The 144,179-nt window shown below is 28.2% G+C and overlaps 4 protein-coding genes and 1 long non-coding RNA gene across 11 annotated transcripts; 2 read left to right on the forward strand and 3 right to left on the reverse strand.

The window, feature by feature from the left end:
* Nucleotides 1-12,343: 12,343 nt before the first annotated feature.
* LOC100208019 (AT-rich interactive domain-containing protein 3C) lies at nucleotides 12,344-40,765 on the reverse strand. 5 transcript variants are annotated; one of them, XM_065814882.1, is made up of 8 exons: nucleotides 40,596-40,765; nucleotides 40,022-40,106; nucleotides 14,550-14,830; nucleotides 14,199-14,271; nucleotides 14,025-14,119; nucleotides 13,849-13,937; nucleotides 13,061-13,589; nucleotides 12,344-12,926 (listed from the first exon to the last, which is right to left on the reverse strand). In XM_065814882.1, exons 2-8 carry the CDS (start codon nucleotides 40,044-40,046, stop codon nucleotides 12,486-12,488), a joined length of 1,533 nt encoding a protein of 510 aa, XP_065670954.1. In that variant the 5' UTR covers nucleotides 40,047-40,106; nucleotides 40,596-40,765; the 3' UTR covers nucleotides 12,344-12,485. The 5 variants fall into 5 exon arrangements, with proteins under 5 accessions (XP_065670954.1, XP_065670955.1, XP_065670953.1 ...); XM_065814883.1 differs by lacking the exons at nucleotides 40,022-40,106; nucleotides 40,596-40,765 and adding an exon at nucleotides 24,647-24,774; XM_065814881.1 differs by lacking the exons at nucleotides 40,022-40,106; nucleotides 40,596-40,765 and adding an exon at nucleotides 22,940-23,055.
* Nucleotides 40,766-49,220: 8,455 nt separating this feature from the next.
* LOC136089186 (uncharacterized) lies at nucleotides 49,221-55,298 on the reverse strand. 2 transcript variants are annotated; one of them, XM_065814888.1, is made up of 7 exons: nucleotides 52,246-55,298; nucleotides 51,890-52,136; nucleotides 51,460-51,752; nucleotides 51,102-51,293; nucleotides 50,838-50,971; nucleotides 49,747-49,880; nucleotides 49,221-49,606 (listed from the first exon to the last, which is right to left on the reverse strand). In XM_065814888.1, the coding sequence occupies exon 1, from the start codon at nucleotides 53,548-53,550 to the stop codon at nucleotides 52,831-52,833; it is 720 nt and encodes a 239-aa protein (XP_065670960.1). In that variant the 5' UTR covers nucleotides 53,551-55,298; the 3' UTR covers nucleotides 49,221-49,606; nucleotides 49,747-49,880; nucleotides 50,838-50,971; nucleotides 51,102-51,293; nucleotides 51,460-51,752; nucleotides 51,890-52,136; nucleotides 52,246-52,830. Both variants share the same exon structure in this region, with proteins under 2 accessions (XP_065670960.1, XP_065670961.1).
* A 13,878-nt stretch (nucleotides 55,299-69,176) lies between these two features.
* On the forward strand, nucleotides 69,177-77,688 carry LOC100203240 (heterogeneous nuclear ribonucleoprotein K). 2 transcript variants are annotated; one of them, XM_065814893.1, is made up of 14 exons: nucleotides 69,177-69,278; nucleotides 69,607-69,657; nucleotides 69,760-69,854; nucleotides 70,855-70,878; nucleotides 72,238-72,270; nucleotides 72,480-72,523; nucleotides 73,474-73,546; nucleotides 73,687-73,818; nucleotides 73,932-74,309; nucleotides 74,766-74,871; nucleotides 76,429-76,502; nucleotides 76,845-76,894; nucleotides 77,191-77,310; nucleotides 77,393-77,688. In XM_065814893.1, exons 2-14 carry the CDS (start codon nucleotides 69,645-69,647, stop codon nucleotides 77,433-77,435), a joined length of 1,185 nt encoding a protein of 394 aa, XP_065670965.1. In that variant the 5' UTR covers nucleotides 69,177-69,278; nucleotides 69,607-69,644; the 3' UTR covers nucleotides 77,436-77,688. The 2 variants fall into 2 exon arrangements, with proteins under 2 accessions (XP_065670965.1, XP_065670966.1); XM_065814894.1 differs by having other exon boundaries at nucleotides 73,932-74,270.
* Nucleotides 77,689-132,648: 54,960 nt separating this feature from the next.
* On the reverse strand, nucleotides 132,649-135,671 carry LOC100213038 (E3 ubiquitin-protein ligase TRIM71). Its single transcript, XM_065814898.1, has 3 exons — nucleotides 135,116-135,671; nucleotides 134,076-135,007; nucleotides 132,649-133,776 (listed from the first exon to the last, which is right to left on the reverse strand). The coding sequence occupies exons 1-3, from the start codon at nucleotides 135,460-135,462 to the stop codon at nucleotides 132,794-132,796; spliced, it is 2,262 nt and encodes a 753-aa protein (XP_065670970.1). The 5' UTR covers nucleotides 135,463-135,671; the 3' UTR covers nucleotides 132,649-132,793.
* A 554-nt stretch (nucleotides 135,672-136,225) lies between these two features.
* Nucleotides 136,226-136,774, forward strand: LOC136090277 (uncharacterized). Its single transcript, XR_010643308.1, has 2 exons — nucleotides 136,226-136,326; nucleotides 136,515-136,774. It is a non-coding gene; the product is annotated as an uncharacterized LOC136090277 (long non-coding RNA).
* Nucleotides 136,775-144,179: the final 7,405 nt, after the last annotated feature.

Raw genomic sequence — 144,179 nt, forward strand, 5'->3', positions numbered from 1 at the left:
AAAAGTTAGATACTAATAATTCACCAATTAGTCAACTTAAATAAAAAGTTGGATACTAATAATTCACCAATTAGTCAACTTAAATAAAAAGTTGGATACTAATAATTCACCAATTAGTCAACTTAAATAAAAAGTTAGATACTAATAATTCACCAATTAGTCAACTTAAATAAAAAGTTGGATACTAATAATTCACCAATTAGTCAACTTAAATAAAAAGTTAGATACTAATAATTCACCAATTAGTCAACTTAAATAAAAAGTTGGATACTAATAATTCACCAATTAGTCAACTTAAATAAAAAGTTGGATACTAATAATTCACCAATTAGTCAACTTAAATAAAAAGTTGGATACTAATAATTCACCAATTAGTCAACTTAAATAAAAAGTTAGATACTAATAATTCACCAATTAGTCAACTTAAATAAAAAGTTGGATACTAATAATTCACCAATTAGTCAACTTAAATAAAAAGTTGGATACTAATAATTCAACAATTAGTCAACTTAAATAAAAAGTTGGATACTAATAATTCACCAATTAGTCAACTTAAATAAAAAGTTAGATACTAATAATTCACCAATTAGTCAACTTAAATAAAAAGTTGGATACTAATAATTCACCAATTAGTCAACTTAAATAAAAAGTTGGATACTAATAATTCACCAATTAGTCAACTTAAATAAAAAGTTAGATACTAATAATTCACCAATTAGTCAACTTAAATAAAAAGTTGGATACTAATAATTCACCAATTAGTCAACTTAAATAAAAAGTTGGATACTAATAATTCACCAATTAGTCAACTTAAATAAAAAGTTGGATACTAATAATTCACCAATTAGTCAACTTAAATAAAAAGTTGGATACTAATAATTCACCAATTAGTCAACTTAAATAAAAAGTTGGATACTAATAATTCACCAATTAGTCAACTTAAATAAAAAGTTAGATACTAATAATTCACCAATTAGTCAACTTAAATAAAAAGTTGGATACTAATAATTCACCAATTAGTCAACTTAAATAAAAAGTTGGATACTAATAATTCACCAATTAGTCAACTTAAATAAAAAGTTGGATACTAATAATTCACCAATTAGTCAACTTAAATAAAAAGTTAGATACTAATAATTCACCAATTAGTCAACTTAAATAAAAAGTTGGATACTAATAATTCACCAATTAGTCAACTTAAATAAAAAGTTAGATACTAATAATTCACCAATTAGTCAACTTAAATAAAAAGTTGGATACTAATAATTCACCAATTAGTCAACTTAAATAAAAAGTTGGATACTAATAATTCACCAATTAGTCAACTTAAATAAAAAGTTGGATACTAATAATTCACCAATTAGTCAACTTAAATAAAAAGTTAGATACTAATAATTCACCAATTAGTCAACTTAAATAAAAAGTTGGATACTAATAATTCACCAATTAGTCAACTTAAATAAAAAGTTGGATACTAATAATTCACCAATTAGTCAACTTAAATAAAAAGTTAGATACTAATAATTCACCAATTAGTCAACTTAAATAAAAAGTTGGATACTAATAATTCACCAATTAGTCAACTTAAATAAAAAGTTGGATACTAATAATTCACCAATTAGTCAACTTAAATAAAAAGTTAGATACTAATAATTCACCAATTAGTCAACTTATTGGAATGTTGAACAAAAACAGTGAATTGATTTTATTTGATGAATCTTTAAGAATTCCAGTAAATGGCAAGAATAGTTTAATTAAATCAAATGAAGAAATTAAATGAAAATATTGATTCAGATAAGAAAGTTATGTTTGTACTGGTAAGTGCAAACAATATATATATATATATATATATATATATATATATATATATTTATATATATATATATATATATATATATATATATATATATATATATATATATATATATATATATATATGTATACATATTGTTTGTATATATATAATATGTATATATATATATATATATATATATATATATATGTATACATATTATTTGTATATATATAATATGTATATATATATATATATATATATATATATATATATATATATATATATATATATATATATATATATATATATATATATATATACATATTGGGTCAATAAAAATTTTGTTTTTTCCTGTATATGGTCTATACAGTCAAAAGAGTAAAAATTTTATTTGATATTTTCATATTTTAGTATTTAAAATTTTAAATAAAAATTGTTATAATATTGATTTCAAAAGTATGACAAGTAATGCCCCATCAAATGTCAACTACCGCAATCATGGCTGCCTTAGAGGAGGATGGTAAGTCTGGTGATGTCGCTGGACAGAACAAAGCAGAAACTGTTTTTGGTCCTCGTCTTTGGTGAGGGTTTCATTATATTTCTGGATAAGAGCAACGCCATGCTCAGTGCTATCATTGACAACCTTTATCTTGTTGACTCGATCCTTCAAATTTTGGTAGCAAGCATCCGATTCCCATGCTTCTGGATCATTCAACAGGAAACTCTTAGCCTCCTCCTTTCCAGTGATACTGAGTACTTTAAAGAGACAAAATGTTCTTTAGGTCACAAACTTTTCAAGATGATTGAAGTCTACACCACACATCCTTATTCTCTTCAGAGCTGACTGAGTCTTTGGAAACTGGAGGTTGTCTATCATAGTTCTTTTAACATCTAGAGGGACTCGGTTGTCAATAAAAGCTAAGCCCACAAGGGGTTCTGAGAAAAACCACAGATGTCAAGTAAATGCAGTGTAGGCCGCATCAGCAATGATACGGTTTGGATATTTCTTTAGAAGCCCGATCATCATTGCATCATTCAGGGGAGCGTATGAAGTCAGTGAGGCCTTGTGCCAGAAATATCCATAATGGAGAGAAACGAAGAGTCCAGCTCCTTCATACCTCGCTTTTCTTTAGCAATCAATTCCAACTGGCTTTCAAATAGCACCATTTTTAGAGAATAGATGGCCTTCAACATCAATCGAGCAAGATGCATTGCTCCTGGAGCTCGGAACTGGAACTCCATCTTAAAACTGCTTCCACCGAGGATGACAAGACATAGCCAAAGGAGCTAGAGGTAACCCTCCCGAGGCTGCTCATGTCCTATGGCTTTGGTGTAGTAGACAACCATCTCCGTCCAAAGAGTTTTGGTGTCCTCATTGAAGGTTTTGTCTCTAGCTGGCGAATACTCTGTTTGCCTGATGTACGGCCATTTCTTCTGAAACCTCTTAAAAAGACCAACTTCTGGTCCACCCGTCCCACCAAAAACAGCTGTGAAGACTCTGCTCATAACGATTTCCAGGACATGATGACGGCATCCAATATTTACAAGTTCATGGCTAATGGCTTCCTCAATAAGAACGCATGCCTCTCGATGGATGCCTGCGTTGGAGGAACTTGTATCAAATACCTTTTTTTTGTAGATTCCAGTCATCTAGTACTTTTAAGTATGCAGCAGGCTGTTCTTCCCTAGTTCCTCCTACAATTTTTGGGACTGCCAACAACTTCTGGATACCATACCCAGTGACGATCACACCAATTAGATCAACGGTTTCTTCTGCACCAGCTATGTCCGGAAACAGTTTCCCATCCCAATGGAGAAGAAGAGGAAATTCAGTTGAAAAAGAACTCTTCAGCTACTTTTTTTTGGGTAGCCATCCGTGACCTTTTGATGGTGGTCCTAGACAGTGTCAGGTTGTCAAGAGGATGGCCTAAAACCTTTGTTACTGATGCAACAACATACATAGCTCCACGATCAGGAAGATTTACTCTATCTAAAGCCCTTGTGACTTCTGAGGTTGCTATCACGCTTTTCAGTCGTTTAGGCTTTAAGGAAGAAGTTTGAGCAGATGATGATGATGGAACTCTGAAGTCTTCATTGTCGATGTCCTCCTCATCTTCAGACTAAGAAGAAAAACTGATATTCAAAGCAGGACTAGATGTTTTTATTTGCTGCAACTTTTCTGTCTCTTTCAGTCTTCGATTTTCATTAGCTTCTATACGAGCTCTCTTCTTCGTCTCTTTCTCTACAAGATTGCAATCCACTCCAGCCATGCTTGAACTGGTGACATCTTCTCTCTGCATTATTAGGAATTGTCTGTCTTTATTGTTCGTCATAATGTTCAAAGTATTCTTTGTGGCCAAGTCAAAAAGTTCCATCAGGTCGTCTTTGAACATTTGCTCTTTAAATCTGCAGCTTCCATATGCTTTCGTCCTATTCACCTTCAACAGTTAATATTCACCATACAACTTCTTCAGTTTTCTTTCACCAGAATCAATCCTCTGAGTTGGAATTCTTGCATTGCTCTAAATCATATTGATATCTTTAATTGTGCAATTAATACTGTCCTTCACAGTGAGATATTTTTCGAGATGGTAAAAAAGGAGGCAGCGGATGGCATCACCGTTCGTAGCCAATCTTGCTGACGAGAATTGGTTGATGACCTTGCCGACAAGCCAAACTTCAGCAGAACTTCTTGTTGCAGTTGCCATTATGTAATTAAGTACCTGCCTGTGGATATAAAAAAATACTAAATAGTAAATATTGTCATACTGTTCATGAATGTCATGTTCAAATGTTCAATGTTCATTTTATTTTTAAAACAACAACAATTGTTTCAAGGCCTCAATATGTGACTGATAAATTGATAATATTACACTAATTAATTTAATAAACAATAGGTTATTAATTAACTATTCATGGTAACTAATTAATTGTAATTATGTAATATGTGCATAAAGCAGCTATACAAATTACTAACCTTTTAAGCTTTTCTTTTATAGTCAGAATAAAAATTCAAAAATACTATATATTTGAAAAATTTCAATTTTTAAAAATTATTTGCTGATGGCAAGATGTCTGCTGTTTACAAATTGCACAAAGAACTAGAACAATTACTTTGTATGGTGTCCCAGAAAGGCTGTTCACAAAAACGAAACTAAAAATTATGTATAAACACTCAACAATGTGATTTCTGCTACGAACATGCCGTAAAATTAAGGGCTTGCCCTAAATGTTGAAATCCTATTGACCCCTAAAATTGCTCAAATTGGTCCAGTTTTTTCCATGGTTATCCCTTATATATAGTAGCACAAAGTTAGCCTTGTGGAGAGTGGTTAGGAACAGTTTTAATTTTTACTATGTAATTCTGGACCACCCTTAAATTTATATATAAATTTTATAATTTTTATATAAACTTAATAAATTTTTATTTGTAAAAATTTTAGAGCAGGAAATTAGCATTCAATATCGAAAATTAGGAAGATTGTTTGAAATATAATTCCAATGGTGATTGGCACCAATATAGAGAAGACAATTAATTCAGTCAGGAGTAAACAATAAGCTATTATTGGGTAAGAAGAAATTTCACTCTATATATAACATTTGTATATATGTATATTAGGGTGATTAAAAAAGCAGCTTTTTAAATAGTCTGCTCATCAAACCTAATTGTGTTATATATATAATAAAATAACACAAGATAAAAATTTTGATATAGATATCTATATATAGATATAGTATTTGAAAGATATTAAATAAATTTTTCAAAAATAGTAATCATTTTATATAAAAATTATTATTTCAATAAAAACTATGGTTTTTTGTCTAAAACTAAAAGTCAATATTTAGTTTCTTAATATTAATTATTTTTAAATGCTTTTTATATAAAACTATTATTATTTTTAAAATTTTTATTTAGTTTTTGCATCTTTTTAGTACCAGGTTGACATAATTTTATAAAAATATTTTTTCAATAATATTATGAACTTGTCTTATGTTTAAAGGTCTTATGAAAGATATTCTTTTAAATTTTATATCTAGTTTTATTTTATTATATAGTATAGGGTTGAGGTGCGGAGTATTAAAAAAAATTGTTTTTTTAATTATCCTAACGTTTATGTATGTGTGTGTGTAAAGTACATTTTAGTCTCACATTTTAGTTTAATTATTTACCATTGTATATATAAATATATCCTATATGTACAATGTTGTCACACACTATAGTTTAACTTTGTGTTATTTAGAAGTTGTGAAATTAAAAGCTTTAACCTCAGGAGCATCAGGAGAAGAGTTTGAACATTAACTGAAAAAATATTTTTAGCTTTCCGGGGATCGAAATGGCGGACGAAAAGCTCGAGAGGAAGTTCTTTGTATAAAAAGTTCTTTGCGTAATTAACAGTTTGAACTATTAATAATATTTTTTTATTTATAATTTCTTTATTTTTTGACACACTTTTGGTTTGCAATAAATTTCGAAAATACTTATTTTTGTCGATATAAGTTGAAATAAATTTCGAAAAGTACTTATTTGCTTTAACTATGTGATATAACACATTTGTATAGAAACGGCTAATAATAACGTGCTAGTGTATGATCCAGTAAAAGGTAACGCTTTAGTGCTGACGCGTGACCACGAACAAATGTTGGAAAATGATCACGGATCAGTACTGGTAACAGATAATGGGTCAGTACTGGTAACAGATAATGGGCCAGTACTGGTAACAGATAATTGGCCAGTACTGGTAACAGATAATGGGCCAGTGCTGGCAAGCGATCGCGGTGTCTCTTAATTATTTTTTTTAGGACATAAGATATAGGATATTAGTTTAATAAGGATATAAGATATAGATAGGTATTATAGGATATAAGATATTATATATAGATATAGAATATAGATAGATTTTAAAGGATATAAGATTTTTAGGACATAAGGAATAAGCATTTGAATTTTACTCATAGTTGCTAAAGTTGAATTTTGGTTCGATACTTTGTAAGATGGCTTTTGTGCACCTAAGGCGTATTTTAAACCAAAAAAGTCAATTTTGCCAAAAATGGAATTGAGATTTTTCTTTGTAACGACGACATTAAGACGCTTTTTAGCATAGTTAACAAAGAATTATACAAAATAAACGAATGATTCATGTGTAGCAAACTCTATTTGAATGTCAAAAAAACCAAATTTATCCTATTTCATAAGTTAAATAAAAATGAAAATAATCTTCTTAAAATACCTGGTCTAAAAATAAATAATACTAATATAAAAAAAGAAACTTTCATAAATTTTCTGGGTGTGGTCTTGGATGAAAATTAATCACGGAAGCTCCACATAAACACTTTAGAGAGAAAGCTCTCAAAGAATATTTTAATATACAGCAAAACCTTTCCTAAATATCACGTCCTTAAAAAGTTTATTTTTTCATTAATACAAAGTCACTTAAGTTATGGTAACATGGCCTGGGCAAGCACAAATTTTAATAAGCTTAAAAAACTCTACAGTAAACAAAAACATGCCTGTAGAATTGTCTTTGGAGTAGGTAAAAAAGTGTCTTGTGAACCTCTCTGATGCAAACTCGGAATGTATACAAAATTAACATACATCTTGTTTTACAGTTTATGTACAATATAAAATATGGACTTTTTTACAGTTTATATACAAAATAAAATATGGAATCTCCACTGATATTTCAACCCTATTTTAGCGGAATAAGTCATAAATACCCTACTAGATTCTCATATAACAACTTAAACAGTTTAAATCTGAATCGAAGCGCTTTTTTACTATCTACGGACTTAAATTTTCTTTTCCTTTTTAGTAAAAAAATATGAACAAAGTTTATTTCTTTTATTTTCTTTTACTTTTATTTATTCTAAATTTATTTTTCAAAAAGAATTTATATATCAAGAAATTTATTTTTGATAAAAAATTTATATATCTTAGTTTTAATATAGCGCATTTTATAAATATTTTATCACAAGCATTTATCACGATTTCATATACTTTATTGTAAAAAAAAACGACCTGTAATGAAGTCTTAATGGGGCTCGGTTATAAGACAAACTGATGTCTTCTTCTTGCTCCAGCTAAATGTTTTAATATTTATTTTACTTTATAAATTGTAACTTTCTACGGCAAAATTAAAAAATTAAATTAAATTTAAAAAAATAAACAAATATAAAAAACAAGTAACATTTTTTTTCTTTGGTTTTCTTTTTTTTTCCCCATCAAACAAAGAAAAGAGATAAAATATTCAAATTTTAAAGTTTTTGATAATATAAATAAAGTAAATTTAATTGTTTTGCACGCCACCAAGTTGCTATGCACGTCAACAAGTAAATTTATTTTTTTCTACCTAATCAGAAAAATTATATTTTACTTTTTTTTTAAATTAAAATCTCATCCTGTTATATAAGGTTGAAAAACAAATTTTATTTTACTCTGAGTTGGCAATGTACCATACGTACCAAAACGACTTCATAAGATTTATTTTTTTAAATATATATTTCGCCGTTTGACAATCACTACAATAACAAAAACAAAAAAACAAAAATTTACATGACAGGAGCAAAAAGAAGACTATAGTTGTCTTATCACTAAGCCCCGTAATATATACCATACATAGCATAGCTTTTAAAAACCGTGTAAGATACAAAATTAAAATCGTTAGATTGAGAATAATTAATTAAAAAAAATTAAAAAAAAAAAATCAAACAAACAAAAAAGAACAAAAAAATATATAGAAAACAAAAATAAAAAGATAAAAAGTGAATGCACACACTCACATATAAATACATGCCAAACAATTAGGGGTATTTTTTACATTAGATTTCAAGAATATATAGTATAAACTTTTTTACATCCTCAGTAATAAATGACAAAAATTAAATCGTGTAAAACAATTGATTTTTTTTTTATGATTTTTTTTATATGTATATATATAAAATTAATAAATATATTCATAATTATATAAATCAAATCTTAGAAGTACTCTTATTTAACGCCTTAGAAGAAATTTAATTCATTGTCGTTTAGTAGAAGAATTTGCTTAAGTTTTGTTTTAAATTGGTTCAGCGAAGAGAGTGTTTTAAGATCATCATTTAAAAGTATATTCCATAATTTAGGTCCTCGATTTGTGATTGGATATTTAGTGGCTGAATAATAGGTTTTGGATTGATTAAAGTTATTTTTTGAGAATCATAATAATAGGTTTTGGATTGACTAAAGTTAGTTTTTGAGAATCTTGTGCTGTATATATGATTTATTTTTTTAAATATTGAGTAAAATAAAGGCGGTGCCGTTTATTTATCAAGTTTAATCATAAATATAAGAACTTAATAAAGATTTATTTTGAAAACATTTAATATATTGAGTTTACTAAAAAGTATTTTTGTATGAGAGAGTTGACCTTCATTTGTAATAATCCTAATAGGATGTTTTTGTTTACAGAGAAGTTTATTTATTTTTGTAACGTTGGTGCTGCACCAAGCAATATTTCTTAGGTAGCTTAGGTAACAATGTGTAATTGAAAAGTATATGTATTTCAAACAAGATTGGTCCAAAAACTGTTTAGCTTTATACAGTATACCAATATTTTTTGAAATTTTATTCTCAATTACATTTATATGCTCTCTCCAATGAATATTTTCTAGAATTACGCCCAAGAATTTTAACGATATTTCCTTTTTTATTAAATTATTATAAATAAAAGGATTTGGTAGTTTCAATGGAATATTTTATTTTTAGAAGCATGATGGAATAATGTGTATTTAGTTTTAATAATGTTAAGGGATAATTTATTCGACTTAAACTATTGGCTTAGTTTATCAAGTTCTTTGTTTACTGTTAAAAATAAAATATTAATACATTCAAATAATATTGAGTGTAAGATATTAGAAAACTTATTTAAATCGTTAATATAAACTAAAAACAAGAGGGGTTTTAGTATTGAACCCTAGGGAACACCGTATGTGATAGTCATGTTATCCGTTTTTCCACTTTCGTATGAAAAATATTGCTTCCTGTTAAACAAGTAACTTATAAACCAAGCCAAGTTTGAATTTCTTATACCGTAGATTTCAAGTTTAGATAAAAGAATTATATGACTATCCAATATTTATACCGGTGGTATTTGAGGCTTACTATGAAACTGGATCACTGGTTGGCACGCCTTTAGACAATTACGAGTATTAATTGGAGAATAATTATCTGAGTGGAAAAGGGTGACAAAGGACGTCCCTTAAGGATCAGTTCTTGCATCACAGCTATTTGTGTTCTTCGTCTGACTTATCAAACTGCATTTATAACCATACTAAATTATACGCGGATGATGCCATGATCATAGGGGTTATTAATATAAATCGTTTTTTTCTCTAATTATGAAAAACTACAAGCGGGTATCAATCGCGCTTAAATAGGTCACACAATTGGTTTGTGAATTTCAACGTCGAGAAGTGCAAAGTCATGGAAGTTGGTGGGTGCATAAACTAATTATCATTAACATGGCTAAAATTGACGTATCGGACGCAATACAGTTCTAACATGCATTGGGCGTGATCTTGGACTACTAATATCCTACAGCTTTTGGTTGGCAATTGAATTGGTTTGTCTCAAAAAGTCACTTCGTTGTCAGAACTTCCCAGCGACAAAAATGTACCAGTTGTGCATTAAACCGCATTAAGAGTTTTGTGTTCAAGCCTGATCATTGCATCTTAAATCAAAATTTGGTCTAGTTAAACGCGAACTCAGTTTGAAAAAACTGTTTAAAACCCCAACTAAACAAAGGCAAAATCCACAATGCCAGCACTTATTTACAAAATGTTGAAATATTTTAGGGCAGGATGTTATTAATGCACCTACAGTAAACTTTTTTTAAAAGTATGTTTATAAACCTACCTTTTCTGCAGCAATGTCAATCATCAGCATAGTAAAGCTTGGGTATGACCATGCAAGTTTTCCGAACCTCCCCCATCCAGAATTTTAAAAGCTCGCTATAAATTTAAATTTAGTTTAAGTAAGTAAAGTTGAAAATTGTACTACATCAGTGCCCTCACGTTTTTGGCTGGGAGAGGGGCAAGCGTTTTAGAACTTTCTTTTTTTTTTTCCAGGACTCCGCCATCCCAAACTTTTGCAAGGCCTCCTCTTTTGGTATAGGTATGAATATACTTAATATATATATATATATATATATATATATATATATATATATATATATATATATATATATATATATATATATATATATATATATATATATATATATATATATATATAATTTTGCAGATTTGGAATTCCCATAAGTTTTTAAGTAATCAACCCCCTCCACTCCGCTTATGAAATTTAAAAATATAATCCACACTCAGTATATAAATATTTATATTTCATACATTAATTTATAATAAAAGAACAACGACTAAAAAGCGGCTTTCCTCGATACGCAAACACTTATTATCCAGGAAGCAAAGTAAAAGCTGATTTAAAATGACTTTTATTTAAGTATACTAAGTCTTTGTTGTCGGCTTTATTCGCTAAAACCAATTGACTTACTAAAAATATCAATATATTAATAAAAAAATAATAATAACTTAACTTAATGATAATGTAAAAAGTACTCAACACATAATAAATCTATTAAGAAAATAAAGTTTGAGCAGCCATTTTTTTCTAACGCATATCTAGCCGTAAGTCCGAGTAATAGATGTGCAATAAGAATTAGTGAAATTTTATTAAACTTAATTGATTTTAAAATTTTTTATAACTCTTATTGAATAACTATTATATTATCAATTTAAAATTCAATTAATTGCAGCAAAACGAAACTTTCTGACTTTTTGTCTTAAATGGCTTAGTTTTCTTGTGTTCTTGTTTTTTATAAAATTTCCCTTAATTTTTGCTTTTTCTTTAAAAAAAAATAAGCTTGAAAAAATTTTGTCTTTTAGAATATTTTCTTAATATTGTTATTATTATTATTATTTTTACTTAATTCTATTGAACTTAAGTTATATCCTTAAATATTACTTAAGTTATATAATATTACTTAAGTTATATCCTCAATAAAAATCCTTAATTTTTACTTTAACATTAAACCATGATGCTGACTTAAACGCGCGCCCTAGAAGTTCAGAAATCTTTTTAACTTATTCTTCTTGCTATTACATAAAACCACGGATAACTTCATATCTTGGTTTTTTTATAATAACACTAATAATTATCTAAAATTTTCAATTCTTTTTTTTTTTAAATCATGCTGCGTTTCCGTCGATACAGGAACAAATTTTAAATTCATACCAGCGTGTTAATGATTTCTCTTTGTTAGCTGTAAAATTATTCAGAAAAATTTAAGCAGATTTACAGAACATGTGTTTAATTTGCGTAAAAATATAAAAAATTTATTTGCGAAAATACGTTACTCCTGTGTTAACCATTGCGTTCTAGTGTATTGTTGTTTACTTCTAGGCACGGTTTTTGCACCAAAAAAAAATTTAAAAAAGTTATATATATATATATATATATATATATATATATATATATTTATATATATTAAAAACAAAACAAAATTGTATACAAATAACTTAGCTAAAATCTCTTCTGTATTAAAAAACAACTAAAAAACAAATCTATGCGTAAATATATAAGCAGTTTATATGTACAATTGATGCTATTGTCTTTATTTATACCGCATCAACGAAGCAGAAGGCTTCAAGAGTTTTCATTTGGTTCGTTTCTGTTATCCGACGGACTTGTTTTGTTGTTTACGGTTTTTGCGCTCATAAGTCCTTCATAAAGAACACCCTCAACCTCAAGAGAAATTTGTATTGAACCGCCTTTGCGTAAATTTGGGAGCTTAATTTTCAAAGTTGTCATAGTCTCGTTATCGTTGGTTTTATCATCTTTTTTTACAGAAGTTGGTAAAGAAGAAAAATTTCTTTCTCCACGCGGAGAAGTATGCAAATGGCTTCTTGTAGCATCATGGTTTGCACTTGCTCCATCCATGTGATGACGTGATAAGTCTCTTAGATTTGTTGAATAATTATTTCCCGATGTATAATCTTTGCAGTATGCGCATGTGCACGTATTTAGCATATTTTCGTTATGACCTCTTGGCCTATGAAAATCTTGTCTTGGGTATTGGCAATCAAACTAAAATTAAATTTATATTTTAATAATTATCATTAAAAAAAAATTATTATTGCATTTGCCTCCGAAAATGTTTATTCCCTTCCGCAGTTTTAATAATTTCACAAATCAATAAAGCATCTAAATAAAATTTTTACCCCGTTGCAATTTTTGTCTTTACATATAAGTCTTCTTCTTGTTTCTTCTTCTAATACATGTCTAGCAAGTGTACGCATTTCATTTTCGTGACTAGGTGAACGAGAACGATGATGAAATGATGGCGGAGGACTTAATTTGTTAGCACGAGGATCACGCGGATCACGAGTATCATTCATAGAAGGATTTCCGTCTTGCAAAACAATTACCTTGGGACTATCCATGTATTTATCAAACGGCTTTGAAGTTAATGCATCGCTGTGCCGTTTTAATCCATATCGCATGTCAATTTGTGATCCCAAAACTGGATGCGGAGGAACATGATGACGCTGTTGAGTAACTGGATATTCACAACCGTTAACTGGATATCCAGTAAAACGTTCATCTCGAGAGTTTGGCGTCATTGTAGGCTCCGAGTGATATAAGGTAGAAAACCTGTCTCTTCGATTACTATCTATAGCAGCTTGTAGTTCTTTAGGAGTTGATAAATTATGCATAGTGCATTCATATGCATACAAATATTTCAAGTACCTTAAATAAATGTTCACAATAAGTATCATTTAATTTGGTATTACTTATATACTTATAACTATATAAATATTTATATAACTAATTGTTATAATATAAATATTTATACAATTATTTATTACTGTAAAAATATTTATTCTAATATATATGTTTATTATACTTTTTTGAAAACATTTATTTTATAATTACGGATATCTTTTTTAATAAATGTATCAATTATGCTAATATTTATGAAAGTATTTTAAATTATTCAAATACTCACTGCGTGCGTAGTGTAAACGCAGCGCTGGTAATTGAAGTTGGAAGGTTTAGTCCTTTTGTTATTTTGCTCCACTGTTTATTTCGAATAACCTATAATAAAAAAATAGATATAAGTAATTTTAATTTACTTCAAAGCTTCTCCAAATTCGTAGGCAGAAATAAAAATGTCAATTTTACCTGTACGAGACCCCCGTGTTTAACAACGAGGTTGTATAATTGATACAAGTCCAAAATCTGCTTTGCCATTATCGGAATTCTACTAACGGGGGTTGCTGAAAAATAATATTAAAAATAAGAGTTTTGATTTTTATACATTTTGATAAAAATTTAAAACAATGAAAAAATCCTTACTTCGGCTTTTCATGAACTCAAAATATTCATCAAGAAATGTTTTTCGTTCAGGTTCGTTGTCAATTTCATATAACTGTAAAATGAAATTATCTTTCATTATTTTTACTATGTTTTTTTATTTTACTATATTTATTTTTTATTGCGTAACATTTAATTGTTTTTTATATTATTTTAATTAATAAGCAGAATAAATATATATATCTACAGGCTGCAGATTTGATATGTTAAATTTGCAGACTGCATGTTTGTATGAAACATGTGATCAAAGTTTGTAATGAAACTAATAAAACAAGTTAAGATTTTTTTATTGCTTGTTTGTATTTGTTTAAAGTATATTTTAAGTATTTTTACCTGCTTAAACTGTTCTTCATACGACCATTCATACGAATTAGAGTTTTCGGATTCTGGAGGTGAAGGACCTCGTTCGAGAACAGCATCTACGCGAAAGTTTTCCTCTCCGCTGTCGTCGTCTTCATCTTCCTTCACTGTAGTATTTTCAGTCGACTTGTTATTTTCGCTAGCGTTTTGTCTTTCTTTAAGCCACATATGATAGGAATGCACCGAACTATCGTTCATATCTTCTTTTTTTAAATCGTCTAATGAAGTATTGCCATCATTAGAAATTCTTGAAGCTAACAAAAAATTATTATTTTTAATTATTTAAACTTTAAATCTCTTGAAAAATCAATTAATAAAATTTAATTAAATTTTATTGACAATAAAGAGTTTTTATAACATGCGCTGCATTTTGTTCTGAATTTGTTTTGTGTTTAGTTTGTTTTCTGTTTGGTTCGGTCCTTGTTTAAATAAGTTTTATTTGGAAAACAGCAAACGCATGCGCACAACAAGTTTGCAGAAACAACATATACCGGGTCAGCAATATATGTTTTACCTATTTTATTTATGGTATATGGTATATAATGATGATTGTTGAATTTAATGGCAAAGTAAAACATGTTAAACTATATATGTTTTTTCTTAATTGTTCAAACATTTTTTTAGTCTAGATAGTTTGAACATGGAACAGATGGAAAAAGCGCCAGTAGCACAGACCAAACAACAACACCCATAACAAAACTTATTCCAAAATCTTGTCTTATGCCAAATGAATATATTGAGTAACAAAAAAAAAAAAAAAAAAAAAAAAAAGTCTGCTTGCGTCTTAAAAGAAAATATTTTGATAATGTCGTATAAATAAATTTAAAAAGTAATTAACTGAATCCTACAACATTGACTCCATTTAATGTTATTGATTTATTGCAGAGGCATTTTATAAAGTCTTTAGACTTTTCAAAGTTTATGTACTTCTGAAAAATTACCTTGTAAAACAAATGTGGGTCTCTCAAACATCGCTGCTTTAGAATCAATCGTTTCTTGAGAATACATCTTTCATTAAAACGCAAGAAAATTGAAATATATATAATACCGAAGGAGCGTTTGATCTTTCCAATTTTTATGCACAAAACACCTAATTGAAACTTTTAAATTTAGCGCATTCTTCAGGCAAACACAGTACTTGCCAAGAACCTGCCATTGAATTATTAAATATACCCATAACGCTCTTTTTGTATAGACTTTATGAAATTGGATTGTTTAAGTTTCTGTAAATTCATGTCATCTAACACGATCTATATGGCCAAAATTCAGTTACAGACGGGAACGAAGAGGGAATGGCGTGATTTTACTGTTGCTGATTCATAATTTAAAATTTGTAAATTTTAATTACATAGTTACAAGTTTGTACACATGGTTCTAAATTTTTGCACGATGTTGTTTTGAAGCGTGGTCACCAGTTAAATCGTGTAAGAAAAAAGATGCGTTTAATTTATTACCACCTGGCTTGTTCGAAACTGTACATTAAATATATTCCCATGAGTGATAGTTAAAAAGAACCAATCACACTTAATGATTTAAATAAAAACACCAATGGAAATAGAATAAATTTGTGATGGTTAAAAGCTGTTTTATGTGTTTGCAGTATATTTATGCTCATGAAAAACTTGATAATAATGTAAAAACTAATTCTCGGTATATTAGTTTTTTTTCAATTCATACATACTTACGCACACACACACACACACACACACACACACACACACACACACACACACACACACACACACACACACACACACACACACACACGCACACACACACACACGCACACACACACATACACACACCCACCCACACACACACACACACAATAAAAAACTAATTTTATTATTAAAATTTTCAATAAAAATATAAGAAAGTAACAATAATAGAAATTTTTTTATAAAATTTTTTTCAATTAAAATATTAAAAACATGAATTTTAATATATCTTAAAATATAGTTCATAAGTCTATTCCAAACAATAGCAAAATATTTTTAAGGATGTTATTCTTTAATGCAATTTTTTAAGTGATCGTATATTTCTATTTAATTGCTTTTGTGTCTGGTAATATTGAAATGTAACTTGACAAATATGTCATAAGGTAAATGTTTTTGTCAATAAAATTTTCTTTAATCAGATAATAAACAAAATATAATTTGGCAATTGAAAAACTAAATGTGGAATAAATTTTTTTTCTTTTTATATTTGACTGTAAGCAGTTAAGCCTTTATCATTTCCGTAAAATATATCATTATCTACCAACAAGAAAATCAGAACGATTTCTCTTTGAACTATAGAAAAAAATTTATTTTTAAATTAATCCAATTTTAACTACAAACAATGGACGCATGCGCAAATTAACACTTGGCTTGGCGAAGTGTGTTAAACTTTGCTGAAAAGCTTGTAATGACTATAAAATACATTTAAATAACAATATACTGAAATAAATTTATATCATAAACAAAACTAACAAGTTCCCAATTATTTTTTTTTAATTTCAAGATTTTTATTAAGTCAAACTGTTTAAAAAAAATAAGTATGAAATAAAATGAGAACTAAAATACCAACAACAACAAAAAAACACAGAAGAACACTGTAGATTAGTTTTTTTTTTTTTTTTGTAGTTTGTCGCTTTTTACGTTTTAAATTAAAACTTATACTAAAATATAAAAATGCTGAATGAGCAAATTTTGTTAAAGTAATAAAAATTCCATCCACTTTAATTAATAGTTTTGTGAATAATCTCCATTATGTAGATGCATATCATAAATAATCTCCATTACCTATCGCCTATTTTTGGAAATTCAAAAAAATTATTGCTTTATGGTTTAATTTATATTTACATAAGTATATATATATATATATATATATATATATATATATATATATATATATATATATATATATATATAAATATATATGTTTTTATATAAATATATATATTTATATAAACATATATATATATATATATATATATATATATATATATATATATATATATATATATATATATATATATATATATATATATATATATATATATATATATATATGTATATATATATATATATATATATATATATATATATATATATATATATATATATATATATATATATATATATATACATATACATTTATATATGTAAATTTATATTTATATACATATTTATATTACCGTAAACATAGTTGCCTCTGTTATGAGATTCCTCAAAAGTTCTTCTTATAAGTCCTAACATATCAGCGTAAACACCTCGCGTTGAATAAAAAACAGTGAGCTTTTCAGTTTCACTTGATACTTAATTAGTGCGGTTACCGAAAGGCACAGGACTTAATGAAACTTGTTTGCGCTTTAAATGAACTCGGATTTATATACAGGAAATTCGTATGGCTTAATTATTTAAGTCCACTAAAACGGCGTGTGGATGGATAAAATAAAAAGCCAAAAACCCTGTAAAATTTAATGTAAAGAAACGTAAAGAAGTTATTAATCAAGTAAAGAAGATTTCATTTTTTAACAAAATCTAGTTTTGAATAAAGCTCTCAAATAAAACAAGAAGTTACTTTTGACACTATTTTATAAGTTGACGTGCCATCAATTAAAATCGGAACGGATGTGGTGTAAGCCTAATAAAAGTTGTCACTGCATATTATAATTGATATTCGTCCATCAAAGAATAAAATATATAAAGATTATAGAATTCCGATTCATTTGTCTAATGATTAACTGGCGACGGACGGTGCTTCTACAATATCTACTTATTGGCAAGCGTATAGTTTAAATTCTTTATAAAATGGTCATTTTTAAGAATAAATTGTGCATTACAACTTTGTAATACAACAGTCAAAATAAATTAAGTAATTATGTATTGTATTAGTTTTATATTACAATTATAATTAATTTTGAATGTAGAACTTAATTTCTATTCATTGTGCTTTTTTCTTCTTGTGTTAAACCTCGTTAAAGTTGGTAAAGAGCATTTGGGCGAGAAAATACAGTTGCCCGTGGTTTCCGTTTAATATATCAAAAAGTTTTTGATTTTTTTCTATCAAAATATATTCTATTATAATCTAATATAAATTATAAAAAAAAAATCAATATAATCTATTATAAATTATAAAAAAATAATAAGATTTTAATATATTAAACTTATCATTAATTTTATTCATTTAGTAAATCTAATATGTTATATAGTTATATAATTGGCGCGAACTATAAGTTTGGTTTGAAAAAAGTTCTTTCGAAGAAAATCCTTTTATTCAGTATTGCAGCTAGCAAACCTATAAATTTTTTGAAAATTTAAAATCATATAAATTTGTGCTGATTACTTTTATAGAGGGTTAAGGAAAAATTTATACTAAGTGTAAAAGATTTATCTATACGAGGTATATCTATACCAGAGAATAAACAAACCTAGGCCAATAATCTATTTTAGAAGTGATGATTGCTTAATGCCAGGTTCTAGGATTAGTTTATTGCAACTTCTATTATCTATAATAGTAAAAATTAGTCTTTACTATTATAGATAATAGAAGTCTTTAAGAATTCGTTAATACAAGTTAGAAGGAGCGTTTTATTCTCGGTGCAAAAGCCGTTGTTACTGGAATAGCGCAAAGATAGTAGAAAAATAATTTTTATTGGTTAATCTTGCATATGCTGCAAAAACAATGCTTTACATAAATAATATAAATGTATAACATTAATTAAAATAAAAAGTTTATGTAACCAAAAATATTTTTTTAATCTAACTTTCATTTAGTAATAATATTTATTACTATGCTCGCATTAGCTTAGGAAAGAAAAAGTTGAGTTTGAAAAATTAGTTTTTTTGAGTAGTTTCTCATATAACAAAATACTAGTATTTTACAGAATGTGCGATTATTGAAGAGTATCACACATGATAAAACTATTTCTAAGATAAACTTTGTTTTATGTTGTTAAAATTAAATTTATATCATTAAAAAAAAGTTAACATTACTTTTTTAGATATTTATTAAAAATAATATTTAATTAAAAAAATTACCAGAGCTATATATTATATGGCGGTATTTATATATGTATATATAAAAACGCTTTGTGATACATTTATGTTAATTAATATGTAATAATATTACTAAAAATAAATTCCAAAACAATTTTTTTTTACATACTTAAACATTTTTTTGTTATAATTGACCGACGCTATGTAACACTCAATCAATCAAATCAAAATATAATTGACGGATTCTTTTTATCATCCAATCATTTTATTTCATTGATCTACAACTTGGATTAAGTGATAAAAAATTAATTATCTAATGCAAATAAGCATAAATTGATTTAGTAATAATTATAAATAAAACCATTTTAGTGGTCTTCTTCACTATGATAACTGAATTATTTAAACTACTTATTATAATGGGGCATGACCACATATTATAAAAGGTATGACTACATACTATAAAAGGTGTGACCACATATTATAAAAGGTATGACTACATACTATAAAAGGTGTGACTACATACTATAAAAGGTGTTCACAAATACTTTAACAATTAAAACATTTTAACAAACTTTAATAATTAAGTTTAATGAATTATTAATAAATGAAAATAAATTTCATCCACAATGTGCTGTAAATAAAATTAGGGGTGGTGCTAATAGGAGGGAAAGCTGAAACCCTTATAAAAAAGGGAACAACGCTAATGTTGTTAATCAAACAAGAACGATAATTTTTTCTAAAAATTTTAAAATCTAAGTTAACTTTTTTTTTTTTCCGGAGTTTTTTTAGAAAAGATTTATGTGAAAGTTTTCTGTAAAAAATAAACAAAAAAAAACCATCGTTGGCTAAAAGTAGAACTTATTTATTGAAGACTCGTTGAATTTGCGTTTACAATTCGTTGAATTTGCGTTTACAATTCGTTGAATTTGCGTTTGCAACTTTTATTGCACTCATAAAATCTCTTAAAATGAAAAAAAAGAAAAAGAGAAAAAAAAGAGACACATTTTTTTAGTGTTAACATTATTGGATATACTTTTTTAGCCTAACTAAGACTCCATTCAGATTTAGGAGTTGGAATACGAGGAAGGTTTCTAAAAGTTACTAAAAGTAAAAAATGAATAATATTATTATTATTTAAGCATTTAAACAAAAATAGTTACCAATTATTTTTCAACGATAATTTTTTTTTTCTTTCACTATTTTTACTTTTTATCATTTTAAAATATCGCAGAAAACAGAAAGGACGAATCCTAATTAAGAAATATTTAATAAAAAGTTGCAACTTCATTATTATTATTTTTTTATTTAATTTTTTTTTAGATAAATAAAAAAATAAATAGCAAAATTGTAGTATATCATCGCAATCAAGTAAAAATTAAATTTGAAATCTACCATTATCATACAGTTAATGAAAAATACACTAAAATAACTTAGGTTGCAAAGATCTAATTAAAAAAATAACAACACAAATTTGTGCAAAATTATTTCAAATAATATGCAAAAATATTTGAATTATTAATATAACTTGAAAGAAATTAATTTAAACTAAAAAATATCGAAAAATGAAAGTTCTAGAAACAAAGAAACTTTTTTTGTGTGTCTACAAATAACTCTTCTTTTAGATAAATAAAATAAAAAGCCAAAAACCCGTAAAATATAAAAAAAAAGGGGGGGGGGGGGAGTGGGGGATAATATTTGCTCTGACAAACAATTTATTCAAATTTTAGTTAAATACTTCTGTAATTAGCCATTTCGATGGTATAACGTTTTGACAAAATTTTGTATTTTCAGCAAAAGAACAAGAACAAAGTAAATTATTCAAAACTATTAAAGTTGTTATACTAAAAAATCTTTATTTTAATCAAAATAGACATTTCTTAAAATTCATTAAAAAATGAATTTTAAGAAAAATTGGGGGAACCAAAAACTTTACATTATTTTATTCTTCGACCACTAATATAACGGCCACTAACCACACTAGTATTATTATGTGATTGGATCATTGGCAGAGGCAATTTTACGGAGAATAGAGAGGGGGGATGTTATATTGGTTATTTTTTATAAAGAGTCATTTGGTACTTTTCAAGAATTACCCCCCCTCCCTCATTTTATTTGTAGAATCGCCTCTGATCATTTGGTTGCAAATAAAAGTTCATATGAAAAAGTTTGTAGCGAAACCGGTCAGTACAGTATCTGAAATATTAAATCCATATAACCATCAAAGTTCAAAACTATCCTTATGCTACATTGAGATATTTATGACCTGAAAAAGTCTAAAAAAAAGGTTTCGGTAAAAAGTATCAATAAAAATTTTCTCTAGAAAAGTCTGGATAAAGGTAGGTGTAAAAAGATTTAATAAAGATATTTTGAAGAAAGGTTCATGTAAACCGAAAAAAAATAATGATTAAAATGACAATTACTTCTTATTCAATATGACTTTTTATTTGAGTTTGACTATGATACTAATGCTTTTATTAATAAAGCTTATAAAAATTATAAAATGCTTTGCAACCAACTTAGTACTCAATACCTATTAACAAATTGAAACGCAGTTCTCAAGTTTATGACCAACTTAAACTTATAGAGCAATTGACATTGATAGTTATTTGTTTTAGTATATAAATTATTCATTAATTATTACTATAATAACAGTATTCAATGCTAGCATTAATTATTCATTCATTGAATTACTTAATGGATGAAATATTAAAGTCAAAAAAATTTTTTTTAATGTCAAAGCAACTATTAGTAAATTTTATGTAGCTACACACTTATGACAAAACAAAAGTCTTTTCGTTAGTTTCATTTATCTTAAGATGCAAAATAAAGTTTCAACAACATAATTTCTTATGTACACGCATGCGCAAGTTATGCAACTTTTAACTATTGAGAGTAAAGTTACTAAAGTGTAACGAAAGTTCATTATTTGTTCGTTTAAATTATATTGTTTAAAACATATATGATTTTTTTTTTTTTTTTGTAAATACTTATTTGTGAGAGGTAAATAAAAAACTTTGTTTTTAAGCATTTTGTTGTAAACCAACAATGCTCCGTAACCTCGATATGATAGATGATAGGGAAAATGAGAATATAATAAATCATTTAAGTAAAAAAAAAATTCAATTTAGACAAAGCTAATTTTAAGATAACTATGCAATAAAACTTTGGTGATTTATTTTTATTTATTTTTATATTTATAAATTACTTATCTATTTGTAAAGTATTTTATACAATCTTAAGGTATTTTAACGATAAAATTTATTTAATAATAAAATCAATAAAATGATACAAAGATTATACCATAAATGTTAACTCATTAAATGCATTATTTTTTTTTTGTAAAAAAAAATAAATAAAATCAAATCAAAAAGCTTTGGTAACCTTGATCAGGAGTTGGTTTGGTTTTAGATCTCATCATGCTCTGCCGCTTATCTGTTTTATTTGACAACAAAATGATGATATAACAGATATAAAGATTTTTCTGTCAAATGAACGAAATATCATGAAAAATTAAATAACCAATTGAAACTTTACTTAACGATGAAATATTTCTATCTAACCAAATGTAATCTTCAATGGTTTGATATTCATACAAAATTTCAAACAAACTTGTATTCCATTGAAAATAACAATATTAACCATTCATTTTTTAGAACATAAATTTATTTAAAATAAGAAAGTACATGTTTTTTTATTAATTTTTTTTTAATAAATGTACATAACAAAAGTGCAACATTATATTTTTTTATATTATATAAAAATATACTCTTTCACGCACATTTTTACTCGTACGCACATAAGTACGCGCGCGCATATTTTTTTTAAATTTGAAAGCAGAATCAAACAAACACGCGTGCTTAGGACTTTTGATCTACGTTATTTGACCTGTTCTAAGTGGTTGCGCAAAAAAAAAAAAAAAGTTATTGGTATAACAATAATTTAATTTATAAGTACATTTTAAAAAACGCTATTGAAAACATTTTGTTTTTAAATTTTTGTATGTTATTTTTTGACTTTAAAAGATTTTATGTTTTGAGGAAAAAAATATTTTGTCAAAATAATTTTAATTTAATAAATTAATAAATTAAATTTATAAAATAAAATAATTATTAACTTATTATTGAACTATTTAACAATTAAAGAGAATAGTAAGTATAAATATTATCTAAAACAAAATTTTTAATTTTAAAATATTTAAACGTTCAAATAATAACCTCATTAGATTAACAAAAAAAAAAAGATGGTAAATAATCTGAAAAAGTTCTTTATAGCACAGTTACACCAGTACCAAATTTAATTACTTATATATATATATATATATATATATATATATATATATATATATATATATATAATATATATATATATATATATATATATATATATATATATATATATATATATATATAAATTAGTAAAAACACTTATCTAATATTTTTCTTCAACAACTTGTTTTTTCATCAGTGGGTTCATCAGCTTCTTCCTATGAACCTACTGATGGAGAAACAAATAAAATGTTCCTAAAAAAGTTACACCCACCCATTGACAAAAATCCTAACAATATTATATTTTTTTTAAATTTAAAAAAATATACATATATCTTCCTTTTCTTAAAGAAAGCATTCAATATTTTAAGGACTCGTCTTCCCCTCCCCCCTCACACCCCCTCATTCTACTCCTAGAATTGCCTCTGTAAATACAGTTTTATTTCTACTTATTTATGAATCTTTTTGTTCACTTGTTATGTAAAAAATATGATTTAAAGCTATAATGTTAGTTTTATTTAAAATTATAATTAGTAAAATAGTATTTATTAGTAAGATTAGTAATGGTAACTATGGTAACTACTGAAATATAACTATATTTGTTACTGTGTTATTGCAAAATAAAACTACGTCACACTACGCCAGTATTTTAATTATAGTCATGCAACTTATAATAATTTATAAACTATTATATATGAATTGAGCAGAACAAAAGAAGAACTTTCTTCTGAAGCTTCAAATTTAAAATTATTCAACTAACACTTAAAGGAAAAAAGCTAATGACCAACTTAAACAGTATTTTGAAAACATTTTTTAAACATACCTAGTTGTGTAAAGATGAAACACCTGAAAAGTTAAATTTCTTTTGAAGAACAGCTTTTGATATCTTGAGATAACATATTTAGTATACGCACATACTACAAATTCCTTTTGCAATACCCGCATATTGCAAAATATTTTCATTATATTTGCATATTGTAAAATGTGCAGAAGAACTATTTTTAAAAAATTAAAATTTACCAAATGAAAGTTTTATTATAATGGGTCATTTATAGTAGCACATACTCAATAGCCAATAAATAAAAATAAGAGATTTTTACAAAAGAAATTTTACAGATTGGAATTTTACAGAACGTTCTAACACATCAATTAAAAGATTATTTCAAATGATCTAAAAATCATTCATATGAATGATCTTAAGGTATGATGATCTGAAGATTATTCATATAAAATAAAATTTTCAGGAAATTAATTTTATAATTTTTTTCTGATATTAATGCAAAGTACTTTATTAGGAATGCGGAATAAAATCGTGATATTATTAGAGCTTTTTGCTATACACTCCGTTAAAAGAAATATGCAAGTTACCAAATTTATCCATGGAAGAAATATGTTTTTTTGATTTATTTTAGTAAACAGTTTAAATAAGGCAAAGTAATTTAATTCTCAAATTATGGTACACACTTCAAAAATAATTGGTTTTTTCAGCGCGTATTTATTTCTATGTTTTTGTAAAAAGATTTTGTAGTTTTGGGATTCACTTTTTTGGGATCCACTACCACTTTTCCATACATAAATATAGATTATTATTTTTATATTAAAAATTTTTTTTATTCATTATTATGAAAAAATGTTTGTTTTTTCTGAATCATTTTTTAAGAAATGATTTAAAAACTTCATATTCAGGAATTATTCAGAATATTTAACAAAAATTTAACAAAAAAAATTTAACAAAAAAAAATTAACAAAAAAAACAATTTAACAAAAAAAAAAGTTATTTGATTTGAGCTAATTTTATTAGGAAATTATAAAAGTTTCATTCTGTGTTGCAATCTTTTTTCAAAGGTATATTAACATGGATATTTTTTAAAAACTAGAATGAATAAACTTTAATATGATGTGTCTTTTGATTTCAGTTTTTAATTTTTTATGTTGATTTATTGACTTTCAAAACATAGTTGTACTTCTTGCACTTAGTACATATTGAAGATATTTTTTTTTTTCTAACCTATTCTTTATTTTAAGTTTACACCTTTTCTATGCCCACGCCAAATTAGTTGATTTAATTTTTGCAGCACTATGCCTATTTTTTGCAGCACTTTTGATACCTAAATTTTATTTTTCTGTCTTGAATTTAGGAGACAGGGGGTATGGAAAGAAAGTGAATGTGTTTGGATAAATATAATATTTTATTACAAACTCATTATATTTAGTCAAACAAATTTTATTATAAAATGAAAAAAGTTGCTATATTACATTGATTTATAGACATAAGAAAAAGTCTATATATAGACATAAGATAACATATTTAGTATGTTCACAGATATGGTAGTATTTACATGACTAATGTTAGTAATAAAATTTATATTGTTCACAGATATAGTAATTTTTATCTATTTTTTATTTTGTTCCCAGGTATGGTAATATTCACATTAACTAATGTTAGTAATAAAACTTATGATAATAATGTAAAAGTAACCGTGTATGAGTATATATATATATATATATATATATATATATATATATATATATATATATATATATATATATATATATATATATATATATATATATATATATATATATATATATATATATATATATATATATATATATATATATATATATATATATATATATATATATATATATATATATATATATATATATATATAGGTTTACAGGTTAATGAATTTTTCCTGAAGCATTGAGTTACGCAGGCTATTTTTGATCAATTTCATTTTAGAAAACGTTTTTTCCGTTAAGCAGTTTATTATTATCAGCACAAGTTAAATATGGAACTGAATCTCGACATTAGGAAACTCTCCCTACACACCTTTCTGGTGTACAATGGAATGCATAAAACTTTCCATAATCATTTTTATTAGTTTTTCATCAAGAAAAATTTTCACAAACTCGTTTTCAAAGAACAATGAATCTTTATCGCACTTTTAAAGTGCAGCAAAGGTTCTGGCTGACTTGAAACTCCCAGAACCAATTTTTACCAATATAGAAAAAAAAAATTAAGCTCGAAAAAGATTATGCATGATCAAAGGCATACATTCTTCGGTTAAGAGCAAACTATTAGTGATCAATCACTGAAATGAATTTTTCAAAACAAAATATTAGGGAAGGTGGCATTTGAGCGGTCGATGCATTTACACAGTCGAAAGGAGTTAGCCGCACATTTTAAGTTCTTGAACAAACTATCAAACATTTCTGTATGCTTTCTCTACTCTCATTCGCACTTTTTATACAAAAAGTTTACGATTTTTTATGATAAATTCCTTCAGTGGCTGGATGCTGACCACAAATGAGAGGCAGTACTCATGCATAATGACCGTACTTTAGCTTGATTAACTTGAACAGTTTTGTGGGGCACATCTTCAAAAACGTGATCAACCATTTGCAAGACCCTTGTTGGCATCTATTCTGAAAAAACAGCGCGTTGAACTAATTACTTTTGGTAGACATGAACGATTGCTATATTTTCATTTAAAAACTTCGTACAACATGGTAATTTTCACCAGCTACACACAATTACGTGTGTAATTAGTACACAATTAGTACCAACTCTTCAAAAAAAGTGGATGATAGTTTGCGCCTAATTCAACAATTAATCCAAATAGAAGGATATGGCTATACTATAAGGTTTTTTGAGGCAAAGCCCCTATAGTATATTCATATAATGAAAGCCCCAAGCTTTGGCCAAAAAAACACTATAGTAAATCCGGCACAAAAAAATGTATATATATATATGTGATCTTTTTTCTTTTAGACATTCTTTCGGCAAAGCTTTTAAAAGCTCTTATACCTCTTATAAATTTATAGTTTTTACTAATTGATGTTAATTTATGTTCAATAAAAGAAGTTACAGATGATTAAGCCAGTTTCTGTTGTCTAAGGTAAATAACTTTTTATTAATTTTAATTTGCTGATCCTTCTCATTTGACGTGGGAATGGAAGTGGGTTATCAAAAACAAAAAACATTTTGGCAAACTGATGCAATTTTTCTTTCATGTAAGTATAATTCATATTTTGTATTAAACTTTTACAGACAAGCGCATAGCGCATATGCATTGTATAATATTCAATACGCCTATACGCATGCCTAAGAAATTTCCGCTTTTTTATTTCTCAGTTCTTCAATTTTTTGTAAACAGATTATAATTATTATCAAATATATAGCAAAATTTCATCAAAAAACTCCTGGTTATTTATTACAAATAAATACAACCACAAAAAGTTTTTTGTACTCACAGCCTCCGCATTATTATCAGCTGGTTGTTTTGCTTTATTTATAATAAGAGCAAGTAAATTTAAAACTCCTAAATAGTTTTTAAATTATCGTCGACATAAGAAAGTCAAACTCTGCGCTCCATTTAATTGCACTCCATTATAAGTTTAAATCGGGCGCACCATCAAGCAGTTGATTTCGTGCACTCCGTTTTAAGAGATTATCCATAAATTACACTACGCTAAATTTATCTCATAAACAAGACAAAAAAGATCAAAAGATTTCCCTCGCAGAGCCTTAAATTAAATAAGAACTTAAGATCTCCTGCTTACGTTTTTTAAATAAATTTAGCGTTGCATAATTTATGGACGATCCTGAAGTATAAATTGGGCGCTGCTTACGTTTTTTAAATAAATTTAGCATTGCGTAATTTATGGACGACCCTGAAGTATAAATTGGGCGCTTCATCATACAGTTGATTTCGTGCATTCCATTATAAATTTAAATCGGGCGCTTCATCTAACAGTTGACTTTGTGCCCTCAGTTAAAAGAATGAGCACTACATGGTTACGTTGTAACCAATTTTAATTTTGAGTATACTGTTCTATTATTTTAGTCTTTGCGCCGTTTCCAGGCATTATAGCCGCATTTTTAGACAGTAGCGCCATACTCTTGACCACTTAAAGTGGGCGCATCTCTTGACCACTATCTATTAATATCTAAACTATATTTTATATATCTAGATATATTTTATAAATCTAAACCATATTTAACCTAGTTTTATTCTTTTTTTTTTTTTTTTGCATTATTAGCTCCTGTTTTCGTTTTATACAGTTTGAGTATTATAATTTTTTCTTGGATAATCCAATTTTTAACCTTTTTATTATCTCATCACTAAGTTCCATTTTTTTAATTATCTCATTACCAAGTTTCATCCTTATATCATTTCATCTTTTTCAAAAAAATGTTTTGATTCTATTATGACCTATATTAATTGATATTGTTGTTAACATTTACTACTATCTGACTAAGACTTCTGGAGTACCCTATAGAGTAATTGCATAATAATGACTTCTTTTTTATTTCTTTAACTTTATTGACGCAAATTTCCAAGAACTCATGTTGATTTCGTTAATTTACACAACTTTATTCGCCGATGATACGAATTTGTTTTATTCTCATGAAGACATTAATATTTTATTTTTAACAGTTAACAAAGAACTTGATAACCTAACCCAATGGTTTAAAGCCAATAAATTATCTTTAAACATTACTAAAACTAAATACACATTATTCCATCGTGTTCATAAAAAAGAAAATATTCCACTTAAACTTCCAAATCTTTTAATTGATAAAAATATAATAAAAAGGGAAATATCGTCAAAGTTTTTAGGTTTTTATGAAAATGTTACATGGAGAGAACATATAAGTGTTGTTGAGAATAAGGTTTCTAAAAATATTGGTATACTGTATAAAGCTAAACAGGTCTTAAACCAATCTTGTCTTAAATACATATACTTTTCATTTATACACTGTTACCTAAACTATGCTAACATTGCTTGGTGCAGCACCAATGTTACAAAGCTAAGTAAACTTCTATGTAAACAAAAACACGCCATTAGGATTATTACAAATGAAAATCGCTTCTCTCATTCAAAAATACTTTTTAGTAAACTTAATATTCTAAATGTTTATAATTTAAATCTCTATCATGTTCTCATATTTATGTTTAAACTTGATAAAAAAATGGCACCATATTTATTCAACTCTTTATTTAAAAAAATAAATCACATGTACAGCACAATATTTTCAAATAATAACTATACTCAATCCAAAACCTACTATTCTGCCACTAAATACTCAATCACAAACCGAGGACCTAAACTCTGGAATACACTTTTAAATAATGATCTTAAACCACTTTCTTCGCTTAATCAATTTAAAACTAAACTTAAGCAAAATCTTTTACTAAACGACAATGAACAAAATTTGCGTTTAAAATGAGAGTACTATTATTAATGATTTAGTATTAATAATTGTTTATTACTAAGAATGTCTATTCTAATACATAAATATGATAAATAATCTTGTCTCTAGTCTTGTTTCTGTTTATTTTTTTTTTTTTGTTTTTTTTTTTGTTTGTTTGTTTGTTTGTTTTTTCTTCTTAAACTTAAGCGTTAATAAAAAAAAATAATTTATAGCATATGCAACTTTTACGGTTTTTATTAGCATTGTAATTTACGGTATATTTATTACGGGGCTTAGTGATAAGGCAACTATAGTCTTCTTTCTGCCCCTGTCATATATTGTTTTTTATTCATGAACATTGTTATTGTAAATACTATTAACGACAAAATATATAATTAAAAAAAATTTGAATCGTGATTAGACATTGTTCTACGAATCACAATTTTTTTAAATTTTGTCTAAAAGATTATTAACGTTTTGTGCAAGGGGTTACCATAGTAGCAATTTATCAACTTGATCAATTGCTACCATATAATTGATCAACAAATAAAAAAACACGGCTGTACCTTGGACGGACAACCTTGTTGCTAAATAAAAACTATTTTCTGCTAAAAACATGGAAATGTTTACAAAAACACAAAAGATTTTGCCCCATTTTTTATATACTTTGTTTTAATATAAAATTGCAACCATTTCGTCAATGCCTTTATTTCTATTAGAGCATTAGTTCTTCATTAATTCCTTCCATTAGAAATTAATAACTATAAAAAGTATATTTTAAGTGTTTTTTTACTTCCTTTGTGATTAACAATCAGGTTATAAGACTTTTTCCAGCTATTTTTGGTTTCCATTGTCTTTACACAGGGGCTGATTAATGGTACCTTGGGCCATTTTTGTCAGGCAAGTTGTTTAACAATATCATGAAATGAGAGTTGTCTGGTCACCTTACTTTCAATACACGTCAAAGGAAGCATGTTGAGACGCTCTCGATTATTTCTAGTCCGGCATTCATTTTTTTATATGCTGTAATTGCAGTTTAATTTGCTACTATTACGTTGAGGTAAATTCAACAACTCCTTGCTTGTTTTTGTATCATAAGAATTCATTTGTGTTACTGCGTAACACCAAAATCAAACCATTTCATCTCCCAAGAAGGTTTTAATGTTATTGGAGTAATGTGCTGCTAAAGTTTTTCATCACTTCAATACGAGTTAATGTTTGCAAACTGTTCATAAACCCAAATTTGCTGGCCACATCTGAATATGCAGCAGATCTGTGAGCCAATTCTGTTTTTAGTTGATTGATAATAGCAATCAGCACATTAACTCAAAAATCCTCTTTTGCAAACAGGAAAACTTCTATAGAAGTAACTTCATTGAAATGTTGCATTCTTTTTCTATCTCTTTTGACTTCTTTTTTATATACTTCACATTTGGACAACTCTTTTCCATATTTTCTAAATTTATCCAATTCTGTTGAATATCTCAATGATTGAACATACTCAGACAATGAACGCAACAAACTAACAGCCTTATTCAAATCTAAAGTGTTGTGTCCCAAAAGACAGTCAAAGTACCAGTTTCCAATTTACCAAGACGTTTTGCAAGTCAAAGCGCATCTTGTCAAGTTTCACCTTTTGTACGTTTATTAGTTGCAATGGTATCTAGAGCAGATTGAACATTCATGTAACCCTTCTGCAAAGCACTTGTTGCATCAGCATGTGGTGGCCAACGTGTGTCTTATAGTCTTTTAGGCACTAGTGTTTTGTATTTGAGTAGAGGCACTAAGTAATGTGTAGATCCGTTGCACAATATTAAAAAAACCAACTGCTGCAAAATAGATAAATATGAGCCTTATTACCATTGTAACATCTAATACGTCTGACCACGACAGTCGCCAATGCCAATCTTATTTTCTCTAAGAACTCCTGTAATGGATTTGATAATCCAATTTCAATGTGAATTTCAAACTTAATGAATGTCAAAAAACGCCCAATTGGTTTACCTTTGTTCAAATAACGAACTGTACAAGACAACTGATTGACGTGCAAAATGTCAGGTGTTAAATCAATTTACACCCTATAGTACTTTGCTTTTTGTATTTCATCAACAATAAACAAAAATACTCTTTGACCCATTAAATTAATGAGTTCATCACACACAGTAGAAGATAAGTATGATATTTTGCCGCGACCTGGGTTGCTAGGTTTATCAATAAGTGCACCCAGAGAAGGATTATACCTAACTAATAGCTTGAGGATGCCCATAAAGTTACTATTGTGTACTGAACCAAATTTGCTACTTCATGTTCATCAAGTAGCAAACCACGCACAGCGAAAAACTTTACCATATCCACTGTCCGCCAAAGGTCAAATAAACAATACTTAGATTCATTTAAGATTACTTTCTCTTGTTCCTTATCAACACAACCAATCACATCGCGTCGCTGTGCAAATGCAAAACAAGCTGAAATATGACTTTCACTATTTTCTTGTAGCTCAATATCACGTTGTCCATTTTTCTAATGATTAAACTCTTGTGTAAAAGAAGAAGTTTTTTTTATATCTGATGATAAAAGCTTACACTTGAAACAATAAATATGTCTGTTTGATGGTAAGTACCAAAGCCAGGTACATTCAGATTTCTCACCAGTTGATTTATGTCAAGTGAATAATAAAGGAGTACAATACCGGTAACGGAAGTATACTACTGTTTGAGAGTTTCGATTGTAAAAATACTTCATCTTTATGTTGACATTCAATACCACAAGTTCTGATAAAATGAGATTGCATGTTTGATGAAACTGTTTTTCATAAACCCTGATCAGTTTCGCAAACAATTGGCAGGTCTACCAATGCTTGTTCTTGTACTTGCTTAGTGTCAACGTCTGCTTCAGTTGTAGCCGGTTCAAGATCAACTAGTTCTTGATTTTAAAATTCTCTGATTTTACTTTCACATTGACTTTCTGGTTCTAGACTTTTCCTTTTCTGCTTCTGAAATGTTGTGCAATGAAAAAAAGTTTTCATTTTAGATGAGCACGCTACATTTTCAATAATTTCAACTCTCAACTGAGTCAAGTCATGGCTGTTACGGATTTTTGTAGCTATTGTTGTGTATTAAAAGGAACATATATTATTACGGAAATTGTTCTTACTTTGTTGTTCTTTCTTTCCAATGCCACATACTTTTAAATACTTCAAGTAAAAAGACGTGCTTTTTTAAAAAGTGTGTTAATGAAATTGTTGAAATCAACAATATTTTTTCTTTATTGATATTCTTTTGAACTAAGTTCCTACCTTACCAACCGTTGTTACCAACCGTTGCTACCAACCGTTGTTACCAACCGTTGCTACCAACCGTTGTTACCAACCGTTGCTACCAACCGTTGTTACCAACCGTTGTTACCAACCGTTGCTACCAACCGAAATTCTACAAACAACGCTCATTTATATTCTTTATCTTTTTTATAAATTAAAAATAACAATGAACGCATACATTCGCATCGTTGTTATTTATTTGTTATGTCAAGTCAAGTCATATTATTTTGAAAACAAAGTTATAAAAAGAACGCAAAATTAAAGTTGCAAAATAAAATTTTGCTTTTTTTGATTCAAATGTATACTTGTCATTTTAAAAAAAACGTCACTCAAATGTGTTATTTGCTAAAGTCTTATCATTTTGGCTTATAAAAGATTAAATTGGTTTTTCAATGTCTGATGGTGGTTTTATGTCTGTAGTTCTAGCTTGAAATTTTTGGTATTTTTTTATTTGGCTTCATTAATCATTTTTTTTCCTCAAAAACTTAAAACGCCTTTCTTCAAATTAGGAGTACATTTTTTCGATGTTCATATTCGATCGGAGCATCCTCGAATAAGTCAGTTAATAAAGTTATTAGAAAACATTTTAAAAACATATAAAAATTAAAATGCTAAACAATAAAACAATAGAACAATAGAACTTTCAGTTTGATTATAGTCTGATTAACAAAGTTTTTAATTTACAATCAAATTAAAGGATAATATAGTTATTAAATAGTAAGAAACTACTTAAAAAATGTAAAAAAAATCGATCATAATTCATTAGTTTTCTGAGTTGAACGGTTGTCTTCGCAACACATAATTTGTTTACAGATAAATATCAACTGATACTCATCAACTTATTACTTTTAAAATTCAACATCTTTTATTTTTCTGTAAGTGTTAATTTTATAAAACAAAAAATTGTATTAATAAATCTATCCTTTCACATAATATTGAGTATACAAAGAATTGTATGGTATCAATGGTAATTGTATGGCATCTAATGATAATTACACGATCTTTAAGAATTTCAAATATATGTACAGCTCTAAAACTCCCAAGCTCTTCGGTATTATATATTCTGTCAAAAGCTGTAAAATATCAGAGTTTTAATCACTGCTATTTTTATGGCTTTTGGTTTGTAATTCTTGTAGTATGAGTATTTTAGATCAAACTGGAAAACCTTAATGACATTTATTTAGACTATAGTTCTTTTTTATAGATAAAACTACTTTAAACTTAAAGTTAAAATTACATTAAACTTATAAAAATAAAGTTTACAAGTTAAATCAAAATGTTCTTAATGCAACAAAAACAATCAACTAATTAAGATTAAATAAAAATTTATTATTTGATCAAGATTAAATTAAAAAATTGTTTAATTAAAATCCCCCACTTAATTACTTAAACTTATTTGCTACTAGCTTAGCAGGGTATACGTCATACATAACGCCATACAGTTTCATCTTAGAAATCTAGGTCTATTGTAGAATCAAGGTCACATTTTTGAATTTAGGTATCATTTAAGTACCTAGGTATCATGTTCCTTATATTTTAGGTCTTATCTTAAAATCTAGGGTTAATATTTGGATGAAGGACTATTTTTCCTTACATTAACTCTATATTTTAAGATAAAAATCATTGAAGAATTTACAATCAGAAGTTGTGAATTCTTTTATGATTTGCTTTACTAGTTTAACTACTGCAATTTGTTCTAAGATAAAAATATTTTCTTTTTTCTAATTTTTATTTTCTTTGTGACTTTCTTTTTTATGCACCTTTATTATTTAGCCCCTAATTGAGGAGCTATGTTGCGTAGAAATGGAACTGAAAAAATAAAGATTTATGATTATAATAAATTTTTAAAAATGTTAACGAATTGTATTAAAGTTAAATCATAAAACTAGTTCTACTGAATAAAAGTTTTATCTCTCTAAGATAATAATTTTATTATCATCTCTCTAAGATAAACTGAGCCTGTATTTTATTTTTTATTTTTATTGAAAAATGGAAAAAACACATGCTAAAACCAAAGAGATAAAACATGAATCGAAAACACGATACAACCTGGAGCGATTTTAAGAATAAAACGAGGGAGGGGCGAAGCCATAACTTGCCAACGGAAATGTGTCTAATACCAACTTACTGACTATATTCTTTAAAAAATCGACCATAAATTGAAAATGTCCTTCCTATATATAGTTTTCTTCATTCGGACAATCACATTTATTCTTATTCGCATTAAAACATTCGAAAACGTAATGAAAAGAACTTCTTTGTACCAGTTGAAACAGTTTTCATCTTAACAGTTCCCAAAAACAGATTGCAGTTGTTTGTGGTTGCATTCTATTTAATATATTAATGCATTTGTTGCAGTTGCATTCTATTTAATGTATTAATGGTGAATGACTTTTTTTGTTTTGGTTTGTTTCATAACCTTCATAAAATAAGTTCTCCATTGTTTTATTCTGTGTATTCATGTTTAATTCTGATTGAACGTTTGCCATTCGCTAACTTTAGACTTGCTAACCTCGCTAATTTTAGAGAAAACCTTTTTTATATTGCTTGTATTTCTTAAGTTCTTATAGAACTGTTTTAATTCTTGTAGAATCTTTTTTTTCTATTTTCTAGTTTTTTACTTAAGTGTCCATTTGTTGCATGTCTAAATAAATTACAGTGTATTATGAAATTATCTGCCCTCTTGCAAACTCTGTCTGCTGGTAAAATGAATTCCCAGGAGTTAAAAGACACATACGAATTTCTAAAGACAATCTTTGAGCTTGCATAAAGTACATAATATTACGCAGGCTCCTCAGAGGGTGAGGGGGGCCAAAGATCCTGATAGTACGTATTTCAATATTATTTTTATTATAAGAGACGCATCCATTACTAAGCGGTCTTAAAATGCTGTGTGATTGGAAGTCATTATTTAGAAGAAAATGCAACAAAGTTGATTTCTGTACCCTTGACGGCTTTTTCCTCAGACTAGTAGTAAAATTTTGGCTCCAATTCTTTAAAATCAACTATACAAAAGTTGTAAAATTCAATATATCTTAAAAAGTATGACTCCTTCGAGGGTGTTTTTGACAGATGTTGGATTTGTTGCAAATAAGAAAAGAAGCTTATAGAATCATCTACTATCCTATCATATTAGTTGATAAAATTCGCTCTATTTTTATGAATCCTTTTTTTCTATAATGACAACGTATTTTTTAAAACCCCACAGGATATCTTTTTATTGTGTAAACTAAAGTTGTGCAATAACTATACAGGTTGGTAGAACATTAGTAGCACATCGGTAGCTTCTGATTTAAAACTAATATTAAATTTACAAACAAAAATTCGTTTAAACATTAAAATTTTATCTTTTGATTGACCTGTAACATTATTATTGTATATTTTATGCAATTTTTTAATGATCAGGCCAATATATTTGTTTAAACTTATTTCTCCATAATAGCTTTTAGTCCTTCAAAGTTCCCTAATTTTTCGACACATTTTTTTTCCCGGTTTCCCAAAAAAAAAATTGGGGTAGAAAAAATTGAGGTGAAAAAATTGGGGTAAAAAAAAGAGGTAGAAAATGGTATTTTCTACCTCTTCCCCAATTTTTTTTTTGATTCACTCACCTTTGAAATAATTTTTTTTTAATTTTGTACAACCTAGTATATTCCACCTTATTACTTTTAGAAAAAACTTCTTTCAAACTGGCTTCCTTTGAGAACCAACTTTTAAGAAGTAATTAGCTTTTTATAAATACTCTACACATGAATATTATAAAAAATACATAGGGAAAAACTGGGCAAGATGACGAATGGGGCAATTGGCTTTTCTTATAACAGCTCAACAAAAAAAACTTAAAAATAGTTAAAAACGAAATTGTATTTACATCTTGCATATTAATACTCCAATCGGTTTTTTTAAATATTATTAAAGCATTTTTGTAAGCATAACTTTTTGTGCTTAAAAAAAAAAACCTTGTTTTTGGTAATTCATAATGGATGGTATCCTTCGGATGTACTTTTTTTAAGCAGAATCAAATTTACAGATAGGCTCGATAGGCTATAGACTACGGCGGCAAATTTTTTGGGGCAGCAAATTTCTGTAAACATTTTTAAATTTTAGTTTGAAAGTTGTTTCGATTATCATTTAGTTCATGTTTTCAATAAACTGTGATTTTTACCAAGTCTTGAAATTTGTTGTTATTTTTTTTAAGAGGATATTTATTCTGTTTATTTGTTTATTTTATGTCTATTAATCATTATAATATAATTGTTTCAATGAAAATACAGAGTTAAGGAAGCGGCGCGTATTTCTTTCTTTACTTTACGAACTTTTTTTTTTTGCATGTAAGGGCGGCAATTTTTCATAGCCTAATGGCGGCAAAATTTTAAATCCGCCTCTGTTTTTAGAAATAGTGTTTTCCGACATTTATTTTGTGTTACTTTAGTTAAAGCAGTTAGTAGTTTTAAAACTATTTTAGACAGAAATCGCATAATAAATCATCTTGCCCCTGTCACTTGACAAGGTAAGAAATTTATGAACTTTTTATTTTAATTTCAAATTTTTCTACTTGCAAACTGAAAATTCATGCAGGCAATGAATCATTATGATAACATAAACATACTGACAAAATAATATTGTTTCATTACTGATAGTTTTTCAATAACTCAGCGCTTTTAAAACGTTCACTATCTTGCCTCGTCTTCCGTTACTTTAAACTGTTAACTTCAATTCCTAATTTTCTTAATTTCTACTTTTAACTAAACTTTTTATTGTTAAAAATGAAAATTTAAAGATTAAACGATTTTAGTTTGACTACTTTAAACTTTTAATTAAAAAGTAAAATAAAATATATGTAATTTAATTTAAGTGTTTTAAAGTATTTAGAATAACTAAAGTTTGAAATATTTTTAAAGTAAATTTAAAAATAAATATATAGTTGATTATGCAAGAAAATTTCTTTAAACATTTTATTGATTGGAATTAGAATTTAATGATCAGTGTCATAATTTATTAACTTATATATATTTGCTATTAACTTGTATCAAGAACCAAGGCGTCGGTTTTTATCTGGAAGGGCTTTCTTGAAGGGTTTTCATAGCACTGAAAAAAAAAAGAGAACGCAAAAAAAGGAAAACAACATCTATGCAAATAGAATACAATTTTTACAGAATATAATTATTACTATATACACTTTATATACTATATATACATTATAAAGTATACCCGACAAAAAAATTTGATGTATCATTAAATGATCGCCTAACTCAATTAATAGGATAGCGTAAATGTGTGGATATTGTATTTATATCACTTAAGTTTTATAAATACCGTAACCAAACATGGCCCAAACCTAAGCTATCCCATAAATCAAATAGGTTATAAAATTGTAGCCCATTTAACTTATGAACTACGTGTGATTTATCAGATCAAGTTTTCACTATCATTCACTCTCTTGGTATATTATCTACAATTTTGGTCACCTCAAATTTTCATGCCGGGTAATCAATATCGGTGGTCAGTAAATGTGGTTCAGGGATCTTTAAATAAATGTTGATTTTGTATCTAATTTTGATTAAACACAAAAAAAGTATTCTCTGAGTTAAGACAATCATTTTCATAACTAGAAGAAAAAAGTTTGGAAAATAGTGGGGAAGGAGGCAGAAACCCTGCACCCCTCCTACTCTATCGCTACGATCCTTGTATATAATCCAAGTCTTTTTAAAGTAATTTGACCCAAAGCCAAAACGAAAAATACTGAATATACGTGACGACTTAAAGACTTTTATTAATGGTTTAACATTCGTTATGAAAATTTAGTATAATATTATTATACTATGTTTCCATCAGGGATACGGAGTCCCAAAAAAGACTCCGGAATTGAAAGTCACAAAAAGATTCCTTTATCCTAGTTTTTGGATAAGTATATAGGAGTTCTAAAAATAGTATCCAGGAGTTCTAAAAATATAAATAAGTTTATGGACTACTAAAAGGAAAAAAATTAAGACTTTTAAGTTAGAGGAACAATCATTTTTCGAGCCCGGAGTCCTTAGGTATAATGGCGGCAAGGACTCCGGGACTCCAGGACTCCGTGCTTAAAAACAATAAGTTTTAAGTCATTAAATTTCATGAATGTTTTTATTATAGCAGATAATAAGTCAACAAACATGTTTAGAGCTTCTGGACACTACAGACTTGAAAAAAGTAGAGTTATAAAGCCGGAGTCCTTTTGGGACTCCGCATCTATGGTTTCCATAACAGTAAAACCATTAATAAAAGTTTAATATCCAAGTTAGTGCTTTGGTAAATTGTTTATTTCACGGAACTGATACCGTATTTTTGACAAGTGTCAATCTTTTTGTTTTAATCACACAACAAAAACCAAGCGTAACTTTTTACATTATAATAACGGTAGCATCCTACTGGATTTTTCTAAACTATCAAAAGCTTTATTTGCTAGATCACGGTTACTTGTAACCACGGTTACTAATTGGCAGAACTCTGATATTAGTTAGCAAAACACAATTATGACTTACCAGAACATATTTAGCAGAAATTATTTTATTTTTGAAAGTGTTGCTTAAAAAATTAAATGAATAAAATAAATATACTTAGAGTATAAAAATTTAGAAGTTTTGATATTATGTTTACAAGATTTTTTTGTTTTTGTTTAACAAAAGATTTTATGTACTTACTTGCAATAAAGTTGAAAGCGTTCATTATAAAAGTTGGTAGAAGCAAGAAGATACAAGAAGCAGGAATAAGCAAAATGTGATTTTTCTAAAAAAAAATTTTCTTTTAAAAAAAAGAAAACAATTTCAATTTCATTTTTTTTAAATCAGTTTTTTAATTATAATTAAAGTCCATGTGACATTTATAAAACGTCTTATAGTCGTCACAAGTCCGCACATTGTCTGTAAGACACGTCTAACGAACGTTCTGTGTATGCTGGGTTTATCAGTCAAAATTCAGTAATATCATTCTTACGACTAATTCATTTATTTTATATATATATATATATATATATATATATATATATATATATATATATATATATATATATATATATATATATATATATATATATATATATATATATATATATATATATATATATGTATATATATCTTTATTAACACTATTTTTATTATTAATATTAATTTTACTATTGTTATTATTCTATATAGTATATAGATTAACAAGTAGATACCTAGTTTTATACAAAAGCATATTTTTGATATACTAAAAATAAAATGCATAAACTCTAACCTGTTTTTCTTAATAAAAAATATTTTGATAAACAATTAAGTATCATTAATTTCTTGTTAATTCGAGTTCTGATTTCTGTTAATATAGCTATTAAACTGCATTTGTGTTAATTAATATTTGTGTACAGGGGGTCACGGTGGCTCTATTCAAAAGTTAATTTTCTCATCGCTATTGAAGCATTAATTATTTATTAGTATTATTCAATTAACATTATGCGCAATAAGTGGTCTAGTTTCTTGCCGTCCGTTAACTCAAATAAAAATTTAATAAAGATATTACTTTCCATTCTCAAGTGTTCTTAGTGCTCATGTAATTTACTATAAAACATTTTACGGAGATTGAAAACATTAGCGTAAATAATAAAAAATCATTGCTTAGTTAATTTATTCTATAAATTAACTAAGCATCGATTTCGTACTAATATTTTGTAATATTTGACTATTTATTTTTTTAACAATTATCTAAATTAAATAAACGTAAATTATGAAAGTAATATATATATATATATATATATATATATATATATATATATATATATATATATATATATATATATATATATATATATATATATATATATATATATATATATATATATATATATATATATATATATATATATATATATATATATATATATATATATGTAAAATTATTATGAGTCACGCAAGGATTGAAAACGAGTTATATAGACCCGGGAACAAAAGCAAAAATAAAAAGGTCCAACTCGTGAAAAATTAATCGAATTATATTGATACATTATTAATCGATTTATATTGATATATAATTAATCGAATTATATTGATACAATCGATTTACATTGATACATTATTGATTAGACAAATAACATTAGCGTTTTGAATTTCTTGCTCTTCTAACGGGGCACAACAAAAGTGTAGATTAAGTGGGGTAAATGCGGTAGTGGTGTAGTGGTAAAGCGCTCGCTTTATAAGCGAGAGGTTCCGAGTTTGATCCCCACCACGTCCCTGGTAGTACCGCGCTCAACTTGTTTCTCCGCACAGCTGCCTTGTTTGTCAAGGTTCGTGTTTCGGAGTTTTAGAGTTGAGAGAGGGTTATAACCACTATTAAGTAGCCTCCTCATCTGTAGTGGCCTTCTCGGCCTTGGGGAGGTGAATAACAAAAAAAAAAAAAAAAAAAAAAAAATTGGTTTAAAAGTAAAGATACGTGAATGAAAGAAATGTTTATTTATATTCTTTTAGAAGAAAATCATTACGTCACCATTTTGTTTTTGAAAGCGTCCATTTATTTTTAAAAATAATTTATACCATAATTGTGCAAATTAATTATAAATCTCGTATATTTTACTTTAACATAATGATCTATTAAAACTCTATTGTGAGGTATTATTTTTAAAAAATTTTTTATTTAATTAATTAATTTTATTATTTTGAGAAAATAATAAAAAACTAAACTACTTTTAGTTGAGCAACAACAGGAATATTTTCTTTGTCTATTATAGAACCAAAAATTTTTTAATTGGTTTAATATTTAAATTAATGATGGGTTTCAGTATTTTTTTTTTGCAAATGGGCTCCTCAAATAACACAGGTCAACAAAAAAATTTTTTTTTTCTGGTGCCGAGCAAATAATTTGTTTTTTGTATAGCATTTCTCATTTTGATTTCAAATATGCAACTCATTTTTCACCATCACGTCAAGTTGTAAAGATATTTGGGTTCAAATCTTAAGTATTTGGGGTAAAGTCTTATAAAAAACTTATATTGTCGAAAAAAAAGTTATTTAAAAGTATATAAACTTGGGTCACAAAAGAAGCGTATTTTCATAGAAATTTTAGAAAACATAAATATTTTTCCTTAAATTTTATTGAAAAAAAAATTATGTGAAAAAATGCCAAAGACTCCTTAAAGAATTTAACAAAATGTTTTTCTTCAATAATACAAAAAGTACTTATTTTTATTATTTTATTTAACGAGTAACATTTTTAAAATCTCTATGAAAATACGCTTCTTTTGAGACCCAGGTTGACATACTTATGAATAATTTTTCTTTGACAATATTAGGGATTTTATCCTAAATACCAAAGATTTGAGACTAAATATCTTTACAACTTGACGTGATGGTGAAAATTGAGTTGCATATTTGAAATCAAAATGAGAAATGCTATACAAAAAACAAATTTGCTCGGCGCCAAAAAAAAATAATTTTTTTTTGTTCATCTGTGTAAAAGAAAAGATTAAGTATTGTCACATTTTATCAAGTATTCAGTTAAAAAATTTTAACGCATTTGAAATATGTAAACTTAAATTAATCCTAATAATCTACTCAGTGGGCAAGGAATGTTCGTTGGACGTTTTCAAAACGTCAAACAAACTTGTTACGCCTATATGATGTCTATATGCTCGCTAGTAAGCTTAGAACTGCCGTATTTTTACTATGAAGTTAATTAAAAAATTTTTTTTGCACATCATCAATAAAAAGTTGTACAACTTTTATTAATCGCATGAAACATTTTGCAAAATTTTTTCCATGGGTATTAAATGTCTTTGTTTTTTTATTGTTTTTTTTTAATTTATTTATTTAGGTACCCCAAGAAGTCTTTACGATCTTGTCACAGAGCACCAAGGAATGTCACATAATGCTCGTGATTTGTTATCTGCCTTTTTGAGGCTGTTAAAATTTGCAACCAACGTGTTTTAGAAACGGTTTTCAGATATAAAAAAGATTCAGAAATTAAAATAGTATGCGGCTTTTAATTTATTTCAGCGGTTTCTCTCATGTCAACCTATTGAAAAGAGCAAAACTATAAAAAATAAATAAATTGCTAGCCCTAGGCTGGCACAAATTTGAATTTTTTTCCTCATTTTTACATAGTTGACTAGCGCAATCAAATGCACACGTTAAACTATAAAATTAGATGTTTTAACTACAATGAAAAAATAAAGTAATAAAAGGTCTTTAAAAAAAAAATATTATGAATAATAAAAATAAATATTTTAATGCAAACGAAAATAGTTAATATGTTTTTTACCTCGTGTATGTAAGGCGGAAATAATGTTTGTAAATTACTTTTATTAGGTGGTTATTCAATACCCTTATGTACTTGTTCTTCGTGTCTACTTTGAGTGATATTTCGGGAAATAACATCAATTTGTAGCTTAATTTGTACATAAATGTTTGTTCTTATCAAATACATCAATAGTCAAATTCACTTTATTAAAATGTCAAAAGAAATTAATTTCAAATTATGATAACCTTGTAAAATAACGTTTGCTGTTACGTAGTTTTGATCAATTTCTTTTTAATATCATGTATCAATTTGTACCATTAACGCGGTTTTGCAATCAATTATAGTCATATCAAATTCATTAAAATCAACAAATAAGTTCTAATTAAATATATTACCGCAGTTTTTAAAAGTTTTTTAATGGATTACAATGTTGTCTAATAGCTTTTGTATTTCAGGTGTTTAGTTTTTGAAACAAGCAGTTCACTAAAAGTAAACAAGTTGTTTAGTTCTGGCAAAAACAGTTGATCAAATCAATACAATACAAATTTGTTAAGAAAATGAGGCCGCTGACTATAGCATAGGTTGAGTAAAAAAGAGGTTCTCATCGAAATATACTTTACTATTCTTCTTTTTGAACCTTTTCGACGTTTGTAAACTGCTTTCTCTCTTTCTCTCTCTCTGTGACAGTTTCTAAACTGCTTATAGATCTCTTTATATATATATATATATATATATATATATATATATATATATATATATATATATATATATATATATATATATATATATATATACATATATATATGTATATATATATATATATATATATATATATATATATATATATATATATATATATATATATATATATATATATATATATATGTATACATATATATATATATATATATATATATATATGTATATATATATTTATTTATTTATTTATATATATATATATATATATATATATATATATATATATATATATATATATATATATATATATACACTGATGCATCAAAAAACCACTCTAAAAGTAGAAAATAGCTAAGGAAAAACTCATTAAACGATGTTAACTCAAATCGTCATCTTGCCCCGCATACGGGGCAAGATGACGATTTGAGTTAACAAAGTTTAAAACTTTAGGAAAAGAAAACTCTATGAAGCTATAAACGCCTCAAAAACCATCATCACAAATTCTTTTTTATTAAAAAAGTAATACAAATAAAGGTGTAACTTTTAAAACTAATAAATTATACATTTATATCGTTCAATGCAAAAAAAAAATAGTAACAACCTAGTAATAAAACTATTGTCAAACAAATATTGTATTTCGTAATAAAATAATGACTGAACAAAACAAGAATAGCAAACAGTACAAGTAAACTTCCGTTTAATATAGATTACGGACAAGCCATCTTGCCCCGGTCATCTTGCCCCAGGCTAATACAATCTTTAAAATGAATCAGAATCAGTACATAATCAAATTATCATAGCCTAATACGTCTTGTATGGCTTCCAGTTTAATCAAATTAAATAAAAATTTCTCGCCTACTTTTAGCTGGTGATGTAGCGATGTAATAAATCAAGTCAAACGAGGATAAAAAATTTTTTCTCAATGTCGGAAAAACTTTTTTAATACTTAACTTTCGTCACAAAAATAATATTTAAAAAGAAACCATTGATAAATCTAGTAAAATTAATCTACTTCCCTTTCAGCTAAAGTCAACTGTTATATTTAGTTTTGCTTAAGAGATAACTGTAGGTCGTCATCTTGCCCCATTCGTCATCTTACCCCATGTTCCCTTAAATTAAGCGTATGTATAAATATTATTCTGTGTTCATTTGGATTTCAACAAGTTGTTGGTAAACCCAAGATTTTTTTTGCTCGTTGTGAATACTTTTTTCACAGTCACTAACTTAGGTAGTTGTTGAAAAGTTCAAAAACATCCTCAGGTTTACCTTTGACGTAATTATAAAACTTTAGCTCAATTGATTAAGTATTTTGTTATTTGACCGAGACAAAATGTTATGAGACAAAAAAACAATTAACTTTTTTTGATCGTTGAACAAAAAAAAAAGTTTATTAAAAAATTTTCAAAATGATTTTTATCTTTAACTATCCGGAAGGATGGTATTAAAAATAAAAAACTACACAGAATTAGGAATGGAACCTTTTAAAAGAACTAAAGATGGAACCTTTAAATAAACTAAGGATAGAACTTTTTAATGGACATTTTAATCTATGTTTAAATGAATAATTTTAAATACTTTCTCAGAAAGATCACATAATAGAGGTTATGGAGGAGACCAGCTTACCAGACTTTATCAAAATCCTTTTACATTTTAAGAGCAAAAATCCTGGGCTGACCACTTTTATCACGGCCCTGAAACCAGATTAGATAATGCTTAGAAAGGAGGACAGGTTAGATGATAGTTAGAGGGGTTTGAATATTTACATGTAGTTTAGAGAGTATTGAAGAAAGTTCTGGAAGAAAGTTTTGAACAACTCTAACGGGAAAAGTTTTTTTTTAATTTCATTCATTTTTTTACCAGATCAACCTAATTTTGTTAAGAGAGTTAATCTCGTAAGAAAAAATGTGTGTCTGAATTCAAGAGATTACATAGAAAGTTGCAATTTTCCGTTGAAAGACAAAAAGCATCAGCTCAAGAAAATTTTAAAAAGAATCTTAGTCTCAAGGTAGTTGTATATAGTGCAGTGTAGTTTATAATAGACTTTCCGGGCAAAAATTGCAAAATATTCGAGCAGTGCCAGCAGAGTAAGTGGTACCAGGGTGATTCACTGCGTCATTCAAGCGATTATTTAAGTTACGAATAATAATAGCAGACGGGTAAAACTTGGTAAACTTAAACAGGTAAAAATTTAGTCTTGTGAAAAGAAGAAAAAAAAATGCACAAAGAGTTGTTTGTGTGACGTAGATTTAAACAAAAGCACGTAAAATAGTCAGAGGATTTCACTTTATTTCACGAAATATTGAAAAATTTACACGTATGTATATTCGCTGGCAAAGCATGTGATTACTGAAGTTTTTGCAAACCAAAGGATTATAGCCATTAACACTGTAATCCAAAACTGAATCAACCGAGTTAAAATTGCTCTCATAAATAGCATGCGGATCTAATAAAGTTTGCAAAATGTAAGACTCTATGAATAAAAAGTTATTTTGGTACTGATAGTCAACTTCTTTTCATACTATAATCATCATTTATGAGAACACTCAGACATTGATTGTACTTGGCACCTTAAGCTAGAGGCGTTCCAAAAAGGGTGGGTGATTTGAGGCAACGGGAAAATATTTCCACACGCCCCGATGATAGAAGAGCCCAATTTTTGGATAAAAAAAGTTATATAATGAGTTGAAACTGAAAGGATTTAAAGAGTCGCTATATTTAGATAGAGATTTATAATATTTTGGAATATTATAAAATATTATAAATCTCTGTCTAAATATAGTGACTCTATTATTTTTTTAATATAAAAAACAGGAGCAAAAATTAAAGACATTAAATAACATTAGATAGTAATAATTGTAATGTTTAAGTATACTAGCAAATCATATAAATAGTTTCAAAGCTGCAATAGTGACTATAGTTCAGATGAATAAAGAAAAGCAATTGCTTTTACTCAGTAATAGGTCAGCTTTACGTGAATAAAAACTTCAGCAATTCACGGCGATTTAAGCCGTGAAAAAAAATGGCGATTAGATTTTTCGGCAAATAATGAAATTTTTTTTTTTAATTTGTTATTAATGAGGTACAAATTTCACATGAATAAATAAGCACAATACATTTTTGAAATTTTATGTCCTTAAGCGTTTAACCTAAATCGTAAAAATAAATGAGAATGTTTGAATAACTTTTGTTTGAAAATTTTTTGGCCAAAAAGTTCAATTGATTCAAATTCTGTAAAAAAAAGCGTTAAAAATCTGTATGTTTTGTTTCAACCGATCATTTTTTTAACTAAAATAAATTGATTTTACGGCAAGCTATGTATATATTCTATACTTTTTGTGCGTTCTGAAAAAATTTCTTACCACTATAAAAACCTAAAATTGCGCAAAGTCTGGTGTTGTATCATTCAATTCTAACTAAGTAATTATAAACATGTTAAGAGATACATGTATTTATATTTTATGAGATAACACTTGTAATCATTTACTTTGAAATGTACAATAGATTCCACAATTATGGAATTTCTAATATTTGCCCTTAACTTGCAGACATAGATAATATCATATTTTATTGAGTAACAACTTATAAGATTTATGATATTCAAGATATTAACAAGAAAATCTACTTTTAATTGTGTAACGTATTAATTAAACTATAAATATGCAAGATTTAATGTTGTAATGCATAGAAAATATTTATTTAAAAATACTTAAACTTCATGTAACATTTTTCTATTGTAACTTTTCATTAAAAAACTAAAAAATGTCCCTCCGATAACTTTTAAACACAAATATAAGTACGAACCTCGCTAAGTCGGACTCTCAAGGGGAATAGATGAAGTTCGATAAAAGATAATAGTCCGACATAGCGAATGTCCTAAAACGAAGCTCTCGGTATTTATAGAATGTTCAAAGGAAATTAAATATCTGATTTAGTAAAAGTTCGACCTATCCAGGGTCTGAATTTACGAGGTTCTACTGTAGTTTCTATTGATGATACATTTCTTATGCACAATGCTACCTTATAAACTATTTGATTATAAATCCGAGAAATTTTCAACAGCAGTATTAATTATATCAATATATACTTCCATACTATAAAACTTAAAGTACAATTATTTTTTTTTTAGTTTTCGGTAATGGTGCAGAATAGAGAGCCATTATTATTATTTTAAAATAATAATACATTTCTGAATTATATACTCCTTAGAAAACCTTTTTATTAAAAGATTGGATTTTCAATACAAATTTGTATAGAATAAAATTTAAGATCTAAGCATTTTTTTTAATTTATTCTGGTTTCATAGCTCTAGCTTTCGGTTTCTCAGATAATGTTCTTTCAACGCGCTTTTTAAACGACTACAGCCTCATATGCCAAAACAAACAATTAAGATTTGAATTACATAGGATTCAAGCAAATGCATCTTTGGAGTTACAGATGCACTTGGCCAAGTCAACCGATAATACTCCATAAGCGTACGGATTGCTAAGTTTAAAATTAAATGATTTGAGTATTAAGAATCTTTTACAAAACTTCCTTTCAATATACTAATTTAATATCTACCTAAAAGCAATCAAGACAATCATGCTCGTTTTCAAAATTTACTTTTGAATTAGCTCAAAAATGTGTTAAACTCAATCACCTATCTGTTTAAAAAGAAAACCTACCAAATTCCTGAATATCATTTTATTGAAAAGGTTGCGAGCTGTTCATGAGCTTATGACATTTTGAATAATAATAAAATAACTGCTTAAAATTCTGGCTCACTTTAACAGATAATAAATGAATATCGGCGCCAATAAAACCAAGAAATTAGTTTTGGAATGGAATTGCACAAATCTAACAATGGCTGAGGCTAAAAAAATATTTATAAAATTAAATAATTTTTCAATATTTTACAAAAAAACAAAACACATTTGCATGCGATTAAACTAATTTCAATGGATTTTTGATCAATTCAAATATAATTTTTGTGTTTGTCGACAAGCTTCAGCTTTTTTTTTTGCAATAACCAATTTACTCTTTTCTGCTTAACTGTAGTGGGTGTAATAAGCAAGGGGGTCTCTAATCCCTTTAATTTGCAAGTATCGGGTAGTTCAAATCAAAAAAACAGAAAAATATTAAAAGTTTTATTTGAACAATTCGAAAGCCACATTAGGATTTTTCCCAGTGACCTCATGTTTTTCAATTGCTGTTACAAAGCATTTTCCATGATAAGTCTGTCTTTCTACTTTATTAGCCTTCAACACTTCATCAAGTTGCTGAATGCAGGGACCTGAAGTTTTATCAAGTACATTTGCTTCATTTAATGAACTTAATTCTTTTATCTAGAAAAATATATATTTAAAACTTTAAAATATTAGCATATATATATATATAAATTTTTAATAATATTTTTATTTAACAAAAATTTCATTTTAAACTTAATTAAACATTTTTGCAAACATAATTTCATAATAATAAATACCTTGTCGTTTTTTATTAAATCATAGTAAACTATTCTTGGTGTATATGTGTTCCTAATTTCTTCTGTTTTACCAAGCTCACATAAAACCTTTAGAGAAGTTGTGTCTTGTAGAAGTGCAGTTTTATTGTCACAGTCTTCAATAACACTTTTTACAAGATTGGATTGAATATGCATGTTAATATATTTGTCAAAATCAGCTTTACCAATTATATTATTCTTTAAAGCAAGTTCTCCAGCAAGCTTTATATCTATTAAGTGGCATTTGTCTTCGAACATGTTGAAAAACTTTAAATAGGTACCCAAAGATATATGTAAAGCAGGTACAGCAAACTAACAAAATTTCAAAGGTTTATTAGACTACCAATACTAAACTCACGGTTGAACCAACAAAGAGTACTGAAAAGATTAAAAAATAAAAGTGCTAAATTATATTACCTGGTCTAGAGGAATATTAAATAAAGTTTCATTAATCACATTGTTGAATAATTTAGCATTTTTCAAATTTCCTTCATTACTTTGAAAACGATGAAAGTCATTGTTTTAGGAGTTTAGATACCTTTGTGAAACAACATGCTCTCTACATATTGGAGCTAGTTGGATATCTTTTTTAGTGATGTCACAAAAAAGACAGCAATGTCGACCTATGCATAACAGAAATGCTATCAGTATAGTAAAGGTTTTCATTAATTTTTAATGTTTTTAAAGTCCTTGAGTTTTCTTGATAAAGTTTATTTACTTTCTAAAAGAAATGCTTTTTTGTATAAGTGTAATAAAAGCAGAGCAAAATTACCAATCGCTCCTGTAATTCCATATACGCTGCAAAGGAAATCATAATCACCAAACATAAAGACATTAACATTGCAATTTCTAAATATAAACTAATGATAATTAACTATTGAATTGTAAGCATAAAAAAATAACAATTTAAATAAATAAAAAGATTATAATTTTATATAAACTATAATTGCTTTTATCATTGGCATTGTAACTTAATGCCATATCATGTTTTGTAACGTGCAATGTGTAACGAGACTGTTCTACTATAAGGTTAGTTCGATAGTCTTTGGCTTTAAATGTGCTGAAAACAATACCATTTGATTTTGAGTTTGGTTGATCTTGGTTAACTATTCGATAACTCATTTTAAATGAACCATCTCCATAATCTCCACCAATTTTTATGTGGATTTCATCACACTTTATTCCATTTTGTTTTATTAACCTGAAACTTAAAATTAAAAAAAATATTAAAAAAAGATTTATAGCTTTAACTCTTTATATGTTTAAGTAAAAAATAAAAACTTTATAACTTTTGCTAATAAACTTTATAACTTTTGCAAATATATTAAACTTTATACCTTTGAAGAACATTTAGCCGGTTTTCAATATTTGAAGGTAGATTTTCTATGTATGCCCAGGGAGCATGTTTGATTTAAAGAATAGACTAATTATTTTCATCCAACACAATAAGATCATTACCTGCCCAGGTATTTGCGACAACTCTTTGTTTACTGTTAGAAGCAGTCTGGACATTTATTGAATTCAACCATCTACAATATTTTGTAAGTCAACTTTTTCCTCAAATTAATTTTTTTTATTATATAAGCATTAATAAGACATTATTAAAAATTCACTTTAACACCTCTTTACATAACATTTATGTGTAAACTTTTTTAATAATTGAAATTTTTTTAACTAATTGAAAAAATGTTTTACCTAGTCATTGTTTTTAGTTTATTCCATGGTATCCCCACGTCAGCTTTGAAGGCAACCAATTCTTCTGCAGAAAATTCAACAAGTCCAACGTTAGCATTTTCCAAAATTTTTCTCTTTTGATTATAATCAAATGATTTTAGCATAACTGCAGTTTGCATTACTTGTAAATCTTTAGAAATTCCAATCTGAGGACTAACCTCCTCCATTAGAAGTCTGTGTCTATTTTTAAGCGTACTTGTACTGCGTGATGCACTTTCCTTGTAAGCTTTAGGTGTTACAGTTAATCAAAGAGGCTTTAAAAAAAGTATATTTATTCATTAAAAATATCATAACAATAATCTCTATTATTACGTTTATTTTAAACTTTAGACTAATTCATTTTTTCCTTTATATTTTGGATAACGAATTTAATTTTTTTTTTAATACTTACTCTTGGCCCACCAGATGGAAATTCTATTGTAGTTGTTTTCGAATGCTCAAGTTTTGCTTAATGACCTGCACGACTGCAGTTTCAATATTTCGAGGGATATCACTTGATTTATTGACTTAACGAATGTTTTATGATTTCTGATACATGCACAGAACTGCAAAGGCTATTAACCATGACGTAGGTTGAACTTATAGAACATTTTGCTTCATTTTCTAGTTTACCTTTAATAAACAATCCAATGCATCGGCTACAAAAAGAATGCTAACAATCTTTAATCATAACTGGTTGATGCATTATTTTTCACAAACTTTACAAATATATAATGTTAAAAATATTATAAATTCTATCACGCCTACTGATGGTTTTATAGAGTCTTTTCCAGTCAAATTTCCACAAGTTCTGCATACTCTCAATAATTTTTGTTGATGTTTTTCAGCCATCATCAAAATAAAGATTTTATAAAAAACCTCTTGACTAAAAAATGAAAATATATTTCATAAAAAAATGATCGGTTATAGAAACTAAAACATTTTGAGAGACGATTAACAATATTTTTATTAAAAGCTAACCTAAATGTCATAAAAATTTTACTTCGTCCATAATTGGCATCTATGTAAAGTGTTAGTTTAGGTAATATTGCAGTTAAAAGTTAAATAATTAAAGTGGATGTTTAAAAATATTTTTCACATTGATTTTATGCTTAAACTAACTCATTTTTGTAAAATTTCATTTTATGAGTCAAAATATTAGCAACCATTAAAATGTTGTTTTTTAAAACAGGAAACAAGTTTGAAAGGTAATATACAAATTGAACACGTAAGGAGCTGTTCAAATAATACGTGATTTTTTTGTCGTTTTTCTAACACCCTCTCCCCTATGTGACATTTTGTAGCATTTTGAAGAACCTAAAAAAATACAATTGGTGAATATCTGTCTAAAAACTAAGTTTGTTCCCAAATCGGACTTTGACCTTCAAGTATTGGAGTTCCATGTTCTTTACTAAATTTTGTTCCATGTTCTTTACTAACTGTCGGGGGCAAAATTGTTTTGCAAAGTGATAAGTTTAAAAAGAGAAACGCAAAGTTGTTCTTTGTATTATTGCATTCGAGACCATCTTCTCCTTGGAACAAAGAAATTGGTGGTGGAAGAAAACCAGTTGGAATAAGATGAAACAGTGAGCTGCGACAATGACCACAGAATTTTTGATCATTACATTTTACAATTTGAAAGAAGTATTGACTTTCTCTGACATGTTTAGCATCCCACTCTGCTCCGAAATATTTTAACTGTACACATTTTTCACTGTTTGGTTTTATGTACTCAGCTTTAGTTTTAAATCCATCAATGACTGTGCTAGACCAAATTTGTGCAAGAACTTCACCTGCTTTGGCAAAGTTTGCCTTTTCCATAACTTTGTCTGTTGTTTTTCCTCTTGAACTAAGATGGCTTCCAAAATGATCAAATGGTAGTATAATTCCTGCTAGGCTATAGCTTAGCGGAGCCATTCTTCTCTCTACCCTGTTAAAGGTACTTCTGCCAGGAGCATTAGTGGCCACAAACATTCCATCAAGGTCATGCTCTTTGAAATAAGTCTTGGCACAATGAATTGTTTTTTCATATCTTAGATTTTCATCTGGCCAACCATCAACAGTTATAATCATGACTGGTCTGCTAACTCGATCTTCAGTAAATAAGCTGCTTTTAAATGGAGGAAGATTGTTTATTCTGTTCACATCTTCTAAGTGACTAAGTGCTGTTTATAAATCATGTTTCGCACTTCTGATTGCTATGTATGTTGGGCCAGAGTATGTGACTGCTTGTTTTTCCATGCAATCCTTTTTAATTTCTATGGCTGCAATTACGGAAGGAATAATTTTGTGTTGAGGAGCAATTACAAAATCATGATCAGCTAAAGTTACCTTGTACTCCATATGCATCATCACTGGTGCCTGTTTGCTTGCAGCTGTCAACCCAATTGGCACCCTGGCTTTATCATCCTGGGAGTGAAACGGTACTTCTTTAGGACCCAAAACTACCGCAAATTCTTCAAGAGCACTAATAAATGATTTGGCAAATTTTGTGTCTGCATGATATTTATGCTCAGATTTGTGTGATCTCGAGAGATTGTAACCATGATTTTTCAATTCTTCAACCAAGTCATTTAATGTTTTTACAGTTCGAACCATTTCAGCTCTTCTCCTATCATCAGAAGCAGACCCTTTCATGGCAATACCTACAATTGCTTTTATTAAACTGTCCTGATCAGAGGCTAGCGATCGACCTTTTGATACTGAATTTTTAATTCCACACAACTTTTTTCTAATATCTGGATCTAATACTTCTATAGCTTTTTTTTTTAAGTCTGGTTGCTGTTTGGCGTTCAGTGGCTTTTTGACGAAGTACAAGATCTCGGCTTTTTTCTACCAAAATTTTTTGCTTTTGCCCTAGTATTTGGTAGTCTTCTTGTGACAACAAGTCGCAATTTCTTTTTTCAGTGAGATATGCAATATCTTTTTGTAAAATAAAAATTTCATTTTTTAATTGATCTTGTTTCGGGGCTTGTTTTGTTAAAACTTTTGAGAAATTGGAATTTTCTTTTTCACATTCTTCACTTGTTGTAATTGATTGGGTCGCGTCAGTCATGCCATCAAAAGTGATTTTAGATTCAACCACACACTTTTTTGGTGTATTCGGTACTTGGTTCGGTAATTTTGTCCATTAAGATAAAATACCAACTTTATTTCGGAGTTCAATTTGTTTTAGCTCTTTAAATTTTTTTTCAACTTCTACATTTAATTTTATTTGTTCCTTCTTGAGACTTTTGCTTTGGTTTGTTTGCAAATGCTTTTAAATATCCTTCATAAATAGATTTGTAAAGTTTTTATTTTTCACTAGACATTTTTAATATATAACAACATCAACAACAAGAAATTAATTTTCCTTACAATCATTGCGATAAATAAGTATATAGTAAAGATATTTTTAATAATAGCATTAATAATAGTACTACTATTACTAAAATGTTATATCATAGTAACTAAATAACTTAAAATATAATAAAACTGATAACGTAACTAAAGTAGTTCGACAAATTCATTAGAGTGACACAAAACATTAAAAGTAATAATAACAATAACATTAAAAATTAAAATATTGTAAAACTAAAATATTTATAGATCAGATGACGATCAAGAATAATATTTATGTTTAAAGATCAAATTTTAAACAACTATTAATACTAAAATTTTTATTAGATTTATACAAATATTTGTTAAAAAAAATTAGATTTTTAACGGTAACATAAATTGCTTTTAAATAATCGCCCACTATCTGGTTTTTCTAAGTTTGTAGAATGTCTGCGATTACCACAAGTAACTTAAAAAAAAGCTAATTTAAATTTTTTATTTTCATTTGTTATGACTTCGTTAAACAATAAACGCTAGCTACTTGTGAAGTCGCTGCTTAGCATTTTTCTTGAAAATTTTCGTATTATATATAATATTATTAATTATCTCGGAGTTTGCAATTTTAAAAAATTACGCAGTGATAAAAAATTTAGTTTAAAAAGTTATTTATCACGTCACACTGTAGCAAACCACCACCCCTCCCCCATGTGATATTTGGTGACACTTTCCAATACCCCCTCCCCCCCCCCCCCCTAAGACTGTCTCGTATTATTTGAACAGCCCCTAAATATAAAATTAGATAACCGAGTATTTGTAACAGACGCATGCGCATAATAAAATCCCAAGCTTTCATAAGTCACCGTGAATTTTCATAAACCACCGTGAATTTTGTTCAAATTATTATTCACGTAAAGGTGAGAAATTACCTAACGTTTTTGGAGTAAATTGCTTAGCTTTACGTGAATAAAAATTTGAGCAAGTTTGCTAAAACTTTTGTTCACGTAAAGCTGAACAACTACTCTTAAGTAAAACTAAGTAAAAGCAAATGCTTTTGCGGAGAGCGGAGCATGTCACACTTTTTAGCTTTTTCAAAATATGAAAAGTCAATTTTTTAAAACTATTTTATTTGTAAGTTTATTATTTTTTGTTGTTTAAAAATTAACTTTAGAAATATGCAGACCGTTTTATTAGAGCATGGCACATTTAATAAAGAAGCCTATGGTAAAACAGCTAAAATTATCCAGAAATTCTAAACTCAATTGTTTGTATAAAAAATGATACGAGTTTGTCTGCAGATAACTTCTAGAGTTCGAAAAAAAAAACATTAATATGAAAATATTTTAGATAAACAGTCGTTCCAAGATCCTGAAAGCAAATATAGAGTTGGTGTTTTCATAACCACATTAGATAGACTTTATATGTCTTTATACACGTTGAGCAATACGTCTTTAGGATACATTGATACATTTGATCCAATTAAATCTAGTAACGTTTGTTTTTATGAAGGAAAAACTCCATCAATTTCGATTTTCAATCAAATATATAAAAAAAAACTTTGAAATATACTCCCTCAATTACGTGTTTGTCTTAGGATATTATCATTAAAAAGTTTGTTGTTATAACAACAAACTTTTAAATATGCTAATTTCGTAAACAATAAAAATGTCGATGACAATTTGCATATTTTATGAGCATTTAAGAACAAGAAGAACAAGAATGAAAACTGAACAATGAACGTGTTTGAAGAATCTTAACAAAAAAATATTTTACTTTGTTTTTAAACATTTTTTTCTTCAAGATCATTTTCTTTACAAAATAAGAACTTTTTAATGGCAATGTTAATTCATTGCAAACATTTTTTACTGTTTTTAGAAAGTTTAGATGATATTAAAAACCTTAATGAACATTCCGAGTTAGTTCTAAAAAATACATTTCGGCATTTAAGTAACCTAAAAAAGTATTTTTTTTTAGAAAAAGTAATAAATCCAAACCCTTCTCTAAATAGTTGAAAAATCTAGGTGCCAGAAGCTGGAACTCTTGCACAGCTTCAGATTTCAGAGGCAATGTTGAATAACATGGAGAAAAGAAACTTTTCGCACGGAATAAATCAACAAAATATCACAGACATATTTCAAAACTATTAGTTGACTACCATAAGCTGTAGAATGTTATCATATATCAGATATGGCTTTTGACAGTGATGAACCAATTTGAGTTCTTTAACAGAAAGATTGCACAATATTTGTAATATTCTGGACTCAAAAAATAAGAAAAAAACTGTGACATGTTTATTCATTTAAAACAAGCATAATCAGGTTTATGTTCTGTCAATTCACCGTCTAAACTTACTATAAACTTACCACTAAAAAAATAAAGTAGCTATGGTTACCAAAAGTTATAAAATAGTGACAAAGACATTTAAGGCGGATTTTCTTCAAGAAAAAAATATTCGCACGAAGCGAATTTTTTCGTCGATAAGCATGCGCAGAAAACATTTCTGTTATTTTTGATAGAAATGTTTTATCTGCGCATGCTTACAAAAAAATTCGCGTCGCGCGAATATTTTCGTCTTGTGGAAATCCGCCTTTAGACAATAGATTATTCCTTAAGGAAATAGAAGAAAAAGAGCAATTACTAACAGAATTTTTTTATTTGCTGGAAAAACAACAAGTGGAAAACATAACTTTGAGTAAAAAAACATGTTTTTAAGAAATTTATGGGTTTAAACACTTTGTAAAACTTCTAGGTCTTTTGATCTATAATCATTTCCAAATTAAGGACGTTTTAAATTTTATTTAATATAATTTGAAGCAAATCGACTGAGCAAAACTCTAAAGAAGTTCAAAAAGAGACTTCAAAAAGAGACTTTAAAAGTCTTAAATTCTGTATAAAAAAAAAATTAAAATCTTTAGGACATTTTTTAAAAATACAAACAGAAGAAGTTGTATTAGGCAAAAATAAATTTACATTTATTTCATTTCATTTAAAACCTAAGTTATAGATTGTCGAAGATGAGATTTTTTTTTTAAACTTAGATTTAAGTTTTACTAATTTGCCATAACTACGTTGAACAAGCCACATCTTTTTAAAAACTTTAAACTGAAACAAATAAAGAACTGAAATTGTTTAAAAAATAATTCTGAGTGATGCTCATGAAGACATTTTTACATTTCTAGTTTTTCTCTAATTGGAAAAGGAGATGACAATGGTGGCGTAAGTGGCGTAGGAGATGACAATGGTGGCGTATGTGGCGTAGGAGATGACAATGGTGGCGTAGGCATAATTTTTTGAAGTTTCAGATAACGCTTTGAGGCATCTTTTAAACTCAAAATTCAAGTATGTTTATGCATATGTCAAATGAAAATGTTTTGCAAAAACTTGCGGTAATTGAAGCCTGAAAATAAACATGTCCCAAAAGATTTGCTCCCCAAACCCTAAACATGTAGATAATTTGTTACTAAAATATTATAAAATATACATTTTTAGCATATTATGTTAAACTTTAAAAACAGCCGCGGTGCAGTTGTTCGAGTTTTGGCTCAGAACCAAGAGATGCGTGGTTCGACGTGAGATGCGTGGTTCGACGTGAGATGCGTGGTTCGACGTCGGCTCTAGCTCAATAAGCAACGTTGATAAATAAAGAGGCGTGAACTTTCTGGTTAAATGCTCCTCCACGGTGTTTTGTGTTAAGACTAATACACCCAGGGTCAGCTATGGACAAAAGCCATAAAATGATTCAATCTAAAAATGATGCACAATGTTCTATATAGGGGCCGTTAGTTCTAGTTCTATTTTGAAAGCCCTGGGTTTTTGCAAAAATATCAGTCATGAAGCAATAACACTTTGTCGATATGTTTATGTTAATAAGTAAATAAAAAAACACTTTTATATAGTACAACCTCGTATTTATATTGGTACTCATGCCAAATTTAGTGAATATAACACTCGTAAAAAAGCTGCAACTATCAAAATAATTTGCCGCTATGCAAAACTAGATACCCATAAATCTAGATATCCATAACAAACCAAATATAAAAATATCTCATAAGAGGCGCAAACCTCATATTAAAGCACAAACTAATTACAGCGTATATAGCAAACATAAAACATTTGCAACTACTTAAAGTTGGTTGTTGCTATGCAAAACTATCCATAAAAATCAAGCATGAAGTATTTCACCTTCATTAAAAGTGCAAACCACATATTAATGCACATACTAAATATAGTAAACATACTACACATAATAAATCTGCTACTACCAAAAATAGGTTGCTGCTATGCAAATTTAGGAATTCATATCAACAAAATATAAAAATTATCATTTTCATAAAAACCTCAGACCTCATATTAGGACTCATGCCAAATTTAATAAATAAAGACTTAATATTTAATTAGTTATTAATTTTATTCATTTAAAGGGGAATTCTGGCCCACTGCGCGATAGGCCTCCTTCCTTACCAATATCGCTTATTGGACTGAAGCTGGCATTGAACCTCGGACCTCTGAAATCTGAGCCAAATCTCTACCTACTGCGCCACGGCTGCCATGCTTTTGTGACGAACTTTTGTGTCAATCCTTTTAAACTACTGAAGGAAATTAATAAAAATTAATCAAATTTAGTATTTTTAGCAGAATCTTGTGCGCAAGGTATATTTAATAAGTTTATAACTCTCGGTCCTCTTTGTAGATTCATTGAAAAAAAAAATTTTATTTTTTTTTTAAATTAAATTGTCGGATCTTTGCACTGGTGTTTTTTAAGATGATTAAGTTTTATTCTGGATCAACTTATTCGAACAAAAATTCGAACTGCCAAAAATCAAATAGTTTAACTTCAACTGTTTGAACTTTGTTTAAACTTTAAGTCAAGAAGAAGAACGTTATATGTTAAGAAATAAAGGTTCTCAAAGTGTTGAAAAAATTAAAACAGCCTCTAATAGTGTTGAAAAAAAAAACCCCATAACCTGTTAGATTTAAAAAAGAATGCATTTTGATAACACTTTCATTATCCAAGTATTTTTTTTTTTTTTTTTTTTTTTGCTCTTCACTACATGATTTAAACACTTGTTAAGGATAAATATAATAAACGCAGAGACAAAAGAAGACTTCAAGGTCTTGATTTCAGTAGTTTATTAATTATAGCGATCATAATAAGAGAAAAATCATGTGAGGCGCCATCATCATGAATGAATCACCATCTATGAATTTGAAGTTTTAAGGTTATTATAATTAAAACAATTGTACATTCTATTAAACATAATTCTTTTCTAAAATATTTTGTATATTTTTGATATATCAGGTTTTAGCTGTATTTACAAATAATTGGAAAAGTTATTTGAAAGAAATATAGAGTTGAAAGTACTTTTTTAAATTATTATTTAAACTATTTTTTCTTATAATGCCTAAACTTTTATTAGAAACTGTTTTAAAAAAAGAAGCAATGATAAAAAACGCAAAAGTTTAAAAAGAAAGTGCATTATTATGATCATTATTATATTCTGATGGTTGTATACGTTGATTATCATGACGTTGCTTTTAAAAAAAAGAAGGGTGTAACAGGTGGGTGTTGAAATATTTGTAATTTATAAACTAACGAATAACATATTTTAGAAAAGGTATTGGTCATTATAGTGCTACTTTTATATTTTTAACCTAAGTCTAAAAACAAATTTTTTACTTTAATTCAAGTTACTTCACGAATAATTTTTCTTTCTCTATCGTATTTAAAAAAAACAACCTTCAAACTGAAACAATTGAAATGTTCGTTTGAATTTATTTATTTACATTTTCAAAACTACATATTAGTTACAATTTTTTCACACCGTAATATAAGCAAAAGATTATATTTAACCAAATACTGATAAAATACATTTAACAGAAAAAATAACACTCAGTTAAAAAAGAAGAAACAATTGAAAAAAAAAATTTAGGAAGCATTAATTGAATATATTATGAAGGACTTGTTAAGATAAATTATAATGTTATAGGGAAATCGTAGAAGGCTGAATAAGTCTTATCATCGAGAACCTTGGGGTATTACGCAAGATACACATAAACATTGTGATTCTTATGCACAAATATTTTAAATATTATGATAAAAATTTTTTTTTTTCCTGTTGAATTATGATTTGTGTGTGTGTGTATTTTATTTTATATTTTTTTGTTTTTTTAATGTTTTATATATATATATATATATATATATATATATATATATATATATATATATATATATATATATATATATATATATATATATATATATAAAACATTAAAAAAACAAAAAAATAAATAAAATAAAATAAAATACACGCACACACGCGCACAAATCATACTTCAACTGGAAAAAAAAAAAATTTTATCATAATATTTAATATATATATAAATATATATATATATATATATATATATATATATATATATATATATATATATATATATATATATATATATATATATATATATATATATATATATATATATATATATATATAAATTAGACTTTTCTCACATTGTATATTGTTTTAGTTCAAATTTTGTTCAAATTTTTATTTATCATCCGAACTAGAACGATTCTATGTAATTATCTATATTAAGAACAAGATTTTTAAGTTTTGACTTTAAAGAAAATATATTGTCAGGAAGTGTAATTAAGGTGTATTTCGGAGTTAATTTGTTATATAAATAGGGGCCGCGATAAGAGCTAGAGAATTGAGAGTTTTATGTTTTTTTTTCGGGGTACGATAAAGTTACCAGTTGCTCTAGTGTTAAACTTATTGGTAATTGAATAAAAGAAGTTTTTTGTGAAACGTAAAGGTACTAATCTCATTTTATATTTTAGCATAAATATATTAGCATAGCTATTGATTTGATAAATGTTTAGCGCTTTCATTACTTTTAATAGAGGTTTAGCATGTGTATGTTTGTTTATATGATATATAATTCTAAATGCATGTTTCTGCCGTCGATAAAGAGACATTAATTTTGTCTAGTGTGTGCTTCCCCAAGCAATGTTAGGGTATGTAAGATGACTATGTATAAATGAAAAGTAAAGTATTTTAAGTTTTTTTGTGATAAAAATGGTCTAGCTTTGAAAAGTAAACCAAGATTTTTAGATATTTGAATGTTGATGGCCTTTATTTGGGCTGTCCGTGAAACATTTTTATCTATAACCACTTGTTGTTTGGGTTCTTTCAGTATTGTCGAAATCGATATTTAGAGAGGGAAGAATTGATGAAAGTGCCTTTTTTGTTGCTTTGAATGAATTAAAATATATTTAGTTTTTGTATGTTTATTGATAACTTATTACCATTGAACATTGTTTTAAGTTGTTGAAGCTCAAGGTTGACTTTGTCAAAAAGGTCATCGATAGAAGAAGATGAATTAAACAGATTTGTATCATCTGCGAACATAATGCAATCGAGATTTGTAGCTTTAGGAAAGTTGTTAATGTACATAAGAAACAACAAAGGGGCAAGAATTCCCTATGAAGATCCCTGTGGAACACCACATTTTATTTTTAGTAGCATTGAATTAGAAATATCGTCAATTATGACACATTGTTGTCTATTATTTAAATAACTGGTGAACCATTTAATAGTTGTTTTTTTTATACCATATTTTTTCATTTTTTCAATCAGAATTTTATGGTTGACCGTATCGAAAGCTTTTGTAAGGTCAATAGAGACTCCCAATACAAACTGTCCTTTATCAAAAGATGATCTGATGTTGTTCATGAGGTCTATGATTGCATGTTTCGTTGAATGATTCGTAAGAAAACCGCACTAATATTCACTTAAAATTTTATTTTCTGTTAGATACTTATACAGTCTATTGTAGATTATTCGTTCAAGAAGCTTGGAGAATACTGAAAGAATTGAGATAGGTCTGTAATTGGTTAGTGATGCCGTGTCTCCAGTTTTAAATATTGATAAAATTTTCGCTATCTTTAATTTTTCTGAAACAACTCGCGCTCGAATTGATGAGTTAAAAACATTTAAAAAAAGGATCTTTTATAAATTATTATTGTAATCAAACGATTAGAATTTAAACAATTAGAAATTAAACAATCAAAAGATGTTATTGTAATCAAACTTTATAAATCAAAAATATAAAAATAAAACGATATAAATAAAAACGATATTATTGCAAAAAAAAGAATTAATATTGCAATCAAACGTATTGCAATCAAACGATGCTAACAACTCATATGATCTATTTCTAAGTCAATTCTGCAAGCAATATGAAACAGCGTTTCCTGAAAAACAAATTATTGTGAATACAAAAACAGTTATGACTCCATAGATGTCTAATAGGTTACTAAAATCCTCAAAAAGAAAGCAAAAATTTTATGATAAATACTTAAAAAAAAACTTATAAAAACGAAATGACATATAAAAAGTACAAAAATGTATTTGAAAAAACAAAAAGAATCTCTAAAAAGCTTTATTATGCAAAGCTATTAGACAAAGCAAGCGGAAACACCAAAAAAACTTGGAATGTAATTAAAGAAGTAATTGGCAAAAATAATTATGCGAGAAACACTCTGCTAAAAAAAATAACAGCTGATGAAAAAAATATTTATGATAAATCAACTATTGCTGAAAAAATAAACAGTTTTTTTATTAATACTGGTCCAAATTTGGCATCAAAAATTCCTCTGAATTCAACTTCATTTGAGTCTTATTTAAAAGATTAAGATAAAGTTATAGATGAATCTAATCTTAAATTAATTGAATTCCGAACCGCCTTTTATAATCTTAAAACTAACAAAAGTGCTGGATTTGATCAAATTAACGTTAATGTTGTAAAATCTGTTTATCATATAATCGAACCTCTTTTGTTTCACATCTTTAATCTTTCTTTTAAAACAGGTATTGTACCGGAAAAATTAAAAATTCCACGAATCACACCAGTTTTTAAGACTGGCGATGATTCCATTATTTGTAATTATAGACCTATATCTATATTATCGTGTTTCTCAAAATTGCTTGAAAGAATAATGAACAGCAGGCTATTTAATTATTTATCAGAAAACAATATATGTACTGAAAACAGTTTGGTTTCAAAAAAAAAAGAGAGAATATTAGAATATTAATTAGAGCTGATAAAATTGTACCATGCAAGCCTCTTCTGCGTATAAAATGTTTATAAAATAAACTTACACCAAGTTTTAATGTTCATGTATAAAATTAAAATGGGACTATCTCCTAAAATATTTCAGTCCTATTTTGAAAAAGAAGTGCATAAATACCCGACAAAATTTCCAGATAATGACTACATTGTCCCTAAATATAATTCAAAACAAATTACATATTCAATTCAATATCGTGGACCCTATTTGTGGAAAAAGTTTCCTAATATTGCAAATACGAAAAAAGTTGGTATACATCAGTTTAAGCTAGTATGGTCAGTAAAATAGTTATTAAATGATTTGTTTGAATTATTTATTTGTGATGCTAGGTTTGGGCCAACATTTACAAAAAAATTATTAAATTTTTCGGAGAAATTATGGAAATCAAAGACGTAATTAGAGATTTTACTAATTTAAAATCAAGGAGGAAAGATTTACAGTTTTAGATACACGGTAATTTACTTATTTGATCTCAGTTATGTAACAGCTGTGTTATCGGTATATTTAGATGAAAATTTTTTTTTTGTGGTAGGTTCCTAAACAATATTTTGCGGAGGGGCCCAAAATTTGAAGTTTCCGCACGGATTCATTAATCTTTTTTGTTTATTTGTTTTGAGATACTATGGAAAAACAAAAAAAGTCTGCATAATTGCAGTCCTTAACGATTATAACTTCAGAAGTTGACTTAATCACATCTTTAAAATCTTCAAAATCAATAAAATATATTTTCATTGCACACTCAGTTAAGTTAAAATCAAGATAAAAATATATTATTCATTCTCGATTTCAAGTTTTCGTATTTATAAAAATAAATAAAAAAGAAAAGCCCAGATATGGTTAGACTGCTGTAATTGTCAAGAAGTTGTAAAAACTTTATGTTTCAATTCTGTAAAAAAAAAATGACATAAATTTTCACCTAATTGGGTTCATCATTTTTTTCATCATGTTTTTTCTTTTTTTAAAACCGATGAGCTAATGCTCGTTATTTCAAAGTTTGTGTTTTTGTTTTTTTTGTTATTTGTGTTTTTCGTATTTTAAGAAGAGTACAATCCGGAAGACTTTATTGGTTTAATTTTTATTTTTATTTTTATTAACAAAGTTCTTTCGGATAAACTCTATATAATAAAATATCTTCTATGTGTGAGATTTTGCCAGATTTGTTTCATGCTTTAATACTTGTATGTTTCATGCTTTAATACTTTGATGCTTGTAAGTATTTTAAAATACCAACTAAACACTTTCTTTAAACTAACTTGGAACAAGTCAGGCATCTAATTTATTCAGGCATTTATCCTTTACCAAGCATCTAATTTATTGAGATATCTAATATGTTTATTCAAGTATCATAAAGATTTATTCAGACGCTATCAGGATTGATTCAAATAATAAATATTATGACTGTTAAAAACCATTTTCGAATTAAAATTCTTTTAGTAAGATAGATATTTCAACATTAGTGTTACACTATAATGAAGATTTTGTTTTGATTTTTAAACTATTTTCAAATGCACTGGCCATTTATAATTACAAGTAAATTTGTTCAAGGCAATTGATTACTGCAGGGTTAAGTGTCAGCAGTCAGTCTGTAGCATTTTGTAAAGCACTGAAACAAACACTGTGTGTAGCAGTCAGTTCAAGAGACTGATTCACATCCTTCCGTATAGAAAAGTCTTTCTGCACATCACCAGACTTGTTTTCTATTATAAAAATGTTAACAGAAACAATAGAAGATTTTGCACAAGCTTTTCATAACCATATTTGTTTCATGAGATCCACAATAAATATTTATTGCCATGGAGAACACTATTTCAAATGCGTTGCAACTCCTTTGTTTATTCCTTGCATATTGCTCGCATCATCAATAAACATACCCACACACATAACGTAGATAGTTGAATATCTACGTTATTTAATTTGAGTTCATCTTTGATTTTGTTACTTATTCCTTAACCAGTAGTTGTTTCAGTTTCAACTATTAAAATCAGATGTTTCTTTACAACGGCCTCTTCTGCAGCAAGCATAACATAACGTAATGCAATAGAAGTTTGCTCACAAAGTGTAATATCAATGGTGCCATCAGCTGATAGTGAAAAGGATACTGAATTATTTACCTCTTCTGAAATATCCTTTCTGACCATCTGTGTCATAGTATGAATTAGCTTGTTTTGTGTATAATTAGAAAGAAACGTAATTCTAGCACCCTTTCCAGCAAAAACTCGTATTAAGTATTGTTGTAGTTTTTCCGCTTCTTTACGTTTTTTGTTCAGATGTCTCATGGTTTCAATATTTAATATTTTATCAATTGTGGAGTCTGATAATGCATGAACCATAGCTTCAGCAGCATTTCGATGATTTTTTTGGGTGCAATGCTTTGTTATAATTTGACTTAAGTTTGACCTATTATCAAACTCATCACATAAAGAATTTGTGTCCTCTCTTGATCCAAAGCATAAGCAAACAATCCAAAAAATTTTATCTAGTAATAGAGAGTAGGTTAGCCATGACCTTTTCTGCACAATTTCAATGTCATTAACTTTAACTGATTTAGTGTAATATTTAGATAACCTTGAATGTTTTGTTGGCTGATTTGACCCTAATACAATAAATTGCTTTTCATCAATTATCTTTGCATTTTTCATCTCTAGAAATTTAGCGGGATCATTTTCATTGATATTTACAATGTTGTCTGGTTGCTTTTGAATAATCTTTTCTGCTTGAGTTAGTTCCGCCGCTGCAATTACAGGGACTTCATAATTACCCATTTCTACAGTCACTCTCTCAGTTACAGTAATGTTGTTCTGCTTCTTTATCTGCCTCAATTATAACATCTTGATTATTGTCTGTTTCTTGTACAGATGATTGGTCTCTGTTATTGGCTCTGTTTCGATAACAGCTTACTTGTGATATTTACAATGGATGTTGATGTTAATTCTACATTCTCTGCTGCTGTAAAGCATGTCCCAGCTTTTCTCTGTATTGATGGCACTTGCATTGACGCGAGACCTGCTGTTAACTTTAACTACTTTGGATCATTACCAGCTGCTTTCAATTCATGTTGTCGTTTTTGAGCTTTTTTTTTCAGCACTAGTTTTGTATTTCCATGTTTCCTCTTTCTTTTTTTTTTCATTCATTTGACTTGAAACATAAATAAATATAAATTTAAAAACATGTTTTATGACAGAAACCAGGACGTTGGTTTCTTTTGTTTGAGTTATAACTACTATCGGTCCATGGAACTTATAAATAGTAGTACTATTTATAAATTCCATGGACCAATAGGGAGTGGACTGGAGCATATTGAGTAGTAGTGAATGAAAGTAATAACAAAAATTCATCAAACACACAATTTTATTTATCAAACATATATTAATCATATTAATCGATGCAAAGCAAATGAGTTCATGCATTTTATATATTAATTGTTTTGAACTTTTCAATAACAATATTCTCTTTTTTTTTGTTGATAGGATGGTTAATTTCATTAGATAAAGAGGAGACATCGTTTAAACGTTTGTCACTACAACGCTCGTTTTCGGTATTCTTTTCGTTTAGCAATACGTCTGCCTCTACCTTCTTTTGTTTCAGCCGCCCTTGCCTTAACATATCGTTCTCTTCAGTTTTTTTACCGAGATGCTCGTTGTTCAGCTGATTTATTTGCTCTAGTTCGAAATTTCCTTTCCCTTCACGAGCAAGACAAGCTAATCAATCAACTTCAGTTTCCAGCTTTCTTTTTTATATTTAGCTGTCATCTTTATATTTCTACGTTGATAGGATATTTTTTTTTTACTTATTTACTATAAAAACTTTAGTTATTGTTTTTAATTACTATTTATAAGTAAAGTATTAAAGCATTACTTAGTTTTTTACGGAATAAAATCTATCAATTTCAGGTCAACAACGTTTTTTGTTATTATTATCCCACAGCGATTTTATTTATTTACGCTAAACAAAGTTTGTTGTTTTTTGTTTGTTTTAATTAACGATTCTTAACGATTTCTTTTATTTACGCTAAATAAAGTTTAGAGTATTTCTTTTGTTATTACCGCTGACCTAGTGTTTGTTTTGCGCGGATACCAAACGAACAAACCGACGTGAAAGCAAGTTAATGTAAAATGCCCTGATAGAAACTTATACAACTAAAATAATTTTTTTCTCTTTGAGGATTGGGGGCCCAGTTTCTTCAGCCAGAATCAGGGCCCAGTACAAGTCCTCGTACCCTCGTACTGGGCCACCACGTCCCTGATATATATATATATATATATATATATATATATATATATATATATATATATATATATATATATATATATATACATATATATATATATATATATATATATATATATATATATATATATATATATATATATATATATATATATATATATATATATATATATATATATATATATATATATATATATATATATATATATATATATATATATAAACGGGGTTAAATCAAGTATAGGCAATTTTTAGAAAAAGTCAAATTTACATATCATAAAGTTTTGCGAATTTAGATTAATTTATTGTACTTGGATAAAAAAATTGTTTACATGATAAAGCATTATATATTATTGGATTTTCTTTTTGAGAAGTGTGCATACACGGCAGTATATCAAATAAAGAAAATATTCGCTTCTTTCAATGAGATAGCAGCTTTTAAATTAGCGATCCAGTAAAACTTTTATGACGACAAAATTTGTATTATCATAAGTAGTAACGTTAGAAAATCAGAAAAAAACAAAAATCGTGTCTTTTTGACAGTTATTAGAGAAACTGTAATAGATAAATTTAAATAACGGTTTAAAAGTAAATTAAAGTTTAAGATTATAACTGCAAAACTGTTAAAATGCAAACAAAATACGAAAAGCACGTCATTTATAAAAAACACGGAATATTCGGCAACTAACGAAAAACCTGATTTTTGTGATTTTTTAATAGTTTCCCAGTAAGGATAGAACGTTTTGAAAAAGGTTTAATAATTTCCTGTGCTTACTGGGTTACTGTCTCCCTATTTCCAATGTCTTTGAACTTTACAAACTTCTAGACGTTTATATTGAAACAGACTGTCCACAAGCTAGACGTTATAAAAGGCTATCAACTAGCAACTTTTTAGAGACACTTAGAGTAATTTTTATTGTAGTAATTATTGTTAGATGTACTCTCTTTTAAATTAAAATAAAAATAAAAAAAATTAAAATTTAAACAGCATTTCGTTATTGAGATCTGGCGCATAAACGCAATTTAAAGTCCCACAATGCAACACTGATTGAGGTTATTGGCTTTAAGGCCGCCGATTTTACCTCGCGATAAACCAGTTCGCTTCAATTCAAAAATCTCCTTGTCAGAGGTAATAACTTCGTTAAGCGTTTTTTGAGATTTTTGTCTATTTTGCATTGTATATAATAATAATTTTTTTCTGGATTTTATTCTATCTATATTATGTTTGGTTATTTTTAAGCACTTATCAAATCTTAAAGTCATATCATTACTGATCAGTCAATTCTGTTTTAAGCAAATAATATTTTTATACTGAGCTTAATGAAATTTAAGAAAAAGTCAGGGTCAGAGTATAGGGTATTGGTACAGGGTTAGGGTTAGTGTTGTTGCCTTAGACCATATTATATATACTCTATAACGCTATTTGATATGTTAACTTATTATCTTTTTATTTTTAGTTGTGTATTATTAAAAACACCAATTTTATTCATTACAAATGTCTAACCAGGGTAAAATTCCATCTTTTTTATGTTTTTCTTAATTTTAAGATAGCTAAATTAATATAAAACGAATATTTTATAGACAAAATTAATTAAATGTATTTATTTTAGGTATGAAAAGAATGAATAATGATAGTGGATCTGGTGGAGGAGCTAAAAAAATGCGTGGAGATTCTGTAACATTAAGATTTCTTCTAATGAGCAAGGTATTTTTAATATGTTTTGCATTACTTTTTGTAGTTTTGGCTTTTTTTATGTTTGTTTTTTATCTTATAAGTTTTACTATTGAAAGTATTTTTGCTATCTATTATTATTTTTTATATATAATTTACCTAATAAAGTTCTTAACCATCCTGAAAGGAGTGTAAATTATTTAATACAAAGTTATTTTTTCGAAACTTATACAAAGTTTAGTGAAATAAGTACTAGGTTTTTCTGTTATAAATTTTCAACATAATTTTTCAATTAAAGTTTTTTTTCCAAGAATTATTTTATTAAATTTTTTTTACAAGAAGTAGTCATTTCTGTTGATAGCCAGTATTAGATAATTTACAATATAAAAAACACTATTGAATAGATGATGCAAATGATTGACGAATTCATGAAACATAAGTGTAAAAATGTAATTTAGAGTGTATATGTATCAGGGATGCTAAGTATATATATATATAATTACTTTTTTTTATAGAGACATTCAAAACAATTATTTATTTGTAATAATTTGAGGCCTCTAGACGGTCTCATCATCAGACTATTAAACAAAATATTTTACACAAAATTTGTTAAAAGAAACCATTGTATTGATGTAAAATCATAATAAGAGTTTTTGATATAAAAAAAAGTATCATTGGTTTCCAAAAACCTGTGTTTAAATATTGACTGTAATCCAAATTCATCCCTGTTGGGTCGTGTGGGATGTGTTTTGAATTTTTGAAGTATTTGTTTTTAAATTTTTTGCAATCATTTTCAGTAAACACTTGTATTGGAAAATCTATTTTTAATACAAAATCATGTTGTAAATATTGCTTACTGCGACGTTTTTGTTAAAATATTTAGTTCAATAGTCTGATGATGAGCCTGTTTGTTGACTGGAAATATTAATTATAAATAATATAATTGTTTTAAATTTCTCCATAAAAAGAAGTAATTTTTTAATACTTTTATATATATTGTGGTTTTATTATTTTATTTATTTTCATTTTGTAGCATGCTGGTGGAATTATTGGAAAGGTGAGAGTTTTTACCCAGTTAAAATATTTAATGAAATATTTTTCAAAGCTGAAACTAATAAAAATAAAGAACTTGAGATAAATGTTTTGAATTTTTTTCAATTGCTGTATTACTTCAAGCAAAAAAACTAAGCTCTTTGAAACTATTCAAATTTACCTTGACCAAAGAGATAAATGTTATGTTTTTTTTTTAAAAAAATTGATTATCTTTATTGTTAATTAAGAATTTTAGTTTCAATCCAAATAATTTTTTTTTAATGTTAATTAAAAATGTATTGCACTTGTTTCATTATAAATCATTTAAATAATATTTTTGTACTTTTACAATTTAGTTTTTATGATGATTTTTTATTTTTAGTTAGTGTTCATTAAGTGCAACTGTGCCTCATTTATGTTTTTACCATGTTCTCATTAATTGAAAGAACATTTTATAAATTGTATGTGTGTATATATATACATACATATGCAGGGTGTTAGCCAGGAATATAATTTTATCGTGTTTTTCCAATATTAGGAATATTTGTTGTTATATGTGTATATGCAGTCGCACCTGAATGATAAAACAAATTGATATACCAGAGAAAATAAAAGCATAAAACTGATATATATTTTTGAGTTTTTGAAGCATCTCAATGGTTCTAACCTTTCAATTAACAGTTTAAAGCTATTTTTTCCTAGGCCATCTTGTTGATGTAGTTTTTATGTTGGTTAACCCTTTGAGTGCGCAGTAAAATAAATAGATGTTTAGAAAAATTCAACTAAAATTAAACAAAAATAATCACTCATTTTCACAGTAAAACATAAATAATATATCAAAGTAACGAAAAAGTTGTGCACTATTCGGTGGTAAATTACTATAATTGCTATTTTAAAGATCACTTTAAAAGCACTGATCATGGCTTGTCATTCATGTCAATCATTGCAACATTTTCACAGAAAAGTCACAACCATAGGTCTTCAAAGTCAAATTTGTCGTTTATGAGGTGCGATTGTCATTTCGCCATTAAATGAGGGTTTCTTTTTTTGAATCTTTTGGCTAGCTGTATGTAAAAAATGTAAAAAACTAATAACGAGGCCCATAACTAAAAATCATTAGTTGCCATTTAGAAATTATCTAGATCTAAAATCATGAGTTATTATTTTCACATTAATATTAAATGTGCAGTCATCCTATTTTACTGTAAATTATACAATACCACTGCCAACATTTATTTAATTTTTATTTTTTTAATAATTTTTCTGTAAAAATTTTAATAACTTAATACTTTTTTTACTTTTATAAGCACAATTCTATTATGTTGTATTAATTTCAAAGTTGTTTCTTAGTGTTTTGACATTATATTTTATATTTATGTTTTAGGGTGGACAAACAATAAAACGGCTTCGCTCTGAGGCAGGTTTTTCTTTAAAGAACTTTTTTTAAAAAAAAAAATTTTTTTAATTTGTTTGATACTTTTTAATATTTTGTTTTTAATGTATTTTTTTCTAATGTATTTCTTTTTACTTTTTTTCCCGCTTCCTCTCACCCGTCCAACCCATTCACGTCCCTTAAAATGATCGATGGAAATGTCAACCCTTCATTGTACTACTTAAAAACTATAGTACAGTGCCACCGTCAATGTCCCGGATTCAAACTCTTCAGAGCGGTAGGTCCCGTTCCCGTTGTAAGTCCAAACATACTTTGTACTTCAGATCAAGAAGTGTTTGATTTTCTTAAAGATTATTAAATTAAAATTTTAATGTTTATGTTTAAAGTTATTTAAGGGGTTGGAATTCTGAATTTGTAAACAAATAAAATCAGCGCTTAAAATAATTCTTCTAAATAAATTATAATAGCAAGTTTCAGTGCTTCTCAAACTTTTAAACTTTACTGCTTTTTGAGTAATTAAGGGCCATTATATTTTATGCAAACACAACATTTTTAATTTTTTAGAAAAAAATTTTAAAAACCAACTTTATCTAACCTATCTAAATTTTAACTTAATCACTTTATTGTAAAAAGTCAATCTTTTAAAACTGTTTAATATTAAGATAAAATCTTAAAGTTTGAGAATCGCTGATCTAAATCAATTTAGCTAACTTTTAATAATTTCATTAAATTGTAGTTTTTTAAAAAAAATTGTTACTCTTTTTTCTTTTCTTTTTTAATAATATTTTTTAAAAAGATTAATTTACTAAGTTCTTGTTTACATTTCTATTTTTTCACAAAGTTTTTTTTAATTTCATTTCAAACTTAATAATATAAAAAGTTTTGTTAACAGTGTATAGTGGTGGGACTTTGTAGTCTGTTTGTAGGGGTAGAATTTGCTAAATTAAAAATTGCAATTTTCTTTGTGTTATTTCAGTGAGTGAATTTAATATTTTTTTAAATTATCATTAGTATCAATATGTGCTTACAAGTTATTTTAAGCGCTGATTTATGCTTTTTTAAAAGACTTGATCTGTTGCTTTTATATATTTATTTGAAAAAGATGTTTTGCATGATATTGAATTATTATTCATTTTTACAAATGTTTTTATTTCCATTTTTTAAAACTATTGTAATGATTTCAGGAATTGTCCAGTTGTAGATAATTTATTTTCCCTCATTCTTTAGGGTTTTATCAATTGCAGCATCTCAGGAAAATGCTATAAAAATTTTATGTGAATGTTTGCCACTTTTTCATGAGGTATTTACATTATTTCTTAGGTAATTTTATTCTAAATATTTAAAATGTTTCAGGGTTTTTTGTTTTAATAGCCACCTTGCAATTATCAAATATTGTGATTTTTTGTTGTAATGTTAGTTATTTTTGTGTGTGTTTAATAGCCACCCTATCAAGTCAGTGGTGGGGGAAGTCAGAATCAAAAAAATGAGTTTGAGGTTGATTTTCTTGTACATTCAAGCCAAGTTGGTGGAATTATTGGTCGTTCGGGTTTTAAAATAAAAGAACTTCGTGAGGTAATTATTTGATTATTTGCTGTAAGTGTTAATTAGTAGTGAGTGTTATTGGTGTGCAAGTGTGTGTAGTACACAAAAGTAAACCGCTAAAATTAATTTTATATATTTTAAAGCAAACCAATGCAAATGTGAAGGTCTTTCAAGAATGTCTTCCCAATTCTACAGAGCGTGTAGTTGCATTAGGGGGCGGTGAAGCAGAAATAGTAGATGCATTAAAAAAAATTCTGGAAATAATGCAAGAGTCTCCCATAAAAGGAAATATAGCACTATATGATCCAAGCCAAGAATGGAATGGAGGACAAGATAACTACAGTGGTTCTCCAATGAATAATATGCGGAGTGGACCATTATTAGGTCGGGGTAACAATCGCTCTGGGATGGGTCGTTCTGGAGGAAGAAGTGGTTTTCAAGGTGGAAACTTTGGTCAACAAGGAGGTGGATTTGGGAGAGCGGTAAGTTCATCAATCACATCAAATCAAGAAAGTACTAATGTAAGTCTCTAGCATGTTGCAATTATAGTAGGTGTATTAGTGCAGCACTTGTACTTTTAATATAAAATTTTAAAAATATATAATTTTGTGCTTTATGAAACAGTTTCAGTCTATTTCTATATGAATAGTAATAATAAATAAATTCTGATTGCAACACAATATATATAAGATTTCAAATTAAGTTGATTTATGCTTAAATAGTTTTTTAAAAAAACTTTGCTAATACTTATTTCTTGTAAGAATTGAAAAATATGTAAATTTTATGGTTTTACATAATGTTTCAGGTTTTTGTTGTTGTTGTTTTATTTTTACAATTAAATCCATATGATAAAACATGTTTATGGTACTTGTGACAATCGTTTTTCTTTATGATATCTTTGTAATTAAATTGTCACTTTACTCCTAAATTCTTATTTACTTAACATATAATAACTTGTTTTTATTTTTTTTATTTAGGGAGGCAGTCATGGAGGAAGTTTCCAAAATGATTTTTCTGGTGGTCAAGAATTTGGCGGTGGAGGCTTTAATAACTCACAAAGTTTCAATGATTTTAACAGTCAAGGTTACCTTTGACATCCTATTATTTTAATATATATGAAGAAGGTTGAAAAACTTGTGTTTGTTATTCAGCTAAAAAAAATGTTGAACTATATTCAGCTCTATATTCAGCCGGCAATAAATTTCTGACATGAATCTGTTTGAGGTCAGCATTAGGTGGGAAAAAATTTCACACAAAAGAAGTTACCTTGTAACAGAAACCAGGTCACAATTTTTTGCCGACTTCAAACACTTTTAAGTTGGCGTTGCCAAAAATCAACTTCAATTCTGAGGGCCTAATATTGCTAATATTTGTATTTGACTTTTTATTAAACAGTTCTCACTTAAATTAATTTAAATTTCACAAACATTTCACAAGCTTCTTGGATATTATTTACATAGCATTTACTGTTTTATGCTCAGATGATTAGACATTGTTTATTATTCTCAATTTTATGTTATCTCTTAATTCAGTTGGCATGTGTCAAAAAGGAGTGTGTTTTTTTCCTTTATCTTCTATATATATAAAGGGCAATGTGTGTGTGTGTTTGTTTGTTCTCTATAGAAATCCAAACCCCCGGACCGATCTCGATAAAATTTGGCATGGGGGTAGTCCTCGAGGGGGAGAAGGTTCTTAGCTGGGTTTTGACCCCGTACCCCGATCCCCGGGGTCAAGGGGGCCTAAAAATGGGCCCCCCTGACCCCGGGGTCAGGGGGGACCATTTTTTGGGCCCATTTTTGTGTACAGATATCAGGTAAGCCAGTTTAAATATTGGCCCGGGTAACTCCAGCTATATATATAAAGGGCAATGTGTGTTTGTTTGTTTGTCTTCTATATATATAAAGGGCAATGTGTGTGTGTTTGTTTGTTTGTTCTGTATAGAAATCTAAACCGCCCGACCGATCTCGATGAAATTTGGCATGGGGGTAGTCCTCGAGGAGGAGAAGGTTCTTAGCTGGGTTTTGACCCCGTATCCCAACCCCCGAGGTCAAGGGGGCCCAAAAATGGCCCCCTGACCCCGGGATCAGAGGGGACCATTTTTGTGTACAGATATCAGGTAAGCCAGTTTAAATATTGGCCCGGGCAACGCCGGGTAACTCATGCTAGTTATTAGATAAATTGCAAGAATAATGATAATAATACAAGCTCTTTAAAAGAAACAAAAATTCAATTCCTTCTTCATAATTGTGTGTATTTTTAATATGCAGTTTTGTTAACTTTCAAATGAATAACATTTTGTTCTTCATGAAGTAATGCATAAACACTATTATTACTTCATTAGGAATCTTTTTTTTTTTAGAACGCCCATATTATTCTTTGCATTTTAATTCATGTAGATTCTTAATATTTCAGTATCATTTTATCATCATTGATATCATTTACATGATATTAATTATGATAAAATGATACTCAACATGGTGTGTTGGTTTAATGTATTGATTTTTTATTTGTTTGTCTAGTAAAATATTATATACTACTAATGTTAACTATGTTAAAAACTGTAAATTGTTTAATGATTTGAATTTTTAGAAAATTTATTAGTCTGTCTTCAAATTTGACCTTATTTATGCTTGTTTGTAGGTAGTGGTAATGGTGGAGATTCTATATTTGGCCAAGGTGACATACAAACAACTCAAGTTACAATTCCAAATGATGTAAGTAATAACATGTATGGCTACTGAATTGTTATGTGTGACATAACAATTTAGTAGCCATACCCTATATTTCGCCAGCAAAATTTTTTTCACTTTCTAAAGCAAATTAAATAATAATTTTGTGCGCATACTTGGTATAATTTTTTTGTTTGTTTTTTATTTGTTGAAAATTAGTCCCATCAATACAACCAAACGAGCGAGTTTTATAAAGACCTAATTAGTTTTTAACTATTTATTTTTATCTTTATAATTAATGAATTTTCATAGTTATGATTTCTTTTTAAAAATAATAGCTAAAAATAATAACAATAATAATAACTTAAAATATGCACTTTTTCTTAGTTGGCTGGCGCTATAATAGGTCGTGGGGGAGAAAGAATACGCAACATCAGGTATGTGTTGTTAAATATATAAGTCTATTTATGTCAATAAAAGTTAAAACTTCTTAAAAAGAATTGGTTGTTTAAAGCGATCTTTAAAGCGCTGAATTGGTCTGGATCTTGTTCTAGTCAGGAGTTTTGCCTGTGAGGTTATTAGCGGTTTTAATATCCTGATTTTATCAAATCAGTAGCAGTATCATTTGACTCATTAAAGGCTATTTCACCTGGTGTTTTTTGATTCCTTTTTTTTTTTTAGGTTTTTTCTTTTTTTTCTATTGTTACTTTTATTTTTAAAAAAAAACTTATAGGCAAAGAAGTGGTGCCGATATTAAAATACAAGACCCTGGTGAAGGTAAAAATGATAGGGTTATAACAATAACTGGGACCCAAGATCAAATACAATATGGACAATTTCTCATGCAGCAGAGGTAATTTCATTACTTTAATGTTTTAATAACAATTTATAAAGTACTTGAATATGTGTAATTATCCCTTTTACTTGGTTTTCAGCGTTCGCCAATACTCTGGTAAGAAGATGGGTGGTCAGCTGTAGATATTTGCATATGCGAAATAACGAAGTGCATCAAATATGACCGACCCTGAAATCTCGAAAACAACTATATTTTTGATTGAATGAGTTTTTAAACATTAATTCAGCGTTTCATGTGTAATAAGTTTTCGTTCAATCAGTGAAGAATATTGAAATAGTTACCAATGAGTATCACGTTTGTTTTATACTGGCTAAATTATACTTTTTTGTGCGTGTAAAAACGTTTATGTTATACGAGGTAGAATAACTTAGATAATGGTTTGTTTTTATTTGAAGTAAGTTTCTTTTTTTAAATTAAAAATAGTGATTTATTGGATTTTTTTTAAAGTTATATATTAGCTAAAGGAATCTCAAATTTTGAAAAGAATCAATAAATTAATTCTTTATAATGGACAAATTATGAAAATTTAATGTAAAAAAAAACATTTTTATAGAAAGAATTTTAAATTTCAACCAAATACACTAATACAATTAACTTTGAATAATTGGTTTGAAGCCGGAATACATCGTTGGTCGATAAAGATAAAATAAGAAAATAAAGGTTCATGTATGTGTTTCTATATATATATATATATATATATATATATATATATATATATATATATATATATATATATATATATATATATATATATATATATATATATATATATATATATATATATATATATATATATATATATATATATATATATATATATATATATATATGTATATATGTATATATATATAACACTTAAATGAAAAACAACGTTAAGGGGAAACCCCCTGTAAATTTACCCAAGTTTTATAAAAAATATTTTTATTTATTTATGCATTTTAATCATTAAATCCTTAAAGTTGAGCATTTCTTTAAGGTACCTTAAAATTTATACTATAGCAACGGTGTAGCACCTCATTAAAAATTCTAATAACTTATGTGTATTATTGAATAGCTGCAGTAAAATGCTTGGATTGGCTTCTTTACTTATCTAGCGAGCGAAAAAAGTCTGGTTTATTAAGTCAGATTACAGTTTTCTGTTATACTGAAGCTTTTAAAGTTGACAATTTTCTTAATTTTTAAAAAAAATGGGTAAAGCGTGTAGAACAAAATCAAGAACAATAATTAAAAAAAGAGGAGAGGTTTCTTAGGGAAGAAATTTAACAGTCTTGACAAAGAAAATATTGAAATGGAGTTAAATGATAATCCTTCTGTAACAATTTTGATTGATTCAAATAATGCAACTGTCAACAAATACGAATCTGGATTAAATTTATTTTCTAAATCTGTATCTGCGAAGAGGGTAAAGCCAATTGAATGTTTCGGAGCTTTTACAAGAATGGAAATATCTGGATATAGGATTATAGATCTGATATATTTAGCGCTTTAGCATGCCCTCAATGTGGCGAGTGTTCACCTTGTCATTGTCCGAAAAAATGCAAGACAAAAAAGGACTTGCCTCAAAGTTACTTATCAAGTGCTTTAACTGCAAATATGAAAATGAGTTTTATACTTGAAAACAATGTAACAGAGGATATGGTATTAATCGTAGAACAGTATACGCAATGCGTGCACTTAGACAGGAACATTCTGGTATAAAAATAATTACCACTGTAATGAATATGCCACAACCAATGACTCAAAATAATTATGATAATTTAACTGTGTTTACGATTTATATATATATATTCTATTATATATATATATATTCTATTAAAATATAAATTATATATATATATATATTCTATTAAATATATATATATATTCTATTAAAAACCCAATAATTACATAAATATAGGTAAAAAAAAAAAACAAATAAAGAAAATGCTATGTGTGTTCTTGTACTGTTCTTGGAATGTTTTCTTCCATCAAAGTTCTAAATATAAGTCTTTGTTCCTTTAAATTCCATAATTGGACAGATTGTTCTAAAATTGCGGCGACATTGGCATCTAACGCTTCCTTAGGGCGTGCAGTTTTAATTTTATTGCCCTCGATCATACATTGCAACATATTAATACCAAATTGCTTGCATATTAGCCATATCTCACCAACAAATAAACTTTGGTTATTTATACACGGCAACTGAGTCATTATAATGGAGTAACATATGGGGTCATTAAGTAGCCTGATAAATAAGTTTAATTTGTTATGAATAAGAATGTTCGATACAGAGTTTACTTTGAAAAAAGAATGGAGGTAATTTTTACTATGCTTAGAAATATTAAAAAATGATTTTAAGACAGATCGTCCAACTTTATCAATATTCTGTAGAAACTTATTGTTGCAACCACCCAGTTCTAGTCCGTATAATAGCGTTGGAGTAGCTAGGGAATTAAATAAATAAATAATCGTAGCAGGCTGGCAGAAGCGAATTCCGTTTCTTATAAGAGCTTTTGCAACAGATAAAAATTGCGTTATCCTTTCATTTATATTCGTTTTTTGGAGTGTTGCCGTCATATTTTTGTTCTTATTATCCCAAACGAAACCAAGATGTTTTAAATTGCTTTGAAACTTAATAGGAGCGTCGTTAACATAAATCACGTTATTGATGATCGAGCTTAGTCCAGATATTAAAAATTCAGTTTTTTCTGCATTTAGTTTGATAAAGTTTGATATTACATACTTTTGGACGATGTTAATAAGATTTTGAAGACCAGATATAGTTGAACTTTGCAAAATTATATCATCCGCATACGCAATGACACCAGTGTATACCCCATTTATTGAAGTTCCTACTTTGGATTCTGAGACAATTTTCTCTAAAAGATTTTCAGTATAAATATTGTAAAGATGAGGCGAAAGTATGGACCCTTGTCGAACTCCCTGAGACAACCTAAACTCTTCTGATGTGCATCCAAGATATGATACATTAGCAGTACCTGCCCAATATAACGATGAAATGGTATGAACTACCGATAGTGGGATTTTTTTCTGATAATATAGTTTCTCAAATAGTATTTCCCAGTTACAACTATCAAAAGCTTTGTTAGCATCTAAACTGCATATATATACAGGTGAATTGTTATGTTTTATTGTTTCACTCAGAAGAAATTCTGCGTGAAGGGTAGAGCTATTTTTTTAAAACCCAAATTGATGTGAATGACTCTCTGTGATATCTGGACATATGTGTACAATAAGATATTCGAGAAGTTTCGTAAAAATAGGTAGAATGCTGATTCCTCTGTAGTTATTTGGATTTTCTAGTGATGTTTTATAAGACTTAACTAATGGAATAATTGTGGCTGTTGATAAACAATGGGGAACCTTTCCATTTGTTAACATGCTGTTATAAAAAGAAGCGAGTAACATTAGAAGATTGTTACTGCGAGAGTTTTTAAGATGTTCAGCACTTATTCCAAAACAATCGTAGGATTTATTATTTTTATAATTTAAAATACATTTTTCAATATCAGCTGTTGAAATAAACTTTGAATTAGGCTCTTTACTTATATGTGGAATTTGTTGAGGAATAAATTCGTTATTTGTACATTGCGGCGTATTAAGTATTTTTTGAAAATGATGGCTAAATTCTTCAACGATTTCATTTTTGTTTTGCAATTTATTAATTGTAAAGAGTCGAGTATTATTTTTGTTTTTTATTTTGCGAATATTGTCCCAAAACTTTTGAGGATTAGTATTGCGTAGGTATTCGATATTTTTAGTTTTTTCGTAGATTTTTTTGTTATGTGCTGCTTTAACAGCTTTACGGAAGTTTTTTCGGGAATAGATATATCTTTTGTAGACTACGCATTCTACTGACTTGTTATAATCGGATTTTTGCCATTGCTTATAGTGAAAGGATAGGTTATCTTTACATCTTTTAAGCTCTGGTGTCCACCAAGGTTTTGAATACTTACATGTCACTTGTTGTCCAAAACACTGTTTAACTGCCAAGAGAGCTGCATTTTTGATTTTGGAACATGTGATTTTAATTTCTGCTTCTATTTTTTCATCTATAAATGTGTAATTGCTAAATGCTATAGATAGATTATGATTATAAAAATCAATAAACTTTTCATTCTTCCATGCATGTTTTGGAACTGAATCATACTTTTCCATTGTATTATTTATTTCGTTAGATAAGCTGCTACCTCTAAGGTTGATACTTGTGGATACCGGAAGGTGATCACTATTATTAAACGGTGAAGGGGGAATAACTTGACAATTTGTAAAACATAGTTCTGTATCTTTTAAAGATGCTATATGGTCAATGTAAGAAGAATTTAAAAGAGTTTTATGTTGATAGGTGTAGGTAGGACCAGCACCATTGACTATATCGACAAAAACCAACTCGTTTGATTTAATAAAGTTTGTGAGATGTTTTGAAAGATTGTTTCGTGTTTTGTTGTTACGAAATTCTAAATCATATATTTTATAAGGAAATGACTGAAAGTCTCCAGATATAATAAATTCTGCTTCATCCTCATAGTTGTTCATGATTGAAGTAATTGTATGTAATTGAGAAGAATATTTATCGTACGATTCATTATTGTTACGACAGCATGAAAGATAAACCCCAATAAAAATTAAATGACGCTTGTTTATTGTGCCTTTTATTGCAAGAATGTTTTCATCCTCATGTATTACATGAAAAGACGACATACCTTTTTTAATAAAGAATGCGTTTCCTCCATACGGTCTACCGTGTGTATTTTTTTCTGCCGCATGAAAGATAACATTATGTGTTAGTAATGCAACATTATCTAACAGAAAACTCTCGATGTTTAGCAGCCAGTGCTCCGAAATAAAAATAATATCGAAATACTTTAATAATTTAGAGATATAATACGAGTTCGATTTAAAACTTTGACAGCTAAACGCACAAAGTGTTATTATTGTATTAGTTAAATTTAATTCTTTTTCTCCCATTATGATTTATAATTTGATTGTTGCATTGATTTGGTGTATACGATGCGGTAGCAAATTTTAATATTGGTATGAAAGCTTCAGTGTTAGTTTTTGAACAATTAAATATGTTACCAGGTGCTTTCATGGTTAAAGGTTCTAACAAAATAAACAATAAAAGAATAAAACAATCTAATTATAGAATGAATTAAAAGAATAAGTTGAGGCGACAGTTAAATAAAACCAAAAAAAAAATTTTTTAATGACAATAATTTGGAAAATAAGGGCATAACTTATGAACCAGGAGAATTTTAAATACTGATTTTTAGATTTAATGAGGTTAATGGTTGCTTTTTTATACATTTTTTGGTGTTATTTAATTAAAAAAATTATTAATTTGTTTTTTTCTCAGTATGAAGTATTTAAGACGCCGGCCAAGATTGCTCGCCAACCATTCAAGAGCCGTTTCTAAAATTTTCAGTGGTTGTTTATTAAATGGTATAGAGTGTTATAAGTTGAATAGTTTTTTTTTTTTTTTTTTTTTACACCTGCTGTTTATGCTGTTTTAGTACCATATTATTGAATATTGGACTTTGACTTCAAAATACCTAATTTTATATTTGTAAAAAAAAATTCTGTTCAACTTAAAACACTCTTCTACTCTATATAAACACCATATAAAAACTTCAACTTGGGTTATTTTGCTCCCTGCCCGCAATATTGGCCGGCGTGAAACCTGTTTTTGCTGTTTTTTGGTAATTTTTTATGGTTTCCATAGCAACATGTAACCATTTTATTTTTTTTGTGTACTTTTTCTTATTTTTTTTAGATATGCTATTGATCTGACAAATTTTTTTTTTTAAATTGATTTTAAAATTAGAGGGGGTTTCTCCCTTAATAGTATTTGAAGTTTTGTGCCATACAAATCATCAGCTATTAAAATGCATTAAAAACTCTTTCAAATAAAACAAAAATTACGGTAAAACGACTTCTGACGTAATAAAAGATATTTAGTCTCCCGTATTAAGAAAGGACAGCAGAAATTTGTTTTTCGTTTTTTTTCTTTAAAATTCAAAATCTCCTTAGAAAGTTCGGTATCTTTTCTGTATTTCACGGCATTAAAAGATTTTAAATGGTTTGCGTATCTCAGATGAGTCTTTTCTATCAATTTCCGGATGTTCTTTGTTATTAATTTGTAAAAAAAATTGTATCAAACTTTCAATGCGACAACGTTTTTATCTAAGCAAAAAATTGTTCCATAACTGTGATTTTCACGAGATTAATTTTACGAACATTAGAGATTCCATTTTGTAAGAAGGGAGTTGATGATGAAGTCGAGCGAAGCTATGTCATCGTCATTTTTTACTAATTTAAAATATAAATGTATCTATGCATTTATAGTGTCAAATGGCACTCCGGTATAGCAGTCTAAAACTTATTAAATTTTATTAAATAAGTATTTATTAAATAAGTATTAGCCTAATAACATTAGTTAAATAACAAATGCTTTTACAGTATTTTTACATTGAAATGCGGCTGAATCTTAAGTTATTTTACAGGTAGGTACGCCTTAAAAACACAAACACCTTAAAAACTACAAAGTCATAATTTATGTTTTTGTCAAGCACTGTCTGAGCTTTTGCGCATAATATTATTTGTTTTGAGACTCCATATAATTACTCTCTTCAAAATATACAAGTTCGACTATTTTCATATTTAAAAAATGCGATAAAAACAATTTGAAAATAAAAAAATAAATTAATTTTAAAATAAAAAAACACTTTTTGGCATGGGTAAGCACCAATTTAAAAATAAGTTTGCAATTCCTTTTTTTTAGAACTATATTGTTGCCACAAATAAAAATAAAAAAACTTTTCACAATATCCTTCTCTGGTTGATAAAATGAGCTTTTTACTAGCAGTAGAGATGCTTGTAGTTTTTAAGGGGTACTAAGGTTAACAAAAACATTGAGGCACCAAGTCAAAATTTCTTTTCAGAATCAATAAGTTACATTTCAAAACAACATTTCCCTAATTGATGTTATCACGTTATTCAAATCGCCTTTATATTTAGCATTTGTTTCGGTTGATGTGGATGGTTTAATCATTATTGGCTTTATTCCATTAACTCTACAAGAAATTTTGCTGCATACTGATTTCTTTATTTTGTGGCAGACTAGGCACTCTTTAAAACCTTTTATTGCACAAATGCCATTGCAAACACATTTTAATTTACATTTAAAAAGTTGTTCTTTTTCTTTACCTTTTTCTAGCTTTTTATTCTCCTTTTGATCCTTTTTTTCCTTTTTCCAATTTCAATTAACTCGACTTGTTCAATTATGTTTTGGGCTTCCATTGAACCATGTATATTGGTGATACGTATATTTATTCATTTTATTTAGTCTTTTGGCTTTACATTGTATTTTACTTTATCATCTGCTCGAACATAAATTTTCAATAATTAGCTGATCCATATCGATGGTTTGTTTTTGCTGATTGCTGTGGAGTAATTGGTGTATAAAAAAACATTTGCTGATGAACGTGTGCATGTTTTATTTGGTGTACTTGGAACAAGACTGCTAAAAGACTCTTGCTCTTGATTATGAGCCATACAGTTAGCAGCCTGTTGAAATTTGTCTTGCTGCATATTACTTACATTTGAACCTTTTTTAGATATGCTAACTCTCTTTGCAGCATTAATTATGGTATCCCTTGAAGCCTATTTATTCCACATTCCTCCTAAAATTGTCATGAAGCCTTCTCGGTTTATTGTTTGGAAAGTTGTAAAAAGTTCATCTCTTTTTTTATCATATTCACGATGCATGTTCTGATTAGGACTTTGATCCAACAGTTGAGTAACTCCAGTTGTATCAGGAGGACTTATAAACAAGTTAATTTTTTTTTCATGGAGGAAATGAAGAACATTGTAGTCAAATCTTGAACTGTGTCCATCTGCTAGCATTACAACAGGTCGCTGTATATTCTCTTCTGACAAATATATATATCAAACTTTTTGAGTAGGTTCAATTAAGAATGGTTTATCCTGGCTTCCTTTTTCAGTAGATGATATAATTAAATTTTTAAAATTTTTGACAGCTGTTTTTGGGGCCATATGACTAGTGATTTAAAGTGACCTTTACCAGCAAAAATAACTTGTGAAACAACAATTTCACCTGAAATGTAAAATTTAAAAATATTACTTATGATTAAACCTATACTTAACATCACCATGTTAATAAAAACATTTACTAACACTAAAATGATTAACTAACACTTCCACAGTAATGAAAACATGTTGTTTTTTTTGTTTTTTTTTTCGATAAATGCAAATTATTGCATAGATACATTTACAGAAATAGTTTGTGTTATTATTACCTGCTAATCAAACAACTAGGCATATTGTTATTTACTCACGATTCTCCCTAATCATTTTTTTTTCTGCAAGGTTTCCCACGTGTAACATACACGAGACCGATATTTTTTCCATCAACCCCATAATTTATGAACTGGGGTGTTTCGTCAAAATTAAAATTTCTTCTTGTGTCAATATCACCCTTTCACACACCAGGTTCAAGTTTTTTTGAGTTTGTGAAAATCTTACATTTAATAAATTCGTCAGCCAACAAGTCTAAAAGGTAGACTCAAAATGTTTTTGCTAGTACAAAGCAGCCTAGGGCTAATCTAAGACATTTATGTATCAATGTCTTATTTATGGAACATATCAGCAAATAAATTACAAAAAGATACAATATTATTTATTATTTTCTTAACTAAATTTGACTCTGCGATACCATTTGTGCAATTCAATGCCCTGTTAATTGGTACATTTCCTTGTTTTTTTAAAACTAAGTCATGGTGCTCTGCTTCCAATCTCTGCCAAAACGACTGACCAAACCTATAATAAATTTAAAATTTGTGATTATAATATATATGTTTATAATATATTTGTATTTATAATAGTTATGTTGGAATTATATGGAATAGTGTTAAAAAACAAATAACTATTGTAATATATTACATAAAGAAACTTTCATTATAATTTATTTAGTAACTATACACTCTACTTACTTTCCTTTCTTTACAACATGTTTTGCATTATCAGATAGTTTACCAAAATTGCAACCGCCTCGATTCATGGTGTTGCAATAGTCTCTAATTTTTAAAACATCAATAATTAGATTAGTGACTTGCTTCCTTGATATTTCTTAATATCTCCGTTTTTATTTTAATGAATTCTACAATCGAGTGTTCTTCTTTTGCTGTCAAAATTGTCAAGTGTTGCTTTTTTATATTAGCAGTTTTTCCATCTAATCTCCGATCAATTGTTCTTCGATCTCTGATAAAAGAAAACATACCAGTTTGCAAAGCAGCATAGCCTCTTTTGTTGTTCTCTATGCACCAAGACACAGCTTGTTGAATCTGAAGTTCTTTCGTATTTATTTTTTTCCTCTGGACTTTTGCCTCTGCCTTTGAATTTGGTTTTCCAACAACAAAAGGTTCTTTTCTCACTTTTATAATAAATTTTGTTTTCCCCATTTACAAAATTACAAATATTTTTATCCATAAAATACATATAGTATACAATTGTGTGCATAAATAAACATTAGTAAACTCTTACTAAATAAAAATATAATGCCTTATAGTTAGAGTGCCTTATACGTTAAACTAACTACAAATTTTAATTAATAGTAGACCGACTAATTACATTATATTAGAATTTACCATAGAAGTTGTAATTTGTAAGAATTTATTTTTTAGTATTTAAGGGTTTTTTGGGGTTTTTTATGTCTTTTTATTAATTATAAGTTTACAATAATGTGTGTACCAATACTATGGTCCGAAAACAAAATGTTTACAAAATTTTGAGTGAATCTGATCAACGGCTCTAAAATTATAAGCAAAAAACCTGATTGCGGTATTTAAGGGGTAACAACCAAAAAAGGTGATTTTTCTTTGAATTAAAAAACTTTACTAAAAACCATAGATTAAAAAGTAAGGCCAGCAAAGACATTCACATTAAGTAGTTTTTAAGTATAGAAAGTTTAAGCACTTCAGAAATTTCCAATATTCAGTTAAAGGGTTCGACTTTTTTTTGTAGTTTTTAAGGTGTACCTACCTGTACTTCCTTTAAAGTTTTCAAAAGTGTTATTAAAAATACTGTGGCACCTCCAAATTTTATCTTTTTTTGGTAATCAGCTCTTCGCTCCCTCCTAAAACACACGCCTTGACCCTTTCTAGCTCATTTTATTGGGTTTCCCATTGTTAATTTTTTATTTCTATTTTAAACACTTATATCTTGTAGTATTTAGAATCCCTATGATTCCCTGGGATTATTATGCGAAAACCCCTTATTAAAAATCTCGTCCTAATTTTTCTTTTCTAGAAAAATGCTAATACTGGAACCCAGAACCATTTTTTGCCTGCGGTTTTGGTACAAAAAAATAATTATAGGTAAAAATAAATGCTTACAGTTTATAAAGTTATACAATTGTAACTATTGTGTTTAAATATTTATACACAAGAAATTCTTTTGAGGAAATGATGAAACATGCCGAGACTCTAAACACGATGACAAGTGTCCCCGCATTTTCAATGCATCAAAGTTTGTTTCTATAGGTAATTTATCTGCTAATAATTCGGCAGCATAGGCAACAGCAAACAATTCACAACTAAAATCATCTGTTTGTTTTTGTACAGGCAGAAAAGTTATGAGTAAGTCTTTATTACCATTTGCATTGTTTTTATATAAAGACTGAACACATTTCAAAGAAACAGGAATCAGTGAATTGTAAAGACTATCACAAATATTGACTCTTCCATTAGAGCAAAATGTAAGAAACCATTGGCATTAAGCATAAGTTGAATATGTTCATAATTGACTGGGTGGTATGCATTATTTGAACAATACGTCGTTGACAATATTGTTCAAGCGAGCTGCACTCCACTAAAGGGTCCAAATATTTTAAATAACTTTTGAATACTTCAAAAGTTATTTAAAATAGTTGTGTTTTTTCTTTAGAATAGTATATTTTTGGGTAACCAAAATGCACAAGTTGTTTTTAGAAATTGAATGTACTGTATATGGACTAAGCAATTTAAATGAAATTTTCCTCCTTTTCTATCTATCCTATTTTGATTTTTTAAAAGAACTTTATCAGTAATTCCAGCCAAATGAGGTGCTTGATGGCGTTAATTATAATTTTTCTGCTGTTTATTTTGAGCAGTTTGAATGTTCTTGAATGCGGTAAACTTCTTCTTGTAAAGAAATAAAAGAAGTAAGATGTCATGCTTTTTAATATCAACCAATCGTATTTAAACATCTACAGGTAAAGTAGGTTCTCGATTATATAACAGAAAAAATGGTGAATATTTTGTGGAAGTGTGCTTGCTAACACGATGTACAAATAATATTCCTTCAATAACTTCATCAAGAACTTTAACTAATGTTTCTTTTATAGTTCTATTCTGACTTTCACATAAGCCATTAGATTGGAGATGATCAGCAGAAGTTACCCTTTGCTGAGTTCCTGTCATTGTATGCAATTTTTCGCTGACTACATCTCTCTTACTTGATTATTAATTTGTATTTTAATGCACTCGTGTCGACAGGTTACTTCATATAAAAAGAGCGCAATTAATCAACAGTTTTGTTTTTAAGAGGTTTAGCTTCTGACCATTTTGGAAAATAGTCTATATAGACAACTAACTGTTTAAAACCATCAACTTCTGGCAAGTTACAAATATCAATTCTATCTTGTTCAATTGCTTTACTAACAGTTGGAATGGAATGCAGTTCTGTTGAAGAACTTACTACTCTACCATGTTTTCGACATTAATCTCATTTTTGAATAAACATATTTACGTCGAATTTAATATTGTGCCAGTAAAACCTGATAAAGATTTTGTGATGAGTTTTATCTCTTTCACGGTGCAAAGCCATTGCTTTTGCTTCGGAATTTTCACTAAGACAAAAATGAATGCCAGATATTATCTTTTGCTGTTGCTCTTTACAAGCAATGACTAACTTTTTGCTACGGTATAATAATTATCCAGATAAAATGCTAAAATTTTTGCAAGCTTTTTATCTGGACTTTTTCTTTAAGGTAGTTTTCAATTGCTACAAAACCAAATTGTCGCGTCATTATTATAGTATATTTCTTTCGATATTGAAAGAACAAATTTTACGACAAGCGATGCATCGCGATGTCCTAAAATGTTTTTTCAGCCTTGATATACAAAGTTCACATGGTTTTTAATAAGTTTAGAAACTTAACTATAAATTAATACTGCTTAGTTTACCATAAAACAGAAATTACAAATGTAAAATCAATCGTCACTAAAAGATTGTTTTTCGAATTTCATTCAAAAGGAGTATTGTTAGACAAGCAAATAAGTACTCTCATTGAGAGAACTTATTTACTAAAGGCAGTATTTATTTACTAACCTAAAATGACTGGTGGAATACTTTTTGACTAGGAAATAAGTTCTCCGGGACTATTTATTTACAGGAATTTATTTTAAGCTGCTACACCGGATAACGTTCATATTGGCAGTACTTTCACAAATGGAGTAAAGCCTACTATTAAAACTATGGTATATTTTAGAGATCTAAAAATCATCGTGTTTTAAAAAACTTGAAAATGTTTAGAACAACTGCTTCGTATAAGGAGTTGTCCATAAAGTACGTACGCTCTGATGAGGGGGTCTTCAAACGACGTTTATCAGATGAGGGGGGGGGGGGGCAGGTGGTCTATTATAAAAATAAGGAGACACTAAGCTAAAAAAAATTATCGTAAAATGTTGAGTAGGTAGATTAAAATCATAGATTTAGGGAGGTGGAGGGTACTCAAAAAATCCTATAGCAAAATGCAAGGGATGAGGGGGGGGGGGGAGGGAGTGTTGAAATAAAAGCGTACGTACTTTATGGACAACCCCTAAGCTGCGAGAAATATTTGGTGAAGCTTTTCATACTGAGCTTGATTTTAATATAAAAAAATTTTTTTTCTCTTAACATAGATGAGTGCGTCTCGGCAAAAAATAAGTAGGTATATTAGTATACTCGTTTAGTATATTCGTAGCATATTTTTGCAACAAAGTTAATACAGATGTATTAAAACACTTAGCATCGTTATATTGGTGGGCAGAAGATCTTAAGCTTAAAAAATATTAGGTTGAGCAATCATTCAGCATGATGAACACCATAGTTAACAAAAGACAAACCGTCTTGATACTTTAGCGTACTCTATCTCCAGCTATTTTTTATATTTTTTATTTATTTAATTTTGTCATTAAAAAAAAATCTTTTACAATTTTTTTACAACATAAAAATATAACATTAAAGTTTCGACCGGAGCTGGCAGAAGACATGGTCTTATCATCCAGCCTTATAGTTTCGATGCTATAATCAATCAATCAATCATCAATCAATCATATATATTCTGAAAATAAATTTTCACGGCTATTTACAAATAGTATTGAAATACTAATCTCAAGTAAATACCTTAAAAAATAGTTTATTTATATACAATTAATCTTAGTAATAATAATAATAATAACAACAATAACAATAATAATAATAGTAATATATTTAATAATAATAACAATAATAACAAAAATAATAATAATAATAATGATAACAATATTAATATTAGTAGTAATAGTTAAAAGTAGTTAATAATAGTAATGTAAATATTTATAGAAATAACAATAAGCAATAGTAATGACAACAAAATATATAATAAAAATTAAAAAAAAAAAAAAAAAAAAAAAATACTAAAGACAACAAAAATTGATAATAGAAATTATAAACACTAACTATATTTTTTTAATAAAAAGTAGAATAATCTAGTTTTAAAGGTTGAGAATGAATTGAGAGCTTTTAGTTCATAAGGAAGGTTGTTCCAAGTTTTAATGCTTTGATACTTTATAGATTTATGTCCGTATTTATAAGAGCAATGTTTAGAGACAGACAGGTTTAAATTACTATTGGAACGAAGGTGATAACGAGAGTTGGCACTTTTGGAAAAGAAATTGATGAAAGTTAAAGGTAGGTTATTGTGTTGGTGGTTCCAGACAAATTGGCAGTTTGAAAATTGAATATAGTCACATAGTTTTAATACTTTAGAAGTTAGATAGAGCACATTAGAATTAAATTTAATATTCTGAAAATAAATAATTTTTAAAGCCTTGTTTTGGAGGTGGGATAACCTAATAAGAGCTTGTTGATGGGACTGCCCCCAAATTTGGCATGCATATATAAGATGTGAGCCGAAAATAGCATGGTATATGTTCAAAAGTGTTTCAAGATTAACATAATGGCGAACTTTGGCCAACATACCATTAGATCTACTTAGTTTCATTGCTAAGTCTTCACAGTGGGATAAAAAGGAAAGATTTGAATTAATTTTTATACCAAGATATTTAATTGAGTTAACAGGTTCAATTTTTTTGCCACTTAATCTAAAGTTCATATGTTTATAGATTTTTGTTTTATTTGATTTAAAGATAATAAGTTCAGTTTTGTTAGAGTTTAGAAAAAGTTTGTTGGAGCGAAGCCACTGAACTAGATTGGCAAGATCATGGTTAATGTGTTTGTTAATTTTTTTTAAGGATTTATTAATTAGCATTAGGTTAGTGTCATCAGCAAAGTGGTAAACAGTAGCAAACTTAATGGACGTATGAAGATCATTAATATAAAGAAGGAAAAGCAGTGGTCCCAATACTGAACCCTGTGGAACACCATTAGAACATTTTACAAGGGTAGATTTTGAGTCATTAATAGCAACAAATTGTGTTCTATTGTTTAAGTACGAAATAAACCATTTAAGGGGTACGCCTCTGATCCCATAATATTCTAATTTTTTTAACAAAATTGAATGATCTACTGTATCGAACGCTTTCTGTAAATCGACAAATACACCGCATGCAAAATATTTGTCATCGATTGCTTTTCTAATCAGTTCAGTCATTTCAATGAGAGCATGAGTTGTGGAGTGATTGGCACGAAATCCATACTGATGGGTGTAAAAACATTTAAGTTTTTCAAGAAAAGCATAAAGCCTAATATGCATTGCCTTCTCAAATAGTTTACCTATATTAGAAAGCAAGGAGATGGGTCGATAATTTGTGAAATCTAGTAAAGAGCCTTTTTTAAATATTGGAATAACTTTGGCAACTTTAAAAATATCTGGGAAAATACCACTTTTAAATGAGTTATTTATAACAGTACAGAGAGGCTTTGAAATAATGTGTGGGACTAGTTTAAGGAGGAATGTAGGTACGCTATTAGGACCAAGACTTTTTTCAGTTTTGAGCTTGTTTGTAATGAGACCAGATATTTCATTTTCAGTAACAGGATTAATAAAAAAAGATTTAGCATTTGGAATGTTAAGAAAGTCACTAAATACGCGTTTTGGGGGTATGGCTTTGCTAAGTAGTTTGTTATGTATAGTGCTAAAAAAATTGTTAAATATATTAGATACGGCAGTGTGATCAGTGATAAGATTTTCGTTCAATTTAAGTTTAAAAGATGTATTGTGTGTAGAAGGTCTAATATTAATGATTTCTTTTATTCCCTTCCAGGTGTTTTTAACACTATTCAGATTATTATTAAAATACGTAATATAGTATGTTTTTTTGCTAAATTTTAATAAATTGGAAATTTTGTTTCTATAAAATTTAAATTTTGTAAATAATTCATTTTTCTTATAAATATTTTTTGATTTTATAAACTTTTTATAAAGTTTGTTTTTAACTGAGATAGATTTAAGTATTCCATACGTTATCCAAGGTTTTGATTTTAGTTTAATTTGTTGGTTGGTTAGTATTTTGTAAGGAGCATGTCGGTCTAAGATTTCATCAAATGTTTTTAAAATAAAAACCATAGACTTATTAACATCATCATCTTTTTCAATAGAGAGTTCCCAATTGATATTAGAAATTTCTTCAATAAATAAACTTTTATTAAATTTTTTGAAGCATCTTCTGTAAGTTTTTACTTTTTTGGGGTGTTTTAAAACAATACAAAAAAATAAGAACAATGATAGAAAAAAAGATTCACATTAAAGGTAATTAAAAGCTAACTTTTATAAAATTAAACAATCAAAATAAATTAAAATTAGACAAACCACAAACTAATGTTAAAAGTAACTATGACAACAATAAATATCGAATATAAAAAAACTAATACTATAATAATATCTAGTATATTAATAATATAAACTAATAATAGTATAACTACTGTTAACTGTTACTAATAATAATATTATCAACAAAGATACTAGAACAATAACAAATAAAAATAAGTCAATAATAAAAAAGTTTATAAAAATATAATATTAAAAATAAATGTAATATATTAAATAACTAGGTATCAAACGAGGACTAATAATAAATACAATTAACTATGAATAAATAAAATAATGTGAGAAAATAAATAATAACATAATGACTGAAAAATAATAACTAATGAATTATAATCATGATTACAAGTTATATCGTAAAGAAAAAAGAAAATTATCTAAAACAAAAAATAAAGAAATAATAAAAAATAAAAAATCTTCTAACACTACTTTTTCTTCTTTCTTTTTTAATTGATTATTAAATTCTTCTTATCTTTTTCTTCTTTTTATCTGTTTACTTTACTTTTCGTTCTTTTGTTTACCTTTTTTTTCCTTCTTTTTTTTTTTTTTTTTTTCTTTTCTTATTTAAGTTTATAAAGTGTTAAAAAATTCGAAGTTCTTTTTTATTTTTTTATATATATTTTTTCTTTTCCTTTTTGAATGCTTTTTGGTGTGTGTTTGCTTCAAGTTAATTTATATGATCGTTGATAAGTTATTTGTGCTTATAAAATAAATAATTAATATTTTTATATATAGATTTTTTTTTTTTTCAATATTCTTTATATTTATCTTTAATTTTCTCTTTTGCCGTTATAAAAACGCATCCGCCATTTGCGAAGACCTTGCAAGAAATATAGTTTATATATATAGTTTCAGTTAAATATCAATTATTAGTAAACAAAACCACAGCGTTAGGGTGTTTTAAAAACGAGATATATTGCATGACCCAGTTAACAAAAATACATGTGGTCATTTGCAAACTGCAAGCAAATGCTGTATTAAAAAAATGGAATACAGCGTTAGTTTTTGTTCCAAAATCTTCCGATTGCCAGTTTGCGCGTGTTATTACACTTACAGTCATAGTAAGTAGAAACCATGTGAAGATAACAACAAATTTTTTTTTTTCTTTTTCTTTTATATTTTGCCGTTTAAAAATAATACAGTAATCAATTATATTTTACAATTTTTACATTAATAATGACAGGACTTCTAGAAGATCATGTGGATCTTGTCATGAAGCCCTTTACAATATATGGTTAATTTTTGATAAAAATACTATGTCTTAAGTGAAATAATAATAATAATACAACTTTATGCAAAAACATGTAAAAACCAAGATAAATTTTTAAAAAGCCAAGATTAAAAAATAAATAAAATATACAAAATAGAACAATAACTAACAAACAAACAAACAAAAAAATAAAACAAACAAACAATTAAAAATAAATCAAAATATTTTCAATTAAAAATATAAATTTTTTAAGTTTTTGTTTGAATGAAGCAAAAGTCAGTTGGGTAGAAAAATCAAAATTTGGTAAGACTATTTTGTTCCAGAGATAAGGACCTCGATAAGAAACAAAAAACTGGTCTTTGCTTTAATGGCAAAAAGGGGCAGTAAGATTGTTATTAATTCGAAAATTATATTTGTTTTTAGGTTTCATACAATAAAGATTGTATTGAAGATGTAATACGTTTGGCAACAAATTTTCTATACATTTAAACATGAAACATAAAATGTTAAAGACATTTTGTTGATATACATTTAAAATATTCATTTCTTTAAAAGGTTGTTTCGTATGAAAAAACCGATTTTTAAAATTTATTGCGCGAGCTGCGTGTTTCTGATGAAAGTAAAGAGATTTTAGTTTTGTTCTATGAGTGCTTCCCCATATAATATTCGCGTAGTTTATATGACAATGTATAAATGAATAATATAATTGTGTTAACTGGTGTTTACATAATATATTTCTTGCTTTATAGAGAATTCCGATGCATTTAGCGATTTTATTGGAGGTATTATCAATATGATTTCTCCAAGATACATTCTCATCAATATATACTCCAAGAAATTTAGTAACTTTTTCTCTTTTTATTATTATATTATCAATTAAAAGGTCTAGCATGATATGAGGCAGTTTCTGTTTTTTTGATGGTGGATAAAAAAGTGTCCATTTAGTTTTTTCTATATTTAGAGACAATCTATTTTGTTTAAACCAAACAGATACTTTTTTTAATTCATTTGTCATATTAGTAAAAAGCATATTAATATCTTTATGAGACAAAAACAAGTTAGTGTCATCTGCAAAATTTATTGTTGTTAAGTTTGATGATTTATGAAGATCATTTATGTATATTAAAAAACAAGTGGACCAAGTATGGATCCTTGTGGAACATGTTATATTCATTAATAGATGAGATATAGAATCTTTATTGTAAACAAACTGTTTGCGGTTAGTAAGATAACTTTCAAACCATACTAGGGTTTTATCTTTAATACCATATGATATTAGTTTTTTTAACAGAATTTGATGATTGACAGTATCAAATGCCTTAGACAAATCAATAAACACTCCTAGTGTAAAACAAGAGTCTTTAAAAAAGTCAGTTATATTGCGCGTTAGTTGAAGAATGGCATGCTCGGTTGAATAATTTTTTTTGAAACCAAATTAGTTTTCGTTTACTTACTCATATCTTGTTTTTTCGTTTACTTACTCATATCTTGTTTTCAACAAGAGTAGATTCGACTGTACATTATTCTTTCTAAAATTTTTGAAAAAACTGGAAGAACTGAAATAGGGCGATAATTTGTTATATTTGTACGATCTTAAAGATTGGAGTTACTTTTGCTATTTTTAGTTTATCTGGAAAAGACCCTTGTGCAATGGATGCTCTGAAGATTTTATAAAGAATATCTTTTATAACATCGTATGAATCAATCACAATATTTTTGTTAATATCATCATACCCAGTAGCTTTATTACGTTTTAATGACTTAAAAGCAAGCTCAAGTTCATTAAAAGTTAACTTAGTAAAATTTAAATTAGAGCTTATTGATGTTTTGAACTCATCAACAGACTTATCTTTAATGAATAAAATACTATCGCTTAATTTTGCCCCGATAGTGGTGAAAAGCTTATTAAATTCAAATGCAATATCATTTGAGTCATTTATTAATTTTTTATCAATTTGTATAAAATTTGGGAGTAAATTTTTATTTGGTTTAAGTTTTCCAGAAATCTCCTTCATGATTTGCCAGACGCGTTTTGAGTTGTGCTTATATTTATTAAGCAAGTTTGAATAGTAGTTTTTTTTTTGCATTTTTGCGAAGTTTTTCAAATAAATTTGTATAAGTTTTATAATTTTGTTTATGTTTTTCAGATTTTGATTTTAGGTATTTTATGTAAAGCTTCTGTTTAATTTTTGACGATTTTCTGAAACCTTTAGTAATCCAAGGAGATGACATTTCTTTATCGCTTAAGACTATTTCAATTAAAGGAAAATGGGAATCATACACTTGGTGAAAAGTTTTGAAAAAATTGTCGTAGATTATGTTGATATAATCATTAAAGTTAATATAACCGCAATCTACAAGTGATAATTGTTCTCTGAAAGAATTTAAATTATTATTAGTGATTAGCCGTTTTTTTATAAAAACTTTTCCCTGCTTTTCTTTTTATAAATTAACACATAAAGAAAAAAAAAATCGGGAAGTGATCGGAAACATCGGTTTTTATAATTCCTTTTTTTAGCGACTTATTAAAAAAATCGGTTGTTAAAATGTTATCAATGATGATGAATGACTTGTGATTCTAGTCGGGCGATTAATTAAAGGTATTGTTCCAGTTTTAAATAAACCGGTAAAAAATTTTCTCGAACTTTGATTTTCATAATAATCAAAGGAGTTTATGTTGAAATCCCCGATCAAGTAATTTTTTTTCTTTTCAAGATCAGTTTGCTTTATTATGTTTTTTAGTAAAAATTTGCCAAAGTTTTTGATTCTTCCAGCAGGTGGCCTGTAACAACAGCTTATTAGTATATTTTTTGAACGCTTATGGATAAGTTCTATTGTTAAAATCTCTTTGTTTTCGTCAGAAACGCACATTTCGCTTCGAACTTTATACAGAAGGTTATTTTTAACAAAAAATAAAACTCCTCCTCCTCGCTTATTAGTACTTCGTTCTAAAATTACTGGATCAAAACCTGGGAGATGGAGATTTAAATTATTTTTAAAATCTGCTTGTAAACACCAAGTTTCAGTTAAACAAATTAAATTAAAAGAACTTTCCGCTTCGCTAATAAAATTTAATAAGTTTTCAAAATTCTTTTTTAAGCTACGTTTATTTATGTGGACTGCATTAAGATAATCACTTTTATTATCGCCTTTTAAAATTTTGCTCGCGTTACTAGGATAAAAATAAGAGGTTTCAAATTCAGGAGAATTAATTTCATTAAAGTAATTAATATCCGGATCGGATTCGTCGTCTAAGTGTAATCTAAACGTTTCAAATAAAATTAACTTTTTTTTCAAAATCAGTATTAGCTGTTTCCATTTTCGCTATAATTTAGATTTAGCAATAAATAATAGTATGCGACAATTTGAAAATCTTTTAGGAAGACTTAGTGATTAACTTATTGTAGACCATAAAAAATAAAAAAAAATTTAAAAAGATATTACTTTTTTTGGAATTCTATTAGACCAATCAATATCAAAAGTTTTGCGAGTGGTTTCTATCGGTACAGACATTTTGAGCTAAATTTGAATTTGATTTATAAGAAAACAAAGCGTATGGATCATTGGTCTATGTACCTCATCCTACCATTTTTTTAATTTTATCTTGAGATTATACTCTCACATTAATAACATAATATCAAGTTGATACTTGTGGAAAAAATATTACGAAAATTGGACACTCCAATTATAATTATACTCCTGAATAAAAATTAAAACCAAAAATCTATATGTAAAATAACTTTTTAAACTTTGTATTTTTTGAACTTTGTATTTAAATTTTGTAAAACACCAACATAAAACAATTTCTAAAAATAATTTAAAGAAATTATGAAACATAAGTATTCTAATTAGTAAATAAAATATAATGAAAATTCTTCTTAGAAAATGTTGCTATGAAAATTATTTTAAATTGACTTGTAGTTGAATGTTCTTTTAATTTCATTGCAGGAAGGGAAGTCGTAAAGTACAGCCTGCCAATACCTAAAAAACAAATATAAAAAATTACTAGTGTCCTATCAATTTATCATACATGTTCTATTTTCGTTCAATTTGTAAATTCTATTTCATAAATCTAAACGCACTGTAATTTGCATAGCTTATTGAACAGCCTAGCTTTAGATATGTGGTGGATTAAATAGCTATCCTTAATCTTATCTTAAACCAATAGAATAATTTAATCTTAAACCAATGTAATAACTTAATCTTAAACCAATAGAACTACTATATGCATCTACACCTTAATTTATTCACAAAAATAAAAAATAAAAAGTATATTACCAACATTAGGAAAGGTGCCGTCTTATTGATATTTTTATAATAGGTAATATTTATCAAAACTAATAGAAATAAATTATTTTCAAATTTCGAAGATGCCATACTTTTTATGAAGGTTATATGAAAATATCTAAGTAAGTAAATAAAATATTACCCTTTGCAGATTGTTGATAATAATATAAGTAATAATAACTGAAATAATATATTTGATTTTAGAGAATTTTAGAAAAACATAATAATTCAGGAGTTTTTAGTTACTTTATTTATCCCTTTACTAATGTTCCAGAATTTACCCACATAGCTTCGTTAATTTAATGACCGTAGAATTTTCCGGATTTTTTATAAAACAATTTTCCGGGATTTTCATAAAAATAAATATCCTGGGTTTTTCATTAAGTTATCTACGGTATCTAAGCTTGAAACGGTATCTAAGCTTGAATAATGATACCGAAATATAATTTTTCTTTAGGACTAGGATTTTTATCACTCTCAGTAGCTTGATAAACAATATTGTTTAAGATACATGTATACACACACACACACACACACACACACACACACACACACACACACACGTGTTTATGTGTGTATAAACATACAGGTATGTGTGCATATATATATACATGCGCAAACTTTTAACTCACTTGTGTGAATTAAGAGCATTAAATATTTACTGAAGATTCTACCAATGCTTGGTGTTTGTTAATTGGTGAACCTAACTGCGTATAATGCTATTTATATAAGATCCAGGTAACCACTAAAAGCACATTTAAAAAAAGCGGAACCGTCCTATGTGTCTTTTCTTCTGTGCGGTATGTCTACTGTTGTCTATTGTATTTGATTATGCTTCTATTGTATTCTATAATTACACGTGGGTAAATAACTCGTTTTTTAATTGTTAGCACCCACGGTCAATGGTACTCATAGACGCCATGTTAAAATAATTAGATACTAAATAAACGATAATATTGTCTAACCTTTCTTTTTAATTGAAGGGCTTATTGTGAAACAATGACAAGCCACACTTTTTTTAAAAATGAGTTATTATCATTTTTATAATCATAAAAAGTATACACAATAGCCAAAAAGATATTAAGACATAATTCTTAAAATTGGAGCTATAATTATAAAATCATCTTACTGCAAAATGTGATTTTATAGATTAAAAAAAACTTAAAAGTCATTTTTCTCAAATATTTGTTTTTGTGGATTGTCATTGTTTCACAATAAGCCATTCAATTGTATATTTTACAACTAAAGGAAAGTTTAACACTAAAGTAATACTTAATTACTTCTAAAGTACTTCGTTACGTCAACCATAAAAAGAATAAAAAATTTTATTTTATTTTCGAAAATGGGAAGAGTATAAACATTCTACTTCAAAGGTATTATGCACGAGACAAAATTTATTGTCGGAGCAATAAAGCAAAAATTAGTGTTACCACTTATTCTTAACTTATTTGACAAAGCCGTAATATAAAAATAACAGTTGTAAAGTACTTGAAAAAATTAACAATATAATATATATGAAGTGTTAAAATGCTTACAATTGTTTAAATGTTTAATAAATATACTAACTAAAAACATTTGAATACGAAAAATATATAAATAAAGTGGGTAGCATCACTATATAATTTAAAAATCTTTTGTAACATAATTATATCAACTAAATCAAATTTTATTCGAATATACGGTGATATTACTAAAAAATACCTTAAATCAATAATTGAAACCCATAAATAAAAATTGTTTTGATTTGTTCTTGAATGGCTATTACTTACGCCTATTCCATACTGCTTTACTTACGCCTATTTCATACTGCAGTAAAAAAAGATTCACTACAAATAGCCGAAACCCAACCATACCCAAATTTGTAAAACACTAATATTTTTTTGATGATATGATATAAAAAGTGTTGATCTACTGCACAATATAAATAAAAATAATTAAATAAATCACTTACCAAACCACCGGTTGAAAAAACTAAGCACATTAAATTAAAATTCAAATAAAAACGCCAGAAACAAAACTAGAACAACTAAAGCATGCAAACAAAAAATACTAATAAATTTTCCCCTAAGACCATTTAAACCACATAGGTACTTCCAGCACCAATGAACCAAATACAATCAAATGGGAATATACCCTATTAAAAACCCTTTTAAAATTAAATAAAACGCAATAGAGTCTTCAAAAAAACTACAACGCTGTCATAGATACTTTATTCGAATTTTGTTAACCAATCTAAAGTGTAAGAAAATAAAACAACCCGCGAAAATTAAAATCTAAAACTAAAAATCAAGTAATATATGAAAACTAAAAATCCAGTAATATATGAAAGTAGAAAAAAATAAATATATATCGCCTGCAAAAATGTAAAGATTTAAACATGTAGTAAAGGATATAAGAAAATCTCCGAACATTAATAAAAGACGAAAATTGTGCATGTGAAAATTAAAACAAAGCTGAGTAATGAATTTAAGATAATACAGCATAAAAGTTATTTGATAATGGTAATAATATGAAAACCAGCGGATAAACAACATATTAAAGAATATTGTAATAAGATTAACTAAATACTAAAATAAGAGCAGATAAATTTTAGCCAAATAAGTGGTTAAAAGATTATTTTTGGGTGATATAACAATAATATGTCGTGATATAAAAACGATGTTCGAAGCGGGAAAAAATACAGATGTCGAAGTAAAGCCCATATAATATTACAATTTTAAACAAAAAATGCAGAATCTCCGAAGATAGGTCGAGGCGTAATAACTTAAGGATAGACGGAATTCTTGAAAATATCAATGAGACTTGGGATGAAACTGAACAAAAGGTTCAGAATTTATTATGTGTAAATTTAGGAGTAAAAGAAGTCGAAATTGAAAGAGCGCATCGAGTTGGATTTAAAAAAGAAGCCCGATCCTGAACCATTATATTGAAGTTGTTAAGGTTTAAAGATAAATCAAACATTCTAAAAGAAACAAGAAAACTCAAAACTCAAAAATATTCACGTGAATGAAGATTTCTATTTAGACGGCTAGAATACGAAGGAAGTTATTTTCTGTCAGGTATGACTAACTTATTACTTTAAAAAATGTTTATAATAATTCAAAATGTTATAGCTAGAAATCTAATCATTTTTAAGCTTAGTTTTAAATATTATAATAATGAAAGTGGCTAACAAATCAAACATAACAAATCTTTTAGAAACTTTTAATAAACAAAATACACTTCTTTTGAATAATGATAATGATACAGATGTAAACTTTTTTGAGGACGTCATAATCAACTCCAACTATTTTGATATTGAGGAAGTATCTAACCTCATGAATGCGTCACAAATGTTATTTTCAACTCTAACTTTAAACATTCGTAGTATGAATAAAAACTTTGAAAGTTTTAAATCAATACTCAAAAATATAAACTCTGAGTTTATGGTAATATGCTTAATAGAAACATGGTGCAGAAATGAGAAAAAATACTTTTCTAATTCAAGTTTATAAGACAATCCGCCAAACTCGAGGTGGTGGCATTGGTGGTGGTGTATGCGTTTTTGTTCATGACTCAACTCATTTTCAGAAAATAGAAGTTTTAAGTATTCAAAACACGGACTTGAATTTCTAACTATCGAATTATTAAACCACAATAAAAAAAAACATATTAATAACTGCTTTGTATAGACCGCCATGCGGAAATTAGAAGTCTTCATTAAAACACTTAAAATGCTACTTATCTCTGTATGGCAACTAGCCGGAGGAGAATAAACCACAATATCTAAAATGCTACTTAAAAAAAGTAAAACACAAACAAATTTACATCACGGGAGACTGTAACCTAAACCTTCTTAATGTTTAAACTGATATTGATGTAAAACGTTTCTCAAACACTCTATTTCAGTACAACATTATTCCCTTAATTAACAAACCTACTCGCGTAACTCTTCAAACCGAATCTCTTATTGATTTTATTTTTACTAACTAACTTTACAACATGCAACATTCAAAGCCGAATCATAAAAAGCGATATAAGCGACTACTTTCCAATCTTTTTCACCTCGGATTTTTTTTAAAAAGGAGAAAAAGCAAAGTACAAAGGGAAGTAAAAAGGCAGATTAATGAAATTAATATTGAGGCGTTTAGAAATTATTTACTCAAAGTAAACTGGAAGCAACTCAATATATGCAAAGATGCTAATATATCTTATGATTTTTTTTTACAATGAATTCATTAATGCTTATAATAAAGCGTTTCCGATGAAGGAAATAAAAATTAAGCTTAAAAGCCTGCAAAGTCCCTGGATTACAAAAGGGCTTATGATATCTTCAAAGAAAAAACAAAGACTATATGAAAAATTCTTAAAAAATAAAACTTATCAAAACAAAAAAAAACATAAAATTTACAAAAACCTGTTTGAAAACCTGAAAAGAGACGCTAAAAAAAATTATTTCTCAAATTCACTACAAAATAATATTGGTAATAACAAAAAAACTTGGGATATAATAAAGGAAGTGATAGGAAAAAATAAGCAAGGTCATGGTAATACTTTACCAAAATATGTATACACTGAAGATGAAAGAACAGTAACTAATGAGCGAAAAGTTATTGCAGAGAGTTTTAATAATTTTTTTATAAACGTCGGTCAAAACCTAGCAAATAAAATAACTCCCGGAAATAAAAATTTTAAATCATATATGAAAGAAGAGGACTGTGTGATGGATGAGCTTGAAGTATCTCCTGATGAACTTCGGTTTGCTTTTAATATGTTAGAACCAAATAAAAGCTCAGGTCTTGATGACATAAACCCTTGGGTTGTTAAAGAAGTTTTCAATATTATTGAAAACCCCTTACAAATTATTTTTAATCTTTCATTTAATAATGGAATTTTGCCTGACCTTTTAAAACTAGCAAGAGTAGCTCCAATTTTTAAAGACGGTTGTATTTCTAAATTATTTAATTATAGGCCTCTATAATTTTATAAAAACATGGAAGTATCTCAATACTTCCATATTTTTATAAAATTCTAGAGAGAATAATGCATAATAGGCTATACACTTATTTTATAAAACATAAATTGTTTAATAATAATCAGTACGGATTTAGAAAAGGGCACTCGACAGAACATGCAGTAATTAAATTAGTTAAAGAAATTTTAAACAGATTTGAAAACAACCAATATAATCTTGGGGTTTTTATTGACTTCTCAAAGGCCTTCAATACTGTGGACCATATTATCCTTCTTTACAAACTTAGAAATTATGGTGTCAAAAATAATAATTATAAATGGTTTTTTTCCAATCTTAATAACCGCAAACAATGTGTATCTTACGACAAAACCTGTACTAAACTAGAAAACATTTCTTGCGGAGTTCCACAGGGATCTATTCTATGGCCTTTATTATTTATTATCTATATGAACGATATTTACTTATCTTCTAGTGTATTAAATTTCAATCTTTTTGCTGCTGACACTCAGGTTTTTTATACCCACTCAAACATAGAGTCAATCTTTATCGCTATGAATCGTGAGCTTGACAACCTCAATGAATGGTTGAAAGCCAACAAACTATCTCTAAATAAAACTAAAAGCAAATATATTCTTTTTTCTAAATCCTCCAAATCTGAAACTTTGCCCCTAAAAACCCCAAATATTTCAATAGAAAAAACTAATTTACAACGGACATTCTGCATTAATTTCTTAGACGTTTTTTTTGACGAACAAATAAGTTGGAAAGACCAAATTAATTTAATAGAAAATAAAATTTCAAAGAGTATTGGAATTATGTACAAGACAAGACAAATGTTGGATAAAAACTGCTTTAAACTTATCTACTTTTCATTTATCCATAGCTATATCAGTTATTGTAATATTGCGTGGGCCAGCACTTATCCATCAAAATTAAAGCGTATCTTAAATAAACAAAAACAAGCAAGCCGCCTTACATTAAATGCTAATAAATACACCTGTGCCAATCCACTGCTTAGAAAGCTTGGAGTGCTTAATGTTTATCAATTAAATATTTACATTATTCTTTTATTCATGTTTAGATTTAAATATTGTATGTTGCCAAATATTTTTGACGACCTTTTTGTTATTATAAATCATAAATATCAAACAAAGCATTCATTGCATAACTATTAGGTACCAAAAACCTTATTAAAATAATCTAATTTCTCAATAACATACCGAGGGCCACATTTGTGGAACTCATTCCTTCCAATTGAAAGTAAAACTATAATTTCACTTCAAACTTTCAAAGTTATTTTAAAAAAACAGTTACTTGATTATGACATATCTCAAATTCTATTTTATTTTTAATATCTTCTTTTTTTAATTCTTAACTTTTCTTTCGTTTGCTAAATTGCAAAACTTATTTTTTTTGCTTATTTATCTAAATTTGTATTTATTTCCTTTTTTTATATATATATATTTTTATGTGTGTAAAAATTTTTATTCTATGTATAAAAGCATGTAAAATGTTTATTTAAAAGTATTTATATTATTTTAATGATATTGATAACAATAACTGGACAGTTTTGCCACTATTACGATCCTCAGTACTTAGCTAAATAGAAATTTAACTTTAATTTTTTTTTTGGAACAACAAAGTTGTTCTTTCCTTTTTTTTTTTTTTTTAGGTGCTCCCAGAAGTCCTTACGGTTTTATCACAGAGCACCGCGGGAGAGCATTTAACGGGAGGTTCACGCCTCCTTCCGTACTAATGTCGCTTGTTGGGCTGGAGCTGGCGTCGAACCTGGAACCTCTGGATTCTGAGCCAGAATTCTAACCACTGCGCTACCGCTGCTCTAAAAGTTGTTCTCTGAATAACTGTCGAGAACTTAATATGCTTTTTTACTTATGGTAGAATTTACTTAAATAAAGTTGAAATGTTTTAGGAAACAACACGTTGAACTTACAAATGTATGTGTATAAATTCAACTTTTAACAAGTTTAATGTTTATCTTTAAAACAAACATTGCTTTAAATATAAACATTAAAACTTGGTGTAAATTGAATTTACACTCATTTAAAGCTCTGAGTACATACATTGCCAATATACTAAACAATCAGTTCCAGTCAGTATTCACGGTTGAACCGTCAGATCAACCTCTATCACCTTTCATAAAATGTACAACCGCTTTAATCTCCTCCGTTATCTTCACCTGTGATTCCGTTCTTAAATACATATCTGCCTTCAACGTCAACGAATCAACTGGTGACCATATTAGTCTCGTTCGATTCAATACCCGTGTTGCTCACCCTTGGAACAACCTACCAAACGAAGTTGTCAGTGCTATTAATGTCAAATACTTCAAAGCAAAATTCGATCAGCTATTACTATAGTAACCGAAGAGCATCATCTTTGTTGCAATCACGCACGAGCTAGCTCGGCTAGCTGTTAGATGAGCTTACTAAACGAAAGCCAATCAACAATGGCTGTTCCATGTTATTTAACAAACGAAAGCCCATCAACAATGGCCGTTCCATGTTATTTAACAAATTAACTAACTACATGTATTTATTTATTTATTTTATTTATAATTTATTTATAGTTAACACACATGGTTATTACAAAGGTAGCTCTATAACTAGCTGATTTACGTCGTTGTAGAAAAAGGGACAGCTCTGTCAGCTGTGATTTGTTTGTATATATTTCTAAATCTTTGAACAATTAAATTTGCAAATTAGTTATTGTGAATTATCTTCGGATTTGTTAAAATAATTTAATTTCTTATTATATCAGTAGTTTATTCTATTTGTTATGTATTTTTAATGGATTTTATAACATTTTCTCACTACTTTTATCCCCAAAAAAGTGTAAGTATCGGACTCATCATAAGTACCGGACTCATTTAATTAATAAGATCATAAACGTTATCGACAATAAAAAACATCAGTTCTTTTAAAAAAAATTATTCTTAGAATGAGCTTCAGAAACTACTAAAAGTAACTGTTTCTGCAAAGCAGGGTTTAAGGAATGACTACAAGACATAGATAGTGAATAATTCTTTGCATTAAAAAGAATGATTGATCAGTTACATTAGCTTGATGAGGATCTTTTTCTGAATGACTTTACTTACAAAAGTATCTTAACGCTTAATGAAGATATTTTGTTAATTGGAAGTGAAATGTTGGGTGCAGAAATTTTTCAAGAGATTATTGAGTTGACAATGAAACACAGCATAAGTTGAAGAACACAAACTGACTGATGAATCGTTGATAAGACCAATAAGTAAAGAAGTTCGAAAGAGCCGTTGATATTATTGTTAGCTTTCAGTGTTTACTCAGCTTTAAATGCTTTAAAGCTATTCCTTAGTGGCTCCTGACCATTTTTGATTTTTACAGGCTCTTTGGTGTTTTGCACTTCTTGAAATGATTTTCTTTTTGGTCTCACCAATATATATGCTTCTGCATGAGCATTTAAGCTCGTAAACACCCGGATTCGAGTTCGGTGGTAGTTATTTTTTGTTGTTGCATAGTATGTTATTTAAATTGGGAGGTGAAGTAAATATAACTCTGATGTTTTGTTTTTTAAACTCTCTTTGGAGTTTAGGGCCAATAATAAGTATCCAAGGTAGTTTAACAAACTGCTTATTTAATTGTTTAGATGTAGTATTTTTTGAAACGCTGTCTAAATAGTTTTTGGTTATTTTAATAAAATTACTTTTGTCATAGCCGTTTTCTAAAAATGTATCTATGAGGAAATCAATTTCTTGTAAGAGGTGTTTTTGGGAGCAGATTTGTTTTGCTCTACAAAGAAACCCTTTGAAGACGTCAGTAACTATGCTTGGGTTGATGTTAAAGTTTGGTTTTATTTGAACAATGGTTATTGCATCTTTACGGTGTATTTGAAATTCATAAAATACGTTCATTGTATTTGTAATAGGTCTATCTAAAGAGTTAAGTTATTTTTTCCGTTTTCAAGTTCAACAGTATATTTTATGGAGGGGTTTTGTTCATTTAAAGTTTTTAGGAACAATTCTTGTTTTTCTTTCGAATCGAAGCGAGCATGGGTATCGTCTACATATCTTTTGTAAGTTATTGGCTGAAATGAATTAAAAAGGATATATGAAGGGCTCTTTTTTCTATATTTTGCAAAATGCTTCAGCCATGACTACCATCAACGATAAAGCCATTGGACCTGAATTAGGTAAAACGCGGGTTTTATCTTCATATAAAAAGTAACACTTGCTCAGTTAAAGTTCAATTAACTGGTGTATATCTGAAAGAGTTAATTTAGTCCTAGTTTTTAAATCCTCTAAATCATCTAAATAATAACCGGTATTGCTTCATCGATCGGTACGATCATCGATATAAATTTACTACATCAAATGAAACTTGAATTTCATTTGGGTCTATCTTCCATTCTACTTTACTTTATTATTACTGATCTACCCTAATGTCGTCCTCGATGTTTAGTGTTTAATTTCCATGGAGCACCTTTTGAAAATGGATATATATGTGATATATTTTTCCGTTTAAAAATATTACAATACCTAGACATATTTTATAACTTGACATTAGCCACGGAAGGACTTCTGGAAGATCAAAATGCATAATACTATTGTGTATTTCACCATAAAGAAACATTTACAAAATTGGTAATTATAAAATGTTAATATACGGATAGGGCAAGAAGAAGACAAATTCAGTCTTTTCGCCAAGCCTCTTTAAAATATTAATATAAATACATAATTACGTTACGACGTTAAATTACTCTTTTTCGTTACATCACAATGTAATACAGTGCGGTGCAAATTTATAACATAACAAAAAATAAAAGATCTCACAAATAATTGAAATTTTTTTTTCAAATAATTCAATTGCTTAATATTTGCTTGATTAAAATTCCATTTGTAATAGAGTCTGGTTTCATTTTGTTAACTGGTTTGAAAATTTTAGAAAAATGATGGTGCAAAATTATAACCTCATTTCAATTTTACTCTACAAAATTCCATAATGTTTTGTATTGCAATTTGAATTTATTATTAATACTTTGTTTTATTGCCGCCATTCTGAATAACTTCAAATATTCGATTTGGCATACAAATGTTTTCTAAGATCTGGAAGTGATATGTTCTTTCAAACGTGAACCTTTTTTAATTCATCGACATTTGAATATTGTTTTCCTTCTGCATAAACACGTCTTGCTAAGATGCCCCATACATTTTCAATGGGAGTTAAATCAGGTGAGAGTGTTTGCCATTCTAATAATTGAATTTTCTTGCTGGTAAACCATGAGATATTTGACTTTGCTCTATGAATTGGAGCATTATCTTGCTGGAAAATAAAATTGGTGTTACCAAATTTTTGCGAAATATTGTTCAAATGACCATTCAACGAATTTCTATATCCTTCACATTAATTTAGTAGTAATAAATCCAATCAAAGTTTTTCAAAAATAACTGAACGCACACCATATCATTACTTCTCCGCCTCCCATAGCCCTTCTTTTTGAAAATATTTTCTCTTTTTAATGTCATACCAGTAATAATTAAAGCCATCTAGACCATTAAGACTGAATTGGACCACACAATTTTTTGCCATTCTTTTTCGCAAGTCATGTGGTCCTTGGCCCATTGAAGACGAATGCGTTTGTGCGCTTCAGTTAGTGCTGGAAATTTGCGGGTTTTTTGCATATCTAAGAAAGCCTGACTTGTTAATTACACAATTCACCATCCATCTTGAGCATTTCAATCCAAAATCGGCTATTTGTCTCGCAAAGATTGTACGGTTACTTGCGGCATGCACAACTCGTCGCTGTTGGCGAGCTGTAAGTATAGGTTTTCTACCACTTCGATGCTTCATGCAATAATTTGTTGGATCATTAACAAAACTATTAATCAAACGTGGTGAGCGTCTCAGTTTGCAAGCAATTACCCTGTTTGATAAACGCAATAACCAGTAGGCTTTGATCTTGCTTTTCTCTTCATCAGAGAGTGTAATTCCTCTTGGCATTCATTAAAATGTATTTTAAAATGTAATAAATTTAATTTGAAAACGGAATTTACTACTATTTTTTAATGACTTTTAATGCAATTTAGATAACGAGAATATAATTGTGCACCACGGTTTTAAACGGTTTTATAATTTTAGTTAATTAAAGTATAAATAGATTCATGTAAATTATTTTGTTTATTTCAAAAAATGCTCTACAAATAGATTTTGATCAACAAACTTTAAAAGATAGTTTTAAGGTTTCCATGCAGGTGAGGTTATAACTCAGCACATCACTGTTTATGCAAAAAACACATATATAGATACAAATAAAAAAGGACTTTTATATTATTATTATTGTTATTATTATTATTATTATTATTATTGTTATTATTATTATTATTATTATTATTATTATTATTATTATTATTATTATTACTTTTAACTTTTATTCATTTGAATTTTAAATTTCAAATGAAAAATAAATGAGATAAAACATGAACATCATGTTCAAGAAATATATAGACACTAGAGATATATAGGCACAAGAAATAGAAATATATAGGCACAAGAAATATATAGGCATATATTAAGGTGGTTATATTGTTAAAAAAATATTTTTTGATTTCTGGCTTTTTCTACATATCAAAATTTGTAGCAAGGCAATAAAATGCTTAATTTAATTTAAAATACTGAAATAAAAATTTATATACCCTTTTTATGCTGATTCAGTAGTTCATGCAGAAAAATCAATAAAAAAGAAAATTACATTTTCTCAGCTTTTTTACAAACTAAAACTTACCGCACTGATGGATTATAGTGTAATAAACGAAACCTTACTAGAAAATCTTAAAATAAATATTTTTTTTTAAAATGGCAGCTCTTTTAATTTTAAATGATATTTTCGATGCAAAAACCTTTGGTAAAATATAAATATATTCAAATGGAAACAAGTTTAAGGTTAGTTCTAGTCAGAGTTTTTACGACATAATATGTCTGGGAGATCTGTCGACATATTTTCAGACATATTTTCTGCCGACATAAAATATCTCCCACATATTTTCGATTGACATATTTTGACATAATTTTATATCTGATTTATTTTCTGCTGACATAAAATATGTCAGACATATTTTCCATTGACATATTTTGACATAATTTTATGTCTGAATTATTTTCTGCTGACATAAAATATGTAAGACATATTTTCTATCGACATATTTTGACATATTTTTATGTCTGAATTATTTTCTGCTGACATAAAATATGTAAGATATATTTTCTATCGACATGTTTTGACATAATTTTATATCTGAATTATTTGCTGTTTGATATTCTTGAAGAAAATATCAATCTAACAAATTTATTGCGCATTTCAACTTAATTTACAGAGTTAAGTAAAAATAGTTTAAAAAATTTGTTGCTTTTTTGCAATTAATTATAATTGAAGGTCAACAATAATAATTTTTTTTTTTTGGTGCCGAGTAAACAATTTGTTTTTTGGATTGCATTTCACATTTTGATTTCAAATATGCAACTCGTTTTTTACCATCACGTCAAGTTGTAAAGATATTTGGGTTCAGATCTTTAATATTTGGGGTAAAGTCCCTTATATTATCAAAAAAACAGTTGTTCAAAAGTATGTCAACTTGGGTCTCAAAAAAAGCGTATTTTAAAAGATAGTATAGAGATTTTAGAAAACATAAAAATTTTTCCTTAAAATTTTTTGGCAAAAAAATTATTTGAAAAAATGCTAAAGACTCTTAAAAAAATGTCAACAAAATGTTTTTCAGCAATAATACAAAGAATACTTATTTTTATTACAAACGAATAACATCTTTAAATTCTCTATGAAAATACGCTTCTTCTGAGACTCAGGTTGACATACTTTTGAACAACTTTTTTTTCGACAATATTAGGAACTTTACCCCAAATTCTAAAGATTTGAACCCAAGTATCTTTACAACTTGACGTGATGGTAAAAAATGAGTTGCATATTTGAAATCAAAATATGAAATCCTACATAAAAAACAAATTGTTTTCTTGGCACCAGAAAAGAATTTTGCTTTTGTTGACCTGTGTTATGCTTCATAAAACTTTTATTTTAAATCCTATAAGCATATATCTTTTGTTTCATAAAGGTCTTTTTCTGCCCTTTTTAGCGATGTATCATTTGATAGTATTGACTAGTATTGATGCATCATTTGATAGTATTTGATAGTATTTGATAGTATTTGATAGTATTTGATAGTATTGATTAGTATGGATTAGTATTAGCGATTTCCCTTATTAGAATGTAAAAACCATCTCGAGCTGAGTTTGTATTACTGAAAATGGTTTTTACTAATATGACTAAACTTAAAATTATTCTCTTGATTAAAATATTATTTAAAAAAAAACATATTTAGTTATTTTTAACTAATAATTGATTCATTCAATAAATTATTCTCCATTTTTGACTTTAAATCGTAAGGAAAACGAAAAAAATTATTATTCCAATATATATTTCACTCAAAACATTTATGCAAGTTTATGACAGTTAATTATGCTGTTATAATGCAATTGTCAATTATTTTATTGTTAAATAAATCATAGCTATTATAACTAAAAGTATATCATTCGTTAATTAGTTATAAATTATTACCGGTTAGTCTTCTTAATATGAGTTTAATGAGCTGAATATAACTTTTATGAAATATTTCAAATTTTTCAGCTTAAATGAATTTAATTTGGCACGAATTTTTTGAAATTCTGTGAACCGTTTTTTTCATAGAATCTTTTGAATTCAATTTTTCATAATGAAATCTTTTTCAGGATCAACTAATAATTAAAAATAACTGAAAAAGTTTTTTTTTTTATTATTATTTCAATCAAAGAAATAATTTTAAGTTTAGTCATACTAATAAAAACCACTTTCAGTAATAAAAACTCAGCTTGAGATGGTTTTTACATTCTAATAAGGGAAAGCGCCAATACTAATCAATACTAATCAATACTATCAAATACTATCAAACGATGCCTCAATACTAGTCAATATTAGTCAATACTATCAAATGTCAATATTAGTCAATACTATCAATGTCAATATTAGTCATAATCAATAAATAAGTCATTATAAATAAATAAGTCAATAAATGTCAATATTAGTCAATACTACCAAATGATACATCGCTAAAAAGGGCAGAAAAAGACCTTTATGAAACAACTGATGTTTACTTATAGGGTTTAAAGTAAAAGTTTTATGAAACATAATTGATTGCAAAAAAGCAACAAATTTGTTAAACTATTTTCACTTAACTCTGTAAATTAAGTTGAAATGCGCAATAAATTTGTTAGATTGATTTTTTCTTCAAGAATATCAAACAGCAAATAATTCAGATATAAAATTATGTCAAAATATGTCGACAGAAAATATGTCTGACATATTTTATGTCAGCAGAAAATAATTCATATTTTATGTCGGCAGAAAATATGTCTCACACATATTTGACAGATAACAACCCTGGTTCTAGTAAGGTATTACAGTTCTATCTGTAAAGAAACAACCATGAAAATTTGAAGTTAATTGCATATCTGGTTAAAAAGATATGACTAATTTGCTGTTCTTAGTCAGACAAAAAAACACAATTGAGAAATCAAGCTTCAAAGTTTAAAAACAGTATATTAGTTAAAAATTTCATAATTTTTAAGTAGTTGACAGGCCCGTAGGAGCAAAAATTATATTGGGGGGGGGGTAGTACTAGATAAAGGGACCCCGGGCCCCGAAAAGTCTTAATCCGCCACTTTTAGGGGGGAGGGGGATGCAATAGGCCAAGTAGTTGTAGGTTAAAACCTATTGTCAAAGGAACGTACGCCGAAAATATGGATAACAAATTAGGTCTTTTCTGTCCTTTTTTTTCTTTTATACTTAATTTGTAATCGTTTTTTTTTTAAAACTAACTTTAAAATTATTTATTTGAAAAATTATTAGGGGAAAGGGCAAATGCCCCTGCTGCCTCCCCGGTTGCTACGGGCCTGGTTTAGTAATTATACAAACCCAAAAATAAAAACAACTATTTAAAATTTAGTTCTTAGATCAATATATCAATAAAAGGATTGGTTTCTATGGGCGTAACTAAGTTTTTAACAATTTTTTGTTATTGACCATATCATATTATATATGGTTGAAAAGCCAGTTAAATTTTATAAAAAGTTAGCTAATAAAATAAAAATTAATTTTTTTAATGTAAATTGTAAATGTAAATTTTAATGTAAAGTTTTTACCACCTTAAATGACCACCTTTATGATATATAGTTATTTTATAAAACAAATTATTGTTAAAATTGTTTATATTTCAGATTTATATAGATTCAGATTAAGATCAAGAGTAAATATGATCAAGAATGTAGTAAAAAAATATATATACAGATAAAAAAAAATGGTTACTCATATTTAAAAGTTTCAGAAGAAGTCTAATTCGTTGTCAATTATCAAAAGTTTTTGTTTAAGTTTATTTTTAAATCGATCCAGAGAAGAAATTGTTTTTAACTCATTGTTCATTAGCTTGTTCCATAACTTAGATCCTCTGATTGCGATCGAAAACTCAGTCGCAGAAAAATTTATTTTTAGTTGAATATATTTGTTATTTGAAAATCATGTTGTGTATTAATGATTTATTTTTTATTTTTAAATAAATTAAATAAGATGGGCGCCATTTTATTATTAACTTTGAACATAAGTATAAGAATTTGATAAAGGTTTATTTCATTATGTTGAGTATTTTGAATTTATTAAAAAGAAATTTAGCGTGTGAGAAACGAGAAGCGAGAAGCATTTCCAATAATTCTTACAGCGCGTTTTTGTTTAATTAGCAGCATATTATTTTTAGATACATTAATGCTGCGCCAAGCAACGTTAGCGTTACACCAAGCAACGTTAGCATTGCACCAAGCAACGTTAGCGTAATTTAAATAGCAATAAGTATAAACAAAGTAAACGAATTTCAAACCGGTTTGGTTTAACAACTTTTTGGCTTTTTATAGGAGGCCTATATTTTTTGATACTTTATTTCGGATTATACGTATGTGCTGTTTATTGCGTGAGCTTTGTGTTTCTGATAAAGCTAAAGAAACTTTAACGATTTAGTTTTTTCCATATTTAGAGATAATATATTTTGTTCAAACCAAACAGAAACTTTTTTTAATTCAATTGTGATATTAGTAAAAATCAGATACAGTAGTCGTGTAGTGGTAGAGCGCTCACTTCACGAGCGCTCTTCATATATATATATATATATATATATATATATATATATATATATATATATATATATATATATATATATATATATATATATATATATATATATATATATATATATATATATATATATATATATATATATATATATATATATATATATATATATATATATATATCAAAGGATCCAAAATCGAGAAAAAATCGGAGTTTCGAGAAAACTTTGTAATAAATTAAAAAATTAAACTATCGAATTGATAATTAAACACTGTTCTTTTATTTATTTTTTTTAATTTTATATATTTCGATTTATAATTAATAATAAATTTTTAAAAAATTTATATTGTTATATTTCTTAGTACTTAAATATTTTTCTTGTCACAATCTTTTAACGAACAAGTTATATCTAATAAATGGCTTTCTAATCGGCATCGGTTAGGAAGAAGGCGTGAACTTTCAGTTAAAAGCCCTTCCGCGGTGCTCTGTAATAAAGACTTCTTGGGGTACCTATAGTAAAAACTAAAAAAAAATTTAAAAAAGGTATTTATTCTGAAGATCTTTTAAAATAATATTTTAAAAAGATTAAAACATCTATCATTTCGTCAGAAAGCGAACTACGAAACTTTGTGACAAATCTGGAAGACGAAGAGAAAACTCTTTCTGCTTCCGAGGAAGTTGCTTGAATTTTGTGGATGGCTTGTTCAAATTTCAAAATTGCTACTGATTTTACACCAGTTACTTCGTATTCTTTTAACTGATTGGTGAAGGTCTTGATTTTTTTGGCTTTTTAGCTGTTGATTGGTTTTGATATAAAACTTCTTGAATTTCGATAAAAAAAGATGTCGATTGTGATGGTTCTTCTTGTTTGCTTTTAGCGCAATCATCTGATTTTGTTTGGAGACTATTTTCTTTTGTTGCAAATAGTTGATCAAATAATTTTGCAGCACAAACTTGAATATCTTTTTTAGAAGCGTAAAAAAATGTGTGGTTTTTATTTTTAAAAAATCGGGATTGTGCAAATAACGACTCAATGATACAAACATAATGTTTTTACAATTTTTGTATCTGGAGATTAACGCCTCTGCAAAATTAGAACTGAGGTTAGTTTCTACAACCTTCAATTTCCTTACTAATATTTCCATAATGATGTCACACAAATCCAAGTCAATTTCATCTAACAAGTTTAAGTAGTTTAGTTCTTCGAGTGTTTTTTTTACAGCTTCTAAGCAATCCAAAAATCTTTTGATCATCTGAAAAACACTGTTCCATCTAGTGGGGTTGTCGAGCAACAGTCCTTTGTCATGCGAAGATCCGTAAATTTTGTGTATTGTTCTTTTAAGAACTTCATATCGAAACGATGAATATTTTAAAAGCTTAATTAGTATTCGAAGTTTCTGTAGATTTTTTTCGATATTTTCTTCATATTCAATCTCATTCTCCAAATATTCAATAAAAAACTCTTCTTCAGTCTCTCCATCAGTTTCCGTTTCTGTTTCAATATCCGATTCAGTTTCTTTGTTCACAGTTTCGCGACAATCTTTTTTAGCATACATCAAATCACAAACACTCAAATGAATTGAATGATTCTGGCAGATTTGATTTGAAAACTTAAATATGGTATCCAATTTCACCATCCAGCTACAGCCATCCGTAGTTTTACCTGCAACATCTTCATCATCTATACCGAATTCTTTTAATTTTTGCATTATCAAAATGTTTAATGTTTCGGTTGAACTCGGAGTTGGCAATCTTACCATTCCTAAACAATATGTTGGGTCGTGATGAACATTTAAATTGTAGTAACTTCTACCTCTATTGCTACACCATTTGTCACCTGTTAGTCCAAATTTTTCTCCTTTTGCTTTCAATCTAGCCAATTCAGCGATCATTAAACATTTGGTTTCAGCATGAAACATCATAATTTTTTCTGAAAATAGGAACCCTGACTTAGGCAAACTATGCCCATAACTTTCAAACAGCATTCTAAGTGTTTCAGATTGAGTTACGGACCTAATCAAATATCCATCAAGAGCTGTCAACTTGGCAAGAAGATAGTTTAACGACATCTTAGTCAAAACTGGTCTGGAACTGGATGGTTTTAAATCTATTTTCTTGCAACTTTTGACGTGACCAATTAGGCCGTTTGTGCTGTCTCCTGGACAAGCGATTCTTTTATGGCATTTTTTGCAATCTCCGTATTTCTTATCATTTACCACAACTTTATCAAAGTATTTCCACGCTTCTGAAACCATTTTTCTCTATAAAAGGAAAATTATCAATTTGACTGTGACAGGTATTTGTTTTTAATTTTATTTTAATTGTGATAAGTTATCACATTTTAAGTTATTAGTTAAGTTATTTATTCTAATAGGTAAGTATAATGAAACATTAATTATTATTATTTATTATCAGTGATAACGTTTTATTACACAATTTCGTCACAATGCACAGTGGGCCGAATATTGGACAAAATTATTTTGATCATACGATATACGACATTATTGTAAATAAAAAATGTATTATATGTTTAAAACTTACCTCGTTATTTTGAGACCAGTGGTTGTATATATTATAAATAATGATCCTGATTAAAAAAAATTTTTGTTAAGGTAAACTATTAAATAGTTAAAATACATTAACTAATATCACACACGCATAATATTTTAAAAGTTTCTGTTTACAATATCTTAGCTTAAAAATTAAAAAATTCTTGCTTTTTTGACAAAAAAAGATATTTTATTATGCATCACATTTTATTATGCCACAACTGATTTTTGTGGATTTAAAAACTTCTATTATTAAAAAGATACTATTATACTCAAAAGAGTTTTGGAAATAGTACAATGGAAAAGTACGAGAATGTTTTATTATATGGTTTTGAATAGAATAAGCTTTTTTTGAGGTTTTTTCTACCGCCACCACCTGGCCTACTGTGCATTACTAATTGCTTTGTGATGTTAATATTGAAAAAGAAGAACACTTATATTTTGAAAAAACATAAACTATTGTAAAAGCAGCGTAGAAATAAAATAAGAACTTAATTATTTTACGAGTAAAAATTGATATTTTCTAAAAACCTCGTCGAAGTTCCGTCGAGGTTTCTCGATTTCTCTCGAACTCCGAAACTCCGAAAAACCGAGAAAAATCCGACGAGACGGAGTTCGGAATGGATCCATTGATATATATGCTAATAAATAAGACAATTTTTTTAGTTTTTGTTAAAATCGTTTATTTTGTAAAATACGTGTTTCGACTCTACCATCATCAGTTAAAATATATTAAAATGCTTAAATCAAATTAGTAAAGTTAAGTTAAATTAATAGATTACTCATAATAAAAAATACAATAAAAATGCAATTAAATAATGTAACAAATATTTTAAAAAGATAAAAGAACCGGTAATGCTAAAAGGAACTAGATTGAAACTGTCATTTTTACATGGTTCATTTGTTTATTAATAGTGGATTTTTCCCACTCTATGTACATGCTTTCTTTGAGTTTTAATATAAATTTGTTAGAGGCTGAATCCAAAATTGAAAAACTAGCATGGTTAAAACTATTAAAACAGCTTTCATTCGAATGAATATGTTTATAAACGTGTGAGATTTAATCCCTTTTTTGGTGCTCGATTATTAGTGTCTTTAAATGGCGAGTAGTTTTGCCAATATAACAGGATTTAGAGCCTGCGTATTCAAATTTATAGACAACGAATGAATTAAAGTCTGTAGGAAAGGAATCTTTTGCGGTAAAAAATTTTGAAATTTTAAATGAAGTAAAAACCAATCTTACGATTGACAAGTGACAGATTTACAATATCTTTTAATGATTGCGTTTAGTCTTTGTTTGGTTATATCAGATACTTTTCCAATATAAGGAAGTTTAAAATATTGATAATTTTGTAGGTTTTCCGAACGCGATGAAATGTTGATATTGGTCTTGGTAATATAAGAGCTATGGGTTTTCTTAATCAACCAAGACAGGTACAAGTTACGTTTGAGAACTTTAAAAAGATCGTTAATATCATGACAAAGACCAAGACTAGTGTTGTTTATTTTATAAGCTCTATCCCAGTGAAAAATAAAACCGCGTCCCACATGGGTTCCACGTGGGTTCCGTGTGGGATTGATGGTATTTACGTGGGACGGATTTTCCCATGTGGTATCCGTATGGAAATTTGTCACCTTAAACCCATGTGGGTAATCCCACATGGGTTACATGTGGGAACCATATGGTATTTACACACATGGGAAATCCTACGTGGGTTTCTTGTGGGATTTGCATGGGAATTTATTTGAAGGCTGGAAACTAAAAAACCTTAAATTTTAAAATCGACATTGCATTGCGGCGAGGTTACATTTATATTGTGTAAATATATTTTATATTATTTTAGAGAATGGCAAGCAAGTATGTAAGCACCACAAATAATGCTTATCTTTCTTTATAGAAATAATATTAAGATTTGTGCAAATTGAATCTTTTATTCCCTCTTGACGATTCCAGGTCAAGCCTCACTCTCCTCCATGGTTTTCTTCACACTGTGCTGCTGCGATTGCCAATCGAAACCGTTACTTCCATATTTATCAGCAAAACAATTCTCCAGAAAACAGGCGTCTGTTTATCACTGCTAGAAACAATTGTAAAAAGGTTTTGTCTAACGCCAAAACCCGCTATTCTTAGTTCATGAAATCTCGTATCTCATCTCAAAAATTAGGCTCTCGTGACTTCTGGAGAATCTTTAATAATATCAATAATAAGGGCAAATCTATAATTCCACCTCTCTTGAATGGTTCAGACTTTGCCACCAAACCCAAAGACAAAGCCGAATTGTTTGCTAAAAACTTTTCATCAATATCATCTCTTGATTCCATTAGTTGTGTTCTACCTGATATTGTCAACAAACTTGACATTCATATCACTCCAGCATCTGTATCTAAAGTGATTTCCTGCCTAGACTCTTCTACAGCTTGTGCCCCGGACAACATACCTGTTATTGTCTTGCAAAAGTGTTCTCCGGAGCTGTTGTCTATACTCTCAAAACTATTCAGCAAGTGATTATCAGAGTCTTGTTTTCCAGCCTGCTGAAAAGCGGCTTCGGGCATTTGAGCTTGAAAAGGATCTTACTTCTGCTACAGCATGGGGCTCTCAGTGGCTGGTGAACTTTAATTCAGATAAAACTCAATTTTTTCAGCCAATCGTTATCGCAATAATTTAGATCTTCCTATATTTATGAATGGTGATGTACTCAATAAGTCACCTACTCTTCATCTTCTAGGATTAACTCTTACTTCCAATCTTTCTTGGAAACCATATATCAAATCAGTTGCAAAATTAGCATCTGCTAAGGTTGCATCTCTTTATTGAGCTCGTCACTTTTTTACTTCGGGTTCTATTCTCTATCTCTATAAATCTCAAATCCGGCCTTGTATGGAATACTGTTGCCATATCTGGGGCGGATCTTCTAATGATGCTCTTTCTCTTTTAGACAAGGTGCAAAAACGCGTTGTAAATATAGTTGGACCTGCTCTTGCAGCCAACCTCTAACCATTATCACATCGTCGTAATGTTGCTTCTCTTTCTCTTTTCTACAAATACTATAATGGGCACTGCTCTAAAGAGCGAGCGTCTCTTGTGCCATCTACTATAATTCATTCTCGTGTTACTCGTCATTCAATTAAGTGTCATCATTTTTCTGTGACTGTTCCTAAGTGCTCCAAAAACGCTTTTTTGTCTAGTTTTTTTCCTCGAACATCAGCTCTTTGGAATTCGCTTCCTTCATCTTGCCTTCCTGACTCATATAATTTGCAATCTTTTAAGTCGTCAGTCAATCGTTATCTTGCTCTACAATCTTCATCTTTTCTTTTTCAGTAACTTCCAACTTTAATTAGTGGCTGCTTGCAGCCTTGTTGGAAGCGAAAATGTTTAAAAAAAAAATAAATAGACATGTTAGGATATCACATTGAAAATAGTTCAAGATTATATTATCTGCAAACAATTAACTGATGCAAGTTCAAATGTTGTCAAAAACCAAGCATACATGCATGAGGCACTGCAGTGTTTCACAATGAAATGCAGGTTTGAAAGTCAAAGAATTCCCAATTTTCTTTATAAAGAAAGAAAAAAAAAGGGGGGAGACTTTTAACTTTAGATATAATAAGGTCCTTAAGACTTAAGGGACTTACCAACTACATTGAGGAACAAAAATAGGGTATTTACTGAAACTTTTCAATTTTTAATCTGGAGTGCCACAGTCTTATTAGAAATAAAACCTCTGGGTCCAGTTTTCAAAGTAATATGATCTAAAGTGGTTTGAAATGCACATAGTTATACATATAACTCCTGGTAGTTAACTATATGTATAAGTTATATATAAGTTATATATATGTTTAAGTTATATATAAGTTATATATATATTATACTATAACTAGTTATACAATTAATTTATTATATAAACTTATTTTTTAAGGTTATGCTTGAACAAATTAGTCTCAGCTAATTCAAACTCAAGATTTAGTTAAAGTTCAAATTAAAGTTCATATTTGTTCATTGTTTTTTCACTATTTTATATTTGTTTATTTGTTCAAACTTGTTAGTTAGTAACAATTCTTACTACAGTAAGAATGTTTGTCATTATTGAACTTGATTTTATTAGTAACATAATTTTATTTTCAACATTTTTGACAAAACTTTTACATTTTAAAAGAAGGAAACTTCAAGTTTCGAAAACAGCTTTTCTATTGATGTTAAATTTATTATATTTCAATAACTCAGATTGGATCTTAACTGAATTATTGTAAGCTTTGTAAAGTTTTGTTGTATATCAAAAGGTGTCGTAAATAAAGTAAAAATAATATATATATATATATATATTTATAACATTAAAACAATAAAATTGTTACAAAAGTTTCTTTTTACATTTTCTAAATAGAAGTTTTGCAGATTGATTCCTTATTTTATCTAAATCATACAGTCATCTATGCATAATGATGTCAGATGATGACCCAGTTTATTAAACACCATCCCCCTTTATCAAACTTGGTCAATTTTTTGCCATCTCCCATTAAAAATGATGTCAGTTTTTGTTATCATATTATGATGGTAAATCTGAATTGTTAATATAATATTCAATATTCAAAAAGCATATACCATCAATTTTTTTCTGGTTTAATTATACATTTATTCTCAACAGTACTCGATTGAAGTAAAAAAATCAAATATTGTTCTTTCAGATAAGCAAGCTTATTTCTGAATTTAAATTGTTTTTCCCATGATCCTGTAAAGTTTTTCCAATGATCCTGTACCTGCTCATAGATAGCATAAATTTAAATGTTTTTTTTTTAACTCAATTTTTTTAATTGACATTGTTTTGGTCTCAACATCTTCTCCCCATGGTCAATTATTATTAAACTTTTCAGCTCACACTGTCCCTCTATCTACTGGCATCATTTATAGGTAACCCCATAGCCTAAATATTAAATATATATATATATATATATATATATATATATATATATATATATATATATATATATATATATATATCTATATATATATATATATATATATATATATTTAACATCTTCGCTTCCAAAAAAGCTGCAAGCAGCCACTAATTAAAGTTGGAAGTTATTGAAAAAGAAAAGATGAAGATTGTAGAGCAAGATAACGATTGACGGGCGACTTAGAAGATTGCAAATTATATGAGTCAGGAAAGCAAGATGAAGGAAGCGAATTCCAAAGAGCTGATGTTCGAGGAAAAAACTAGACAAAAAAGCGTTTTTGGAGCACTTAGGAACAGTCGCAGAAAAATGATGACACTTAATTGAATGACGAGTAACACGAGAATGAATTATAGTAGATGGCACAAGAGACGCTCGCTCTTTAGAGCAGTGCCCATTATAGTATTTGTAGAAAAGAGAAAAAGAAGCAACATTACGACGATGTGATAATGGTTGGAGGTTGGCTGCAAGAGCAGGTCCAACTATGTTTACAACGCGTTTTTGCACCTTGTCTAAAAGAGAAAGAGCATCATTAGAAGATCCGCCCCAGATATGGCAACAGTGTTCCATACAAGGCCGGATTTGAGATTTATAGAGATAGAAAATAGAATCCGAAGTAAGAAAGTGACAAGCTCGATAAAGAGATGCCACCTTAGTAGATGCTAATTTTGCAACTGATTTGATATATGGTTTCCAAGAAAGATTGGAAGTAAGAGTTAATCCTAGAAGATGAAGAGTAGGTGACTCATCGAGTACATTACCGTTCATAAATATAGGAAGATCTAAATTATTGCGATAACGATTGTTTAAAAAAAATGAGTTTTATCTGAATTAAAGTTTACCAGCCACTGAGAGCCCCATGCTGTAGCAGAAGTGAGATCCTTTTCAAGCTCAAATGCCCCCTCCAAGCAATCAGAAGGTGTTGGTTTCTTATCACGACAAGAATAAATGGTAGTATCATCAGCAAACAATGCCATCTTAGATGTGAGAATATCTGGAAGATTGTTAATGTAAATTAAAAAGAGTATCGGGCCAAGGATAGAACCTTGAGGAACCCCTGAAGTTACAGAATAAGAAGAAGAGTGTTGTCCATCGAGGACAACTTTTATGCTACGATTGGAAAAGAAGGATTCAATGATCTTAAAGATGTTACCGGATACACCATAAGAAGAAAGCTTATGGAGAAGACCAGCATGCCAAACTTTATCAAAAGCTTTTGAAATGTCAAGAGCTATGGCCTTAACCTCTCAACTTTCATCTAATGCACAATAAAACCTGTCAGTTATTATTGTTAGCAAATCAGCTGTAGAACGAGAAGATCGAAATCCATATTGATGATCAGAAAGTTAGTTATTAGATTCAAGTTGAGAAATTAAGTGTTTGTTTATTAAAGATTCAAAAACCTTGCTTATGTTAGGAAGAAGACTTATGGGACGGTAGTTAGACGAATCAGATCGCTCTCCAGAATTTTTGAAGATAGGGATAACAGATGCCGCTTTCCAGCAGGCTGGAAAACAAGACTCTGATAAGCACTTGCTGAATAGTTTTGAGAGTATAGACGACAGCTCCGGAGAACACTTTTGCAAGACAATAACAGGTATGTTGTCCGGGGCATAAGCTGTAGAAGAGTCTAAACAGGAAATCACTTTAGATACAGATGCTGGAGTGATATGAATGTCAAGTTTGTTGACAATATCAGGTAGAACACAACTAATGGAATCAAGAGATGATATTGATGAAAAGTTTTTAGCAAACAATTCGGCTTTGTCTTTGGGTTTGGTGGCAAAGTCTGAACCATTCAAGAGAGGTGGAATTATAGATTTGCCCTTATTATTGATATTATTAAAGATTCTCCAGAAGTCACGAGAGCCTAATTTTTGAGATGAGATACGAGATTTCATGAACTAAGAATAGCGAGTTTTGGCGTTAGACAAAACCTTTTTACAGTTGTTTCTAGCAGTAATAAACAGACGCCTGTTTTCTGGAGAATTGTTTTGCTGATAAATATGGAAGTAACGGTTTCGATTGTCAATTTCGATTGTCAGTTTCGATTGTCAGCAGCACAGTGTGAGGAAAACCGTGGAGGAGAGTGAGGCTTGACCTGGAATCGTCGAGAGGGAATAAAGGATTCCATGCCAGCCTGAATCCACGAAGTTATGTAAGAAGCACATTTGTCGACAGGAAGACGAAAGATTTCTACCCAAGGGTCATCACGAAGAAAATCACGGAAAGAATCCCAATCATCTTTACTGTAGTCGTAAGAGGTTCGATTAAGGGGGATTCAGGTGATAAAAAAGTATTAGATATTAGTTTTAGAGAGATCAAACTGTGATCAGAAGAACCTAAGGGTAAATGTGGAGAAACTGAGCACTGACTAGGATCAGAAACAAGACATAAGTCGAGTAGAGAAGGTAGATGATTCGGGTTGTCAGGAAAGCGAGTTCGAAAGTTGGCTATTTGAGTTAGGGATTGAGAAAGGCAAAAGTTGTGGGCTTTAATGCCTGCAGAGTCACTGACATTAGAGCCAAGCCATTCAGAGTGGTGAGCATTAAAGTTAACGACAACAATTATATTAGCTGATGGATAAAGAGAGAGGGCTTGGTTAATATGATCAGAAATAACGTCAAAAAGAGTGCAGTCTTGAGATGAAGGAGAGCGATATAGAAAAAAGAGAAAGGCAATAGAGTGAAGTGGTGCGAAACGAAAGCACATGAAAGAATAGTCTGTGGATTCAAACCTAGTTTCACGACAAATGGGTGAATTCTTACGAATGTAAATGCCCAGGCTAAGCATGTAACTATTGGAGACTTTATGAATTAAAGGAAGATAACCATCATCACTAAGATCACCATATGAGACAGCTAAACTAAAATTATTCCAACAAAAAGCAAGTAGGTCTGGTGAACTTTGCAAGAGATAAGACTCAACAGAAGAAAAGTTACTTCGAAGACCACGAATATTAGTGAATGATAGGTTTAGAGAACTTGGTGATGATGATGGTTTTTTGTGTTTTAGAGTTTTTGGTACTTTATTCATTTTTAAATTAGATTGAAGAACTTGACTCAAAGCATAGATAGTACTCAGAACACCGTTTAATAGCCCAAGCAAATGTCTCGTTACTACTAATAAACCCTAAGCCGTAACAAAGGGCTCCAAATGTGGCCTCCGCAATGCACACCAAAAGTACAAACAGGGACGCCATCCATGCGCAACATGGCACTGTTAATACTTTGATATTTTTCAGCTGTTGATGAAATCAGCCTGTCTGAGAGCTACCACAGAGTTCGGGAAACCTGACTATCAGCCGACCTCAGAACCATAAAACTGAGTTTTAGAGCTGTAGACTCATTAGGAGATAATAGAATGAGTTGCCTAGTCATAAAAACATAGACACAAGCAAAACCCATGCATTGAGTCAAGAAGATCTAGCATTCAACATCCTAAACTGAAAACAATGCATTAAAAATACATCTGCGCCAGCCTAATAGATGAAGTTGGGGTGCAAAGCTTGTCAACAGATAGAATCTGTTTACCCCTTAAGTCTTTGCCTAGGGGGCCTTCAACAAGACAGTAGCCGGGTGCATTTAACATCTGCCCAAAATGAGTATTTTTATCGAGACACCATCTTTAGCCTTTACTCAACTAAGAGCCCCAAAGCAGGGGGTGTTTTAAGTCGGAGTTGGCATCTCCTAGCCTTTGCCTAAAAAGGCGTATCCTACATGGCAGCAGGACATGAAGCAGATTGTAATGGGTTACACGTTACCAGTAGCAGGATAACCTGATCTGACTGAAATATATATATATATATATATATATATATATATATATATATATATATATATATATATATATATATATATATATATATATATATATATTTATATATTCATTTATTTATTTCAAAATTAGTATAAGTCTATATAAATACAAGTGTGCATTAAAAGAATCCATGCCCTATCATTTTCATATTGAAGAATACAAAAGCAATTCTATGTACATCTTGTAGTGTAAATGTAATTTAAACCAATGAAGGGGAGCTACATCAGGCTCCTCTATGTTGACCCAGTTAAACTGCAGAAAGCAGCTGATCAAGAAAGTTACAATAAAAATTCTTTAAATAAATGTACAGATGGTGAATCAACTGCTTGCTCTGAAAGAGCGTTTCAGTGTTTTGTTACTCTATTTGTAAAAAAGTTTTCTCGTTCAATGCAACCTTTGACTAGTTGAAGAATTAATCGCTGATTGTGTCCACGAAGATTGTGATTTGTTATTGAATTTAGTAAAATTTGAAGTAAAATTTGAAGTTAACTTCATCAATCTGTTGAGTAAGTTTAAACTGCTGGATTAAGTCGCCTCGTTTCCTGCAATCCTCAAGCGATGTTAGTTTCAGCTTTTGTAATCTTTCCTCATATGGTAAATTTTTTATCTCAGATATTATTTTTGTTACACGCCTTTGCACTTTCTCCATCATCACAATATCTTTTTTTAGGTGAGGAGACCAGACCTGTACTGCAAAATCTAGATGTTGACGAATTTTAGCAAGGTACAGTGTTTTCCATAAAACTAGTTTGCGGCTACGAAAAGCTTTTCGGAGACAATTGAACATTTGATTTAATAAGTTTATGGCCTACTAATAGGAAAAAGACTTTTAGGTTAACGGAACAATCATTTATTGAACCCGTAGTCCTTAAGTATCATCGCGGCAAGGATTCCGGTACTCAAGGCTTAAAAACAATAAGTTTCAAGTCATTAAATCTCATGAATTTTTTCTTACAGCAGATCATAAATCAACCATCATGTTTAGAGCTTCTGAACATTACAGACTTGGAAAAAGTAGAGATATAAAGCCGGAGTCCTTTTGGGACTTTGCATCCCTGATATATATATATATATATATATATATATATATATATATATATATATATATATATATATATATATATATATATATATATATATATATATATATATATATATATATAAATATATATTATTTTTACTTTATTTACGACACAAATTTAATAATAGTTAGTGTTGAAAATAAGATAGAATATGAAGACAATGATTAAAGAATAAATTTACTCATAAAAATTTAGATGTTTGTTTATTAGTTTCAGAATGTTATATTATTATTTATAGATATGTGTGGCGAAAAAGTAAACTTTTGCATCCAGTGTCTATTGCACCCAATGTCTAAACCATTCTAAAGTAGGTTTTTACATTTTTGTTATTGTTTTTTTTGTTTAATGACTTATCCTAATTGATCACTTTTTTTCAGGATTCTCTTCATGGGTTCATGTTCATTATCCATAATACGTTAGTCATTGTAAGTAATAAATTAAGAAATAATTATTTGTGAATTATTGCAGACATTAATAACTTCAACCTGGCTACTAATCAAAATTGCTCGACTAAAAAGGTTCCTTATTAAAATGCTCTCTCTCTTCTCTCTTCTCTCTTCTCTCTTCTCTCTCTCTTTGTGTGTGTATATATATATATATATATATATATATATATATATATATATATATATATATATATATATATATATATATATATACATATATATATATATATATATATATATATATATATATATATATATATATATATATATATATATATATATATATACACACACACACACACACAAATATACCAATATATATATATATACACACAAATATACAAATATATATATATATATATATATATATATATATATATATATATATATATATATATATATATATATATATATATATATATATATATATATATATATATGTTTGTATTTATTTATATATATATTTATATATATATATATAATTTTTTTAGAAAATGTTTGAAGAAAGTTAGAAGATCCTAAAAAAACTTTGGTATTGTGCAAGCCGAAGCGATTTACTTAATTCAATCGATAAAATCCGGCGTGTAAATCGCAAGAGAAAAAAAAAATGCTTTCAATATTTATTTTGAATGTATATATTGATACCATTTATTTTAAAATAAATTTATTTTGCAACACGTTATTTAATTTTATAAAATTTCCTTATAATGGTTTATGATAAATCCGACATAGGTTATAGGTGGAAAACATCACATGTTAAAGATCAAAAATGCTGCACATTTGAATCCCAAATGGGATAAAGTAGCAAATACCAGATTAAGTTAAGCCTGAAAGCTTCGATGATTTTTTTAAATTACTAGTTAAGTAATTTTTAAAAATTATCATAGAAGCATTTGTACTTTTATTTGTCTGGTATTGACTACTTTCATATCATTTAGATTAAAATATATTTGGCGTTTAAGATCTATAGCGTAGTATTTTCCACCTATATCCCATGTAGTCAGACTGACTTTGTATGAAAATGAAGTAAAACTAAAAAAGTTTGTGTAGAGTCCCGAGAAATTTTTCTTATGAAAAACAGGGGTAATTGTGGAATGGTTTATTTATTTAGAGTTAGGTCCAAAAAAAGATATTTTTGATTGAATTTCTTTTTCCATTGTAAAAGTAATAGAACTTATTTCATTTATGTTTATTATTAATATACTCCAAAAAAATGTTTATATTGAACTGTGTTTATTATTAATATGCTCCAAAAATAAATCGGTTTGATTTTCGGAAGTGAAAACAGCAACAATGTCATCTACATACCGTTTAAAAAGAGCTGGTTTTTCTCCGTTATATAATTTGAGCCATTTATCTTCAAAATTTCCCATGAAAAGATTAGCAAGAACAGGTGCTAAGGGGGAACTCATAGCAACACCATCAATTTGGTTATAAATTTGTCTTTTGAAGAGAAAATGAGTTTGAGATGTTGCAAAACTGAAGAGTTTTTTTAAATCACTTTTACTAATTTAAGATTAACTTTACTATTTATAATGCTATTGACGGCAATATCTATTGTTTCTTGTAGTGGAATATTGGTGTATAAACTTGTAATGTCGTAAGATACTAAGAAATGTTTATGAAGGCTAGCTTGGCTTATTTCTTTAGAAAAAGTGAATGAATCTTTAGTGCAAGATTCCGATGGTATTTGTGGAGTAGCTTTCTAAGAAATTTAGCTAATTAATAATTATAAGTGCCAATTGATGATATCATAGGTCTGAAACTTATATTATCGTCAGAAGAAATCATCTTATGTCACTTTTGAAGATCATAAATGCGGGCTGGACGAGAGCCTGAAGGGTACATTTTATTATAGTTGGAGTCATCAAAGAAACCTTTTTTCTTGAGTTTCTTTAAAAAGTTTTGAAGTTGTGTTTCTCTGGTGATAATGATCTTTTTTAAGTTTTTTAAATTTGGATGAATCATTAATGATTTTTAGAGACCGTTGTCATAAATTTCTTTATCTAGAATAACCACACCATTTCCTTTATCTGGTTTTAAAATAACGATATCTAGATTTTTACATAATTTTTTCAGAATTACATGCTTTTTTAGAGTTTCTTTAGATGGACAATATTTATATATATATATATATATATATATATATATATATATATATATATATATATATATATATATATATATATATATATATATATATATATAGGAATTAGCAAGATTAAAAAGTTCGCTTTAAGTTGACTGGAGTATTTTAAATTATTCTGAAGATATCGGTTTATGAGTTCGAATGAAGAATATATATCAGTTCTTTTAAGATGTTGTGGTGGGATAGAGAAGTTTTGTCCATTTTTAAGGATATCTAATTCGTCTTCTGAAAGCTTAAATAAAGAAAGGTTCTTCATTTTAGTTTTATCTTTAATAGCATGACAATAGTTTTTTCAACAGCATTTGATGATTGACGGTATCAAATGCTTTGGACAAATCAATAAATAAAAAAAGAGTTATATTGCACGTAAGTTGAAGAATGGCATGCTCAATTGGATTATTTTTTTAAACCAAATTGGTTTTCGTATTGTATTTCCTTCTCAATAAGATAAGAGTTAATTCGATTACTCATTATTATTTCTAAAATTTTTGAAAAAACTGGAAGAACAGAAATAAGATAAAATCGTACAAATATAACAGAAATTTGTTATATTTGTACGATGTCTTAAAGATTGGAGTTATTTTGGCTATTTTTAGATTATCTGGAAAAGAACTTCGTGCAATGGATGCTCTGAAGATTTTCTAAAGAATATCTTTTATAACACCGTAGAAATCAGTCACAATGTTCATGTTAATACCATCATATCCAGTTGCTTTATTTCATTTTAATGACTTAAACGCAACTTTAAATTCATTAAAAGTAAACTTATTTAAATTTAGATTAGAGTGTTCAAACTCATCATTAGACTTACCTTGTATGGAATACTTTTGCTTAATTTGTCTCGATAGTTGTAAAAAACCTGTTTAATTCAAATTTATTTTTTAAATATTGAAAATCAAAAAATATCAAGAAAGTATAAAATGTTAAAAGATACCCTTAATCGTTTTAGTTTGATAAAAAAACATGTTACTTTAAAAATATGCAATAGTTATTAAATAAGCCTAATTAAAGTAAAAACTGTCCGAAGTCTCCCCGGCCTCCCCTGCGATGTATGTTCAAACATATCAATTAGTTTTATACATTTTTAAAAAAATTTTTGTGTATAGTGAATTTCCGCTTTAATTTTAAACCACCAATGGAAGCTGAATTGCAGGATTTGTGACATTTCCAAGACCAGAATAAAATGAATTGGATATGACTCAATTGTGGATGTTTCATAAAGCACAATCTCCACTTTGGGCAAATGTGATGCGCGCAATTTTTGGAATCCCAGTAACTTCTGATGCTTTAGAAATACTATTTAGTGGTTCTGGAAATATAATGACACGCAAAAGACTGGATCTGAAAATGGATCAAAAAGTCTGGCACTTAAAAATGCAAAAACATTATCTTTTATACAGCAAAACTCTTTTTGGCACCATCTATTCAAGTTAATAATATTGTTACGCCCTAATCATTCTGTATTATCACTGCATTATTTAAGCAGATTCCAATTTATGATAATTAGTAAAAAATATCGCGTTAGTACATGAGTTAGAAACGTATTGTTTCTAAAAAAGTATTGCACTGCACGTTGCACCATTAGTAAGTTGATCTTGAAATGCTTGCAAATGAATGCTAAAAAATTTACAAGTGTCAGATAATATCACTAGTGAATCAAGAGTGCACCATCATATTGCACAAATTTAACCGTAGTACTTCATTAGACCAACATCGTACCAATAACTTTATACAAACGATGCATCAACGTGAGACTAACTCAGTAAAATATGCATTAGGCAAATGCGTTGTCAACTGTAGTATTTAGTTTGACCAATGTATCGAGATTGTACACATACATATCAACGAAAAACTTAAAAAAATTTAAAGCATACGAAAACATGCCATCAGAAACCGTTATTCTAAAAGTATGCGTGAAATTGCTCAAACCTTAATGAAAGATAAGCAAATGATAAGCAATTGAGTTGTATTTTAAATAAGTATCTTTCAGCACTCAACTTTAATGCGTTGATTCAACATCAACTTCTTTCCTGCAAACTTTAATAACAAGTTTGAAATCTATATAAGGCGAGAAATATAGAATACTATAAAAAGAATTCAAATGTATGGCAAAGCCGTTAAGTTCAAATAAATTTGTAATAAAAATGAAAATTTTAAAACTTGAGAAACATTTGTGCTAAAGAAACTACTCTGAAGATAATTTTTAAGTGTTTTTTTTCCTTTTCTTTTTTTTTTTGATTTACTAATCAACTTTTTGCATATTAGGGTTTTAATATAATTTATATACTTTATTGAAGCTTTTTATGGAAATCTATGAAAAGATTACGATGGCGTATTGTCATCTTCATCTTTTTTTTTTAAATATCCGATATCATAAATCAACCAGTGATTGGATGTAGTTGGTAGAGTGAGCTTTGTGTGGGGAAAGAGAAGTTGTCTATACATTTAAAAGTTTTCAGCCATTAAAAAAATCTTTTTGAGACAAATTTCAAACTTATTTAAGTCTGACGAGACCAAGTTTTTAAATTTGTAATTATTAAGTTTTGAAACTATTATGAACTCATTAATTTTTTAAATAATTATTAAAACAATAGTAGTTTTATCAAATAAATTAATTTAAGTATTAAATATAATTAGAAAACAATTGTTTAGTGATCTATATACATATAAAGGTTAAAAATTTAAACCTAGGTGCGTAAAAATTTTAATTTTTTAAGTAAAAAAATTATTTCCAAAATAAAGTTAAAAGACCTGAATACGATTGTTACTCAAATCTGATACTATTATAAAACCGTTTGGTGTTACTGCAACGCTTTCGGGGAAAGAAAGCTGCCCATCTCCGTTTCCTTCTGTTCCAACACACTTTACCATTTTTCCTGCGTATGTAAGTATTTGTAACCTATGGTTACCCATATCAGACACAATTATATTGTTTGCTATGTCCATTGAAAGTCCTCGGGGATGATTGAATTGTCCATCTTCTTGACCTTGAGTTCCAAATAACTGAATAAATTTACCACGTCTATCAAATATCTGTATACGATGGTTTTTAGAGTCGGAAACTAAAATGTGTTCATTTTCAGCGTTTGCTGCAACGTAACATGGAGAATTAAATTGCCCTGGACGGTCTCCATTACAACCAAATTTCATTATAAATTTTCCGTCTGATGAAAATATCTGTATTCGATGGTTGTCAGTATCTGCAACTATTATTTCTCTCGATACCGGTGAAACTGTGACTCCCCAAGGGGATTTAAAGTTTCCGTTTTTAATGCCTTCACGACCAAACTTTGCAATAAAATTTCCGTTTCTACCAAAAACTTGAACACGGTTGTTACCATTGTCGCAAACTACTAACTTGCTGTTTGGTGATACTGCTACATCAGTTGGACAATTAAACTCACCTTTTCTATCTCCGTGTGAACCAAACATGTGTACAAACTCTCCGCGAGGACCAAAAGTTTGGATTCTATGGTTATAACTATCAGCTACATATATAAATCCTTCGTTATCACTAGCAACACCAAAAGGTGATTTAAACTCTCTGCGCTTGGAGCCATATTGACCAAACTTTAATAAACTTGGGCCAACTTCACTATACTCTCGCCTGTTAATAACAAATATTTCAAAGGGACTGCCATTGATTGGTTTTGTTTTAATTGTAATATGAAGCAAATGTCTACCATTGATGTCAGGTGTAAAGCGAATAGTGTAAGTTCCATCATCTAAAAGAATGAAGGCAGCTTTAAAATAAGAATACGATATTCAACCAAGGGGGCGCCTTTATCATCGTTTGACAATCCCCAAATATTTGGTTTGCATGAAATCACACAATATATAGCCTAAGCGCAACCCCCTGTTTGAAAAATGCTATAATCATGTAAAACAATTTAAATTTTTTAGATTTATTATCAAAGAATAAATAAAATTTAAAATGTTTTTTATTTTAAAGAAATTTTTCTTTTACTTTTTTGAATCAGTAAATAACTATTTTTGGAATTAAGGTTGACTTTGCTACGCTTACCGTTGTCCAAGGCATTCAAAGTTCGTTTAGTTTCATCGGGTAATACCATAACAGCTTCAACACGGTCACTTCCTGACTTTTTTTTGCCATGTCTATTTTGAGCATGAACAATTATGTTAGATTCAATTCCAACTCTTGGTGTTTCTAGTCCTTCCCCTTCGGCATAAGACAGCGAAGCAAATGTTTGGCTAGAGCATATTTTTCCAAGTGATTCCATTACTGCCTCAATAGATTCGCTCTCACTAACGTATTGAATAGAATCGTCTTCTTCAGGATCCAGTTTAATTGTGATGCTATTTAACTGTTGTAAACGAGATTTTATTTGAAGCACTTCAACTTCATTTCCAAACTTCAAAACATTTTCAGCAAATGCACAACACCCACTTATTTTACCAAGTTCTAATTCAACTGCATCTGATTGCAGGCTGAGAGTTTTTTGTTTACCTCGATGTATTCGATCCAGTTCTTCAAGCAACTTTGCTTTTGCTAACAATAAAGCTTCAATACGTGCTTGAGTCTTTGCGTTTATTTCAAGCAGTAAAGACTCGCGGCATTCTCGAAGTGTGTTGGACATTGAATGTATATCTTTGATTGTGGCTTTTAACAATGGAATATTTTCTTTTGTTTTTTCTAATAACTCTTCAATAATAGGTTTTTGTTGAGGAATGGCATCTTTTGGATAAACAAATTGATGTTCACGATGTTCTAGTATAGTACATACACGACAAACAGCCTCATCGCACGTGTTGCAGAAATACTTGATTACATTACGCGTGTGATAGCGGCAAAAGGTAAGCGTATATTTATCTAAAGATTGTTTATTCACATCTTCATCGTCTTCCATTACCACGATTCTATGATCAAGTGTAGAGCGATTTCTTCGGTGATCTGCAATACATCCTCCACATAAAACCAAATCACATTCAATACACCTCAAAAAAATAACCAGTTTGTTTAAATAGATATTAAAAATAAGATTTTTAAGGAAACTACAAAAAGAAGTTTAAAACTCTGGTAAATTCGTTGTAAAAAATACATACCTTGAAGTAGCATTATCGTGTTCTTGACATTGTTCACATTGTTCGCCTTTTTTTTTTTCGTTTTTTAACTCTTCAATTTTATGATGGACTAGATCTAATAAACTGTTTATAAAAAAGTTAGTTTTCAGTTCTTTTATACCATTTATTGGTATTATTGTTACTTCTCTGCACGTTGGACATTCGATAACATCTGATGGCTTTTGGTTTATTATTTTATGTAAACATTGACAGCAGAACGAATGCAGACAGTTTAATAATTTTGGATCATCAAATCTTTCCAAACAAATTGCGCACACAAGTTGTTCGTGTATATTTTCTAGAACTTGGGAAGAAGACAAGGCAGCCATTTTCAGCTCAAATTCTTACAAACTTATTTACTTAATGCTAAAATAAAACATTTATATTTTTCTTCTGAAACTTTTTTATTATTTTCAGGTTTAGTTTCCACCTTTTGTTAAAACAAAGAAAATCAGTATCTTGTTGCGATTTCTGTTATGCAATGGCAACCTTTAAACTGAGCTACCAAATATTATTTCTGAAAATAATTGAAAATTACACTTGGGTGAAACGTTTGCGCACTAGGTACGAGTTGGCTTTGAAAATTAAAATAACTCAACCATAAAGTTATGCATAACAAATTTTTTTCAAGATCAAAAAAATCATTCAGGCTGTTAAAATGTTTACGCATGCGCAGTGTAATAATAGTCTCATATATTCATAAAGATAATTTGAACATTATTACAGAATTATATATATTAGCTATATTAAATTATATATTAAATCATTAATTTCATTAGTTCAAACAATTTTGACAATTTAATTTGTTATTTATTTGATACCAGTTTTAATTTTTATTGTATTATTTTATTAGTATTATTCTAATTACATTAATAAGTAAAATTTAATTTTCAAAAAGTCGGAGATGGAAATGGAATGGGTTCTCTTACGCGGTGATAGATGAATTTTTATTAATTATAAAAAGTTATTTAAAATTTGTCGGCAAGAGAGTCAATAATTTTCTAGTTATCTTTTTAAACATAGATTACTAGTTGTTGTTTTAAACATAGACTTATGTATAATAATTTATAAATAACTCGTTATAATTTATCAAAGTATACTTAGGTAAAAAAACAGACCAACTTATTAGGAGGAATGTTTTGACTACATACTTATCTTGCATAAGCAGCTACAGTGGCTAGAGTGCTAACTAGGTAATTAAAAATTCCGTTTTTCGATGTCTACTCTTTTGATAAAAGATAATTAAATCAAAACTTTTTTAGTAAACGCTTTTTCACGGTACTTCATTACAAAGCACATAGGCTGTTTAAGGGGTATGTGTGGCGTGTGTCAAACCCCCTCCCCAAGAGTGTTGTATTTAATTTAAAGTCGTTTTTTTCAGGAATATAGTTTTCTTGCCCGCATTGGATGCATTTAATTCATAATAGCAGTCGTGGCGCAGTGGTAGCGCACTTGCCTCAGACACAAAGGATCCTGGTTCAAACCCCACCTTTGCACAAGTGTAGCGGCATCGGTTAGGAAGGAGACGTAAACTTCCTATTAAATGCTTATCCGCGGTGCTCTATAATCAAGTATAATTTCTACAAGAATAAAAAAATTGCTGTTTTGTTATTCTAAATTAAATTGTTATTTTTAAAAAAAGAAATTAGGAGAAAAAAATAAAATAAGTAATAAATTTACATAGAACAAAAATGACAAAAGTCTAAATTGTCTACTCGTGAGGAATTCGTAGAAAACTGTAAAGTCATCGAGAAATCTTTCTATTAATATCATGAAATCGTTTTTGATTCTTGTTTAGTTTTATTTTGAGGCTTGTTTAATTTTTTTAGTATTTTTTTAGTTTTTAGTCATGCAAAGAAACAGAAAAGTACATCATATGTTCTTTTCTGTTTATTTTAGGAGTTGAATACTTTCTATGAGAGATATTGAAGTATATTTTAAAACTAATTTGTTATATAGGTAATGATCACGATAAGCTATGGAAAATTGATTTTTTTTAAAAGTACTCTATAGTTTCCAGATGGTTAATTTTGTTTCTATTAGTTTTAAATTTGTTATTTTAAATTGACTCAGATGAAGTTTTGTTAAAAAATTGAAAAAAAAATTTTTTTTTATTACTGGAATAAAAATCATTAAGGAGGTTTTAAAATTCATTTCGTAACATTTATTTCCTAATATATTGCATTCAAATTTTTAAATCTTTATTTGTATAATGAAAATTATGATAAAAAAAGTAAATTTAATGTTATAATTTTTAATTCGAATAATTCTAAAGCAGTTATTTAGATAAAATTTTACCTATTTTACCCCATATCTAACTAAACTAATAAACTAATATTCAATAATATAATATTTTTTAAATAAAAAATATGTTAGTTTAGTTAGATAACTAAAAATAGTTCTGCTCGGTAGTTAAATTGTTTGTTGAAAGTATAGGCCATGTATTTTTAAGAGATCTTGTATATGTTCAAAATACATCATATTTTGTGCTAGACTTGTTAAAATTACGTGGTGTAGACTCAAATTCAGCCTTTATAAAATTTCATTGGATGGTGGTGGTTCATTTTTTAAAGTGATTATCAATATCTTTTGTCGTAAGAATAATGATGATTCTTGAATGACTTAAAATGTGGAAATGCATTATTTGGTTTATCTAAGCATTCTGGAAAAAGAGCTTGTTTATGGTGTGAGGGAATATCCACATTAGATTCGGGGACAAAACGAACTCTTGGCAGTACTGATTATAGGTACAATAAGTATTTAGAAAATAAATCAGTGAAATCATTCATGAAAGATTTTATGAACTGCATTAATCCTCTAATTTTGTATACTGATCTAGATCCAGACTTTATTTGAGCAATCAGTTCGTCCACCTGAACTTCATTTATTAATTGGCTTTGTTTCACTGCTTGGAAATTTTTTGTTGGATGTCTGGCCAGAATTTGATGATTGACTGAAGTCAAAAAATATTATTTAGAGAGGCTATCAAGAGAGACTTGGATGAAAATAATTCAAACAAAATATTAGAAAACTTTTAAAAATAATTCTAAAAATTTTGTTTTAAATTCCCTTGAAACAAAATTTTTAGAATTGTTTACACATTTGATTCCAATTGTTAAGTGTTTAAAAGATTTTCATAATGTAAAAATTGTTGTTTTTCTAACAAGTTACAACCTGGCTTCAAACAAGCAATAATTATTGCTGTTTTGAAATTTTTGACACTGTTGCTCACTGTATTCGCTTAGAAAAGCTAAAATGTTGCTAAAACGTTGCAGGGTAAATAATAAAGTATAATAAAGTAACACGTCTCATATATTTAAAAGACCGTTATACTCAAGCCAAGCCTCTATTATTTGAAATGAAAGTTTTTAATATATATGAGCTTTACATTTTAATACTCTTTGTTATATGTTTAAATGTAAAACCAATTCATCCCCTATTTCTTACCATAATTTGTATTCATCGAAAGATAAAAATAAATACATTTTACGCAATGATAATTTTATTAAGCAGCCCATTTTTCAAACAAATCTTTTTAAATTTTGTATTGATTATTGCGGACCATTCTTTAGGAATAAAATAGTTTTAAAAAATTTTACTGAGGATTTTATTTATCAAAGTAACTACTTTTCTTTTAAACGAAAGCTTAAAGAACCTATTTTTACAATCGAAGATGAAACAATATACTTTTGGTATTTTTTTTGTAATCTTCCTTTTTACCCTCTATTTAACCATTAATTTATAAAAATTATATATGTATCATTAACAACTGTGATATGTTATAATGTATCTTGTATTTGTAACGGAATATTCTAAGTTTCTTACTTCGTTAACTTATTTTTTATCTTGTAAATATCTTATAAATTTTAACACAATCATTTCTCAGCAGTACTCGACGACAAAACCATATGGTCTTCTACGAGTTCCCGCGTTCTTTTATTTTTTTCACGGTGCAATCAATGCATCGTGCAATAAGTTTGATTTCTAAATAATCATGATTATAATCGTAATTATTTAATCATAGACAACGAAAGCATCTAAATATTAGCAATTATGATAAAACGACATTCGGCCAAAACTTTGTATCCACCACAATTCAGTGTTGATCCAAAGGTAAATGCCATTGTTGTGGCATTCGACTGCTCGACAGAGTTTTGGCCTTTTATTGCACGCCGCTGTGACTTTTTGCAATAATTTTCAAGACATGAAAAAGTTGCTTGAGAAACTTGCCAAACTTGCACCAGTAATGACCCGTTACTAATATAGTTGCAACGGCGTGTGATGATTCGCCGGAGTTCTGAACCGGAGTCGTGTGCAGTCTGGGTAAGTAATTTATGTTTTAATCTTTAAGCTTAAATTTAAGCCTAAATTATTTTACCAACAATTCAAATTCAACGCGTTGAACTTTAGCGGTTTTCAGTGGCAATATTTTGAGTGTGTGTGTGCGTGCATATTACTTAATTAAAACGTGTACAAAATGTAAGTTCGTAGAATAAATGAAAAATCTAAATAAAAATTTAGATTACAAACTATTATAGAAGATCCTTTATTTAATTTTTATCCTTAATTTCATCCTTTTGTATTAGAGGCAACTAGGGTAATCAGATATATTATTTTTTTCTTGGACGTAGTGTAGATAATAAAAGTATCCCTGTAATTGTAAAATCATAAGCTCAATGCGAAGTGCAACTGTTGTGTTTAGGCTTTTTAAAGTATTTACAATAGTTTCGTGATTGCTGTATTTTTTAAAAGGGTGCCCAAAAAAGTTTGTTTTGCTGTACTCGCAGATGTCTGCTACAGCTAAATACCCGATTTTTCCACAGGAGTAGCAAGTTTTCCCCAGCTTAACATATATTAGCGCGTGGAAGTTCGCTTCCGTATAGATAAAATCTTTTTAGCAACTTTTGAGTTTCTATCTTATGGTGGTGCTTTACTGGTTAGTGGAAGATTTGTTTTCTTTACTCTATTTATTTGGAAAATGTATTTCCGTAGTTTTGAAGTGTTCGTACTAAGCTCAATTTGTTGTTTAATTTCTTTATTCTTATTAGCACACTTACATTTAAGAGCTTGTTCGTGAAGTGTAACGTAAAACTTCTGAGTGGTTTTACCTATACGTTGAGCCATTTTGCGAAAATTAAAATTTTCTTCGCTCTAGTTGACTTGGGGTTTGTATTGTTCATTAAAAGCTTCGAGAGCTTGCTGGTGTGGGATTAGCGTATCTTGAGGTATAATATTTTCATATATTTTGTATTTATAATCCAAACATTACTTAGAAAAATAAATATTGTGTTGAGAAATTTGCTGCATTTAAACATTACCTTTTGTGACAAAATGCCTAAAGAAAGTCCGATTTTGCACCATTTTGACAAAAATACGACTAAAGAGGGTAAAGCTTCTTGTAAGCATTATAAGAATGTACTCAATACACAACTCAATACACATTAGTACTCAACTTCTACTCTTCATACACATCTTAAAGCAAAACATGGAGTTATTAACATCTTAAAGCAAAACATGGAGTTATTAACATCTTAAAGCAAAACATGGAGTTATTAACATCTTAAAGCAAAACATGGAGTTATTAACATCTTAAAGCAAAACATGGAGTTATTAACATCTTAAAGCAAAACATGGAGTTATTAACATCTTAAAGCAAAACATGGAGTTATTAACATCTTAAAGCAAAACATGGAGTTATTAACACGCAGTTTGTGGAAAACAAAAGGAGAGCTGCAGAAAAAAAATTCTCTAGTTCAGCAAAAAAAGCAAAAAATGCTGTTGGTCAATGCTCAACAATCCTCAATAACCAGAGCATTTCAAGCTAAGCTCTATGAAGCCACTGTCCCTAAATAAATAAAGTTTGAATACAATCTTACTGCCATGCTGTGCACAACAACACTCCATTCTATCTAGTGTCAACTAATGGTTTCATTAGATTTATCAAATCAATCAACCCAAAGCATAAGGATCATCTGAGAGTTTTTTCATGAGCTTGTCAAGTTCAAATCAAATCTCAAAACTACAAATGTTAAGAAACTGGTTTACATAACTGATATGATAAATTTAAATACAGCATTCGGAATAAACATTACTGTCGGTGGTCTATATCTTGATAAAAAATTCAGCAATACCTTACTATATTATTTTTAAGTATATCAAAAATATGTTATCCATACTTACTTTTTTTAAGTGTAGAGCTCGCTCATTTAAACTTTCTTTGAGTAGCTAAACCATTTTTATCCACACCATAATGCTTGCAAACATACAATACTGAATGGTGGATTCAGGAGCATCAACAATTTTTTTGCTTTAATAATTTATTAAAATTAGCAACCTAAACAAAACAAAAATAAATAACGCAATGATTTATATAACACATAAATGCATCAAAGTGATTCAAATAACTTGTGGTCTGTCAACTATGTTGAAATGTTGTTTAACGCATTTAAAAGCCATCTTGTTTTTAATAAATGTTCGTTTTTTTTTACTTATAAACAAACTCGTCTTGTTACGAAATTGTTTTTTTTTTTTTTGTTAATTCACCTCCTCAAGGCCGAGAAGGTCACTACAGACGAGGAGGCGATTTATTTGTGGTATAACCCTCTCTCAACTCTATATCTCCGAAACACAAACCTTGACAAACAAGGCCGCTGCGCGGAGAAACAAGTTAAGCGCGGTACTACCAGGGACGTGGTGGGGATCGAACTCAGAACCTCTAGCTTATGAAGCGAGCGCTCTACCACTACACCGCTACCGCATGTTTGTTAAACAATATCATTTTAACTTGTAACTCTTGTTACCAACTAATGATCATTATTTAAAATGTAACGATATAAAATACAAAGTGAAACTTTTTTTCAATAATTGGCAAAACTAATTAATAATAGAAATCGAAATCACAAAAACACAAAGGGAGTGACGCTACATCAACTGAGGGTTTTGCATGCGGCAATCTTAAAAAGTCTCACTGATGTAGGTATGTGCTTATCCAATGAGTTACGGCACCAATTATGTAATAAAAATCTTCGACCATTTTATCAAAGCGTGCTAAGTTTTTCAGTTGTAAGGATATATTTTGTTGTGGTATTTTTTAGAATTTTATATTAATATTGATATTTTTAAAAAAGTAGAAGAGTTAAACTCTCTTTTTGTATAGTTTTTTTTGTAGTTACACCGCTTTTATTGAAATAACTTTTCTTAAAAACTTTGTTGTTGATCAGACATCAAATGTGTAAGCCAAATTTTATTGAAAAAGATAATGTAGCAGAATAAGGGAGACTGGCTCTCCTAGGGACGTTTTTAGGTTAACGAGTGTAATTTTTCATCGGTGAATATAATTGAACTTTTGAAAACTGTATATGAAAATATAGTCCTTTGTGCACTTTTGATGAGAATCTCTGCTTTATAGTACAATTTTTTAGTACTTTTTTTAGCCACAAAATGAGGTCTGAATTTGTCATGGTGGACATGGGTGATTGTACCTAGAGACGGCGGTTGTACCTAGGGACGCTGGGTAATTAAATACTCAGATTAGCTTCTATAACTTATAAGTTATCTTTATAACTATAGTTATAAAGATAACTTATAACTATAACTTTAATTATTTATTATTATTGGCATAAATTGAATTACAACTATTATTTCCGATTAATTACTGCACAACGAGTCACTATTATATTATTTATTACACCACGATTCATAAATGAATTATTCATTACATAAAAACACAAATAGTTCCTGATGATACAGAAGTTCGGCACTCTGTTGTACCTAGGGACATGTCCCTAGGTACATGTCCCTAGGTACAACAGGGCAATAAATTGACAAAAAAAGCCGACTAAAAATTTGAGGTTAGGATTTGAGAGATATTATTAACGCAATATTCAAGCAAACAAAATGGTTGCTGACTTTAGCCTCTTTTCAATGATATATAATAATCAATAAAAAAAATAGTTTAACATTTTTAAACACGTCCCTAACTGATCAGAGCACTATAAGCACAAAAAATTTTTTAGCCCCCTTAACTGTAGCACTACCCGCCTTTACACCTTTCTTTTGATAACAAATTATAGAAATTTGATTTGAATTCACCAAGTTGTAGTTAAAAACCTACTTACTAATTAAAATCTCATGAATTTGTTACCCAGGACCTCAAAACTTTTTATAAAATTGACAGAACGAAAACCATTAAGCAATCTAGATTTTGAGCGAATAATTTTCAATCTATTTAAATTCATTTTACTTATTCCACTTTATTTATTTTACTTGTTCCACCTTAAATAAAAGATTATGTTAAACATGATCAAAACATTTTATACTAAGTTGTCTTTACAAAATTTTTGTATCCCGATTAATTGGATGGCAGTTGTCTTTACAAAATTTTAGCAAAGCTTCTTCTACTTCTTCAAAAGATGAATAAATGGCACCGTAACAGAAGTTAGCCATTTATATTAACAAGAATGTTGAAATTTAGAATACTTAATCTTAAAAGCTAGATGTGCCTCTTTTAAAAATTAAAGTATGCGAAGAATTTAATACTTTTTTACGCATATTAATTTTTACGCATATTAATTGAAAATTGATACTTTAATACTTCCGGCAATTAACCCCAGAATTAATTGCTGGCACTGCCGGCAATTACCTTCTGCGTATATATATAGAACCCTTAGATGTTGTCCGAAAGTTTTTTCCATATTTTGTTGATAAAAAGTAAAAAGTAAAATTCAAGACCGGAATTTTTTATTTTAATAATGATAGACTGCCTGCCCCAACCAAACCCTCAGTCGATGTAGCAGCACTCCCTTGCGGGTCAGGCTATTTGTCAGTCGATGTAGCAGCACTCCCTTGCGAGTCAGGCTATTTGTCAGTCGATGTAGCAGCACTCCCTTGCGAGTCAGGCTATTTGTCAGTCGATGTAGCAGCACTCCCTTGCGAGTCAGGCTATAAGATAGTCGATGTAGCAACACTCCGCGCATGATTTACAGTAAAAAAAATAAAAATAAAAACATTTTAATAAAAAAAATAAAAATAAAAACATTTTATTAAA

Source organism: Hydra vulgaris, chromosome 13 (genome assembly GCF_038396675.1).
Source record: "Hydra vulgaris chromosome 13, alternate assembly HydraT2T_AEP".
In the NCBI taxonomy this organism is placed as follows: Eukaryota; Metazoa; Cnidaria; class Hydrozoa; order Anthoathecata; family Hydridae; genus Hydra; species Hydra vulgaris.

What these genes read in the sequence shown, in the direction of transcription:
- LOC100208019 (XM_065814879.1), bottom strand. Translation starts at nt 15,584, where the DNA reads ATGTATTCTCAAGAAACGATTGATTCTAAAGCAGCGATGTTTGAGAGA. An exon ending in ACCCACATTTGTTTTACAAG is followed by an intron (nt 14,831 to 15,517) that starts GTAATTTTTCAG and finishes ATTTTTTGTTAG; the next exon opens with CTTCAAGAATTTCTAATGAT. An exon ending in AACACGGGGGTCTCGTACAG is followed by an intron (nt 13,938 to 14,024) that starts GTAAAATTGACA and finishes TTTTTATTATAG; the next exon opens with GTTATTCGAAATAAACAGTG.
- LOC136089186 (XM_065814888.1), bottom strand. Translation starts at nt 53,550, where the DNA reads ATGATTATAACTGTTGATGGTTGGCCAGATGAAAATCTAAGATATGAA.
- LOC100213038 (XM_065814898.1), bottom strand. Translation starts at nt 135,462, where the DNA reads ATGGCTGCCTTGTCTTCTTCCCAAGTTCTAGAAAATATACACGAACAA. An exon ending in CACGATAATGCTACTTCAAG is followed by an intron (nt 135,008 to 135,115) that starts GTATGTATTTTT and finishes TATTTTTTTGAG; the next exon opens with GTGTATTGAATGTGATTTGG. An exon ending in TTTGAATGCCTTGGACAACG is followed by an intron (nt 133,777 to 134,075) that starts GTAAGCGTAGCA and finishes TCATTCTTTTAG; the next exon opens with ATGATGGAACTTACACTATT.
- LOC100203240 (XM_065814893.1), top strand. An exon ending in GATTTCTTCTAATGAGCAAG is followed by an intron (nt 69,855 to 70,854) that starts GTATTTTTAATA and finishes TTCATTTTGTAG; the next exon opens with CATGCTGGTGGAATTATTGG. An exon ending in CTGGTGGAATTATTGGAAAG is followed by an intron (nt 70,879 to 72,237) that starts GTGAGAGTTTTT and finishes TTTATGTTTTAG; the next exon opens with GGTGGACAAACAATAAAACG.